Raw genomic sequence first — 144,179 nt, 5'->3', positions numbered from 1 at the left:
TCTGACAAAAATGGACCTTAATGTGTGTTGTAGGTAGTTTGTAGTTTTACAGTTGTTGGGCTTCGGTCTGAGGCTCAGACCTGATCTATTCACCAGTAATGGTCCAAATATAAGAGCTGGTAATCTAAAGAGAGACCAGAAAAGTACAGCGCCAGGTAATCTGAGTCCGAGTGGTTATGTTTACGTCATCCAAACAATGTGTAATTGAAGCTTGGGGGGATATGAGTGTGACACGCATAGTCCAGACACACAGCCCAGTACAACGTAGGTGTCTGGGCCTGTGTATAAATCAACCAATCCACAATGTGTTTTTCTGCAAAGCAAGTCTGTCTGGGTGTCAGTCACTACTTGCTTGGTTTTAGAAGCACCTTCCTCCTAACATGCTAACCTGCTGCAGAGTAGTGAAAATGGGTAGAAATGTTCAACTAAATATAAACACTCATATGGTAAATGTGAGAAAGTTAAATAGGTTTGGCCATGTTGGAGCTGGTCCACACATGAACGAGCCAGTTAGCACATGTACATACAGGAAAACTGGCTTAACCTATAGAATAGAATAGAACTCATATATACTATATTTATATGTAAATTATACTATAGGTATGGTATGGCATTTGGGTAATTATGAAGGGTGTAATGATTCCTACTATAATCTGTGTAATCCCCCCATTAAAATCATTTCCAGGAGTAATGCCCCATCCAATTCTCTTTGAGGATGAACACAATGCTTTCACACCGCCTATTTAACCAGTAAGTCTATGACCAGATGGTGATGTCTTTTTACTAACATGACAAGCTTTGGTTAAGTAACTGCTTTGTCTGTGTGACCACACCATACAGCATTTTAGTTTCTAATGTAGTTCCTTCATATTCTGATGCTTTTTGAACAAAGAAAATTACCTATGTGCACCCTCTTGTGTTAACAAGGGTAACATGTGTGGCACCTGAAAAATATAATTTTTTCCCCAATGCTCAAACCCCTACAATACATTTTGCACACAGAGGCAAGATTGATTTTCCTTGCAAATCGTTATTCCTCTGTTGAATCACTCTGTATGTCTCTATACTGGCTGCCTGTCTTCTACCGAATCCAATGTAAAATACCTTTACTAACCTACAAGGCCATCAACAAAGCTGCACCAACATACATCTCCTCTCTTGTCTCAAAATATCTCCCAACTCGGCAACTCCATTCTGCACTAGATCTGCGTCTCTTATCCACCCTCATTACATCCTCCCATTCCCGGTTACAGGACTTTTTTCGGGCTGCACCCACTCTATGGAATTCTCCCCCCTGCACAATAAGACTCTCCTCTGGTCTACAAACTTTCAAGTGTTCACTGAAAACCCACCTCTTCAGACAAGCTTATAATATTCCTCAACCAACCTCTTAACCTCACTACATTATCCTATTACCATCCGTTACACAATTTCCCACAAGACAACTACCCCCTGACCAACATTATTGTGTGACAGGATCATTTAGCTTTTGAGTCACTTTTACCTTTGCAGTCTAGCTGGACCGAAATACAAAATGTAGACTTAACCTCATGTGTGAAACTCCCATTGTCCCATAGACTGTAAGCTTGTGAGCAGGGCCTTCTCACCTCTTTGTCTGTTTTACCCAGTTTGTTTATTAGTTTACTGTGTTTGTCCCCAATTGTAAAGCGCTACGGAATATGTTGGTGCTATATAAATAAATGATGATGATTATGATGATTGTGATGATGATAATAATGATAAACTCAGCACTTGTTTAGGTTTCACTACGTAATTCTACAGTTGTACACTAGAGGGCAAGATTTGTGTACTATATTCTATAGTTTAGGTTTTGTAAACCTAATTTTAGCTTCTCACTATTAATAAAATCCATACAAAAAGAAGGACATCTGTTAATGTTTTACTAATAAAGTTATCAGTTATTTGAAAATACATTTCACAATGAAATAAGTATATCTTGGAACTCTAAGAGGTACCCCTGGCAGTACACAAGCTACAGGTTAAGAAAAGTTTGTCTGCCTTCTGCACTATGTTATCAATATTGTTACACCCAGTGGTCGAAGTGCAAATTTAGAAGTGGCGATATGAAAATTGTAATGGGTGGTGTAAGTGAATGGAATTTTATAGTTTTGCAATGATGTGAACTATGTTGTGTATATGGAAGCGTCAGGATTGAGCAAGAGATTGAATGTGAGGGGTGAAGGAGAGGGAGGAGTCGTGGCTGACACCCAGGCAGCGGAGTTGGGGCCAGATGAGATAATTGTGTTGTTAACAGTAATAGAGAGGTCAGTTTTGACTACATTCATTCTGATAAAATGTGAGGACATCAAGAAGGAGATGGCGGAGAGGCAACCAGATACCCAAGAGAGGAGGGAAGGGGAAAGATCAGGGGAAGATAGGTAGATTCTTATCTGGGCGCAGCTAACAATACAGTGGTGACAGATTCTGAGGGTTTAACGGAGGTGGCAACTTAAATGTGGGACAGACATCCTACAGCACTATGTCACTGAAAGATTAACCTGCTGCTCTGGATGTGGGAGCACAAGGCACTGGTGAATGGAGCATAGTGCACAGTCATAAGAGGTTCAGCTACAATAGAAACTTTATAACTTAAAAAAAACAACAACAAAACACAAAAAATCTCCCTTGACCATCATAGAACATTTTTTGCTAAGGCGATCTGCGCCTTTCAGTAGTCCCGGGGCTGACACATGCAGCTGTTTTTTCCCTGGGTTTTGCTGGTTCTGTAACATTGTTAACCATCTTTAAGGGGTTGCAGTAGAGGTGCTGACCCAGATGTCTAGCCATCACAATTTGGCCCTTATCAAAGTCCCCCATTTTTCCTGTGTTGGAAACAGGATAAAAGGGCAAGCAAAAGGATCTGAGAGACTTTGGACAAGGGCCAAATTGTGATGGCTAGACGACTGGGATAGAGCATCTCCAAAACGCCAGATCTTGTGGTGTGTTCCCGGTATGTGGTGGTTAGGACCTACCAAAAGTTATCCAAGGAAGGACAACCGGTGAACCAGCAACAGAGTCATAGGCGTCTAAGGCTCACTGATGCGTGTAGGAAGCACAGCCTAGCCTGTCTGGTCCAATCCCATAGAACAACTACTGCAGCACAAATTCCTAAAGAAGTTAAACTTGGCTATGATAGAAAGGTGTCAGAACACACAGTGCATCGCAGCTTGTTGGGTAGCTACATACCGGTCAGAGTCCTTATGCTGACCCCTGTCCATCACTGAAAGCGCCTACAATGGGTACATGAGAACCAGAACTGGACCATGGAGCAATGGAAGAAGGTGGCTTGGTCTGATGAGTAACGTTTGCTTTTACATTATAAAAGAAAATGTGAGTAAATTACCTGAGGAAGAGATGGCACCAGGATGCATTTTAGGCAGAAGGGAAGCCGCTGGAGGCAGTGTGAAGCTCTGGGCAATGTTAGAGATCATTATTTTTCTGGCGAGTTGCGTTTCTTTGGAACTTAGCCTGAGAAACCACTTGTGTTGGACCAGCCCTTGTGCTTTTCCTACATTTCACACGGAAAGACCTTGTTTGACAAGTTCCTGCAAATTGAAACAATTCTGTTGAGACATCTGCGTTGAGAGGAAGGTTTATGGCCGGGAAGACTTTTGCCTGGGGGTCATCATTCACAAATAAGTGTTTCTTTGATTATATCTGGAAATAATAACCCCAGGGGAGCAATATAAACCAAGTCATTTTGTTTTCTGATTAGTTTCTGATTATTTTATATTTGTTTTCCTGTCTCCCAAGAGGAATAAAATTCAATTTGGATAGAATCGTCGCATTGATTTCCCCAAAATAAATGCCAGGATGCTCATCTGTAGCAAAACAGGTTACAGAAATCTATTTATCAAGTACTTGTTTAAAGGTCTGTTCTAAAGTGTTGCAGCTTCCCTGATGGTAAGTAGGTTTCTTGTACTTGTGAGCAGCATACGTAAATAAGATGAAAATGACTGATGTTCAAGGATAGATTTATAGTCATTCACCATAAGAACTGGATAATTAATCTCAATAAGGGTAATTTGCAAAATTGTGGCTCTGCAGTGAAAATTCTGTTGCGTGCCTATTTTTGCACAAGTATGAAGATAGTGAATGTAAAATTCCTAAATGCAAGCTGAGTGAAACCATGTACCTCACATGGAACAACAGCATGGTTTGTGAGATGATATATGTAAATAGAGAGGGAACATTTGGGGGGCATTCCGGGTCTGGATCATTAAGAAAAGCAAAGCATAAAAAGGAGTAACTTTGCGCCTGTGCGAAACCATGGTGCAAATTTAAAATGTGGGGACAGATTTATAGTTGGGGTAGGGCATGTCCTAGATCAACTTTAAATTTCAGTGTAAAAATAAAGCAATCAAGTATTTGTGTGCTACATGATAAACAGCCATTAACTTATGTGCAAAATAGTAAACTAATTTGCACCCCTTGCATTGTAACATGGTTTGTTCCAGAGAACATTTACTCCTGTTTCTGCCTTACTTTCCTTAATGAATCAGACCCTCCATGTTTAGCACAGCCTCTTTCCAATGGCAAGCGTAGAGGGAGAGGATTACAAAAAGAAGAAGAATGAAAATGTCAGGTAAATCTAGAAGTGCACATGATCTTGCATACGGCTCTTAATTGCAGAACAGCGACATTTATAGACCTTTACAGACCTTTACAGACTGCAATATGATTATTTTAATGAAAGTCAGTGTTCATCATCATCATCATGTCCCTTGGAGATTAGGTTATGCTCCCTCTGGGAGCATACACTGAACAGCCACAACATTAAAATTACCTGTCTAATATTGTGTAGGTTCCCCTCATGCCACCATAATGTAACAGTTACGTAACGTGTGTAATAATGCAGTAATGTAGGTAATAAAATATGGAGTACTTGCCTTACTCTAGATCAGCGCTGGCCAGCCGGTGGTGCGGAGTCTAATGAACCCCCTGGCGTTCACCAAGAACCGCCGCAAGGAGGGATGGGCTTCGCTGCGGAGGAACGCAGGTCGTGGTCCACTGGTCTGCCTCTAGAGGTAAGGATGCGGGAGATAGCTCACGATCACACTGGAACTGGAAGATAAATATGAACCACTCCGTGGTCAGGATAGCCGAGGTCTGGTACACTGGATACAGATTAATGCGTGGTACAACAAGCCTGGATCTGGTACACTGGAGCAGAGAGATTAACGTGGTCAGCAAGCCTGGGTCTGGTACACTGGAGCAGAGAGATAACATGGTTAGCAAGCCTGGGTCTGGTACACTGGAGCAGAGAGATTAACGTGGTCAGCAAGCCTGGGTCTGGTACACTGGAGCAGAGAGATTAACGTGGTCAGCAAGCCTGGGTCTGGTACACGTGAGCAGAGAGATAACGTGGTCAGCAAGCCTGGGTCTGGCACACTGGAGCTGAGATATAAACGTGGTCAGCAAGCCTGGTTCTGGCACACTGGAGCTGAGATATAAAAGTGGTCAGCAAGCCTAAGTCTGGTACACTGGGGAGCAGAGTCTGGAAAGTCAGCAAGCCTGGTCTGGTACACTGGAAATCGCACAGAAAATGCCAAGTCAGGAACCGGAAGAAGTTGCTCTGACGCTGTCCAGGCATCAGAGCAGGGTTTTCATACTAGCAGATTTGAATTCCCCGCCCTGCGCGATCATGTGACCAGGTTGCCGGGACCCGGAAGACAGAACGATCGTGGTGCAGGCACGGGGACAGGTGAGTTGTAACAGTACTCCCCTCCAAAAAAGGTGGACTCCGGACACCTACCCCGGCTTGGTAGGAAATTTCTTATGGAAAGCTCGCAGGAGTCGTGGGGCATGTAAATCGGAAGCAGAAACCCATGAACGCTCTTCGGGTCCGTAACCCTTTCCGGGCCATTACAACCTTCAAATGGATGTTACAGGTGGAAAGCCACACCTTATCCCCTGGAGTGAATTGAGGAGCTACCCTCTTCTTCTTGTCATACGCCTTCTTAGCACGGACAGTGGATCTCCTCAGGGTGGTTTTCACTAGATCCCAGATGGTAGAAAACCTGCGAAAGAGAGAATCCACTGCTGGTACCTCTGAGTGAGGAAGAGAAGAGAAGGCTGGTAGTCTGGGATGACAACCATACAAGATAAAGAAGGGGGAATTGGAGGCTGCTTCACGGTAATGGTATTTGTGAGTGAACTCTGACCAGGGAAGGTCAACCCAATTATCTTGATTGGCAGAGATGTAAAACCTTAGAATCTTCTCCAATTCTTGATTAGTCCTTTCAGTCAACCCATTAGTCTGGGGATGATATGCAGATGAAAGATCCAGTTTGGTTCCTAGTTTTTGGCAAAAGGCTCTCCAGAATCTAGATACAAATTGTGACCCACAATCAGATACTATGTGTGTAGGACAGCCATGGAGTCGAAAAATCTCTTTAATAAAAAGATCCGCTAAGAAAGTAGACAAAGGGAGTTTCTTCAAGGGAACAAAATGTGCTACTTTAGAAAACTGGTCAGTGACGACCCAGATGACTGTGCATCCTTTAGAACTTGGAAGGTCCGTGATAAATTCCATTGAAATGTGAGACCATGGATTGTCAGGAATAGATAATGGCATAAGTGGACTAGTCGGCTTTTCTCTGGGAATTTTATGCTGGGTACATTTTGAGCAGGATGAGAGAAAAGACTTGACATCCTTACGTATGGTAGGCCACCAGTACTTTCGGGAGATTAATTCCAAAGTCTTCCGTACCCCAGCATGTCCAGCAAAAAGGGAAGAATGAGCCCAATGCAATAATTTGACATGAAGGGGTAGAGTTACAAAGGTTCTCCCCGGAGGACAACTTCTCTCAGTCAATGGAGACAAAGCCAATATACAGTTGGTATCCAAGATTGGTTTGTTTCTCTCTGAGGCTTCGGTATCAGTGGCATCAAATGAACGAAACAGGGCATCCGCTTTGACATTTTTTGAGCCTGGGCGGAAGGTAATATTGATATTGAAGCGTGAAAAGAAGATGGCCCATCTGGCTTGACGGTGGTTTAGACAATGTACAGACCGTAGATAAATGTAAATTTTTGTGATTGGTGTATACTGTTACCGGAGACTGAGCACCCTCAAGTAAATGTCTCCACTCAGAGAGGGCCAGTTTGATCGCCAAGAGTTCCTTATCGCCATTTTCATAATTCTTTTCTGCGGGGAGAAACCGACAAGAAAAAACCCCACAAGGTTTACCACTTGAATATTTCTGGGATAGTACCGCTCCAACCCCTACGGAGGATGCGTCCACCTCTACAAAAAAGGGCCGCTGACAGTCTGGTTGAAGAAGAATTGGAGCTGAAGAGAATAAAGTCTTGGGATCCTTAAAGGCTTGAACTGCTTCGGGAGTCCAGATTTTAGGATTGGCAGATTTACAAGTGAGGGCTATAATGGGAGCTACTAATGAAGAGTAACCCTTAATAAACTGTCGATAATAATTAGAGAACCCTAGAAATCGCTGAGTAGCCTTAAGGCCTGATGGTTGTAGCCAGTCCAGGATGGCTTTAAGCTTGGATGGATCCATTTGGAGGCCAGTTTCGGATATAATATATCCTAGGAAGGGAAGTCTCTTTTGTTCGTCTTTTGTTCGAACACACATTTTTCGAATTTGTAATATAATTGATATCTTCGAAGCCTATTCAGTACTTCTCGTACATGTCTGCAATGAGATGAAAGATCTGGGGAAAAGATAAGGATGTCATCTAGGTAGATAACTATGAATTGATAAAGTAAGTCTTGGAAGATTTCATTCATAAAGTTCTGGAAAACAGCAGGGGCATTACATAGCCCAAAGGGCATTACAGAGTACTAAAAGTGTCCATCCGCGTATTAAAAGCTGTTTTCCTCTCATCCCCTTCTTTTATTCTAATTAGGTTATATGCACCTCTTAGGTCCAACTTGGAAAAAATGGTGGCCACCTTTATTTGGTCAAAGAGCTCAGAGATCAAAGGTAGGGGATATCTGTGTTTCACCGTGATAGAATTGATGGCACGGTAATCAATACAAGGGCGAAGGCCCCCATCCTTCTTTTTTACAAAGAAGAGACCTGCCCCTGCTGGGGATGATGATTTATGTATGAATCCCCTCTTGAGATTTTCTTGGATATATTCAGATACTGCGTAGTCTCAGGAACAGATAAGGGAAAAATACGTCCTCCAGGGAATGGGTTTACCCGGTTGAAGATTAATAGCACAGTCCCAATTTCTATGAGGTGGAAGTATAGTAGGCTCCTGTTTACAGAAGACATCTGCAAAACTTCGTTATTGAATCAGTAAGAATTGGGGGTTGCCCAGTTGAGCATTAATTTTGGAAAAAATAGGGGTTACTTTAGTCAAACAACTACTGTGGCAAACAGAACTCCACAAAAGAATTTCACCAGAATGCCAGTCGATCCCAGGAGAGTGAAGACGAAGCCATGACAGACCCAAAATTAAGGAATTAATGGCCTTTGGAATCACTAAAAAAGAGATGATCTCAACATGTAATGCTCCAATCCTGAAGGTTAAGGGCATGGTTCTGAAAAGAATGTGTCCTCCAGAAATAGTGCCTCCTTTAATGGCGGTGAAGGAGATGGGCCTCTCCAAGGACTGGGTAGGAATACCTAATTGAGAGATAGTGGCTGAAGAAATGAAATTGCTTGCTGCACCGGAATCTAATAATGCAGAAACAGGGTGGACCATAGGACCTACCACGATTTCACATGGAATAATAGGACAATCTTTGCTGTTGGAAGAAGAGAGGATGTGAAAAGAGAGACCTAACGAAACCTCCCTACTAAACGTTAGGTTCTGTCGTTTCCCGGGCGTTTGGGACAGGCACCCAAAAGATGACCCCCTTCGCCACAGTACAAGCACAATCTGTTCCTGAATCTTCTCTCTCTCCTCAGCAGAAAGGCGGGTTCTCCCGAGCTGCATGGGTTCCTCCAGAGGTTGGACAGGGGTCTGGAAACTAGGAGCAAGACGAAAGGAACCACGCTGGGATTGTTCCTTCTCTAAAGATCGCTCCTTGAAGCGAAGATCAATTTTAATGCACAAGGAAATTAAATCATCCAAAGAAGTAGGGAGTTCTTGGGAGATCAATTCATCCTTAATTCGGTCTGTAAGACCTTGCCAAAAAGCAGCTGTTAAGGCTTCGTTAATCCACCGGAGCTCTGAGGCCATTGTCCTAAACTGTACAGCATATTGACCTACAGAAAGGCTTCCTTGCCGGAGACGAAGGATACTGGTAGATGCGTTGGCGACCCGACTGGGCTCATCAAAAACCTTCTTGAAGGTAGAAAGGAAATTGGGGTAATTATGTAGTAAGGGATCATCTCTCTCCCAGAGCGAGGATGCCCAGGCTAGGGCCTGGCACGACAAGAAGGATATTATATATGCTACATTAGCCTTTTCAGATGGGAAATTTCCAGGAAGGAGCTCAAACTCTATAGCACATTGATTTAAAAATCCCCTACATAACTTAGGGTCCCCATCAAACTTAGGTGGGTTAGGAATACGCAGAGATAAAGCAGCACCTGCAGGTAAGGGGGCGACAGTAGGAGCCTGTATAGGAGCTGATGCTGTCCCTGACGCTGCTAAGTTTGTCTGCAAGGTATCCATTTCGGCTGACAGTCCTTGTAAAAATTTAAGCAATTGATCCTGATTAGCTTCCTGCTTTTCTACTCTTCCTAACAGGTGTTGGAGCAAATCCCTAGAAGGGTCTCCCGAAGTATCAATATTTGTGGTCAGACAAACTGTAACAGTTATGTAACGTGTGTAACAATGCAGTAATGTAGGTAATAAAATATGGAGTACTTGCCTTACTCTAGATCAGCGCTGTCCGGCCGGTGGTGCGGAGTCTAACGAATTCCCTAGTGTTCACCAAGAACCACCGCAAGGCGGGATGGGCTTCGTTGTAGAGGAACACAGGTCACGGTCCACTGGTCTGCCTCTAGAGGTAAGGATGCGGGAGATAGCTCACGATCGCACTGAAACTGGAAAATAAATATGAACCACTCCGTGGTCAGGATAGCCGAGGTCTGGTACACTGGATACAGATTAATGCATGGTACAACAAGCCTGGGTCTGGTACAGTGGAGCGGAGAGATATACGTGGTCAGCGAGCCTGGATCTGGTACACGGGAGCAGAGAGATAACATGGTCAGCAAGCCTGGGTCTGGTACACTGGAGCAGAGAGATATACGTGGTCAGCGAGCCTGGATCTGGTACACTGGAGCAGAGAGATTAACGGGGTCAGCAAGCCTGGGTCTGGTACACTGGAGCAGAGAGATAACATGGTCAGCAAGCCTGGGTCTGGTACACTGGAGCGGAGAGATATACGTGGTCAGCGAGCCTGGATCTGGTACACTGGAGCAGAGAGATTAACGGGGTCAGCAAGCCTGGGTCTGGTACACGGGAGCAGAGATATAAACGTGGTCAGCAAGCCTGGGTCTGGTACACGGGAGCAGAGAGATAACATGGTCACCAAGCCTGGGTCTGGTACACTGGACCAGAAAGATAAACATGGTCACCAAGCCTGGGTCTGGTACACTGGACCAGAAAGATAAACGTGGTCAGCAAGCCTAGGTCTGGTACACTGGAGCAGAACGATCGCTGCGCAGGCACGGGGACAGGTGAGTTGTAACACATAAGAGCTCTGCCCCATCGAGGCATGGACTCAACAAGACCTCAGAAGGTGTCCTGTGGTATTTGGCACCAAGACGTTAACTGCAGATCCTTTAAGTCCTGTAAGTTGTGAGGTGAGGTCTCTATGGCTCGGACTTGCTTTTCCAGCACATCCCACAGATGCTCGATCGGATTGAGATCTGGAGAATTTGGAGGCCATACCTTGAACTCTTTGTCATGTTCCTCAAACCATTCCTGAACAATATTTACAGTGTGGCAGGGCGCATTATCCTGCTGAAAGAGGCCACTGCCATCAGGGAATACCGTTACCATGAAGGGGTATACTTGGTCTGCAACAATGTTTAGGTAGGTTAAACGTGTCGAAGTAACATCCACAGGAATGCCAGGACCCAAAGTTTCCCAGCAGAACATTGCCTGGAGCATCACACTGCCTCTGCCAGCTGCCTTCTTCCCATAGTGCATCCTGGTGCCATCTCCTACTGAAATAAATGACGCACACGCATCTGGCTGTCCACATGATGTAAAAGAAAACATGATTCATCAGACCAGGCTACCGTTTACCATTGCTCCATGGTCCAGTTCTGGTGCTCACTTGCCCATTGTAAGTGCTTTCAACGGTGGACTGGGGTCACCATGGGTACTCTGACCGGTCAGTAGCTGCGCAGCCTCATATGCAGCAAGCTGCGATGCACTGTGTGTTCTGACACTTTCTATAATAGTCGGCATTAACTTTTCAGTAATTTGTACTACAGTAGCTCTTCAGTGGGATTGAGGCAGATTGTCTAGTCTTTGCTCCACATGCGCGTCAATGAGCCTTGGAAGCCCTATGACTCTGTCACCAGTTCACCGGTTGTCCTTCCTTGCACCACTTTTGGTAAGTTCTACCCATTGCATACAGGGACAAAAGTAGGATTTGTAGAGAGGGGTTTCCATGCCACACCACCAGTGGGAGTGACCAGCATGCATGGGGGTGTGGCTATAATTTTAGACAGTGCTTGGCTGCTCTCCAACTCTTCCTATCCCCATCATACACATGGGCAATGCTGCGTGCACTGCTGTTAGGGGCACACAGCTCTCCCTTTTCAAGCAGAGCCATGTGAAGCGAGACATACCACCCAAACTGTCCCTACAGTCAGGACTGAGTGTAACAGAACAGCTGACAGACTGTCCTGCTCTCTCCTACATGTTCTTACTGCTTTCAATACTTGTTGGATAGAGATGGCTGTGAACAGTGCAGACAGAAATCATCTGCACACAAGCTGCAAAGTGGCTGGTCCTGGGGCAGGGTCCAGCCACCTCAAGCATACAGTACCTCAGGCTGGGATGGGGGGTTTCCAGGCACTAGAACCCCCCTCCTCAGTTTGCCGTTTTGGAGATGGCCTGAACCAGTCATCTAGCCTTCACAATTTGGCTCTTACCAAAGTCCCTCAGATCCTTACACTTGCCCATTTTCCCCTCTTCCAACACATCAACTTCAGTAACTGACTGTTCACTTGCTGCCTAATATATCTCACCCCTTGACAGGTGCCATTGTAACAAGATAATTAATGTTATTCACTTCACTTCTCAGTGGTTTTAATAGTGTGGCTGATCAGTGATTACTTGAATAGCATTGATATGTCGTAGCTAAAATGTCTGTAGAGACTGTATGGCTATGGATCCTATGCCATGGAAATGGATATTATTCCTTATATTTCTGCACTCCAAGTCTACTTTTTATATATATTTTCTATCAATTTTCTTGAGCAGAACTGGTCTGAATTTCTAGTATGTCCTCAACTAGACTCCAGCTTGACAGTTCTGTCTGCCGATTCAGTGATACTTGTCTGCAATTCAGCGACTGCTTTTTTAAAATTCAATTTTGACTGAAGTTTGATGTCCTTTAGGAATACTGCTAGCTCTGCTTTAGTAATTGCAGATTCATCTCTGCCAGACTCAGAGAGACCCACATCTACACGAATATGCACCTTTTTGCAATGCTAGCTTCTCGGCATGTTTATTCTAAAAGAAATGTTGTAGTTCTTTAGTTTTATTTTTTTTAATATTTCAGTGGCACCTTAGTGTCGGGTGGAGATAAGTCAAAAATGCACAAGGTCTTGGTGTCTATTTTAAAAAGCATTAGCTTATCCGAATGTAGAGCCCCAGGATCAGCCAGGGATCTTGGGCTGGGAACAATATATCCTCCCGTCTATTGCGTGAATTTAATTGTCAGTGTCCTACTGCATAATGAGGTGCTGCAAGGTCTGTTTGTCTGCAGGTCTGACTCCCTTGTTACTGCACAATGAGGAAGGGTACACTGTAATTGTGCTGGAGGCATGTAGTCTCAAGGCAGAGGTGGCAGGACCACTTGTATCGGCACCGAGCTCGTTAAGCCTGGTATTATTATTTTGTAGATGCCAAGATTCAATCTGTGTCACCTGGGATCACTACTGTTTCATCTCTCTATGGCATCGACTGGGGACGTTTTAGGAGTCTCTTACCAGCTGTGTCAAGTGAAGACCCCAGTTGTAGGAAAATAGTCACTGTCACCACCAGGCTCACTGTAATCTGGAACCACTTGCTTTTTGGATCGTGTTGTGTAGCTGCTGCAGAACCTCTTTGCTGTCTCCTCCTAACCTGGATCAGCAGTGCTGGCTAGCGGGTAGAGTGTTGACTTAGGACAGCTGGTGGATGGATGCAAGTGATTGCTCTTATGTGTTGGAACAGGAATTTAGCAGCATCTTGCAGAAATAGAGCAGGAGCTTTAAGAATATAAGTGTTTATTGCTCATCAAAAGCTGCTTCATGCAACATCCATTTATACATTTAATAGATGCAAATTCACACCAACATGTACTCCTTATATAGAGCCAAAGTAGTTTCCTCTCCTACCACAAATTCAAATAAAGATTTAAAATATTAGACCAATCCTAGGGGATAATGAGAGCATGGTGATCCATCTGGGAGAGGGGGTAGACTGCACCGAGCCAACCAATCAGTGCTAAATTTTACTGAGTCAATGGACACGGGCCTGGACAAGGGCCATCTGATCATGTGCAGTTCACTTCTCCCCTGGCTAATCAAGAGGACAGATCTTTCCTCTTGCAAACAGGAAAGCTTTCACCACAGGGACATAACATACTAGTGGTTGACATCAGGGTGTAGATCTGGCCACAGGGAACAATTGGAAAACTGTGGGGACTGTGCTCTTAATCAATAGAATGCAGTGGTCAAGGTAACACCACCACCCTCCATGGGCTCAAACCAGATACTCAATTAACATATCATATATTGGTTCACATAATCATAAAAACATGCTGTGAACATCATACTGCAGAAATACTTCAGTACCTGGTAGGAAATTCAATGCAAGATAGGGCTATGAGAGAAGTTAAAACAATTGTGAGTTTATTTGCATATGTTAAAAACATCCAGAGTAAACGATGATCATGAGCATACAAAATACAGCTTGCTACTGATAAGTGTCACGGTATCAGATGTTAGAATAGACCTCAAACCCTCCTCAGGTGATGACTAACCTCCAAGAGAGTCTAATGGAAAAAGAGGTATTCACCAGGGATCCCCCAAGGGAATATGGGCTCGGCTGCTCTCTAACCACAACTCGAGGTACTCTAGGAGGCAGGGAGTAGGGTACGGCAACCAAGATACAAAGGAGTCGAGAAGTTGATTTGGAACTACCCCGGAAGGCAAGTACATAGATGGATCTGAGGAACGAGGTAGGATGAGCAGCAGAGCACTGCAGCGCTGAGATGCTTATCGGTACTAGAGCATAGGTTAGGATCAATGAGGATGCGTGGTGTTCTGCGGAAAAGGCCACAATCTGGGTTGAAGAGTAGATGACACGGCTAGACGGTGAGGCGATGAGCTACAGAGTACAGGAGCGCTGAGATCCCGATAGGCAGTGTAGCCTGTAGGCAGGATCGATGATGATGTGCAATATATTAGCCATAGGTCTTGATCGTGGAACAGGTAACACGAGTACAACGGAGAGGTGATAGCTGCCGGGAACTGAAGCGCTGAGGTTCTGATGGGCAGTATAGCCTGGAAGCAGGATCGATGATGTGCAATGTTCTGCAGATAGCCACAGGTCTTGCTCGTGGAACCGGTAACATGGGAACAAGCAAAACAATTAGAAGATGACTGGAGTCAGAGAGAACAACATCCACACAGGAGGAGAGACCTGAAGATCTGACAAAGGTAGATAAAGGAAGTGCCTTAAATAGTGAACTGACCTACGGTCAGCCAAAGTGAATCCAGGAGAAGTTTGAAAAGTGCTGGGGTTGCACATGCGTAGCAACTTCCGACCAAATGGCATCAGCGAAAGTGGAATGCCATGCGGGCCAAAAGGTAGCGGTAGTCAAGGGAAACCATAATATCGGTCAGCCCAGACAGAATAACAGGTGAGATATGTGTAATAAGCACAGAACAAAGTCTCTAACAATGGTAGTCTCTGACAGATGTAATGAATTAAAGATTTCCAGAGACCCTGGCAGTCTGTAGTGCTTCACACAGAACAGTAAAGGTTCAGATAGTAGAAACAGACACAGTACTCACATGATGCAACATTGGCTATGGAGATTATCTAATATTCCTGATCATGTGAAGGCAGAAAACTCCCAAGCGCAACTGAGATGAGCCCAGAGCCCCTCAGTTCGGTATCAGCAGGCAAAGTTATATAGAAAGATATTCTTCCTATCCAGCAGACAATTTTTCTATATATGCAGTCCTATGTTTAATCTGGGGTACTCACAAAGAGAATTGAATGTAAGCTGAATACCAGAATGCTGAGTTAGAGAGGTAATTAAGTTTTTCCAAAGTACAGAGTGTGAAGTCTTTATATACTCTTTGCCAAGGTTGTAAAGTTGTTGTTGAAGCAGAAACCAGTAAACTGAAAAATCTCAAAAAGTAGGCTCTGCAGGAGTCCTGCGTAAACTCTATCACTGACAAAGAAGCATAAAGCAAGAGGGGGTTTTAAACGCCAGTCACATTATAATTTTATTGCATGTATAATAATATACACAAGACACATTGCGAGGTCAATAGAACTACATTTATACAATAAGTTATTTCTTCTACTTTTTTTGTGGGGGGATAGGGACCCAGCCATAGGTACCACAGGCAAGAATCATACATGGCTTTATTAGGGCCTTAAGTGAAGATAAGTCTACTGTTTTGAATGCTTTTCGGAATATTTTTGTCTTGAAAAGATGTCACTGGGCCTAATTCATTAAGGAAAGTAAAGCAAAATAATGAGTACCTCTCAACCTTGGCAAAACCATGTTGCAATGCAAGGGGTGCAAAATTGTGTATTATTTTGCACATAAGATATATACTGTCTGTTTTTTCATGTAGCACACAAATACTTGATAGCTTTATTTTTACACTGACATTTAAAGTTGAACTAGGACATGCTCTACCCCAATTATAAATCTGCCCCCAACATTTTAAATTTAGCTCCCCCTCCCATGCAACATGATTTTGCCAAGGTGCAAAGTTGCTCATTCGGGTCCATTGTGTGCAGACAAGAAAAATAAATCACTTCAAATCCTGGTGGACTTCCAATGTTTATTATCCCTACGGCATTAATGTGAATTTACTTTTTACTAGATACGTAAGCTAATTTTCACTATTTGCTTTATTTAATCCCTTTGCTTACTCTTATTTTTGTTTAGCAGCTTGAGTACATCCCACATGGACAGTAGTAATCTCACACAGCCATAACACTGTAACATACTCTACATGGCTGAAAGTATTTGGACATCCGAACATTACATTCATTTGCGCTTGTTAAACATCCCATCAATTAATCCATGGGCTTTGACTCCCCCTACAACCCGTTTGTTGCTATAACATCCCCCACTCTTCTGAGAAGGCTTTCCTTTAACTTTTGGAACATGGCTTTGCGGATTCGCATCCATTAAACAAGAAAAGCATTTGTGAGGTCAGACACTGATGTTGGGTGATAATACCTGGCTCTCAGCCGGCATTCCATTTCATCCCAAAAGGTGTGTGATGTGGTTGAGGTCAGTGCTCAAGCTCTTCCTGTTAAGATTCTGCTTCTTTTATCTGTTCTGCTGCTGTTTCCCTGTGTGTGAGAGCTGTTTGCTTTCAATTAGTTTAATTAGTCTGAGCTTCAATGCAGGTGTGCTACCTGCAGGTGTTAGGATTCTGTTGTTAGATGTCAGGTTCTGCTGTATTTCCCTGTATATGAGAGCTCTCTGCTTTCAATTTGACTGTGCTTATTGCAGATGTGTTACCTGATTGGTTGGCTGCACTATTTTAGGCCTGTCCTGACACTCCATCTTTGCCAGTGATAGCATTTTGCTTCTAGCAGTAGTATCCTGGTTCCTGTACTGAATCCGGTGCCTGCTTCCTGGTTCTGATCCCTGGCAACATCTAACTACAATTCTAGTACTGATCCCTGGCTATGTCTGACTACGATTCTGGTACTGATCCCTGGCTATGTCTGACTACGATTCTGGTACTGATATCTGTCAATTCTGATTCTGGTTCCTGGCTCTGTCTGACCGTTCGTGTTCCTGTTACCTGCCTGATTGCCAAATACTCAGCGCTTCATTTCTGGCTGAGGTGGTGGTGTCCCGAAAAAGTCATGACAGCAGTACCATTACTATTTATACAACCTGTTCTGTTTGCCAATGTCTGCTTGTACATCTATGTGGTGTTCAGCTATTCCACATACATTCCAGCCTGCATCCTGACCATCAGGTGTGCAGTAGCCCTCTATCCAATTGAAGTGATAAGATTTTGCATTGACTTTTGTACTGCTTCAAGTGCTATTGTGGCCGGCTGTTTTGAGGGACTCTGGGTCTGTCTCAGAATACTTTGGATTTTATTATACACTGTTGATAAGTACACTGTGTCACGGTCGTCTGAATTTCTTGATCCGATTCGGGACCCTTGGGACTAGCTGGAGCAGGAGTGAAACAGAACTTAGCAGCCTGGATGAACTTCTTGCTCATGTTCGTGCTGATTGTAGAATATAGCAGGGGAATTAGCAGTCTGGAAATGTAGACAGGAACACTGCACTTGTAATGCAGTCAGGAACACTGCACTTGTAATGCAGTCAGGCACACTGCACTTGTAATGCAGTCAGGAACACTGCACTTGTAATGTAGTCAGGAGCACTGCACTTAGGAGTGCGGACAGGATTACTGCACTTGTAATGCAGACAGGATTACTGCACTTGTAATGCAGTCAGGAACACTGGAGCCAAGAACTATCCTCTGGAGAGAAGTGTGTTGTTCTGGCAATGAACAGATCACAGCAGCAGGTTTAAATAGGATGTCCCAAACAACTATTGGCTGATCAGTTCATGTGATCACAGCTTCTGAATCTGGTTGGTTTGGAATGATCACCTGACTGCATCCAAGATGGCCGCACCCATGCAGCAGGACAGACAGTATGTGTTTGTTTACAAATGAAGGTGTGGAGAACGGGAATGCTGCAGATGACCAGAAGGGACCCAGGTAGCCGTGATATGACAGCGGCGGATGAGGTAAGTGCGGCTAAGATCCCGATTTGTGACAGTACCCCCTCCCTTACGAGTGGCCACTGGACACTTAGATTGGGGCTTAGATGAAAACTTGCGGTGAAATTTTTTGATGAGAGATGGAGCGTGAACATCAGAAGCTTTGATCCAGGCCCTCTCTTCTGGACCATAGCCTTTCCAGTCAACTAGATATTGTAAGGTTTTATGTCGAAACCGAGAGTCCAAGATCTCTTTAATTTCATATTCGTCACCATGTTCAGTCTGCACTTCAGGAGAAACCAGTTTGGGTGTATAAAACCGATTTAGCACCAGTGGTTTCAAGAGAGAGATATGGAAGGTGTTGGGTAACCTGAGGTAAGATGGTAGATGTAATTTGTAGGACACTGGATTGATGACTCGGGAGATGTTAAACGGTCCAATAAAGCGAGGAGCGAATTTCATAGATGGAACTCTGAGGCGTAGATTGCGAGTAGACAGCCAGACTCTGTCTCCGGGTTTCAAGCTTGGAATGGCTCGTCGCTTTTTGTCGGCCTGAATTTTGTAGCGTTGGGACGCTTTAAGTAGAGATTCCCGTACCTGGCGCCAGTGGCCTGAAAAATTCTTTAGGAAAACTTCAGAGGCAGGTACTGAGGCTGTAGGAAGTGGAGTAAACAAGGGTACCCTGGGGTGTAGGCCATAGACCGTATGAAATGGAGTAGAAGCAGAGGATTCGTGATAATGATTATTATGAGCAAATTCTGCCCAAGGAAGCAGATCTACCCAGTCGTCTTGAGAAGAGGATATGTACAAACGGAGAAATGTTTCTAGGTCTTGATTAACTCTTTCCGTTTGCCCGTTGGATTGGGGATGATAGGCCGAAGAGAAGTTTAGTTTGATCTGTAGTGCTTGGCACAAGGATCTCCAGAATTTCGCCACAAACTGAACTCCTCTATCTGAGACGATTTCTTCAGGACACCCATGCAAACGGAAGATCTCCTTTATAAATTGCTGAGCCAGGATAGGTGCTGATGGGAGTCCACGGAGAGGAACAAAATGCGCCATTTTAGAGAATCGGGCAAATCGGAAACAAAGTCCATAGAAATATGGGTCCAGGGTTTGGTGGGAATAGGCAGAGGCAAAAGTTGACCAGCTGAAGATTGTCTTGAACTTTTATGTTGGGCACAGCTGCCACATGCGGAAACAAATTGCTGAACATCCTGATGAAGCGTAGGCCACCAGTAGCTTCTCGATATGAAAGATTGAGTTTTGCGGATGCCAGCATGACCGGCAAATCTGGAACAATGTGCCCATTGGAGCAATTTTTTACGCAGATTCTCAGGAACAAAAGTTTTCCCCTGGGGAGGTGTATTGTCGGGTCTACTGACTGCGATGCTGAGTGGGCTGATAATAGGCCGTGGATCCACAATGATGGAATCTTCTTCTTTTACCATAGAACGTGACAGAGCATCGGCCTTGCGATTTTTGGAACCGGGACGGAAGGTGACATGGATATCAAATCGAGAAAAGAATAGTGCCCATCGGGCCTGACGTGGATTCATGCACTGTGCAGTTTTAAGGTAGAGCAGATTCTTGTGATCCGTGTATATTGTGACAGGATAACGAGCTCCCTCAAGTAAATGTCTCCACTCTTCAAGCGCCAATTTGATGGCAAGCAGCTCTTTGTCCCCTATGGCATAATTTCGTTCAGCTGGTAAAAATTTTCGGGAGAAGAACCCGCAGGGATGCCATTGCTCATCAGCTGGTTTTTGGGAGAGAACTGCCCCTACTCCGACAGATGAGGCATCAACTTCCAAGTAGAATGGACAGGTTAAATCTGGTTGCCTCAGTATGGGAGCAGAAATAAATGCTTGTTTCAGAAGTTGAAAAGCAGATTGGGCTTCTTCAGACCACTTGGCAGGATTAGCTCCTTTTTTGGTGAGGGCGGTGAGTGGTGCTACTACAGTAGAGTAGCCACGAATAAATTTTCGATAGTAGTTAGCAAATCCCAGAAATCGCTGTACTGCCTTTAGTGTAGATGGTTGAGGCCAGTTAAGAATAGCTTGCACCTTCTCTGGGTCCATACGGAGACCGGTGCCCGAGATGATATACCCCAAGAATGGAATGGATTCAACTTCGAAGGTGCATTTTTCAAGCTTGCAATACAGTTTATTCCTTCTGAGACGGCTGAGGACCTCTTTAACATGTCTGCGATGGGACTGGATATCAGAGGAGAAAACGAGGATATCGTCCAAATATACCACAATAGTATGGTACAGTAAGTCCCGAAAGATTTCGTTTATGAAATTCTGAAAAACCGCTGGGGCATTGCTCAGACCGAATGGCATGACAAGATATTCGTAGTGCCCATCCCTGGTGTTAAAGGCGGTTTTCCATTCATCGCCACGCCTGATACGGATCAAATTGTAGGCCCCGCGGAGATCCAACTTCGTAAATATTTGCGCACCTTTGACTCTGTCAAATAACTCTGTGATGAGGGGCAGAGGATACCGGTTCTTGATGGTAATGTCGTTGAGACCTCGGTAATCGATGCAGGGACGTAATCCACCATCTTTTTTTTTTACAAAAAAGAACCCGGCTCCTGCCGGTGAAGAGGATGGGCGAATAAAGCCCCTTTCCAAGTTCTCTTTTACATATTCAGACATAGATTTTGTCTCAGGGATAGAAAGAGGGTAGACTCTGCCACGCGGTGGGGTTTTACCCGGAACAAGATCAATGGGACAGTCCCAATCCCGATGAGGTGGTAGAGTTTCAGCGGCCTGCTTACTGAAAACGTCTGTGAACTCTTGGTAGGCAGAAGGAACTGGCAAAACTTCCTTATCAGAGGTGGAGCAATGTGGAAGAACACGTTGTAAACAGGACCCGAAACAAGTTGGAGCCCACGCCAGGATTTGTGGAGTCGACCAGTCAATATGGGGGTTATGCATTTGAAGCCATGGAAACCCGAGAACCACAGGGCTAGTGGCTTCTGGGATGACCAAAAAGGTAAGAGACTCGGAATGCAGAACTCCTATTTGGAGCGTCACTGGAGAAGTCTGATGCGTAATGGTACCCCCTGGAATACGGCTACCGTCAACCGCAGAGAGAAAGATGGTCACTGGAATTTTCTCTAGTGGAATGGCTAGTTCAGCAGCTAATCTGGCAGACATGAAATTCCCAGCTGCTCCAGAATCCAGCAGGGCTGAAATGTATTGGGAGCCTTGAGCGTGTTTCAGAGTGACTGAGATAATACAGTCCTTGCCTTGTGGGGAGCGAAGAGCCACTCCTAGGCTCACTTCCTCATCGTCAGCTAGGAGGTTGTGTTTACCCGGCTTACGAGGACAATGATGTAACAGATGTCCGGAACTGGCACAGTATAAGCAAAGTTTCTCTCTAACTCGCCGTTCTCGCCCGGTGGGTAAAAGACGTGCTTTGCCTAATTGCATGGGTCCTTCAGGGAAAGGAGACGGTACATGGACCCGTTGAATAGGGTGGAACTTGGGGTGTTTCAGCTTCCTCTTTTCTAGAGTTCTTTCTCTGAACCGAAGATCAACCCGATTGCAGGTGGTAATCAATTGGTCTAGCGTTGTAGGTAAGTCCCGAGACGCTAATACATCCTTAATGTGGTCAGACAGGCCCTGCCAGAAAACCGCAACAAGAGCATCGTTATTCCAAGATAGTTCAGAGGAAAGTGTTTGAAATTGAACGGCATATTGGCCCACAGACTGATGCCCTTGCCGAAGGCGCAGAATATCTAAAGCGGCTGACGTTGTTCTTCCAGGCTCGTCGAATATTCTGCGGAAGGTAGACAGGAAGCTATCAATGTCAAATAAAATTGGGTCAGATTTTTCCCAGAGCGGTGATGCCCATGCCAGAGCTTGCCCTGATAGTAGCGAAACAATATAAGCAGTTTTGGTACGTGCAGTGGGGAAATTTCCGGGTTGTAATTCAAAGTGTATACTACACTGGTTGAGAAACCCGCGGCAATTCTTCGGATCGCCATTGTATTTAGCTGGCGTGGGAAGATGGAGTCTGGATGAAGTAAGTAGTGAAGCAGGTATTACTGGCTCAGGCGGAGTATGGGATGGTTGACTGCGGAATAACTGCAAGGTATCCATACGTGTAGAAACATCCTGCAGCAATCTCAAAATTTGCCCCTGGTTAGTTTCTTGTCTCTCAATGCGTTCAGCTAATATTTGGACAGAGTCCTCCCTCGGGGTATGTTCCCCTAGCGGATCCATTAGGCCAGAACAAACTGTCACGGTCGTCTGAATTTCTTGATCCGATTTGGGACCCTTGGGACTAGCTGGAGCAGGAGTGAAACAGAACTTAGCAGCCTGGATGAACTTCTTGCTCATGTTCGTGCTGATTGTAGAATATAGCAGGGGAATTAGCAGTCTGGAAATGTAGACAGGAACACTGCACTTGTAATGCAGTCAGGAACACTGCACTTGTAATGCAGTCAGGCACACTGCACTTGTAATGCAGTCAGGAACACTGCACTTAGGAGTGCGGACAGGATTACTGCACTTGTAATGCAGTCAGGAACACTGCACTTGTAATGTAGTCAGGAACACTGCACTTAGGAGTGCAGACAGGATTACTGCACTTGTAATGCAGTCAGGAACACTGGAGTCAAGAACTATCCTCTGGAGAGAAGTGTGTTGTTCTGGCAATGAACAGATCACAGCAGCAGGTTTAAATAGGATGTCCCAAACAACTATTGGCTGATCAGTTCATGTGATCACAGCTTCTGAATCTGGTTGGTTTGGAATGATCACCTGACTGCATCCAAGATGGCCGCACCCATGCAGCAGGACAGACAGTATGTGTTTGTTTACAAATGAAGGTGTGGAGAACGGGAATGCTGCAGATGACCAGAAGGGACCCAGGTAGCCGTGATATGACAGCGGCGGATGAGGTAAGTGCGGCTAAGATCCCGATTTGTGACACACTGTGACATTCCCCTGTACCACGTCTGCTGATTTGGGTTAATCTCATGCTCCGAATTGGGACTTTTTGTATCCTGCATTTTCTGCCTGTTGATAGTAGAGCCATCTGTATATGATTCTGAACCTGATAATCTGCATATGATTCTGAACTTAATTGTCTGCATCTGATATTGAGCATCTGATACTCTGCATATACTGTTTCTTGTGGATCTACTGTATTATAAAATAAAGTCTGTCCTTTAAAGTTACACACTTCATAATTTCTGCTGCTAACACTTCCACACCAAACTCAGGAAACCATTTTTTGAGCGGGAGACATTGACAAGGTGGAACAAGAATGGGCCTTCCTCAAACTGCCAGAAAGTTGGAAGCACACAATTCTCTAGAATGCTATTGTATGATGCAGCATTAAGATTTCCCTTCACTGAAATTAAGGTGCCCATGCCAAACCATGATAAACAGCCCTAGAACTCCTCTACCAAATGTCACAACTGACAGTACACATTCAGGTATAAAGCTCAAACCCAGATTAGTCAGATGTGAAGCGTGATTTGTCACTCCAGAGAATGCATTTTCATTGCTCCAGATTCCACTGGTGGGATGCTCTACACCACTCCAGGCATTGTGCATGGTGATCTAATTCTTGAGTGCATCTGCTTGGTCATGGGAAACCAATCCACAAAGCTCCTTACAAACTGCTTTTGTGCTAACATTGCTTCCAGAGGCAGTTTGGAACTCGGTAGTGAATGTTGCAACTGAGAACAGATGGTTTTCACAAATTAGGAGCGCACTCGTCAGTTCTGATCCGTGAGCTTGTTTGACCCACCGTTTGCAACCGGGCCGTTGCCGCTCCTAGATGTTTCCACTTCACAATGACATCACTTATGGTTAACCAGGGCAGTTGTAACAGGGCATTAATTGACAAACTGACTAGTTCAAAAGGTGGTATCCTACAAAGGTGCCACTTTGAAAGTCAATGAGCACTTCAGTACAAACAGGGGCGGGCTGGGCCGGGGGGCAGGGGGACATCAGGCCCCCGGGCCGCTCATTCTGACAGCTATTTGGGCCGCCCCCCCTGTTGAATACAATATTTAATGAATATTACAAGCGGCCGCCTCAGCGCACAGGCGGCCGCATCACATGATACGCGATGCGACCACGTCATCAACGACCCTTTTCTACTGCTTTTATGACTTTCTGCACCCGGTCGAAATGGCCAAACACACTGATTAGAAGGGGTGCCGCATACTTTTCGCTATGTAGTGTATCTTTTAGAGATCCCAATTAAAACAATAAGTAATAATTCTTATTCCGGAACAGTTTTATAATAATAATGTGTAGATCTCCAACTTATTGAACATAATCAAATAATGTTATTTTTTTAATTGTTTTTCTTTTGAATCCAAACAACAATGTTGTTCTGCACGTGTCCAAGCACTGAAGCTTCATTTTCGGCTTGATAATTCTACGCACTACTGGCTTCCGGACACTGGAGCAGTCCCAAAAGATGGGAACACAAACTATATAACACCCTGGCTTCCTTACCCGATGAGTGCCAAGTGCAGCGCAACATGCTGGAAAGTTGGTCATCCAAACTATTATGATATACACTATATGGACAAAAGTATTCGGACCCTTGACCATTACACCAACAGGGACTGTAATGACATTGTATTCAAATACTTATACTTTAATATGGAGTTGGTCCACCTTTTACAGCGATAACAGCTTCCACTCTTCTTGGAAGACTTTCCACAGGATGTTGGAATGTTTCTGTGGGAATTTGTGCCCATTTATTCTGTAGAGCATTTATGAGGTCAGGCACTGATGTTGGATGAGAAGGTCTGGCTCACAATCTCTGTTCCAGTTCATCCCAAATGTGTTTTGTGCGAGCCAGTCAAGTTCTTCCACATTGAGCTCATCAAACCATGTCTTTGTAGTCCTTGCTTAGTGCACTGGGGCACAGTCATGTTGAAATACAAAAGGGCCTTCCCCAAACTGTTGCCACAAAGTTGGAAGCATAGCATTGTCCAAAATGACTTGAAGCATTAAGATTGTCCTTCACTGGAGAAAATGGGCCCAGCTCAAAACCTGAAAAACAGCCACATACCATTATCGCTCCTCCACCAAACTTCACAGTTGGCATAATGCAGTCAGGCAGCTAACGTTCTCCCGGCATCCGCCAAACCCAGACTCACCCATCTGACTGGCAAACAGAGAAGCGTGATTCATCACCCCACAGAACACGTTTCCACTGCTCCACAGTGTTGGTCTGCTTTACACCAGTACAAACTGTGCTTGGCATTGGTCTTGGTGATGTGAGATTTGCATATAGCTACTCGGCCATGGAAACCCATTCCACTAAGCTCCCGCTGCACAGTTTTTGTGCTTACATTAATGCCAGTGGAAGTTTCGGAACTCTTCAGCTATGGAATCAGCAGAGCATTGGCAACTTTTACACCCCATGCACCTTAGCAGTCGTTGACCCCGCTCTGTGATTTTACGTGGTCTTCAGCTTCGTGGCTGAGTTGCTGTTGTTCCTAAACGCTTCCACTTTGCAATAATATCACTTACAGTTGACCGTGGAATTTCCAGCAGGGATGAAATTGCACAAACCGTCTTATTGCAAAGGTGGCATCCTATCACAGTACCACGTTTGAAGTCACTGAGCTCTTCAGAGCGACCCATTTTGTATTACAAATGTTTGCAAATGGAGAATGCATGGCTAGGTGCTTGATTTTATACACTTCTGGCAACGGGTCTGACTGAAACACCTTAATTCAACAATTAACAGGTGTGGTCAAAGATTTTTGTCCATATAGTATATATGTATATATATATATATGTATATATATATATATATATATATATATATATATACTCAGTCCCGATATATTAAAAATTGGTGCTAAGTGAAAACCCAAAGAAGTGAAAATTGTGAACAAACCAATAAACAAATTATTAACACATATTTCATAATTTTATATTTTATAATGTTTTTTTTTTAACAAGATCATTAAGTGTAGTGAAAAATGCCTGTGTACCAAAGCAAAATATATGGAAGGCTTATCTGGAATAATTGATGAAATGAGTAGTAGTCTTCCTTAGCAGTTTTTCATGCTATGATGATCAATTTAGCAGAAGACTAAAACTCTAAAAGGAGATACAATAATGTGGTATGTTCCTTAAGAGCAGGCATCAATCAATCTAATCTTAAATCCTTTCTCAAATGCATAAAACCTTTCAGGCTGTCAGTAACAAATTTTTAAGAATTATAAAATTTATCTAAAAGCATCCGAATGCTCGTACATTAGACAAATCATAAAAGGCTTATCTGAGTTCCTCAAAACCGCACAGATGTTTCACTGGGATGTAGACTTCAGGCCACAAAGAAGTCCACAGTGCAGGATTGTCAGGGTGATAGACGAAACGCGTCGGGAACCGTCTGATTGGAACTATAACGTATGGAAATCTGCAGATATTACTAGTTACCACTTTCCCATGTATGAATTAATGTGCACCCACTAATACTGTAGAATAACTGTTATCATTTCTTATCTAGTTCTACAGTAAACAAAACAGGAGAGTTAGAATATTCCACAATCTGTTTTTCAGTCTTCAGCGATTAATAAGTTAATTAAGGCCATAAAAACCATTGTACAGGATGAAATGTCAAGTAGCTCGGGTGCCTGGCATTTACCAGCGAAAGTTTAATTTGTGTATGACATTCTCCAACTAGATTTATCTAATAGAATTTAAAGCAATCATTCCTCTAAAAGCTTGTATTTTAATGACTGCTAAATAAAAATAGATTTTAACTGCACTGGTTACTTTTCCATTGTAATATAACTGTAATGTGTACAGCATCTCCGAGAGGGATCCCGCGCCCTGGAGCAGCAACCTCTTGGCCATTGCTTTTCTCTTCTCCCCACATTCTCCCCTGACCACCCCCATCCATTCCCCTATTTTTTTTCCTCTGCCCTTCTCCCCTCTCTCACACCTCAGGCTATCCATTCCCCTCCTCTTCTTCCCACTCCCTTCCCCCCTCTTTCACCCCCCCCCCCCCATTCTGCTCTACCCCTCCACCCCTCTACCATCTTGCTACTATTATGCGGCTCTTTTCCGGCACTTTAGCTGCTCTGAATCTGCAGAATTCAGCGGCTCTGCAGTCGGCACAGGAGAGCTGTTCAACCCTATGAGCCAGCTGACAAGACAGCTATGGTTAGTTCACCGGGAGTTACCAGTCTTCCCTGACCACCCTGTTCATTAACTTAAACATTCCTGTTTTTCCTCCGAAAATAATGTTTGGCTTAATCAAGTCAAGAGACATCAGGGGGGTAAATGTATCAAGCTGAGAGTTTTTCGGCGAGTTTGAAAAGTGGAGATGTTGCCTATAGCAACCAATCAGATTCTAGCTGTCATTTTGTAGAATGTACTAAATAAATGACAGCTAGAATCTGATTGGTTTTTCAAACCCACCGAAAAACTCTCAGCTTGACACATTTACCCCAGGACTGTTCCTTTTATTTACATAGAACAAAGTGTGCTTCTCCACTAACTGGAAAGTGTGAAATGCTTCCTGGTACAAGTGTAAAAAATAACCCAATCACCATCAGCTCAAAGCTGATGGTGATCATTTTCCAGAGTGAAAATGGCAAAACAAGGAACATATGCCAAATATGCACCTTCTCCACCAATTTATCTAGTTGTCAAAATCTTTCTGCACAAAACAAAATCTTGTTTTTTCGGCAGATGGTAACTGCGTATCTGGTCTGATGTGGTAATCAACAGACCACATTTACCGTTTGTTCTGACGTCCATCGGATAAATCCTGATTAGATGTTCCTTGGGATCAGCTGTCTTTTTGGGTCCATAAACTGATTTATGGACAATCAGGTAGCACATAGGGCCTGATTCATCTGCAAATGCAATAATCATCATCATCATCAGCATTTATTTATATAGCACCACTAATTCCGCAGCGCTGTACAGAGAACTCACTCACATCAGTCCCTGCCCCATTGGGGCTTACAGTCTAAATTCCCTAACACACACACACACACACACACAGACACACACACACACACACACACACACACAATAAGGTCAACTTGATAGCACCCAATTAACCTACCAGAATGATTTTGGATTGTGGGAGGAAACCGGAGCACCTGGAGGAAACCCACGCAAACACGGGGAGAACATACAAACTTCACACAGATAAGGCCATGGTCGGGATGCGAACGCAACTTGCATTAAAAAGAAACGTACATAATTTGTACACCCATAATCAAATACAAGCAGACCTCAAGAAACATTTCCATTTGAATCTGGGTATAAGTACACTCTGGTTATACGGTACTTGCTGTATGCAGACAGACAGAACACACTGCAGGATATGCACAAAGCATATGTGCAATATAAAGATGCATCAGAACCCATGCCATGAAAAAACTAATTTCATAAAATTAATTTACAACTCTTAATAATATAATCATTAATAAAAATATATATTTCTACATGAAATACATAAATCAGGATCTTCTTAATACTTACATATATATGTATATAAAATGTATTTTTATAGTTTCTCTTACTTGAAAACACATGTGCTGGCGTACATACGTGTCAGTCGTCATTAACAGTCGGCACTGACACCTGTCCTGTAGTTGGTGAAAGCAAAAAACATGTACCTAAGAGATGCCCCGAACTTGAATCGGCTGCATGTACGTACGCTTGCCCTCGGCACTCCCTTACTGTACCTTGCCCCCGTTAGTCCTCCTTTCCCGACTTCAGTTCCGCCCTTCAAGTTGCAGACAGTCCGAAGTGTCATTCGCGTGCGGACATGAATTGCAGGTAATTGCGTTCTTCCTGGCGCATGCGTTGAGCAGTTCCACATAAGGTACGACAAGCAAATGGACCTGCATTTGAAGATGAATCAGGCCCATTGTGTTTCAGGGAAGAGGAATCTCTGTAGACACAGATGAGGAGAGATAACAAGAGAGGTGGGGTGCAAGAAGTCCTGGGATGAACATGGTGGGTGTTTGGGTGAGAACTCTGAGATTAGGTTGTAGATGTACAGTATTTAGATATATATTTGTATATTTTTAATTCTTTCAGATGTAAGAACTGAAATGCTTCATATGCTTCTGAATGGCATTGTCCCATAGCCTAATAATTTCACTATCAGCAAGTCAGCCGGTACCAAACTGGTGCTAACTTCTATTTATTGGCAGATCCTTTGCAGGTGTCTGTAAAAGGTGTCAGCAGTAGGGCTGTGTATGGATATAAAGCCACACACGCTTTAAACTTAACCATGTATAGAACTTGCAGCTACTGCAGGTACTCACAGCTGAAGGAGCAGTCAGGCAGTATGACAGACTTATGCAGAATATATGCTGACAGTCGTATTCACTTCAGTACATACCGTATGTAAACATATATAGATCGTAAGCCTGTTGGGAATAGGTCTCTTATATAATATTGGTGCCTCCAGTCACTTTTATATATTAGGGACAGATACAGACATACAGCTAGCGATGCTGCCACTTTCTCCTCAGACAGTAAAGGAGCAAAACCCAAACTTCTGGTTTGCGCATGCGCAGGACGGCTGGACTGTGCCCAACTGTCTGTCCTCACTAGACCACCGGGGATAGAATAGGAGACGGAGCTTTGCTCTGCCTGTTAACACCCCCCCCTCCCCCCCCTCGCCTAGTCATGTCTCCGGTCTTAATCATAATACCTTATCAAAACATTTTCTAATAAAGTGTTTCATGCAATCAGAAAACATAGGGTTAGTAAACAAAACAAGTCATCAGTTCTTGGAATTCTTTGTATTCCGCAATTTGTTGACTTCACTTTTAGCTTTAATGAAGTACACATGTGTCATCCTTGTGGCGTCATCAGTGAGTGTCATGAAATATCTTTTGCAACTAACCAATTTCACCTCCATTGGACCACAGACATCTGTATGTACTGGAGGCAATGATTCTGCTGCTCTAGTTACTGACCATGGAAAGGGACAACGGGTTTTTGCTTACCCTTTACACAGCTCTCACATACCGTTCTCTCAGAACTGCTCACAGTGATCCCTGTTACCATCCCATCAACAAGTTTATGGACATTGCTGCATCCCAGATGACCCAGGGCTAGATTTACTAAGCTGCGGGTTTGCAAAAGTGGGGATGTTGCCTATAACAACCAATCAGATTCTAGCTTTCATTTATTTAGTACATTCTACAAAATGACAGCTAGAATCTGATTGGTTGCTATAGGCAACATCCCCACTTTTTCAGACCCGCAGCTTAGTAAATCTAACCCCCAGTCTCTTATGCCGCAGCTCCATGGATTGGTTTGTTTCAGAAGTCACTATTTTACAACATTCCTCTGTCTTAAGGACATATAGTTGGTTGCACCAGGTTGCTGTCACAATTACAGTCCCTCTTTGGTTTTGGATCACACATTTGCCCTCTGCGAATTTGACTTTGTAACCTTTTCTTTCCAGAATGCTTATAGCGATAAGGTTGGTTCCCAAATCTGGTACATACAGGACGTCTTGGATGTCTGTATTGATACTCTCACTTTTATGCTTAGTCGTACTGTGATTGTCCCGACTTTTGTGCCAGTAAGGACTTTGGGCCTGATTCATTAAGGAAAGTTAAGCAAAAAATTGAGTACGTTTTCTTAATCAAGTTTTCTGGACAAAACCATGTTACAATGCAAGGGGTGCAAATGACTTTATTATTTTGCACATAAGGAAAACACTGGCTGTTTTTTCATGTAGCACACATATACTTGATAGTTTATTTGTACACTGAAATATAAAGTTGATCTAGGACATGTCCTATCCCAACTATAAATCTGCCATCACATTTTAAATTTACCTCCCCGTCCAATGCAACATGGTTTTCCCTTACTTACTTTTACTTAACTTTCCTTAATGAATCAGGCCCTTTGTCTCATATGGTTTCAGTATAGCGAACCATTCTTGATTGCAGCTGAAGTGTCTAGTGGCCCCCAGTCCATATACCAGCAGTCCTCTTTGTGACTATAACATTTAATGCTGACTTGTTTGGTTTGCCACGCTTCTTATGCGCAATACCTGAACCTCTCGGCCCACATTCAGATGTCTTGTGTCCCATTTTGTGACATAATAAGCACTTATACTTGGGCTTTTTGGACTTGGCACCTTTAGTGAGTAGTGCAGAACTTTCTGCATTTGTCTTGACGGGAATTCGCTGTTGGAACTGCAGCAGCTTGGTCCTCACGATTTCTGGTGTCTGATTCTGCAGCATTGCCATCGCAGCTTCCTCATCGTCCACCAGTGCTCCCACAGAAGCCAACTAGTGGGCTACTGACAGCATTTTGTCTGTATATTTGTTCATGTTCTCACAGGCACTTAACTTTGTCCCGTACAGTGTACACCTCAAGTTTATTCTTATCATTTGACCTTTGTCCTCATATGCTGTCTGCAGGGCGCTGTCTGCAGTGCTGACACCTTCCTGTTGATGATAGAATATAAATAGTGTTCTACCGCTAAGCCTATGACCTCCATGGCTCTATCCACTTCATCAGCGTAGCTAATGTGTTCAAAATCCAGTGCTCATTGTGGGATCATCAGAACAAGTCTGACCACACGGGGATGTGCAATTCTGTACTCTCACAGATTTGTTAAATAAACTTCAATTTTTGTATCCCGTTGTGGCCTCTCTGTTAGACGGGACCGCTATTCTCTGCCATTAGGATACCAGGGGCAAATGTATCAAGCTGAGAGTTTTCTGGTGGGTTTGAAAAGTGGAGATGTTGCCTATAGCAACCAATCAGATTCTAGCTGTCATTTTGTAGAATGCACTAAATAAATGACAGAATCTGATTGGTTTTTCAAACCCGCCGGAAAACTCTCAGCGTGATACATTTACCACCCAGATATCATTCCAGTAGGATAAGACAGATTTATGAATCTTCATAGGTTAAGGATAATACTTTGAATTTTATCCTTGGAGGTAGAGGGAGCCAGATTAAGGATCAGCAGGCTAGCCGCTGAGGTTGTGTGGTTGGAGCGTTCATAATGGCATGAAGTGGGGACAGGCGGTAGAGGTTGATGTCACTTAACAGACAATTGTTATAGTAAGCAAAGATATGATGAGTCCCTGAGATAAGATATTAGATATTTAGCACGTATTGCGTTACTGAATGCGTCAATGATTGGATGGAACATTGGAAAGACAGTTTAACGTTGAACATTATCCCCAGAATGCATGGGGAGTGGGCGTGATGATTGTCAGAGCCGTAGCTAGATATTTTATTGCCCTGGGTGAGAGAGAACACAGGACCCCCTCACCTTGATGGGAGTGATAGTAGATGCCGTTTCCAAGCCTTTTACATGCGCTAGACGCTCTCCAACTCCCTCCCTTCCTGCACCTTATCCATTCTCCTCCTTGTTGCTTGTTATTGATTTGTGTCGGCATGAAAGGGCTCAGCTATCTCTGAGCCATAACCTCTACTCTTCCATTTCAAACACACCGGAAATGCAGTGCCCACCATGCAGCTTTCTGTTCCCGAGCAGAGCAGCGCGAAGAGGGACAAAGTCCTGAGCGTACAGGACAGTCCAGCAATATTGTGACTTTCCCACCAGAATGGGAACAGTTTGCAGACTGTGCCGCTCTCTCCTACCCGATACTGCAGCTTTCACCACCTGGTGCTGCTTGGCCAGACGCTGGAATGTCGGGGTCCTGTTTGGAAAAGAAACAGGTACTATTCACCTCCTGGAAAGCTGAGCGTTGAGTGAATACTCACACCGACCACTCCCCCAAACAGCCACACGCTAAATGAATAGCACCCACATTTAATAATTAAATTGGGCTGGTCACACAAGAGCAGGGAGACCCGGAACTTGGGGTCCCATAGGCAAACCGAGGGAGGGGGGTTTTCTAGTGACTGGAAAACCCCCCATCCAAGCCTGGGGCACTGTATAATTGAGGTGGCTGAACCCTACCCCCGCTTCACTCGGCTCTGCTTGAAAAGGAAGAGCTGCATGCACCTAACAGTAATCCACGCAGCATTGCCCATGTATATTATGGGGATAGGAAGAGTTGGAGAGCAGCCAAGTACTGTCTAAAATTATAGCCACGCCCCCATACATGATGGTCACGCCCACTGGCGGCGTGGTGTGGAAACCCCCCTCTACAAATCCTGCGTTTGCCCCTGGGTCCCCTGGTATAATGTGTGCCGACACATGGTCAGCACATTTTAAAATTTACTAGTGATACAGGACTGCAAAAAAATGCACCTCCCAGGCCACACCAGTCCCACACAGCACTGGGGGGGGGGGGGGGGGGGGGGTCTTCAAGACAATCATGTGGTGTGGTTAAAAGAGAGAAAAACATTATTTGTGGAATACAAGTACCAGCAAGCCCATGGCTTCCAGAGGCTCAGGCTCTAGTCAATCATTTTGGCTACTCATAATAATAATACTCATAGATAAATCCCTTTCATTCATTGACCTTGAAGCTTACGCCTGTAGGCAGGATCTCGGTACCCCATTCGATTATTTCTGGATTATTACAGGACGGAAAAAAGGGGATTTCCTATGGGATTTAGGAGTTAAATAAAGTGTAAAACAAGGGATTTGGGTGAGTATATCAAAGGATTAGGTAGGTTTGTAGAACTAAATCAAGTCCTAAAAGCATATAACATACATTTTGACCCTCATGTGAATAAGTATTATTTTAGTACTTTATGGCAGTACTCCATAATTTTTTTATTTTTTCTTAGTTCTCAAAGCACCAGCATGTCCGAGCAGTTATTGGCTGCCAGGGATCACCGGGACTTGTAGTTGTACAAGCTTACTTAATGCTATTCTTTAACTGTTACCCTGGCAACCACAGCCTATAACTGCCAGAACGGTCCCTAGTTCTATTCAGCACAGCGCTGGCTTTGCTGCTGTCAACGGGGGAGTGACCATTTTTTATTTTGCAGGTTTGATTCCTGTAATGTTCATATTCCATGCTGACCAGGCTAGGTCTAGCACACATTATGACACGAAGACACCAAACAGCGTTTCTCCCTCTTATAGTGTGACCAGCCCGGCATGATGGGGGCAATGTGTGTTTTTAAAGAATAACAAAAAAAATTGATTTAATTTTTTTTTTTTAACAACACTAAAAATACTTGCTGATGATCGTGATCACCTTTTCTAAATAGCCTGCATCTACATGGGGTGTGCTACTTGCGCATGTCCTTACTGTAAATAACTCGCGCTTGGTTGCTCCCAATCTGCCTCTCCAGCCATAGGGGGGTTAGTTACACAAATCAACTTACAACGTCCTACTTTAACTCGGGCCCAAAAGGTGTATAACTTAAATTCTTCACCAACTTGTGCAGGATTTCTTTTTTTCAGTCGCACAGATCCACATAGAGATAGATGTGTGACATTTGCTCCCCTAAAGGAACACTTCACACATATTTAATTGCTGCTTCTACTTCCATTAGTTTTGGTTCAGTGAACAAGCCTCATATGAACATCCAAGCTGGCTACAGTTTAAACAACAGCTTTAGGGGTAAATGTATCAAGCTGAGAGTTTTCCGTCAAGTTTGAAAAACCAATCAGATTCTAGCTACCATTTATTTAGTACATTCTACACAATGACAGCTAGAATCTGATTGGTTGCTATAGGCAACATCTCCACTTTTCAAACCCACTGGAAAACTCTCAGCTTGATACATTTACCCCTTAGAGAGTTCAGTGGTGGAATGACCAATAGGACCTACTTCAAAGCTACTGACACCTGTATTTCACCGACAGCAAAACAACTACAATAAATCATCACAGTAAGTGAAACACATCCAAATATATCCAATACTATAGTGTGTATCCGGGCAGCAGAACACAACATACATCCTGCTTTTTGGCATAAGTGAATACAAATCTTTGCGCATAGTAGGCATGCAGGCACAACGCACCGACACTGATCCGTACGCAGTCAGCGAGCGCTCACATATGCACCAATGCAGGCTTGCGTGACTCTGACACTTACGCCTGCTTGCGTCTGGAGAGGAGGGTCTGGGAGGGAAGTGGTCGTATTTACGCAAAAGTGGCTCATGTAGACCTGCAGAAACATGCAACTACATCTATAGAAGCGTATCTTTATCATGCGCTATAGGGCGGGTGCAAACACTCGCTCATAACCCAGGCGCATAAACCAGTGGCCTAGTGGTTAGCACTTGTGCTTCACAGCACTGGGGTCATGAGTTCAATTCCCAACCATGGCCTTATCTGTGTGGAGTTTGTATGTTCTCCCTGTGTTTGCGTGGGTTTCCTCCAGGTGCTCCGGTTTCCTCCCACACTCCAAAAACATACTGGTAGGTTAATTGGTTGCTATCAAAAAAAAAAAAAAATTGACCCTAGTCTCTACCTCTCTCTCTGTCTGTATGTATATGTCTATGTGTGTGTCTATATTAGGGAATTTAGACTGTAAGCTCCAACGGGGCAGGGACTGATGTGAATGAGTTCTCTGTACAGCGCTGCGGAATTAGTGGCGCTATATAAATAAATGATGATGATGATAAACCAGGCGCATAAACCAGGCGCAGATGCATCTAAAGATGCGTAAAGCTTTGCACACGGGCAGGTAAATGCTGCCTTTCAGGACTCTCATTTTTTTAAAAACAGTATTTAACATTTTTTTATACAAAAAAACCCATGACCTCAAACAATGGAACAAGGGGATCATATTAAAACTCTGAATAACAGAAACCAAGAGTGACCTCTGGTCAAAACAGTGTCTATTATAGCTTGAAAAAGGGAGAAACTGGAGATAGCAACTTCTTTTTCTTTAAATGCAAATAGTATATTGTGGGTAAACAGAGGAAGATAATGGCAGGGCATCAGTTATTTACTTTGTATCCCTCCAAGTCCCATGCAAAAATCACTTCATGGTCACATAAGGTTTGTGTTACCTAATCTGCCACCATTTCCTCCTGATCCTCTTCCAGAAAGAGATTTTAATTTCTGCAAACAAAGAAAGGACACCGGGGGGGGTTATATAGTAGCATGTAACATGGTCTGCACTCTGCACACACGGTGCATGCTCTCTGCAGGCTCCAGTTACCTGTGGAGAACGTGGAGCCTTGTTGTGTGTGGGAAATGTTATTCTGCTATGACAGATCGTGTTTCCCAGGCATGGCTGCCGCGGTGCAGAGGTAATCATAGCTGGGGATGGCCTGCAGGCTGCTGGGGGATCCTTTGTTTGCTGCCATCGTCCACAGCCAGAGGAGCCGACAGCTCATCCACTATAAAATAACCCACCCGTGCTGGAAACACGCAGGTAGGTGGTTCACACATTCACATTTATGGTCTTAGCAGCTTTCCCTGGTCTTTGGCTGAATAGATTTCCACAGAAAAAAAACACCAATATATATATATATATATAGTTATGCACCATCAGATGGGGATTCCAAAATGTGCTTTCATGAGACTGTTATGCTTGTACATTAATTAAGATCCAGATGCTAAAATAAAATTGAACACACCAATTTCTTATTGACTAGAATTGATACTACTACATATATGTACATATGCAGACAAAACAATTAGCTTTTTTCTACCCATGCATTTATTCCCAGCCCCCATGATGATTGCTTCTAATAAGCATATGAATTAGCTGTGCAATTGTCCTGTACTTATATGGACACATAAAATGGTGTTGCTGTGTGCAGACATACATGTACACCAAAGACAGCAGATGTCTGCTTGGAGGTTTGCTACACACTGTGACAGGATGGATGTATACACATCATGCTTTGCAATGCCTGGTAAAATAAACAGTATTTGGTTTATATCTTGCTGTTATATTGTAAACTTTTAAGGGAGACTCTTTTCTATCGCTCTGATGTTTGGAGGTCACCATAGGCTCCCCAAATGTCTTTACCTTGGGTAAACGCAAAAAATAGGACATGGGGCGTTCTGGAAATCTGAACGCAAATGGAATGATAGGAACACCGCAGCCGGGTAGGGTGACAGCGCAGACAACGGATTCTAGTGTCAGACTCCTTTGCATGTGTTATTCTAGTATTACAAACGCATGTAGTAGGCGCTAATGGGTATAAGCCTTTAAGTTCCTATAATCAATTTAGTTTATTTGTACACGATATAGCTTATTATTGGAGTCCCAAATTTCTGTTTAAAAAATGAAGATCCCTATTGTATAGAGGCCTGGAGGAAGGTCATTTAAATGTAAAGTATATCTCACACCAGATGCTAAATATATATATTTAGAAAGAGCTACTGTTACAAAATCCCTGTGTTAATCTCTACTCAAATTCAACTAGTACCCACATGCTTCCAGTGCATGCATTGGAAAAAGCGACCTTCCAATATACTAATCCTGGCATTTTAAAGACATTTTGGGTGGAGTCCACGAAGATATGATAACATCCAAAGTTTTGCATACAATCAGTGCGGCTTCCCCCAATCTTCCATTCCCCCCCCCCTGAGGGGGTCAACGGTCCATCAATGCTCTCCTTTGTTCCCTTATTGTTTGCTTGTTTTAAGCTTGCAGCAGTGTTGTCAAAGGACCTGCTCCCACAAATGTCCCTTTCATAGGTTTATAAAGATCAAGGGGGCGGGGCATTGACAACTGCAGTGCGTGTATGAAACAAGCCTGCTTTTGTCATCTAGAGGAGAGCAGCGCTGGGTCATTAGGGTGCAGGGGACTCGTCATATCGGTTGAAGGATGCACTGAATGTTAGTAGAACTTTAATTTTAAGTTTTGCGCAGAATTCTCCTTTAAAATACATTTACTCATATAGCCTACCAGCTGCAATGGGGATATGCTCATGCAAAAATTAAGATATACTAAGCAAGGACTTAATAAAAGAATAATGTTATCACAATGTGCAAAAGTCAAAGTCTGCTTTTCGTGAGGAAGTTGCAGTGACCATTTAGTCCACAGATGTCAGGAGCAAACGCAGGATTTGTAGAGGGGAGTTTCCACACCACGCCGCCGGTGAGCGTGACCAGCATGCATGGGGGGCGTGGCTATAATTTTAGACAGTGCTTGGCTGCTCTCCAACTCTTCCTATCCCCATAATATTATTATTATTATTTATTTATTTTTTATTTATAGGGCGCCACTAGGTGTCCGTAGCGCCGTACAGGGACAAACGAAATTACAATACGAGGTGAGACAGCACAGTACAGTAAACAATAAGCACAGTAACTCAGTGAGCTCAAAGCACAGCTAGAGGGGCGGAGGAGGGGAGAGGGGAAGGTCCACCAACGACGGAGTCCAAGAGGGAAGGCACGGATGACAGGGAGACCCCCAAGGGGAGAGGAGAGAGCGAGAGGGGATGGGGGAAGAGGGTCCTCAAGGAGGAGGGCTAAGTAGCTGAAGAGCAGAGTTAACAGTGGTGAAGGCAGGAGGAGAGGTGACCCTGCTCAAAGGAGCGTACAATCTAAGGGGTGGGGTAGACAGACGGAGAGATGGAGGAACGGAGGATAAGAATAAGGAAAGGGGAAAGAGGCAGAATAAAAGGTAGGAAGTTAAGTGGGAGACTGGAAGGCTTTAAGGAAAATGTGGGTTTTTAAAGCCCGTTTGAAACTGGACACATTAGGGGAAGTTCTGATGGAGGGAGGGAGCGTGTTCCAGTGGAGGGGGACAGCGCGGGCGAAGTGTTGGATACGCGCGTGGGAGGAGGTGATCAGGGGGGAAGAGAGGCGACGGTCATTGGCAGAACGGAGAGGGCAGGATGGAGCATGAATAGAGAGGAGGGTGGAGATGTAGGGTGCAGTGGAGTTGGCGAGGGCCTTGTATGTAAGAGTGAGGAGCTTGAACAGGATTCTGTAGGGGAAGGGGAGCCAGTGAAGGGATAGGTAGAGGGGGAGACAGAAGAGGAGCGGCGAGGAAGCAAGATGAGCCTAGCGGCTGCGTTAAGTACAGATCGAAGGGGAGTGAGATGAGAGTGGGGGAGGACAGTAAGGAGGAGGTTGCAGTAGTCTAAGCGGGAGATGATCAGAGAGTTAATAAGACATTTGGTGGCATCTTGGGAGAGGAAGGGCTGGATGCGAGCGATGTTCCGCAGCTGGAAGCGGCAGGATTTAGCCAGAGAGAGAATGTGGGGGCCAAAGGAGAGAGAGGAGTCGAGGATGACACCGAGGCAGCGAAGTTGGGGGACAGGGGAGATAGAGGTGTTGTTGGAAGTGATAGAGAGGTCAGAAGGGGGCGAGGTGTGAGAGAGAGGAAAGACTATGAGTTCAGTTTTGGCGAGGTTAAGTTTGAGGAATCCAGAGGACATCCAGGAGGAGATGGCAGAGAGGCAGGTGGACACCCTAGAGAGGAGAGAGGGGAGAGATCAGAAGAGGAGAGGTAAAGTTGAGTGTCGTTAGCGTAGAGGTGGTAATTGAGGCCGTAGGAGCTGATGAGTTCACCCAGGGAAGAGGTGTATAAAGAGAAGAGTAAGGGTCCTAAAACAGAGCCCTGAGAGACCCCGACTGGAAGGGTAGACGGGGGGGAGAGAGACCCAGAGGTGGTGACGGAGAAGGAACGGTCAGCAAGGTAAGAGGTGAACCAGGACAGGACAGGGCCGGAGAGGCCAAAGGACTGGAGGGTGTGGAGGAGGAGGGGGTGGTCAACGGTGTCGAAGGCTGCTGAGAGATCAAGGAGGATGAGAAGGGAGAAGTGGCCCCTGGCTTTAGCAGAGAGGAGATCATCGGTAACTTTAGCCAGGGCAGTTTCAGTGGAGTGAAGGGGGCGGAAACCAGACTGAAAAGGGTCAAGGAGGGAGTGTTCAGAAAGGTAGGAGGAGAGACGGCTGCAGACGAGCCTCTCGAGAATTTTGGAGGCAAAGGGGAGAAGAGACATGGGCAATGCTGCGTGCACTACTGGTAGGTGCACGCAACTCTCCCTTTTCAAGCAGAGCTGTGTGAAGCAGGAGCAGGGTCCAACCATCTCAATTTAACAGCGCCCCAGGCTTGGAGGGGGGTTTTCAGGCACTAGGAAAGCCCCCCTCGGTTTGCCTGTGGATGTTAAGAATCCAATGGCTCAGAAATTAAGCTGAGGGTCGTGCCAAATGACCAGGGGGCATCATCAATTCTCATCAACAGATGACTGCACTAATATGTCAGGCAATCTTCTGTTGGCGCAAACATGGATCAACCCAATCATATCACAACAAGATTTAATTGGTCAGATCCAATAGTTTTTGCTTTCAGTTTGGTCTAAACAGATAACTGGGCCTAAAAAAATCACCAATTTACCAACATATTGGGCTAGATTTACAAAACTGCAAGTTTGAAAAAGTGGAGATGTTTCCTATAGCAACCAATCAGATTCTAGTTATCATACATTTAGTACATTCTACAAAATGACATCTCAAATCTGATTGGTTGCTATAGGCAACATCTCCACTTTTACAAACCCGCAGTTTAGTAAATGTACCCCATGGTCTTTTATGTTCACAGTCTCTATGTATGCATACTCCAGAAAAATAGAATAAAAAACAGCATGCAAAGTGGAGCCAATGAGAAGAGTTCCCCAAAACTAAATAGCATGCGACAACCTTTGTTCACATTTTCAAACCTCCTCCATTGTGCACTTGCTGATGATTCCCTATGCAGTGTTTAAACATGGATTTATTTATTATTTATTGATAGAAATGCACGCACAAAAATCAGCTTTTTACAAAAATGCTATTCAGTATAAAAAATGAAGAGGATTCTTGATACTGGCTTTAGACACACTCTAGAAACATATCAGCATTGTGTGAAAGGTGCATGCAATCTTATTATACCCTCCATTCAGACATTGTAGATATCGCGTCTTTGTATCATAGCTCCAAACTAAAAATATTTTTATGATGAAATTTTCACAATTTTCCTTTCACTTTCTTACAAATTGTGAAGTTTTAGATTATATATAATCGAAAAAATGTTAAAACATAGCTGTAGATTTATTAAGCAGTCTAAAAAGAATAAGAAAAGATGTTGCCCATAGCAACCAATCAGATTCCAGCTCTCATGTTCTAGAATGCACTAGATAAATGATAGCTAGAACCTGAATGGTTTCTATAGGCAACACCTCCCCTTTTCCTTTTTAAAGGGTTTGCTAAATCTACCCCTATACTCTTTTCAGCTGATTAATTCCGCCTATGTTCAGATGTAGAATGACGTGCATATTACAGATATAAGAGTAATACAATGTACGTACATATTTAGACTGATAGGTGGATTGGAATAAACAGCAGTCTGTATAATATATTAAGTGTAGTGTTAGTCTCACGCTCTCTTCAATACCTTGATAATAGTTGGCTTTGCACCTCTCAAATACGTCTCTAATAAGGTTTGTTTATTCTAGTTAAATGTAGTGTACTCTGTGTTATGTTTGATTATTGCAGAATATTTATTGCAGAATATTTTACCTTCTCTTCCGCAATCATTGTAAACAAAAGCTACTGTTATTTTAATGGCCCTGTTTTCGTTTCCTTTTGTATTTAATTTCAGGGATGATGGTAATAAGACTGTTATATGTTGCAGCAAAAGATGGTGACAGGAGGCCATTCTGCATCCTGTGTCCCTGCAATCTTTGCTAATATAAGCGCAATGGTTAAATGGTTAAAACTCCTGATCTTGAGAAGAGGAGGGGGGAATAAATGGTAAATATCGTTAGAATTAGATAACGAGGGGCCTATGATTTTGGGACTAACGTCTTGCATCCTAGCCCCTTTATGTTGGGTGTCTAGATCCGGCTAGAACTGGTTTGAAGCAGAGCAGCTTGTGAACAATGAAAGGACTGAGCTGCGGTGAGCTAGATCCTACATGGCAGGGAGAGGAGATTGCAAGAACGTCCATTCCCCACTCAGTATGAACATAACTATAAGACACACAGCACTGGTATGTGAAATCTGCAAAAAAACACGCGTGCATAATGTGTGTGCATACATGGGGAGGGGAGGGAGACATGCTGCCATAAACAAAGCTGAGATCTAGATTACTTTTTTTTCTGGATGCAATCGCATTGCCAGGGGTGGAAAAAAAGGGGGATCTAAGCCTCAGATTGGGCAGGTAGACAGTATACAGGCAGATAAAACAGGGTTCATGTGCTGGGTGTAAATGTGTACTTGCATGTTTTGTAAATCCTGTGCATGCCTCTGTCTATGACTGTTCTGCAGAAATGCTGCAAATGACACGTATGACTTCCTCTAGCTGTGCAGTGCACTTACATCCACACGCTCTGTTAACAAGTAACATATCTTAAAAGCTTTTAACCCCTTAGGCCCTACTGAACCATACTGAAAGGTCAAAGTTCATAGGGCGTGGTGGATGGCTTCCGTGCATTTGCAAGAGGACAATCATTATTTTGTGTTAAAACATTGTATTCATTTACTGTATGCAGATACTGTAACATTACTTTGTTCTTGCCATGTAAACACACATTTTTATGGACACTTTAGTGTCTTATTTGCCAAATTTCGGACACAAACCATTGAAAAACAATAAAAAAATCTTATTAAACAGTCATTAGGCATACAAAAGAACATATACAATGTAACAACCAGTTTTTTTTTGTTAACAAACCCTAAAAGGGCTTCCTTTTTTCCATTAACCTGTTATCTTTATTCCATCTTTCCGTTTCCACATGCAGATGTGATAAAATGCTTTACTGTACAAATCTAAAACGATGAAGAATTTATTCTAGTATATAGTCGTAAATACACTGTAAACACAATTTGACCCACTATATAATAGCAATTTTTGAAGAGGAAAATTGCATTGCTTTTTAGTTATTCTTGGTTAATGTTTTTTTTTCTTTCCTTATAAATATATAAATGATAGGAATATGTGTCAATTAGTGCAGGAATTGTGTGAAATTTCAGTTCGGTATATGAAAGGAAAAACCTGTCTTGTAAAAAGTGCATGCATTCATGTGAGCTAGCTTGTGCATTTTGTCTGTAAGCTGGAGGCCTGGAGAGAGGAGAGAGCGTGGCAGCAGAGGGACACACAGGAGACAGATGTAATAGATGAGATGAAGACAGAAACAGTGGCTTCCACAGCTCCAAGAATGGACCTCTAACACGCCTTTGGAGAGATCTCTGGTTACTTCCTATAACAGGAAATGCTGCAGCCCTCTTTGACGCTAAGTACTGTGGCCGGCCCCAGCCTTCAAGCTGGCTTTGCAGTAGCTTCAATCAAGAAAGATGGAGGACAATAGTGAATATGTGCCCTGTTATTCAGTGTGAAACTGGGCTCCTCAGAATAAGGTGTCCCATAGAGCCTTGGGGATTTTTTTTTTGCACTGGGTAAGTGGTTAATGACACAAGATGTTTGCAATCTGGCTTTGCTTAGAGGCATCAGGGTTACAGATTTCTCTGCAGTACACAGGATGCTTTTGTTGACCATGTTGGTCGTGGGCTGGGATTTTCAATGTCCTGCATTCTCTTTTGCAATTCTCCATAGCTTGGAAGTGAAAATTCCACGCATTCCTCTGTCTTTTTTCAGAGGGGATTACACTCTGCCTGATCTTTTTGTTCACCTCTGACAAAGGACAGTTAAACTGGCACACTCATTAAGTCTACCATACAGAGGCACATCTATAACCCGGGAATCCTAATGTTTTTCCTTTTAATGATAGAATTATTCTGCAATGTAAGTGATCTGACATGGTGCATTTCATGTTGTGTTGTTGCATATTGTCAGCATCTAAAAGGTTTATCACTCCCTCCTGTGTTGCTTGTGTCTGTATTCACCACAGTGGGGGGATTGAGCTGTGAAGCGCAGGCCTCCTTCTTTTGTCAGATTTAAAGACGTTTGCATTGCTGAAGTGCAGGCTTAGCCCTCTGCCTTTACTCTCCTGTGCTGTGATGGCTTTTCATGAACTACGCTGCTGCGGATGAATCACTCTGCCATTTATAAAAAAAAAACTTTTGACATATTGCATCTGCCAAAGGGTGCACGGGGGGGGAACCCGTGTGTACCTTTAATTGGAGACATGTGCATGGCTTCTCTAAGGGACAGTGGATTTTTGTAAGCTCAATAGTTTAAGGGCCTCTTGTTTATTGCTGGTCTTGCAGAGGCAAGCCCCTGCTCGGTTTGGATTCCCCCTTTTTTTGAATGTGATCACCTACAGCTGTTCCTGAGCAGGAACCAACATCAGCCTACGTGACAAACTGTTAGTTTTGGCTTGAAGAGGTTACCAGAAGACAAGAATATATAATTTAAAAAAAAACGTAAGTCACAGTATAGAAAAATCAAATCTTTCATCTTATTTTTTTTTCTGTCCTTCAAGGGTTAACTGTCATAGTGAAAGAATCGATCATCCTTGCATTTAGCACAGCCTCTTGCGTAGGCCCGATTGAAAGCCTGCATTGGAAAATTCAGGCCTGCTTTTACTAAGGATGTCTTTGTTCTTTGCAGAAGGGCCTTGCTTTGTTTAACAGTGAGATTTTATAGAACAATATCAACGTATTAGTCAATTGACTCTGATCACCGACACCTTTAGAGGCTGCCGTTCTTTGTGTTCAAATGATATTGCTGTGTACAAGCAGATGTGCATGGGTTAAGGGAGAGAAATATATAGAGGAATTTAGCACTCGCTCACCCATTCATATTCTACTGCTGTGACAATGATGGCGTGATCTCTGTGTATGTGAGATGTAGGTGTTGTGATGGGTTCCTCATGTGCAAATACTCACACGTTAATTCATTGTAATGCATGACAATGACCGGTTATTCTGCAGAAAACAATTGACTTTCTTTAAGAATTTAAATAGGGTCAAGAGCTATTGTGTTCCTATAACAGATTTCAGTGTCAGTTTGGTATCTCTTTTTGCAGTCGGCAGCAACGTTAAACTGGGCAGACGTGAGAGATATTATATAGTGTTTAGTTCATATGCGTATACCATAAAGCTCATACCCTCAAACATAACTCATTTCATCCTATACACTTGTGTCTGTATCTTGGGCTAAAATAATCAATGGTTGTAGCGTGCCAAGGTTACTGCATTTGGAAACTAAGTAGGACAACAGTAGCAGAGAGGGTGGGATGGAACATGTTCAAAAGGCAGCCACAATGGCTGTTTTGTATTCTATTGTGATATTTCGTATATGGCTTCACTTCTGATACATTGCACTGGCTGAAGCATATTCAGCACAGGAAAAGACAGGATTATTTTCATTATACATTAAATACTGCGTAATGTGTTTTTTTTTATGACAGTCCGCTTTATGTTCAGTCTGTTGACCGCTTTTAGGCATATCATTATATCATCAAGTCGTTGCTTTCTGGTGGAAATACAACATATTTCTTTGGCAGCTGGAGAACGCAGAGGCCCTCTACAAAGTGAGTTAGAAGAGATGCTGGAGTGGGCTTTCACTCTCCTTCCCTCCTCTCAGTTTCTAGACGAACCTAGGCAGGCGTTCAGCAAAGCTTTGATGCTTTTCTAAAAACCAGTTTGATACATTTTACAAACCGATCATTCTTAGGGGTAGATTCAATTGACCGCTTTACCCTTGAAAGTTATGCGGCCTGCGCACTATTACCGTTGCGTTGAAATTACCGTATTAACGTTAATAGTGCGCGGGCCAGGTTACTTTCCAGCGTAACGCGGTCAATTGAATCTGCACCTGAGTGCTATAGAAGATCTCCTAGGTGAAAGACTTGTTTACTTGTGTGTTTTTGTGCATCTCCGGAGGATATTCAATTCAGAACAGTCCACGGAGACACATTGCAACGATATTGAGGCTGAAATCTCCACTCCTATTTCCTAGCACCCCCATAAAGGTAAGCGGAAAAATGGGTGGAGAATCCTTACAGTGATAGCCAGCAATGTGCGCAGCTGGGTATTGCGGTGATGTCCGCCAGCACATCGTGCCAAAATGAGTCTCTCCCCTTAGATTGGAGGAAAGAGGAAACATTGTTTGCTATGACACTCGCTTCTCCCGTACAGATATTGGCTCACGTTAAATTTTGAAAGTCGAACAGGCTCTATTTTGAGTGTGTTGAATTTAAGCCGCCCTAAGATGTAAATGTTGAGTAGACCCTGTTCCCATGTGTGGTTTTCTAAAGCAAACATGTAAGAGCCCCTAAATCATCATCGTCATCATCACCATTTATTTATATAATGTCACTGATTCCGCAGCGCTGTACAGAGAACTCATTCACATCAGTCCCTGCCCCATTGGAGTTTACAGTCTAAATTCCCCTAATATACACACACACACACACACACACACACACACACACACACACACAAAGACCGAGAGAGACTAGGGTCAATTTGCTAGCAGCCAATTAACCTACCAGTATGTTTATGGAGTGTGGGAGGAAACCGAAGCACCTGGAGGAAACCCACGAAAACACAGGGAGAACATACAAACTCCACACAGATAAGGCCATGGTCAGGAATTGAACTCATGACCCCAGCTCTGTGAGGCAGAAGTGCTAACGTCTGAGCCACTGTGTCCTAAATGTTGTCTTTCCATAGTGAGGCCACAAATACAAACAATGAGTTGTGCGTAATCTTACAATCAATTAGGGATATTCATTAAATAAAATATATCTGGATGGCACAGCCCTTTAAAATCTCTATTATGATGTTTAAATAACTCTTTCTAAAGTTATATTAGAAAGTTGGTAACCGCTACTTCCAATTAACAGGCTTTGGATATGAATTAGCCAGTTTGGCACAAGGTGTCTCCGGAACGTCTCCTGGAGACACATTGCGCCAATGTTATGGTAGGAATCTCGCTCACTGGTTCTCGCACCCCGTAGAAGTGCAATTTAATATCTCCCTATAACTTTAACTTATTGGTGAAGTACCAACACATTTAGCAGTGCTGTAAAGTTAGAAATAATGCAATTCTATGAGGTCACACAGGGGAATATAAAATTAGGAAATTTGAGAGAGTTGGGAGTAAGAATATCTTGAAACACTATAGAATATATAAAGAGAGTTTTGACAAATAGTGGCCGGCTAAATTGTAACAGTCCATCATTCCCTATAATACAACAATTAATACAAACTAATTAGGTTTTAACTTTTGTTTGGTTTGAAGGAATTTTTCCCCATGAAAAAAATTATCCAAAACTTAGGAGCCACTAATTTTGTAATTAAGAATGTGCAAGCCACTGAGTAATTTTTAGGGGTAGAGTTATACACATCTTCATCACCATTTATTTTTATAGCGCCACTGATTCCACAGCGCTGTACAGAGAACTCATTCACATCAGTCCCTGCCGCATTGGAGCTTACAGTCTAAATTCCCTAATATACACACACAGACAGAGAGGGAGAAACTAGGGTCAATTTTGATAGCAGTCAATTAACCTACTAGTATGTTTTTGGAGTGTGGGAGGAAACCGGAGCACCTGGAGCATACACACTGACTGGTATTGGCACCATATCTTACAATGACCAGCAAACAATTGCTTGTAAACCATACGGTAAATGGCCCAAATGACCGGCATATTATACACAGAATGCAAACATTATGCCAGCCTGTGCCCAACCCATAACCAGTCTCTGAGCCACAGATGAATAAACCAGACTGTGAACTGATTCTAGCTCGTACGTAAGTGTAGAAAAGCCTTGCACTTTGTATGTGCTGAGTGTTAGCGTCCTTAATAATGTACTATGTATTTAATGGGTGTTTCATACAAGTCCATTGTATTATACCGTGTGTGGACGCACTGTGTGAATATTGCCGGCAGTGTAGTAATCGACGGAAAGCAGACGCTTGTCACAAAGTGTGTGTATACAGGGCCATTGTCTTGCATTATTATTTGGACCAGGAGCCTCAAAGTGCATGTTAGTAGGCCCTGAGAAACTCTTAATATTAACGCCCTTTGTGTGCGGCCTTAAAATGAGCTCCTGATATTTAACGGTTGAAGACCTAATGGCCAGAGACACAGGAATAATAGAGGTGCTGAACGTTATGTCTGCAAGGACTAAATGTTCCTGACAGGCGCCCTGGTGGCCAGCGAGCGGGTGGAGGGGCTGAGCACACAGTGTAGGGAGACTGGATCCAGTTGCCGGTGCATATTTGTCAGTCGCCATGGTAACCTGTGCACTGGGAATCGTTCAGCCTTGGCCTACATAGCATTGCCTTTGTATAAAGGTATAACATGTCAGTCTGTTCACGTGTACCTTCAGAACAAAACAATTAAGGCCTTTTGGAGACCTGTCGTTTGGTTCCAAACTCCAGCTTTAACACAGTAGAAATCTATGATTGGTTTCTGGCAAATTGTCAGTGACGGAGAAGTCTGAGGTGTCTTCAGTTTCTGTAGAATGTACTGAATAAATGACAGCTAGAATCTGATTGGTTGCTATAGGCAACATCTTCAATTTTTTAATCCTGCAATTTAGTAAATATACCCATTAGTCCTTCAAATGTGAAATCAGAGGCAAGTGCAGAGCGGGGAGTTTACAAGTGCACAACACCCCCCCTTCTCCAAAGCAACTGTCCAGAGCAGGCTGAAGCCCCAACATGGCCCTGTCAGCTATTAGTTGGCTATCTACTTGCAAAGCATGCTGGGGCATGTAGTTTCACAACGCCTCGAGAGCCACAGGTTTGCCCGGCTTGATCTAGACTACAGATACTGCTTAAAATATCACAAAATGCTGCAGGATGTCCATTTCTAGCATTACACAAGCAGTTTGCAAAGAATGGCATATATTTTGTTTGGAAAATACTTTTATTTTGCTATGCAAACCTATGAAAATCTAGATGCACCTACGGAAATGGAGGTGCACGGTGAGACCGATTCTGCCCTGTGCAGTGAATCATCATCATATATTTATATAGCGCCACTGATTCCACAGCGCTGTACAGAGAACTCACTCACATCAGTCTCTGCCCCATAGGAGCTTACAGTCGAAATTCCCTAACACATATACACACACACAGACAGAGAGACAGACTAGGGTCAATTTTGATAGCAGCCAATTAACCTACTAGTATGTTTTTGGAGTGTGGGAGGAAACTGGAGCACCCAGAGGAAACCCACGCAAACACGGGGAGAACATACAAATTCCAAACAGATAAGGCCATGGTCGGGAATTGAACTTATAACCCCAGTACTGTGAGGCAGAAGTGCTAACCACTGAATCACCGAATGTTATGGATTTCATAAACGGCCTCCACTGTATGGTGTCTTTTTTTCTGGGGGCTTGATCACATGGAAATCACTTTCTATGTCTAGCCTTCTCTTGGTAAAACTGAGACGGCTGGAAGACACCAACTGACTGGCAGAGATGATTTTCAGAGACGTGCAGAGATGACTGCATGTCATTATTTTAGAGATGTAAAAAATACCATTAAAGTGAAGAGACCTGTTACGTTTCATGCCAGAATATCAGCCCTTCAGCCCCTAAACTCTGTCTCCAAAATATCCAATTGCTGTGCCTCACAACAGTGGGCTTTTGTAACATGCTAAATGTTAATAACGTATTTCCCACCTAGTACAGGGGATGTTGCTTGCATTTGAAGGCCAGTAATGTTGAGCTGCCCATTTTATTCAGGATACAGATTTTATTAGTACAATTATTTTTTAAGCTAGTATTTAGTGTGTTTTTCTTGGCAGATTGATGTTTTCTCTTCTTTTATGTTGGCAAATATGGTTCTGTTTTCGTTTTATTTGGCTATTTTGTGAAAAGAACACCAAACGAATTGATGAGGACATGTTAACTATTAACTGATATCGATGTATTTAGGACTGCGTTATCTCTTCTCTGTACCCATTAGTAAATGATCTGTCACGACTTTGGCAAATAAAGCCCAACAGAAGTAAAATCAAGAACTGCTAAAGCTGAAATGCAAGTTTCTTTATACAGAGAAGCAGCTAATAACCTTCACAAGTACTGTATATAAGGGGAAGTGTCAGGAGCTTATCCGTATGATCGATGTCTGAGATGAGACGATTTTGGGTGATAGTTTCCTACACTGAGCAGACTGACAGGAATCCACTTGAGATTCAGTACAGAGACAGACACTGTTAGCAGAAGTCGCCTGATAAAAGAGCCAGCGGAGGGCCAGCCAAATCTTTTTGTATCCCCCACCTTCCCTGTCAACCTTCTTTAGTCATATTTAATTTAGCGCAAGGTGAAGCTGTGCCCATTGGCAGCCATTACGGGGTGCGAGAGAAAATGAGCAGATATTCCTGTAACGTCTCCGATGTCATGTGTCTCCCTGGACGTTCCCGGAGACCTCTCGAGCCAAATTGAATCTCCCCCTATGGGATGGATTTATCAAATCCTTTAAAAAGGAAAAGTGGAGGTGTTGCCCATAGTAACCAATCAGATTCTAGCTATCATTTAGCACATTCTAGAGAATGATATAATATGAGTACTATGGGCAGTACCTCCACTTTTCCTTAATTTTACCATTATTATTATTATTATTATTATTATTATTATTATTATTATTATTATTAATAATAATAATAATAATATTTATTTATAAGGCGCCACAGATTCCGTAGCGCCGGACATAAGCAAGTAACAAATAGATGAGGTAATACATATAAGTAGCACACATGAGTGTGAGTAATGCTATGGGGACTCACGCAGAGTGCAGCAAAAGATGGGACAGGACATACGAGGGAGTCAGACAGTTGACAAACATGGGACAATAGTTAGAGAGCTTACATTCTTTTGAGGTAATGAGAGACAATATTATCAGCTGGGAAAAGATGGAGATGTCAGATGAGGAAGAGGAGGTGATGGATATAATGGTTAGGAGGTGCTAGGATAGGGAAGCTTGAAAAGGTGAATTTTGAGTGAGCGTTTGAAGGACTGAAGATGGTGGAGAGTCAAATGAGACGAGGTAAGGAGTTCCAAAGATTAGGGGCAGCACGGCAGAAATCTTGAAGGTGGGCATGGGAGGAGGTAATGAGGGGTGAATTGAGGCGGAGGTCAGAGGCAGAGCGGAGTGGCCAGGCAGGTATTTACCTCGAGACAAGGTCAGAGATGTAAGGGGGAGAAGTACTGGTAAGGGTTTTGTAAGTGAGGGTAAGGTGCTTGAACTCAATTCTGAAATGGATAGTGAGTCAGGAAGGCCAGTGAGAAGGAGGTTGTAAAAGTCGAGATGAGAAATAATGAGTTAATGGACCAGGATTTTGGTTGCTTCCTGAGAGAGGAAGGGATGTATTTTCACGATGTTACAGAGGAGGAAATGGCAGGATTTGGTGAGGGACTGGATATGTAAAATTGAGAGCGGAATCAAGGGTGACCCCAAGGTAGTGGGCTTGGTTGACAGGAGAAAGAGAGATGTTGTCAACCAAGATGGAGATATTGGGATGGATAGCAAAATTGGCAGGAGGAAAGATGATGAGCTCAGATTTGGAGATGTTGAGTTTCAGGAAGGGCTGTGACATCCAGGTATTTACAGCAGAGAGACTGCTAGATACTTGTCCCACAAGGACAGAGCCTTGTGGGACTTCAATAATAAGGGGAAGAGGGAGGGAGGAAGAATCAGAAGCAGACACGCTAAAACAGTGGGCAGCGAAGGACTGAAGGTGAGGGAGAGTCGAATGAGATGGGCTAAGGAGTTCCAAAGATTAGGGGCAGCACGGCATAAGTCCTGGAGGCGAGCATGGGAGGAGGTAATGAGAGGTGAGTTGCGGCGGAGGTAGGAGGAAAACCAGGAGAGAGCTGTTTCACGAAGACCTAGTGAGTGAACGGTGGTGAGGAGAAGAGAATGATCGACGGTGTCAAAAGCAGCAGAGAGGTCAAGGAATACAATAAGGGAAAAGTGACCTTTGGTCTTATATGAGAGTAAGTCATTTTTTACTTTAGTGAGGTCAGTTTCAGTTGAGTGAAGGGGACAGAAGCCAGAATTGAGAGGGTCAAAAAGAGAATGGGAAGAGAGAAAGTGGGTCACACAAGTCATTTGAGAATTTTAGAAGCAAAGGGAAGACGTGATACGCGTGGTAGTTGGAGAGACAGGATGGGTCAAGGGAAGGTTTCTTGTAAATAGGGGAGATGAGAGTATGCGTAAAGGCCGAAAGGAAGATACCAGTGGAGAGAGAGAGGTTAAAGAGGTGAGCAAGGTGACAACAGGCATTGGGAGGGAGGGAACGGAGGAACTTGGAGGGGACAGGATCGAGAGGACAGGTTGTAGAAGAGGAGGAGAGAAGAGAGAGGATCTCAGCCACAGTTACAGGAGGGTAGGAACCAAAGATGGCAGAATGAGTCTTAGGACAGGTGGGGGGAGGCAAGTCTGACAAGAACAGATGTCATTGTGGATAGAGTCAATTTTGTTTTTGAAGTAGGTGGCAAAGTCAAGAGTGGTGATGGATGAGGGGGATGGAGGTGGGGAGGACACAGTAGAGAATTAATGGTAGAAGAGAGGTGTCAGGTTTTATTGGATAGGGAGGAGATATGTGACATCACTGTAATATACATCAATCAGCCACAACAGCCACTGTCAATTAAAGTGAATAACATTGATTATCTAGTTACAATGGCACCGGTCAAGGGATGGGATATATTAGGCAGCAAGTGAACAGTCAGTTCTTATAGTTGAAGCAAGAAAAATGGGCAAGCGTAAGAATCTGAGCGACTTTGACAAGTGCCAAATTGTGATGGCTAGAAAACTGGGTCAGAGCATTTCCAAAACAGCAGGTCTTGTGGGGTGTTCCCGATATGCAGTAGTTAGTACCTAACAAAAGTGGTCCAAGGAAGGACAACCGGTGACAGGGTCATGAGCGCCCAAGGCGCGTGGGGAACGAAGGTTAGCCCGTTTGATCCAATCCCATAGAAGAGCTTCTGTAGCACATATTGCTGAAAAAGTTAATGTTGGTTACGATTGAAAGATGTCGGAATACACAGTGCATCACAGCTTGCTGCTTATGGGGCTGCGTAGCCACAGACTGGTCAGCGTACCCATGCTGACCCCTGTTCACCGTCGAAAGTATCTACAATGGGCACGTGAGCACCAGAACTGAACCATGGAACAATGGAAGAAGGTGGCCTGGTCTGATGAATCACGTTTTCTTTTACGTCATGAGGACAACTGGGTGAGTGTGCATCGTTTACCTGGGGAAGGCAGTGTGACGCTCCGGGCAATGTTCTGCTGGGAAACCTTGGGCCCTGGCATGCGGATGTTACTTTGACACGTACCAACTACCTAAACATTGTTGCAGACCAAGTACACCCTTCATGGCAACGGTATTCCCTGATGGCATTGGCCTCTTTCGGCAGGATAATGCGCCCTGCCACACTGCAAACATTGTTCAGGAATTATTTGAGGAACATGGCAAAGAGTTCAAGGTGTTGACTTGCCTCCAAATTCCCCAGATCTTAATCTGATTAGGGATGTGCTGGTAAAACAAGTCCGAGCCATGGAGGCCCCACTTCACAACTTACATGACTTAAAGGATCTGCTGCTAACGTCTTGGTGCCAGATACCACAGGACACCTTCAGAGGTCTTGTGGAGTTCATGTCTTGATGGGTCGATGGTGTTTTGATGGCATAAGAGGACTACACAATATTAGGCAGGCAGTTTTAATGTTGTGACTGATCTGTGTATGTGTATCTCTCTTCATATTAATACTAGGACAGTTCTGACTTAATAGCTTACATTCCACTGCAAAGCACGTGTGAATACAAGATCAGTCGTCAATACGTCGGACATTATATTTGTGAATTTTATGGGCAGCTATAGTATATACAGCAGCTTGTATTGTACGTTAGTGGTCATTTCAAGGTTTATACACATCTGGGATGCAGAGTTATAATATCTGGTGTATGTCCCAGTTCTGCAATGTAGTTGGATTCCTGACAGCTTAGCACCATTTGCAATCTCCTTCCATCCAAATTGTTGCAACAGTTTAATTACAGAATGTTCCTTTGTATAAATGATTCTGCTTCAGTTTCTTTGTTGATCTCAAATCTGCAGCTCATTGAGCTTTCCATCCTCTGTATTGTTTGACGTCATGACTGAAGGGAGGCAGGGCGAAGGCTCACTGCAAATCGGGAGATTAAATTTATGTAGCAATAACTGGAACATTCATTGCTTGACGTATCCTATTGGTCTCATTGGCTTAACCAGACAGATAAGTTCCCCAGCGAAGAATGGGTCAGAACAGTGAGGGAAGGCTAATATTGAAATGTAAATGAAATGTAAAATAAAATGAAGTAAAGCGAATAATCTACATGAAATAGGGATCTTCTAAATTAAATGATGTATTTGTGGAAAAACAAGGTGCACTAATCAATATTGAAATTATTTTATTTTAACATTTTATCTCCATCATGAGATTTGGAGCTGATAATATATTTATCAGAACCAATTAAACTGAGAAATGGAATTTACCAGCATAAATAAAATATGTTGCAGAATAGACTTAAATCTGTTCTGCTGATAATGGGAGCAAATAAAACGTGCAAAATTGAATAAAAAAAATACTTAAATGAACCATTCATCATTAACAGTTTTGTTTAATCACCTTGGTTGTAGATTATTGAGTCATTGTATTCATCTGGACTTACCTCTGCTGGAAGGTGGCTCCTGTTTTATGATGCTCAGTCTTAGGCTGGGTACACACCTCAGAGTTTCAGCAGATTATTGGGGCAATCACACGATAAATGACCACTCGGCCCATTCTCACATTAGTGTGTACGCTCTAACGATGAACTATTATTGTTCCAAAGCTCAACATATCATCATCATCATTTATTTATATAGCACCACTAATTCCGCAGCGCTGTACAGAGAACTCATTCACATCAGTCCCTGCCCCATTGGAGCTTACAGTCTAAATTCCCTAATATAGACACACAGACACAGACAGACAGAGACTAGGGTCAATTTTTGATAGCAGCCAATTAACCTAGCAGTATGTTTTTGGAGTGTGGGAGGAAACCAGAGCACCTGAAGGAAACCCACGCAAACACAGGGAGAACATACAAACTCCACACAGATAAGGCCATGGTTGGGAATCGAACTCATGACCCCAGTGCTGTGAGGCAGAAGTGCTAACCACTAGGCCACTGTGCTGCCCATATCGTTTCATTTGATTTTTAAACCGAACTAAAAATCTTGCTGAACGATGGAACGATGTTGTTCCAATCCTGCATTGTGTGTATGCACTCAGGACCGGCAGTGTCCATAGATCTCTATGGAGTGTGCAGAGTCACCATCTTTTCAGCTGACGGTTATGACGCTGTTAACGTTTCTCTTAAGGGGGTAATGTAACTATGCGGCCATGTACAATGTACTTTACAAAGGGTTGTACATTGTACATGGCCATATCCTCACCGGGAAGCAGCCGTCCTTACTCAAGATGTCGTGGTAAGTCTTGTCGGTGCAATCAGCACCTCTATTCCGTACCCCACCCACCCAGTCTTGGCTGTGTCCATCCATGTTTCTTGCCACCGGTTGCTAAGTTGTCTTTTTTCAGTGCTGCACTGAACATGAATAGATATATTAAGTAAATGATACAGCCAGGTCCAGCATGGTGACACAGTGGTTAGCAGTTTTAACTTAATTCCAACCATGGCCTTATCTGTGTGGAGTTTGTACGTTCTCCCCATCTTTACCTGGGTTTCCTCCGGGTGCTCCGGTTTCCTACCACAGTCCAATAACGTACTGGTAGGTTAATTGGCTGCTGACAAAGTAGAACCTGGTGCGTGTGGATATAGTAGTGAATTTAGAATGTAAGCTCCAATGGTGCAAGAGACTGATATGAACGATTACATATTCCCTGAGACCGCCTCTCTCTCGCTTGCGCGCACTCCCCCCACCCCGTCTCCCTCTCTTTCGCGTCCCCACCCCGTCTCCCTCTCACGCGCGCGCTCCCCCCACTCCATCTCTCTCTCTTTCACGTGCATCCCCACCCCGTCTCTCTCTTTTGCGCGTGCCCCAACCCCGCCTCTCTCTCGCATGCGCGCACGCACCCCACCCCGTCTCACTTTCTTTTGCATCCCCGCCCCGTCTCCCTCGCACGCACGCGCTCCCCCCACTCCATCTCTCTCTCTCTCATGCGCGCCCCCATCCCGTCTCTCTCGCACGTGTGCAGGCCTTGCTCTCTTTCCCTCTTTGTGACTCATATATTAAAAGGTTTGCTGGGTTAGTTAAACTGGAGAACACCTGTATTTAGCAGTAGTTGTTTATAGCAAGATGCTAATAATTGCGATGAGTAAATCATTTCTTTGTCTTTGCAGTCCAAAATGAGGGGCATGACATGCACCTGGGCCTCACTCATCATCCAGGCTGGAGTAACCCAGTGATAGCAATTACTGCTGTCCATCTGTCAAGATGCATTAACCAGACCAATGTGTACATAGAGGACAGCGATAAACAAACTACGGTAAATACAACAAGCTCATCCCACGTGCAGTATCGCCCTCTAACGAGGTGTTCCTGTGTGTCCTAGCAGCCATGCTCTCTTATCAGCTTCATTACACAATATACTGGGAGTCTCTCTGTTTGCACATGTAAAGGATCTGTACATCAGAGAACAGGACATTGCCATGAAATTTATTGTTTGGTTTTTTTGTGCTTTTCATTTACAACTACCTCTTTTCAGCCGCTAACTAAACAGCATTAAAAAACTGATGCATTGATTCTTATGGGCTCATTCTCACCATTGCAATTTAAAATTTGAACGCTGAGTTTAAAGCTTTAGAACTTCAGCGCATGCTACCAGTCATTAGGGTGTATTGGTAAAAGCACAATGCATCACAAGTGCATGTACAACATGTTCAAAATCATTCGAATGTATCTAAAGAACGCGTTAGTTTTACTCATCTTCTCGGTGCATATGAGTGAACGAGCCCGAAAGGACCACTATATACTACCCTTTACAAACGTATATGTTGTAGTTTCAGAACTGAAGAGGTTTCAAGTAAAGTTCTGGTCATAGCGGAAGATACTTTCCTATACACACAAACACCAACATTGGCGGATGTAGACTCTGATGGCAGCAATACAGAAATGGAAGTTGCTCAATCAATTCATAGGTTCTAGTTCTGATAGCAGCAATGACTGCTTGACGCTGCTGAAACTCATATTTACTCATACAAGGTCTGCACTGCCTGAAAACTACAGGTCGTTGACTGAAATGGCAGCGGCCTGCTGGTGATTGTGGGACTCGTTCAGTCCACTTCCAGCTTTCATCCCTACTTTAACGCCCCACCGTACTGGCCCAAATGTAAGCAGAAACAACTGCAAAAATAGCAGCCTGCTGTGTTCTGCAGTTCCAAATACATTGTAAATATACACTCTGATGTAGCCAGAGTAAATATTTGGCAGTCATCATTATCATCAACAATCCATACGGAATATTCTGTTTTATGGCCTGAAGTAATATAATAGGGAAAACAATATATAAAAAAAAGTAACAAAAAACATGATAGAACGAGTCGCAGCGTGCAAGTTACATGGAACCCCAGATTCTGTTTTGTTTTACTGTGCATATCTGTGATGCTTTTTTGTTTGTTTGTCTGTTTGTGTTTTTTCACCATTGAGTACATTTGTGAAACTACATGTTCCTGACTGCCAGTGCATGCTGGCACATGTAGTTCCTCAATCGCCATCATGCACTGGCAAGCGCTTCTAAAACAGTATATGGCATGTGTTGTTGTTTTTTGACTGATCCAGTTGTACTCCGTTATCTAAGGGAGAGCCCCCAGTTGCTGCTCACAGAGTCCAGAGTAGGAGGACATGAAACAGGCATAGGCACTGCCTGGCGGAAGGATCACTCCGCTGCTAACTATAGGTGCAGGCAGCATTGTGACATTATAGATGATACTTGGCAATATTGAAATGTGAGACGACACTGTGAGATTCCGGTAGATTTCTGATAAGATTCTACCGAGAGACAAAAGTTATACGAGAGAGAAACTATCACACAAAAGGAAGAAAATATTTTCTCCACTTAATCAAGACAAGAGCTTTATTTTGATGGGTCTGTACAAGACTGGTCTTGTGCTGCCCGGAAGGTACACAACTGTGTAATCTCTTTGGTATTCCTCCCCTCTCTTCAGGAAGAACAGCGAGTCCTGCAGACCCAGCCAGTCTGGCTTCTTTTCCTGTTTGGGAGGATGGGGGGGGGAGGGGGTCTTGTCCTGAATCTGCTCCCAGATTTTTCTACAAAAAAAGATTTGTGCACAGTGAGTGGGCGTCTGTTTTACCTCTAGTGAGTACAGAATGTCAATATTGAGGATAAGAACATAGGGCCTGATTCATTAAGGATCTTAAGAAACTTCTTATTTCAGTCTCCTGGACAAAACCATGTTACAATGCAAGGGGTGCAAATTAGTATTCTGTTTTGCACATAGGTTAAATACTGACTGTTTTTTCATGTAGCACACAAATATCAACTTTAAATGTCAGTGTACAAATAAGCTATCAAGTATTTGTGTGCTACATGAAAAAATCAGTAAGTATTTAACTTATGTGCAAAACAGAAAACTAGTTTGCACCCCTTCCATTGTAACATGGTTTTGTCCAGGAGACTGAAATAAGAAGTTTCTCAAGTTAAGATCTTTAATGAATCAGGCCCATTTCAATTTCAGTGAGTTTGTTGTGAATGTTGTCCAGAAGGAATTGGCTGAACGAACATTTTACCAATGAACAATTCAGTGTCATATGACTATAAAAGTCCATCAAACATAACGAGCCTGAGTCATTAAGGAAAGGAAAGCAAAAAACAGGTGTAACTTTTCACCTTGGCAAAACCATGTTGCACTGGAGGGGGAGCTAAATTTAAAATGTGGGGACAGATTTATAGCTGGGGTAGGGCATGTCCTAGATCAACTGAATTTCAGTGTAAAAATAAAACTGTCAAGTATTTGTGTGTTACATGAAAAAAACAGCCAGTTTTTTCCTTACATACAAAATAATAAACTAATTTGCACCCCTTGCATTGCAGATGGTTTGTCCAATAGCAAACTTACTCCTTTTTCTTGATTCACTTTCCTTAATGAATCAGGCCCAACTCACTTCTCCATGCTTCATCTGCAGCTGTAAAGAAATGTGTGCCAGTACTGGTAGGGCCGGCCGTGTAAAATATTCATCTTGCTTCAGGTTTGTTTTGCTTTTTTTTTGTAAAAGTGGAGGAAGCAACGGATAAAATGCTACTGGGTTTATCCTCATTTATTGCTTACTTTAATCGGAAGAGACGTCGAATTACATGAGTCACTTTTTTGTTAATGAAGCTTTTTATGACTTTGCTCAAAGCCTGTCCGGGAATATACTTCTCTGGTGAAGTGCAATATGACAGCGCACAATGCACCCCCTTAAAAGTACAGGATGAGACCCCAACAATACCAACTCTTAGCCTGGTGCAAAGGGCAAATCTTTGCCACTTCGAAAATCTGGCTCTGCAAAATGAAACAATGTTTCTGCACTTTTCCACAAAACTAGGCGCACCCTGGTGGTTACATTATACTTTGCAACTAACCACATCACTACGTTCAACTTTTTCTCTCGGCCTATGCAAACCCCTGCTTCTCTGCAAACGCAGCCATCGGCGTTCTGTAAACTTGGGCGCTTTGGTTGAAATTTAGGCACACTTGGACCAAACGAGGCACACGTGGGACCAAAGCAGACTTTGCCTTGTCAGCTATTCTGCTCTTTGCAATTTAACTCCACTGCCATGAAGACATTGTAAGCACAACTAGTATAGTGAGTGATATAAACTTTCACAAATACAGTGATATCACTTTCTTTCTTACACACATTATTATATACATACAAATAACTAAACACACAATAAGAAGTAATCTGCGAATTGCAAAATATGCAAATGCACCAATTGATCACTCGTGGTCTGACTGAGTAAAATTTATAAAAACATCACCTAAAATGCCACTACCTTCTTTCATTTCAATATCCCCCCTTTTTCTCTTAAAATACTCCTCTGACAAAATGGGAAAATCATTAGATACTAAAAACACTCCTGTTAAGTATTTGTAGTATGATATTCTACAACACAAAGAGATATTACACATTCAGAACATTTCATATCTGGCTGTAGTGATTTTGAGTTTGCTTCTAGTTTAAAGAATATTAATGCCTAATTTGTTTACTCTTTTTTACCAAGTTCCACAGGGTTTTATTCATTGAGATGATTTTACATTGTTTGCTAATTTTACGAAGTTCTAATGGGTTTTCCACATTGAGATGACTTTATTTGATTTTTGGCTTGTACATGTTCTCTTAGGACTTTTAAATTGCATTATCTTTTTTTTGGCTTCTTTGTGCCCTTTAAAGGCATTGTAAGAGCAGACAGAGCTATTCATTTTATTAACCTGGGATACGGCCACAAACCAACACCCTATCATTCAGTTCTCAATAGTGGCTTTATGTTAACTTTGAAACATGAAAACGCAGAATATTAATGATTTATCCACGTAGCCATCAAAACATTCTAAGAAAAGAGTGAATTGAGAGTCAACTTTCTGCCACTGAAGGTTTGGTGAGGACTTAAACTATAAAAAAACAAGGTTATTGTCTCCATTCCAACAGTGGCTAATATAAAGAGCAAATTAATTTATGCTATGAGTCTATTCATTAGTTTAATGTAGTATTGAAAAGGAAGAGACCATCAAATTATGGGTTTTACTCTTGTTTTTGCTTGGTTCTCCATGTTAAATCGTTGTCTCTTCACTTTCCGTTATAGGATTGAATGACTACAAACGTGTGATCATGGGAGATATGAAGACCCCGGACTTTGATGACCTTCTTGCGGCCTTTGACATTCCTGACATGGTGGATCCAAAAGCAGCTCTTGACTCTGGACACGATGATCATGATGGTCCTATCAAGCAGAACGTCCATGGAGATGACGATGCTCATGTTCCATCCTCTTCCGACGTTGGCGTAAGCGTTATAGTTAAAAATGTAAGAACCATTGACTCTTCTGAGGCACCCGAGAAGGATAGTCATCACTCCACTGGTAATGGCTTACACAATGGCTTCCTTACCATCTCCAACCTTGAACGTTTCAACAAAGAAGGATTGAAAGTCCTCAAAGATAAAGCTCTTGTGTCTGGCCCCATCCTTAAAGAATCTGTTTTCAACCAGTTCAGTCCTATTTCTAGTGCTGAAGAATTTGACGAAGATGAAAAAATTGAAGTGGACGATCCTCCTGATCGAGGCGACCTGAGCAGTTTTGGCTCTAACATTTTAACTGCATCGATTTCTCAGCACCGCTATGAACGGGACAAGGTCCGGGTTGTGGAACATGTGATTAAATCTGGAATTGCCGTTTCTAACAGTGTTGACAAAAGCAAAGAGTGCCAAAAAGACTTTGAGACCAGTTCAGCCGGTTTGGCTGCCTACGACACCTTTAAAGGGAAAAAACTTGAGGAAAAACTGAAAGACAGTGCTCAGAGGCTGCTAGAGAGCAAAGTTATGGATGCGAAACTAGAGCCAGACAAAAGTGAAGTCAACGGAGTTAGCGTATCACAGTTAAAGTTAAAGTCCTCGGCAAAACTTTCTTCTTGCATTGCTGCAATTGCTGCTCTTAGTGCTAAGAAAGTGGCATATGGTCCAAAGGACATACAGACCAATTCGGAGGAGTCATCTCAGGTGCCAAAAGACATTAGTGATAGTCCATTGATAAGCGTAAAGTCTCCTGATGCCCAGTTGACCATGCAAAGTCTCATTGATGGTACGAAGAAGACCCCTTTGAAGCCATCTGATAGCCCAACGAGTGTGTCCAGTGAGAATAGCAGCAAAGGTTCACCTTCATCTGGTGGTTCAACTCCTGCAATTCCAAAAGTGAGAATAAAAACTATCAAGACCTCGTCTGGAGAAATCAAGAGAACAGTCACCAGGGTTTTACCTGACTTTGAAGCTGATGGGACAAAACCACCTTCTGATCAAACGTCTACTTTGGTGGTGTCATCACTTTTGTCATCTCCTACATCTGCTGCAGCTATGCTCTCCTCGCCTACAAGAGCCTCCTTACAGACAAGTGTTACCAATAATGCCGTTGCTGCAACAGATGTTACTCCGAAGCAGGTCACTATCAAACCTGTGGCCACAGCATTTCTACCTGTATCTGCCGTAAAAACAGCAGGTTCACAAGTAATAAATTTGAAGTTTGGTAACAATACTACGGTTAAAGCCACAGTAATATCTGCTGCCTCTGTCCAAAGTGCCAGCAATGCTATCATTAAGGCCGCCAATGCCATTCAGCAGCAGACCGTGGTTGTCCCAGCTTCGAGTCTTGCCAATGCTAAACTTGTGCCAAAGACGGTGCATTTTGCCAACCTCAATCTCTTGCCTCAAGGCTCTCAAGCTACTACTGAGCTTCGCCAAGTGTTATCGAAATCCCAGCCGCAAATCAAGCAGACTCTTGTGACGACTGCTGCAGTGATGCAACCCAAAAAGGTGTCGAGAGTCCAAGTGGTGGCTTCCTCGCAGAGCTCTGTGGTGGAGGCCTTCAATAAAGTACTGAGTAGTATTAATCCAGTTCCAGTATATGTCCCCAACCTTTCGCCACCAACTAATGCAGGGATAAGCTTGCCGGTCCGTGGATACAAGTGTTTAGAATGTGGGGATGCTTTTGCCCTCGAAAAGAGCCTTTTACTGCATTATGACCGTCGGAGTGTACGCATAGAAGTCACTTGCAACCATTGCAAAAAGAATTTAGTTTTTTATAATAAATGCAGTCTTCTGTCCCATGCCCGTGGGCATAAAGAAAAAGGCGTGGTAATGCAGTGTTCGCACCTTATCCTAAAGCCAGTCCCAGTAGACCAGATGATTGCATTGCCCCAGAATAGTGTTTCCGCTCCAACAGCCCCAGCTCCTCGGCAAAACCCCGCTTCTGTGGTGGCGCACACAATATCGAAGGTGACGTCTGGAACGTCCTCGCCAGTGATTTGTGCCCCGGCCAGTGCCCCCATCACGCCAGCTATGCCTTTAGACGAAGATTCCTCCAAGTTGTGCAGGCATAGTCTGAAGTGCTTGGAATGCAGCGAAGTTTTCCTGGATGAAACCTCCCTAGCGACACACTATCAGCAAGCTGTGGATATAAGTGCACAAGTACGGTACCATATATAATTCTGAAGGTTACCAGATCTAATGCCATTTCATAATAATGTCAGTCTGTTTGCCCTGCTTCCTGTCTAAAGTACAGCCATGTTGTGAACCAAAATTCATGAGAATTGTGCTAGAAGCTAGTGATATCATTGTGGCATGAAGGCAGCCTGTTGTGAGCTTTTGAGGTCTTCCTGAGAATGTAGCCTGTCTGGTGAGGAGAGGAGAGGACAGGGCATGCATTTTTCTGCCAAACTAAATATTAATTATTAATCAGCCTGACACGGTGACTGCGTGAATTTACACTGACGGCCAGGGCTGCCATCAGAAATTATGGAGCCCAGTAGAAATGAAACAGGCAGCCCCCCCCCCCCCCCCCCCCCCCTGTGAACACCCTCCCTGGTGTGAACTCCCCCCCCCCGTGAACACCCTCCCTGGTGTGAACTCCCCCCCCCCCTGTGAACACCCTTCCTGGTGAACAAAAAAAAAAAACATCTTAAATTATGACATGAAGGGAGAAAATAACTATTATCCCTCAAGAAGTACTTCTTAGCCCATTATCATACTTGTAAGCCTAATCTCCTACAAGTTCAGGGTACAAAAAAAGGTGATAATAAAATATCTTTAAAATATAGTTACCCAAATGTTGCACCTGCTGCTCCTTATTCTTACAGCGGCGGCGGGAACATCAGTGTGACGTCAGGTCATCACTCACCGACAGGGAGAATCACATGATCGCAGGGGAGGAGCAATGATTCCCCTGCGATCATGATTGGCAGCTGCCTGGCTGTCACAGGGAGATCACATGATAGCAGGGGAATAATTTCTCCGCCCCTGCGATCGCATTCTGCTGCCTGGCTGTCATGGTAACAGCCAGGCTGAAGACAGCGGCGTAGACGTCGGGGACTGGAGGACAGCGGGCCCCCTGGTAAGTGTGTGCTGCCGGGCCCCCTGGTGAGCCCGGGCCCGGTACAAGAGTGCCCCCTGTACCCCCCCCTGATGGCGGCCCTGCTGACGGCTAGGGAAAATGTTTCCTAGGTGGTAATGCAGCAATAAATTTGCCAATGGCTTCTACTAAGAGATAACATACAACTATGTCTAGCGTACGCTGTCCTCCTATTGCCTTTTTTTAAATTATTTATTTATTAATTTATTTTTGATTTGAGCATAGACATTGAAGCACGTTGTTTTATTGTTTTTCACATTTAAACTATAATAATGTTGCATTGCTCCTGGCCGATTTATAAAAATGGCGCTCCTCACTCGTCTTTTGTCACCTGTTTAAAGAAAAAGCGTTGAGTGCAAATATATGTCCCACTCGCTTAATACTAAGATGAGAAACGGGTCGCAGCTAACCAGGCCAGCAAACGGTTATGTCATTTGGAATAAAGGCTTCTATCGTCATTTATTTTATGTTTTAGTTATATGTCAGCGCAGTATAGCAATTTGTGTTTAGCATTTAATGGTCCGTTTAATCACCCATATCCATGGTCTTTCACATTAAGAGTAACTATAAGGCTCCTATTTTGTACATTTTGTATTAAATGATCATAGACATCATGTATAAAAGTTATTGGAACTAGTTAGAAGTATTTAAGACATCACAGGGGAAGTATTTTTCCATACACACCAGAGTTTGTGTTTATTATTATTATTATTATTATCATTAATTTGTTAGGCGCCACAAGGTTTCCGCAGCACCGCACATAGTACAAACAGTAGACTATACAGGGTGTAACAGTACAGAACAATAAACAAAAAGTACCAATAGTTCAGAAACTCCAGGCAGGCAGATGCAATAGACACGGAGCAGAAGAACGGGTAAGGAGACAGGAGGGAAGAGGGCCCTGTTCATACGAGCTTACATCCTAAGGGAGGGTTGACAGACCAGGCACAAGAGGAGCCAGTTGAGGGAATGGGAGAGAGGGGAGAATGAGTGGAGGAGATGGGGGTTAAGTAGATGGTTGGTAGGCTTTGAGAAAGAGGTGAGTTTTGCGTGCACGTTTGAAGGAGCACAGAGTGGGAGAGAGGCGGATGGAGCGAGGGAGGTCATTCCAGTGAAGGGGGGCTGCACGGGAAAAGTCCTGGATTCTGGAATGGGAAGAGGTGATCAGAGTGTTTATAAGAAGACACCTCAGACATGTACTCTGATAAGACAAAAATGCAATTGTAATACTTTTTATTGTGTGAAATATGTTGAGTAAGGTAACTAGTAACAGTCACAAATTTATAAGCAAACATTTCCATGAATTAAGATGCCTGCACCTTCTTAGCGACCTCCTTTCAAGTTATTTGTTATCTGCTATTAAAGGCTCAGAAAGGGTTCTCTTTATTAGAGTTACTGAAAAGAAGTCTAGTGGGCATAGGGAAAAATGCTTCCCCCCCATGTTCACACCTTATGTAGCTCAAATGTAATTAGTTCTAATAAACTCTTGTACATTCCATAAATATCTAATTTATTATTTATAATTCTTTTATACTCTGTATTAATTTACATTTAGTGGTCTTTTAAATAGCGGGCCTTAGAACTAACCCTTATTAGTCTCGCCGTCATTGGGTAATCGTAAAATCTAACAGTAAGTTCTTGGGTCTTGTTTTCTAGAGGACGTGTAGTATCTGCATGATGCTGCTACCGAACCAGTGTAGTTTTTCCTGTCACCTGCGCATCCATCAGCACAGATCCCCCTACACCTGCCCCGAGTGTGGCGCCATCTGCAGGTCTGCACATTTCCAGACTCACGTCACCAAGAACTGCCTGCACTACACCCGCAGGATCGGCTTCCGGTAAGATTGGGTTTCACCTGTGCAGGAAATAAAGGCTTCTATAATGTATTTTGCGGATGCAGCATAGATATAGGTATCGAGTACATTTTTAGCGTAACATTTACAGCATTATATCACTAGGCCGAAGCATAGATAAATCGATGACTTGCTGGTCACACCTGTTAGTGGATAAATGGACGATCCAGATTTATCTTTAATCCCAGTTCAGTTCCTTGGATTATTATATAAAGTAGATAATTATTAGCAGTAATGTACGTTGTTTAGGGATCTGTGCACAGGTATTGTTTAACTGTAGACCAGAACGTTCTGAAAACTTAACACATAATGTAATAATTGCTGCTCTTCGGTGATGATCATTAACACAGATATCATCACAATCACTGTGAGGAGCATTGTTACACAAGGTAATAAGACAGCGAGTTCTCCTACACACAGACATGATGACTGAGCACCTCCTCCTTCTACAGTCACTTTGAGGAGCGCTGTTACACAAGGTAATAAGACAGCGAGATCTCCTACACACAGACATGATGACTGAGCACCTCCTGCTTCAGTCACTGTGAGAAGCGCTGCTACACAAGGTAATAAGAAAAGGGGGATGCTCCCAATCAGCACTTACTGTGAGGAGAACTGCTAGGGTATTCAGGGAATGTCATATACACAGACATGATCACTGAGAGCCTCCTCCTATAGTCACGGTGAAGAGCGTTGCTGCGCAATGTAATGACAAATCCATGAGCAGTGGTGAGAAATACACAGGTGATTTTTAAGTGTCATTTAGTGGGTTTTCAACCTGGCTCCAAATTACAGAACTCTGGAGCATTCAGGATAAACACGTCATACCCAGGGAAAATGGAATGTTCATTATATTTACTTATACATGTTCCTCTGGTTGTTTCCAGGTGTATGCATTGCAGCGTGGTATATTCGGAGATGGCTGCATTAAAGTGCCACATTCATGGATCCCACTGTGAAGTCTTCTACAAATGTCCTATCTGCCCAATGGCGTTTAAATCCGCCCCCAGCACCCATTCTCACGCGTACACTCAGCACCCAGGGGTGAAGATAGGAGAGCCCAAGTATGTATCTTTGTTTTTTTACTGCGTAATGTGGAAATGTGTAAAAATAAACTAATTATGTATATTTTCCATTCAGGATTATTAATGGTGTAATGTAATTTGCACCATTCTGCATAGACAGCTTTTTCAGTACACACAGATGGACCTAGTTTGTTATAGCCAAATGTACATGGGCAGCACAGTGGTTAGCATTGCTGCAACTCTGTTCTCGGGTCGTGAGTTTGATTCCAACCAGGACTCTGTATGGAGTTTGTATGTTTTCCTTGTGTGCGTTCTCTGTTTCTCAACTGCATCCTATTATTTGTCTCAAACTTGCTGTATCTGTCTATATGGCAAATTAAAGGGGGCTTCCACCTACAGATCACTTTAATTTAGATTGTACATACCCTCCAGCAAATTTGAATATATATATATATATTGACGTATTGTTTTTGCTCCCTCTGTGAGTTTCAGCCACGTTTATATATCATAGGACAGAGGGTTTTTTATTGTAAACACAGAGCTGCTCTCTGGATACAATTGTACACAATACAGAGAGCGAGTAAACTATAGGTCAGTGTTTTCCAAACTCAGTCCTCAGGGACCCCTAACAGTGCAGGTTTTCCATATCTCCTTGCAGGAGCACAGGTGTATTCATTACTGACTGATACATTGTAACAGATCCACAGGTGGTGCTAATTGTTTCACTTGTCACCCAGGAAACCTGCACTGTTAGGGGTCTGTGAGGACTGGGTTTGGGAAACATTGCTATAGGTATTTAGCACATAAGGAATAACTGACCCGTTACATTTTAGGGTAAATTTCTGGGGTTACACTTATTACATGAAAGTAGCTATAGGAAGAATCATGATATAATGTATTTTATATCCCTATATACAATCCATAAAATAAAACATGTATTTATTCCAATCTACTGTCAATGTAAGATCTGTCTTAAAACATCTGGTGAAACGGATTCATTGCAAAACCATAACAATAGCTTTTGCTTATATAAAACAGTCTACGTCACTGTCACAGTGTCAGAGGACCAGCTAGAGTTTAGTTATCACAGTTTTCTATTGCTAAAAACTCACAGATATGTCCGGTATTTAGTTTCAGTATGTACATTTATTATTTTGGTACCATCCCTTATCAGTTAAGTTCATTAGGTCAGGTTGGCACTAAATTAAATCTAGGGCAGCATGTGACATTTAGTCCAGACACTTAATCATTTCTGGATATAGACTGTTAGGAAAGTTATCAGGAAGAATTGTTATCATTTTGCTGAATCAGTTTGTTCTCTCAGCCAGAGACTCTGCCGGAGGAATGAAGGATTGGGGAAGGTTCGTTCATCATTGATTGTTTCTTTCCTTATAAGAAATGTACAACTTTTTTTAAAAAAAAATGCTCAGGGTTGGAGATAACAGAAACAGATTTAATTGGAAAAAAAAGAAACATATTGCTCACTTTGTGAAAGATGTGTTCCTGAGAATTCCAATGCATCATCCTTTTGCCATAATAATAGTTTTTCTACCTTGATTGCTTGGTTAGCAAGTGCAAAGTGCTACTTGATAATCAAGCAATTCTAGAAGAGCTTCCACTGAATTGGAGTATCTGGGGCAATTCTAAAGATATTTAATTCACCCTACTGGACAGTTGACTTATCTCACTACCTGTTATTGGCTGTACCATTCATTTCATGAGTAATCAGAGGATTATTTAGTAATATCAAGGGCTGGAAACCTCTATTGCATATTACTTTTATAAGTAATATTCATAATGCATGTTACAAAGTTACAACAATTGCTGTTTAAATTACATAAAACAAAACAATGGGATTCAGCTTTATTAAGTAACCACCTACTTTATGTTTTTTTTTATTGTTCTTTTGCAAATGACTCCTTGCAACAGATATTTTTTAATTCTGAATAGCCAGATCTGTTTACAATTTGGCTACAATGACGAATTGGCAAATTGAACTTATCTGAAGGATTACAAGGGCACAAAGTTTCCTATTGCTCAGTAGTTGCACACGTCATTGGGTGATTCAGTAACGGCCACGTCAGGGTATAATCGCGTCCACTCAGTCTTTGTTCGGAGTCTGCAATTGTTTCAGACCTACACATGTCAATTTCAGTCCACCTGGGGCTAAAATGACCACATTTCCCCTTCTAAAGTGTGCAGCGTGTGTGAGCAACTTTAGTGGAAGCAGGTTACTGCTCACACCAGTAACAGCAGACTGCTGTAATTGATATTAACATAATATGATATTGTATTTTAAATACTTGCCTTCAGTAGAAAGTGAACTAGAACAGATGCAGAGATTTGCACCCACTGAATAGAAGTTACACTGTGCAGTATTAAGGGCTGTGATTGTCCCAGAAAATGTAGCACAGTTGGCAACTCTCAACCATCCGTATAACCCCTTCACCTCCACTCGCTCTCTCCTTTGCCTCATCTGGCTCCCCTTGTGTCTTTCTGTTTTCCCTCCCTTAGGATGTAAGCTCAAATGAGCAGGGCCCCCTCCCCTCCTGCCTCCCTACCTGTTCTTCTGCTCCATGTTTATTGCTTTAACTTGCCTGGAGTTTCTGAAGTACTGGTATTTTTGTTTATTGTTTTGTTTCACCCTGTATAGTGTACTGTTTGTATGGTGTACGGCGCCGTGGAAATCTTGTGGCGCCTAACAAATAAAGGATAATAATAATAACTGCGTTCCTCATTTTCACACAATGAAGTCAGTGTATAATTAATAGTGTCACGCTGAAAGCCAGTTGCCGTATTTGCCTTCATAGTGTCATTCTGAAAGCCAGTTGCCGTATTTGCCTTCATAGTCTCATGCTGAAAGCCAGTTGCCGTATTTGCCTTCATAGTCTCATGCTGAAAGCCAGTTGCCGTATTTGCCTTCATAGCGTCATTCTGAAAGCCAGTTGCAGTATTTGCCTTCATAGTGTCATTCTGAAAGCCAGTTGCCGTATTTGCCTTCATAGTCTCATGCTGAAAGCCAGTTGTCGAATTTGCCTTCATAGTGTCATTCTGAAAGCCAGTTGCAGTATTTGCCTTCATAGTCTCATGCTGAAAGCCAGTTGCCGTATTTGCCTTCATAGTCTCATGCTGAAAGCCAGTTGCCGTATTTGCCTTCATAGTCTCATGCTGAAAGCCAGTTGCAGTATTTGCCTTCATAGTCTCATGCTGAAAGCCAGTTGCCGTATTTGCCTTCATAGTCTCATGCTGAAAGCCAGTTGCCGTATTTGCCTTCATAGCGTCATTCTGAAAGCCAGTTGTCGAATTTGCCTTCATAGTGTCATTCTGAAAGCCAGTTGCAGTATTTGCCTTCATAGTGTCCTTCTGAAAGCCAGTTGCAGTATTTGCCTTCATAGTCTCATGCTGAAAACCAGTTGCTGTATTTGTCTTCATAGTGTCATTCTGAAAGCCAGTTGCCGTATTTGCCTTCATAGTCTCATGCTGAAAACCAGTTGCAGTATTTGCCTTCATAGTGTCATTCTGAAAACCAGTTGCTGTATTTGCCTTCATAGTGTCATTCTGAAAACCAGTTGCTGTATTTGCCTTCATAGTGTCATTCTGAAAGCCAGTTGCAGTATTTGCCTTCATAGTGTCATTCTGAAAGCCAGTTGCAGTATTTGCCTTCAGATGGCCAACCTATCTCCTCTCTCTTTTCAGAATTATCTATAAATGCTCTATGTGTGACACAGTATTTACCATGCAGCCCCTGCTTTATCGTCACTTCGACCATCATCTCGAACATCAGAAAGTGTCCGTATTTAAGTGTCCGGACTGCTCGCTTTTGTATGCGCAGAAGCAGCTAATGATGGATCACATCAAGGTGAGAGGAGGAACTCTATATATAAAACATAGTGATAATACTTTTTAACTTATATTTGATACATAGAACTTTATTTTTAATATATACATAAGTGGGTTTATCAGATTGCAGGCACTGCTTATGTAATTTAACCTTTAAAGGAAGAAGATAGAATGTTTGCTTGGCATTGATAATTCATGTTTAAGGATCTTCTTCTTCTTCTATCTTCTATCTTCTTTCTTCTTTCTTCTCCATCCCTGTTTTGGTTTGCTTTACAGTCTATGCACGGGACACTGAAGACTGTTGAAGGTCCTCCCAAACTTGGTACTGCTTTACCGCTGAGCACTAAACCCACTACCCAGAATTCCACCAGCCCCAGCAAGGAGGAAGTAAAGCACGTTAACGGAACCAAGAAACCAGACGTGGATGTTCCTGAGAAGAGGACCGGCCCGTCGGTCAAGAAGAACTCACATCCAGGCTGGACCTGTTGGGACTGTGATCAGCTCTTCAACCAGAGAGAAGTGTATATATTACACATGAGAAAGGAGCATGGGAAAGTAAGTGTGACTTTTATTCAAGGTGAAATATCCTAAAAAAAACATTTCCTGTACTTATTACATATAATTGAAGATTCTAATTGATTATAATAGAGGGACTTAGCCAACCCTTTAACTATTAACCATTAGCTTTCAACCGGTATTGATTGATTTCTCAGCAAACATACTTTTGGTCACATTTTAGACGGTCAGCGGTATTTAAACATTAAGGGACTGATTTAGGGCTGGAATAAAACAGCTTGCTTGCGAGTACCGCCTGCAAGCTTGTCTTTGCATGTCTATTTTAAGTAAGATGCCGCTTATGATGTGTACAACCTTAATTATAGCGTGTAGGTGTGTGCTTGCACCTGCCTTGTGTAGATGCATAATTTACGCTTTCTTAGTAATGTTTTCAATGATTACCTGAAAATCAAATTATGATACAACTGAAAAGGCGTGACTGATATGCTTGTCCACGTGCACATTATCAACATTTATTTATATAGCGCCAGCAAATTCTATAGCGCTTTACAATTGGGGACAAACACAATAATATACAATACTGGGTAATACAGACAGAGAGGTAAGAGGGCCCTGCTCACATGCTTACAATCTATGGGACAATGGGAGTCAGACACATGAGGTTAAATCTACATATTGCATATTGGTCCAGTCAGATTGCAAAGGTAAAGTGATTTGTATGCTATGTGATCCAGTCACACGGCAATGTTGGTCTGGGGTCAGAGGGTTGTAGTCTTGTGTTAGCTGTGTAAAGGGTGGTGATAGTGTAACCTAGGGAGATTAAGATGGTGGTTGAGGAATATTATAAGCTTGTCTGAAGAAGTTGGTTTTCAGAGAATGCTTGAAAGTTTGTAGACTAGAGGAAAGTCTTATTGTGCGAGGGAGGGAATTCCACAAAGTGGGTGCAGCTCGAAAAATGTATTGGAGCATGTAATGAGAGTGGAAGAGAGACGCAGATCTTGTACAGAGGTGTCGAGTTGGGAGATATTTTGAGACAAGTGAGGTGATGTATGTCGGTGCAGTTTTGTTGATGGCCTTGTAGGTTAGTATAAGAATTTTATATTGGATCAGTAAAAAACAGCAACCAATGTAGAGACTGACAGAGTGGCTCAGCAGAGGAAGAACGGTTTGCAAGGAAAATCAATCTAGCCGCTGCGTGCATCATAGATTGTAGGGGTTTGAGTCTGATTTTGGGAAGACCAGTAAGGAGGGAATTGTAATAGTCAATGTGGGTGATGATGAGTGCATGAATTAAAGTTTTTGCAGTGTCTTGTGTGAGATATGTGCGTATCCTGGAAATCTTTTTTTAAATGTATGCAACATGATTTAAATATAGTCGATGTGAGGAACAAAGGACAGTTGTGAGTCAAGGCTTACACCTAGGCAGCGAGCTTTCAGGGTGGGATGGGTCATGTTGTCAACAAAAATAAAAATGTCAGGTAGATAACGGCTCTCAGTGGGTGGGAATATAATTAACTCTGTTTTCGAAAGATTGAGTTTGAGTTGGCGAGAGGATATCCAAGACGAAATGACAGAAAGACAGTCAGTAACGTCAATGAATATTAAATTCATTTTGCCACTTAATCAATAAATAATGATTGCCGAAATAATTTAAATGTCAAAGGTGCTTTCTCTTATGTTCTGAATGACAAAATAGATCAAACAGCAGCAGTTAGTGCAGTCTCACCTCCCACAACCACCTCTGTTATTGTGTCCGTTTCGATGGCTGTTTTGCAGCGAGTTTGAAAACCCCAGCTTAGTAAATCTGCTGGTTTGTATGTTCATCATTGTTAAAATCGGGATGGTGGTTTTGAAAAATGTAAATGCTGGCCGTTTTAACGGCGGTTTGCGCTTCAGTAAATCCGCCGGTTTTAAAACCGCCAAAAACCACATTTTTAGTAAAAGAAAAAAAGAGCTGCTTCGATCTAGCTCTACTGAATGTAAACAGCCTGTCAGGCACAAGCTGAAAAAAGCTATTAGAGCATAAAAGGCACATTTTCATCACCGATTGTAAGAAACATCTAAAAGCTTTGAACATGTTTCTGAGCATTTGTTAGCTGCGGAAATGTTCTGCTTCTAAAATGCACGTGTGACACCAACCTGAGCTGAACAGACAACAAGGACATTGGTGGTGCTTCAGAGGGGCTCTTCAGCTGCTGTTTCTAATGGAATATAAGGAAAGTCTTTGTGCGCACACTTCCATATATTTCTTTATATCTCTGACATTAGATAAGTTATAAGAGAAAGCTCTATAAATGAGGTTAAGAGGGCTTTAGGTTTATGACGCTTGTCTAGTCCGTTTGTAGTGACTTGCTAGGTACTGGGTACGTTTTTATATTTTGGCTTCGAGGAATAGATAAGAAAAACAGAAAACAAAAGTCGTTTCTCATTGTGACAGTTAATTCCAAGACGAAACTGTGCTCCTGCTGTATGTTCTCAAGCTCGTCTCCACTGGGACTATATTCAAGAGGAAAAAATGAAAAGCTGCCTTGTTTTCACTTCTGCCGTGTCCTTAATAGTACACAGGGCTCCTGTTATGGTCTGTTTGCTCAACATTCAGCTGCACATAGAGTACAGAAAAATATAGTGTTATAGGCAAACCAAGGAGGGGGGGGGGGGGGGGGGGGGGGTTTCCTAGTGCATGGAAACCCCCCTCCCAGCCTGAGGTACTGTATCTTTGAGGTGGCTGGACCCTGCCCCGGACCAGCCACTTTGCAGCTTGTGTGCAGATCGTTTCTGTCTGCACTGTTCACAGCCATCTCTCCCCAACAAGTATTGAAAGCAGCAAGAACAGGTAGGAGAGAGCAGGACAGTCTGTCAACTGTTCTGACACATTCAGTCAGGACTTTGTCCTGATTGTAGGGACAGTTGGGAGATATGTCCTGCTTCACACAGCTCTGCTCGAAAAAGGAGAGCTGTGTGCCCCTAACAGTAGTGCACGCAGCATTGCGTGGGTATATGATGGGGATAGGAAGAGTTGGAGCACTGTCTAAAATTATAGCCACGCTCGAAGCATGCTGGTCACGCCCATTGACAGTGTGGCATGGAAACCCCACTCTACAAATCCTGCGTTTGCCCCTGAGTGTTATTGATAACGGCTCAAGATCGTTTTTATAGAAGGTTATCACGTCACTGAATATTACAATTAATTGAAATAAAATATTTATTATGCCGTATTAAAGGAAAAGTCTACTTTCCTGCTTTATTCAGGGGTTAAGTGAGCAAAATATATACAAAGAGTCTATTCTGAAATATAATCCCCATCCTATCTGTACCCATGTGCTGTATAGATTCTCTAGAAGACTTTATATAGCTCTGTGATCTCTTGCAGGGTCTGCTAGCTCAGTCCTCTGTGTACGGCCGCCCCCCTCCGCAGAGTCATTAACCCAACTGACTACATTTCTAGGCTATGCTGTCCAAAGCCGATTAGGCAACGGGGGCTAACCAATAGACAGGGCAGAGGTACCAGGGACTGCACTGCTAGAAAGAGTATATAGTAAACAGTCACAGATCGTTTAGGATGTGGGTTATATTAGCTGAAAAGCTTTGTCTATTTTGCACATTTATCTGCTAAATTTTTTCCATAGAAGTGATCTTAGTATTTGGTCCTCAATATGTTCTTTTCGCATACTGTTCAGAGTTTTCCATTATCTTTTCATCAACAGCAGTTGCAACAGCGACACCTACAGGTCATAAGTATAGAGTGAGGGACATTTATTAAAACCTGTTCCCTGCACACTATGTATTGAAATGTTCAACATCTCCTATAGGGCTGATCCTTTTTTCACATTTTCGTTAAATATGTAGCAAGTTCAGCACTGAGATTTGAGAAACAGTCATAAAAGGGGGAAGGAAGCATTATCGTCAGTTATAAATACATCATATGGACAAAAGTATTCCGACACTTGACCATTACACCAACAGGGACTGTAATGACATTGTGTTCAAATACATATACTTGAATATGGAGTTGGACCCCCTTTTGCAGTGATAACAGCTTCCACTCTTCTTGGAAGGCTTTCCGCAAGATGTTGGAGTGTTTCTGTGGGAATTTGTGCCCATTCATTCTGTAGAGCATTTATGAGGTCAGGCACTGATGTTGGACGAGAAGGCCTGGTGCGCAATCTCCGTTCCAGTTTATCTCAAAGGTGTTCGATGGGTTGAGGTCAGGGCTCTGTGTGGGCCAGTCAAGTTCTTCCACACCGAACTCATCAAACTATGTCTTTGTAGTCCTTGCTTTGTGCACTGGGGCACAGTCATATTGGAATAGAAAAGGGCCTTCCCCAAAGTGTTTCCACAAGGTTGGAAGCATAGCATTGTCCGATATGACTTGGTATGCTGAATAATTAAGAATGTCATTTACTGGAGATAAGGGGCCTAGCCCGAACCCTGAAAAACAGCCCCATACCATTATCTCTCCTTCACCAAACTTCACAGTTGGCATAATGCAGTCAGGCAGATAATGTTCTCCCAGCATCCGCCAAACCCAGACTCACCCATCTGATTGCCAAACAGAGAAGTGTGATTTGTCACTCCACAGAACATGTTTCCACTGCTCCACAGTCCAGTGTCGGTGTCCTTTACACCACTCCATCCAATGCTTGGCATTGGTCTTGGTGATGTGAGGCTTGCATGCAGCTGCTCAGCCATGGTAACCCATCCCATTAAGCTCCCGTCGCACAGTTTTTGTTCTTACATTAATGCCAGCGGAAGTTCGTAACTCTTCAGCTATGGATTCAGCAGAGCGTTGGCGACTTTTACGCACCATGAGCCATAGCAGTCATTGACCCCTCTCTGTGATTTTATGTTATCCTCTGCTTCATGGCTGAGTTGCTGTTTGAGCCTAAGCTCTTTCACTTTCTAATAACATCACATACAGTTGACCATGAAATATCCAGCAGGGATGAAATTTCACAAACTGTCTTATTGCAAAGGTGGCATCCTATCACAGTACCACTCTTGGAGCTCTTCAGAACGACCCATTTTGTATCACAAATGTTTGCAAATGTAGACTGCATGGCTAGGTGCTCGATTTTATACACCTCTGGCAACGGGTCTGATTGAAACACCTCAATTCAATAATTAACAGGTGTGGCCAAATACTACCACAGCATGGTTTAGTTAGTAACTTGATACAACTCTGTAAAAAGGATTCATATAAAAAGGAAGAATAGAATTCCCCTCAACTCCCTGTCTAAGTGTCATTCATGGCTCAGAACCGTCCTTTGTCCTCCATACCCAATGTGCCTCCAAATCACGAGCTGACTGGCAAATTTTAGCCCGGTGGGGCGAGACTGGGTTCAGCAGTGAATTAGGAATGTAGCACAATCACCCAGCCCATGATTGCCCACTACGAGGACCAACCCGGGGGAACATATGTCCCCCTGACCCACAGCCCAGCCAGCCCCTACTCCAATTCCTGTAACAGGTACCTAATAATACATCTCCAGAATATGCACGTATGTTACAAAAGCAGCGATAAGCTAATGTAACTACTATAACTCAAGGACACATGCCCTGCGAAATACATACTGTGCCAGGTGAAAGCTACAAAATAAATCTAGAAATCCCTGCAGTAAAGCATCTACAGGATGGTAGAAATCCCATTTGGTAGCTGAGGTGTTAAAGAACCGACCAGCAGAAATAAACTACAGGAAAAGAAATAAAAGGCATTGCATGTTGCCCCGCGAGTGTAGAGCCATCACACGGGATGGAACCACTGCATTGCTAAAGTGCTTGTTTAATCTTTTATGAAATATGTTTTCACCGTCTAAAAGCAGAGCAAAACCCGATGCAGATGTAAGCGGCGCTGGGGAAGGGAGGGGAGGTGGGAGATCGCTGCTAGCAACAAAGCAAAGTCTTCACTTGTAGCTTTCAAGTCTGTGTCCTATCCACGTAGACTTGAATAGGAGCCAGGCAGTTTGCATTAAAAGTCAGGCGAAGCTTCTTTATCGGCTAGAAGACCTGTGGAAGCAGGCTGATTCTCAGGGTGGTGGGGGGCTTTAAAGAATATTAAGAAGCTGCTCGGAAGACGATAAAAATAATGAGGTGCATCAGGGTACAAGCTAAAGATACAGTAGCCAAATCTCTGTTGGAGATGGACCCCCTGCTAAGTCTTAGAAATGGAAGGAGCTTATGTAAAAGAAGAAAAAATAGTTCAGCTGAGGTTAGAAGGGGGTCGCACCGAACAATACATAAGTATAACAAGTGCTGTTACTTTCATCTGTTCCATTGTAACTAACAAGAACCTGTAACTGCCCTTGTGTGCACCCTGCAAGCTTTGGATGAGAGATCAGTTCTCATCATCAACTTTATCAAGTTTATAGGGAGCTGCAGATTCCATAGCGCCAAACAATCATCGTACAGAGGTTACATACGTGAATCCAGTAGCTATGATAACCGATACATGCCTGATAACACATACATGGATAATCATTGGCTAACAATTACAGCTAACATGGATACAGGTAGGAATTGCATGTGTGTGAGTAAACATTTAGCATTCGACATAACACGGGGACGTACGAGGTAGACAGAAAATGAAACAAATGGTAGAGAGGAGCCTGCAAAGGAGAGCTTACATTCTAGAGAGAGGGGGTAACGAAAGATTAAATGGGACACAAGTGGATGTGGTGGGTGGAGGAAGTAGAGGAGTGGACATGAGGATCTGAGAGGGTAGACAAGCGGGGAGTGTTTGAAAGATTGTAGGTTGGGGGAGAGTCTGGTAGAGCAAGGCAAGGATCACCGTAGGTGGGGAGCAGCACAGGAGAAAGCTTTGAGTCGGGTTTTGGGAGCAGTTAGTGAGGGGGGGAGAGTCAGAGCAGGAGCATTCGTAAGGTCATTGTAAGCGTTATAGTTCTACATTTGTTGCAAATGTATGCAGCTATATCACCTGTGCATTATTATTGATAATAATAATAATAATTATATCATTGGTTTGTAAGGCTCCGTAGTGCCGGACAGTGGGAAAGACATAGCCTACATAAATAGGGATATACAAAATAGACAAAGACAGATGTGAAAATAAAAGGTTGGGAGGGCCCTGACCGTGAGAGTTGATGATCTAGTTGGAAAATAAAATAAGAGCGAGTGTGGCTCGGATTGGAGATTAGGACGGCAGTGAGGATGTACTAGTGTGACTAGTATATGTGACTAAGGTATGCTCTAGGGAAGAGGTGGGTTTTCAGGGAAATTAGAAGGCTATTGGAGAATCTGTTGGGTAGCAGCACAGGAGATTGTATAAATACATGGCTGAAAAGCATAGGCTGAAGCGAGAAAGAACAACCGATGTGTTTATTTAAAGTCGGAGGAGGACATGTACAAGCCAATGCATTAAAGTTACCTGAGGGTGCTAAGCGCCTTAACATGTAGAAATGTTTTCACCATTCTGCTATTTGTGATGACATTCGCTGATCCACTTCACTACCGGTTTTGGTAAACTTTTTACATAACCACTTGTTTATCAGTAAATGACCAGCCTTCGTGTTGCACTCCTTGTAATCCCAGTGACGTCTGCCCCTCTTTGCAGCACATGAAGAAGTACCCGTGTCGCCAGTGTGACAAATCTTTCACCTCATCGCACAGTCTGTGCCGGCACAACCGCATCAAACACAAAGGCATCCGCAAGGTCTACACCTGCACGTGAGTGTCCGCCTGTGTCTTCCGAGTGACTCATAGGTTAATCCTCCTGTTTCCACCACACGGGGGATGTTTAGTCTCTTTCAGGATATTGCATGTACAAATGAGATCTCCGTGGCAAAATTTCACCTTATGTGAATCACTATGAGATATCCACCACTTAATACTGCAGTCTTGTTGCCTGTTTTATTGGTGCGTTTTCAATGAATCCGATGCAATCGTCCATGGCCAGAAAATCTGTCTAATTACTTATCCACACTATCTGGTCCTCAGATTAACCACTTGTGATATTTTCCCATTAAATATGAATAAAGTAACAAAGCGTTAGGAGAGAGTAAGGGTTCCAGTAAGCAGAGACTATGGAATGCTGCCATCTTTGGCTGCTAACCAATGCAGGCCACAATAATATTTGATCTTGATCGTGATAGTGGCAGATTAGACAACAAATGAGATCTTTGCACATAAAAAATCTGATCAGTTCATTTTTTGACATGCCTCCGAGTCCAGTCTGCCGGTCTGTATGTGTGTTTATCTGCCAGAGGCACTAACAGATCTGGCCACTTGTGTGTGGGCACCCTAAAAATGATTGTCAGGCTTTGGCTTGAGGGACACAGTCGGCCCACGTGGTGGCTACTTTATTTATCTGCAGTCATCCCAACTGTGTAATCTGATTCCTCAAACGGGTATCCCATCTATGTGTCTGTCCCAACTTCTCCATAAATAAATATTTCTGAGTTCAGGTCAACCTAAGTAAGCGGGGTTCTACCAGACACAGGTGGGGATGCCAGATCTGGATATAGATGGTTTGTATCCTTTCTACCCTTCTCAGAGAATGTTCCAGGCCCAGTTTTGCTAAATACCGATTGAAATCCACCACAGCCATATGTCAACACGACCTGTCTAATCAGAGAGACACTTGTGTCTTCTGGTTTTACCCTCTTAAACTACACACAGGCCGATCCTACCACTCGGCACCAGCGCCAAGCAACAGGTTGAGTGCCCAATTTGCCCACAAATATCTGGATCACTTCCGGCATCACTAAAACCTGTTAATACGGTGAGAAGATGACCATATTCACATATAGCTTGATGATTTCAATATAAATTATTATTTTTTTAACTAATTGATCTACTAATAAGTCCAGGATAATCCAGGCAAAAAATAATGGGGAAATCCATATAAATTGATTCCTGTTTGTTTTCCTGCACTTAGAACCCGACAACCAAGATTTTCCTGTTGCGCATCTACAGCATAGCATTCAAAATTAAATTAAAAGATAAAAACACACATTATGTGCAGACAAGTAAAAATGACAATTTTATGCTTTAATGAAGTACTTTATCATTTGCTGTGGAATTAAAGTGCACGTTTCATTGCCTAGGCATTGTCCTGACTCCAAGCGGGCTTTCACTAAACGTTTAATGTTGGAAAAACATATTCAGCTCATGCACGGTATCAAGGAACCTGAAGTGAAAGATGGAGGAGATACAAAACCCATGGAGACTTCTGAGGAGAAAGAAGCCACGAAGGTAGGTTTTTGAATACACACTACTACTATATTTTGTATTTTTATGTTTGTCTGATGTACATGTTAAACAATGAATGCATAAATTATATCTTTGTTGAACAACTGTATCTAGTTTCTACAAAGAGCCAACTAACGTTAGGCAAGCTAAGCTCTACAAGCAGAGAGCCATTGTTTTTGTCTTTGTCTTGTGATGTGACAGCGGGTATCAGAGCATCTTTTGAGATTAACGGATAACCCAGCAAATATTACTTCCTGACACAACAATGGACACTGGCCATCAATGTGTATGATATTCTTAATACTTTGTATCTTTATACCAGGAACCAATGCCGAAGCGAAAGCTGGAAGAGCCGCTTGTTGAGTTCCGATCACCGAAGGGAGCAATTACTCAACCGCTGAAGAAACTGAAGATCAACGTCTTCAAAGTCCACAAGTGCGCGGTCTGCGGCTTCACCACCGAAAACCTCCTCCAGTTTCACGAACACATACCCCAGCACAAGTCCGACGGCTCCTCCTACCAGTGCCAAGAATGCGGCCTATGTTACACCTCCCACGTCTCCCTCTCCAGACACCTCTTCATCGTTCATAAGCTCAAGGAGCCTCAGGCTTCGGCCAAGCAGAACGGTTCCGGAGAGGACAACCAACAAGAAAACAAACCGAGAGCTGGGAACAAGGCGGCGGATAATGTAACGTCGGACACCACCTGTAAAGTCTGCGCCAAGACATTTGAAACGGAAGCGGTCTTAAATACCCACATGAGGACTCACGGGATGGCTTTTATCAAATCCAAAAGAATGACCTCTGCGGAGAAGTGACGCAATCCCGCCTCTATACCGAGGAATTATGATGAATTATAGAATAATCCACAGTGTTTTACTTATGGAAAAAAAACTTGAGAGGACCGAAAGAATGAAATGACCTCATGGCAATATTTAATTTCCTCGACTCTTACCTGCCTTTTTAAGATACATTCACGTTATTAAAGCAGTATTCCAAGTGTGCAACAGATGTAAATATATAATAATTTTTGATACTCTTGACTGTATCGTTGACGAAAAATCTTTTTATATGTAATATCTCCTAGGTGAGAAGGATATTTAACCCCTGCCAGTCTGCTTTCCGTGATAGATGTACTTTGGCAGTATAAAGGTGGTACAGATATGTGCTGCTTAGGCTATTTCTGAATGCTTCAGAAGGAAATAAGAATGGGCATAGTTATATATACCAGGGCTAGAGATATTGGAGGGGGGAAGTTCTAACAACTGGTGCAAAGGAGAACCGCTCTGTAACCCTAACTAACATCGTTTAGAACATGAAAGGAAACATCAGTGTGCACTTTTATTTCGTGCACAAGTTTTTAGAAATGTCCCTGTTCACATGTCATCCAGTTATAAAGTGGTTAATTTGGTGCTCAAAATAATTGCTGGTTTACTATGGGCACAAAAAGCATTACACTCCCTATGTATTATTCCTTTAATGTGGGCACAATTATGTGGATGAAAGACTGATTTAAACGCCAAGCTGTAAGAGGACTAGGCAAAGAGGGGCACCCATTGAGATTTGTGGAAAGGTTCCTAAAAAAGGAAACGGTTGTGGGGATCTGACCAGCCCTACTTTTGCATAAAACGTTTTTTTCCTCCATAATAAGAGTAGCCCACATGGAGGCTGTAAGTTCTAGCGTCCAATCATTTTCTCTCATTTTTCTAGTGCAGTTTAGAAAACAAAAGTAATGTCTGGTTGCTGTTGGTTACATCACATTTGTGCGCATAGTTGGTACCTAAGCTCCTCCGTTTCTGGTTTTCTGGGTACAGCCTGAGGAGGTGTGACGCTGCAGGCCAATAAAAAGACACAAGCATGGAGTTTGTAGTTTCTTATTGGTCCTCCCACTCACACCCACTTCCGTGACCAATGAGGATCTTTTTCCGGTGCTGTCTTGCTGAAACGGAGGAGCTGCGTTTCATGATGATGGGCTTCATTAAGGGGAAGGAATAGGTCAGGGGAAATTGTACAAGTAACCGCGGGATTACTGTATTAGTATGTTTTACCTGAGACAATGCACCACAAAATCACAGGAACAAAAAGTTTGTATTGATGTCCTCTAAATTAATGTGATTATGTTACCGAGGATGCATAGGCTGTAACTGAAAATATTTATTTTTAATGCAAAATCATTGACGTTAATAATTATAATAACCTCTTTAAGTTGATCTTTTAATTGGGTGCACTTTTCAATGTATTATGTCTTCTACTGTTTATGTGCCAGTACTGACCATGAATTACTGTACCATCTTGTCACTTGGAAGCAGGTAAAGAGTCTTAACTCTTCATTCCCCGGTCCTTCCTATTCCTCAACTCTAGCTAGGGGTCCACTCATTTCAATGAAGCGCTTTATCTTTGACTGCTGCTCTGGTAAATAGTACCACCTCTCCACTCCTAATGAGATCTATTAAAGTGCAGGAAAAAATCTGAGACTGCAGTAGTTTGAGCTGCTGTGACATCATTAGCATGAACCTACCAATCCATACTCTGCTGAGCAACTTGTCAGTCACTATCTGTCTGCTCCATTACAGAAGCTCCTCCCTAATGACATGACACATACGGATAGCAAATTATAAGCATCAGTTTGAAGCCACTTTTTGATATTAACATAAATGAAAACTAAACCCTGTCTGGTCTGCCCCTTGGAGAAATCAGCCTTGACTTACGAGATTTTTGCTACTCCAACTTTCAGTTAGATCTTGTGCCAGAACTTCAAAGGGTATGGCCTGGAGGTGAAGGGGGCCTGACAATGCAGGGTCACTCCCCGAGATCCCCACCGTACACTCAAATAGAATGACGGGGGCCTCTTCTGAGCATCCCTCGGATTTCTATTAAGAGCAGAACAGGGGGCCTGGAAGGCTACAGAGGCATCGGTAGGGCCCCTGTCTTGTGCTATAAGCCAGCAAAATCCAAGGTCACAGAAATATTTTCTACAAGAGGCATATTGGTAGATTTCTACACGGAAGTAGGGTCAGTGATGTTGCAATAAGACAAACTGACATGCCGTGCTTTGCTGTATACCTTGTTTTTCTCTTGTATCAGATCCTATTACAACATTGTGTTAAAGATGTGGCGTGTGACTTCACCTGGAAGGGGAGAGCAATTCCTCAATCCCACTTTACTGTTTACCAGAGCTGCAGTGAATTGGCTGGATGACACTTTACAACGCATTTTACCTTCACGCTTCATATATGAACATTTCAGTCTTTGACTTTCATCCACATCAACATTTATTTATATAGCGCCAGCAGATTCCGCAGCGCTTTACAATTGGGAACATCAGGTGTTTAGTTCCTCTTCAAAGTTCACTAGGAAAATAGGGATTTTAAAAACAACAAAAATATTGTTTTTTTGTTTTTTTAAGGTGCTGACAATGGTGAAGATTGCCATATATTTGTTATCTAAAGAGGCAACATAGGTAAATGTACCATTCCTTGAGATTCGTAGAGTAGGTTCGCTAATGTGTAACCAAGACACAAGCTAAAAAAAAAGTCTCCGTCTTATTTAAAAAGGGAATTAGCTAGAATTGTCCCGTGACGTTCAGATTTTATATGCATTTTTAATGGTCCATGGAGACCGGGCAATGTTGAATGTGTGAGCAGCCAAATACCTCATAAAAATGTAATGTTTGCCCATTTGTCTTTAAAATAATTCCGTCTACTTTAATTGTAGTTTATGCACTCCAGAAGGCAGGGAAAAGGCAAGCATTCAGAATTATGATATAGGAGAACTCTAGGAGAATCCAATCTATGTACGTAGGAAGCATTTGTATAATTGTTTTTATAAGTGACAAATGTTCTTATTGGCTGCAACTGGTTAATGTCAAACAGTGTTTATCAAACATTCTAAAAAGGAACACTGGAGGTGTTGCCCATAGCAACCAATCAGATTCTAGCTATCATTTATCTACCACATGCTAGATAAATGATATCTTGGTTCTGATTGGTTGCTATGGGCAACACCTCCAGTGTTCCTTTTTAGAAGGATTGATAAATCTACCCCTCAATCGCAATGAGAAAATTCACCAACCAGCACTGCAAATTTTCCGTCTTCAATATCTATAATAATGGTGTCTGCCTATAACGAGGTCCCTTCAGTCATTTGCACAGTAACTTGTTGCTCTAACTTATTATAATGTGTAAAATTAGGACACAAAAATAGGTACAGTATTGTCCCTTTTTTTCATATAAATCTTTTTCTCTGTGAGAGTTCTAGGATCGATTTTATTTTATTGTTGTTCTCTTTTGTTTGTTTTTATTGTCTTGTTTCATTTTATACCTATTATGTATCCATATGTTTATTTTGTATTAATTTTATATATATAAATAGATATGTACATATATATATATATATATATTTTGTGTAAATATTTAAAGTGCATGAATAATTTCTGTGATTGTCCACGTAAGGGTCTTGCTGCTGTTGGGTTGTTACTAAATGCATATATACATGGTGTCTTTGTAACTGTATTAAACTCATTTCACATGTACGTAAATAAACGTGGAATATTTGACTGAATAAGATGATTTTGCAGCCTTTGCTTAACGTGTTGGATTAAGGTGAACGACCCTCTGATGTAGGTATTGTGGGACATAGTTGTTGTAATGTCTGTATTTGCGTCACTCGAGCTGCCCAGCGGTCTCAGACTCCATAGGGAACGGGAAACCTGAGATGCGTCTCATTCAGAGGTAAATCTAGGGTGATAATTGATTTTATTTATTTTTTTACGTGTAATGATTATTGCTTAAGCTGTACAGCTGCTTTTGAAAAAATCGAAGTTGTTCTTCTGATTTGTCAATTGCTTACCCCATTGTCTATAAAAGCCTAAGCCCAGAAATCATTCACAGATTTACTCTGCACTCTACGCGATGGTCGCAGACGGAGTGTTTGTGTTTGTCTTGTGTCTCCCTCTTATTGCTGCCTCTCCCGCAAATATATCCTTCAAATGTTTAAAGGACACCATGGATTACCTGTCGGACCTGAATTCCAATGAACCCAAACCCTATGCTTTCCTGAGTAAGTTTTTTTTTGTTTGTTTGTTTCTCTGTGAAAACTTTGTTCATCTACTCTTGTTTGATTGTAGTCTATATAATGAGGTTTATTTAATGTGCCGTAACCCATGGCAACCAATCAGATGGCGTCGAAACATGACTGCTATAATCCGATTGGTTGCTTTGGTTTACGGAACATTTCAGCAATTTAAAGCAGCCATGGGCAAACATGGACAGGGGAGTAACGGAAAAATACACTTTTTCTAAATGAATAGGTATGTGTTGTAGGTTAGCAACATTATTCTGGTCAAAATATATTGCTTGGCAATATTATGGAAAGACACAAAAATTCTGTATGTAGCAGATTTTTACTGGGAATTTTTATAACCAAGGAGAAATAAATATCTACTTGTAATCCGGGGCTATTTTGCCTAAAAAATGTATTTTATACTGAATTACTTATTATTAAAACAAGTTATTTTGGCGCTTGTATTGTACTCCCATATCTGAGAAATTCTGACTGCATAGTACGGTAATCTAGTACCTTACCGTTGATATATGGTGGTATGGCCACTGGGGGGCACTGTTTTAATGGAGTCTATGGTTATTATTTCATTTTCCACTCTAAAGGAAGTCCTAATGAGGGCAGAGCAACAGGATCAGCAACTAAATAAGAACAAGATATTAAATAAAAATCAATTTTATTAGTACATAACATTAAGAAAACATATATTGAGCTAAGGATAGGGTGTTGGTTGCCATGACTCTCAAGTGTATAATAACACATCATTACAAGATTGGTTCATAGTCCTTCAAATGATGAATAAATTATAAAGTTAAATCCATGTTTGTGAATTTTGTGGTGTTATAAGTTTGTTTTGAAGATACAACTCCTATGCAGTACCTAACCTTTTGCTAGATATTATATTATGTTGAAAATACCCTAGTATATATGCAATAATATACTGTTGCTTGAAAATTATCATTGACTATCTGTCCAAGCTCAAATTTCATCTTATCGTGGGGTACACCTTGGATTATCAGAGACATGTCTAGCAAAACCTAAAATAAAAATGTCAGGTTATAGCTATTACAAGGCGTCCAGCTGCGGGCGGGGAGGGGGGTTATGCCGGTCTCCATGAATGCCTGCTCCCCACCACCTAATCAGTATGGACGGACGAGCGCAAATCATTTAAAATTATTAATCCTTTAAAAAATTAAGTAGTTAATGAGGAAAAAGGCAATTGTATGTTGAATGTTGTCAACTTGTATTATATGCCGACTACTGATGTTCAGTGTATAGAAGAACTTAAGACAATATATTTTACTGAACATTTATTAAAAATAAAACCTACTTCATTATCACTTATTTATATAGCGCCACCAATTCCGCAGCGCTGTGCAGAAAATATTTGTCCGTCGCTGCCTCAATTGAGCTTACAGTCTAAATTTCCTAACACACACAGGCTAGGGTTAATGTTGTCAGCAGCCAATTAACCTACCAGTATGTTTTTGGAGTGTGGGAGGAAACCGGAGCACCTGGAGGAAACCCACGCAAACACGGGGAGAACATACAAACTCCATACAGATAAGGCCATGGTTGGGAATTGAACTCATGACCCCAGTGCTGTGAGACAGAAGTGCTAACCATTGAGCTGGATTTGGTGTATCCCTTTTTTTTTTTATATGAGACTGCCCAATAGTGATCAGAATCTGAAGTCTGTTTCCTACATTGGAGCATTTGACACCACAATTCTACCCAACCAGGTTGGCTCCTTCCACTATCTAACAATCGGGTATATTTACTAAACTGCGGGTTTGAAAAAGTGGAGGCTAAACCAAGCCGTATTATAGGCACACTTGCTGACTTTTCTTCTGCAGCCCTCCAGGAGATCCGGGAGGGGATTGTGTCACGTAGGCCCCCATCCCTCCACCTCATTAGAAAGTTGACAGGATGGGAGACAGTGACCTGCTCTCGTGGGAGTCTGGGAGACTTACCCTGAATACAGGAGTCTCCCGGATATTTCGGGGAGCGTGGAGATTATAGGTGAACGATAGAGAAGTTTTATTTTATTGGAAAGTGTCTTACAAAAGTGCACAGTGCACAATTTCACCGTTTTACATCTATGCAAACCTAGGTGTGGTGGTCGAGACGGATGGGATTTCCTTCCCTTACCTTGTCCTCCAGACACGAGTCAGGTTCTTTTCTGTTCGGATATCCGGTGGTCAGGAGATAAATACTTCAATGAAAGGGACAAGGATTGGTCAAACAACTTGGGTTTATTAAGAATGCGGTAAGGATAATTTTGGTAAGCCACCGCGCCACTGACCCCTTCAGCTCAATGGTAATGACAAAATAATCGTTTGATCAGCATAGAGCACAATAGCATTTAACATATAATACACACCTGGTCAGTATAAGGCATAATAGCGATAACATCTTCAATATCAATAAATCAATTTTTAGGTAAATCACTTAATATTAACATTCATCTAAAACATTTGGTGCACCAATATTATCCCTGGTAACATTGTCATATTTTACACTCAGTCCTGGGTTAAACTGTGCACAGGACTTTTGTAGTGTTTAAATATCCTGCAGAGGTTTCCAGAAAGGTTAATAATCCCGATTAAGTCTCTGTACTTTCTCTCTAAAAGGTAGATGTTAAACTGTAGGCAGTGTTAAAGATTATAACAAAACACAGGACTGTTGCTCAATTCAGTCACAAGATGGCGCTGTTCTCTCATCACTCTTCCCTCTGACGCTGGGGTGTGTGCAGTACACTGCAGGCTAGGATTTTACCTTGAAAAGGTTCTGCAGTTCATGTAGACTGTGTTGGACGCCCCACTGTGTGTCGCCAGCCGTTCGCCAGTCGTGTGTGCTGGCAATGTCACCAGTTCCAGCAGCAGATCAGTCTCTTATGTCAGCTTCCCCTTTCTTGTTGCTATATAACACACTCCTCCTTCCTGCACATCCTCCTGGGTACGTCCTTTCAGTTCAACTGTCAACTGTCAACTTTCATTCCCACTGTGTCTTCCTTAGCCTCTAGTAACCCCTTGTAGCCCTGCATTTTAAAAGCGTTTATGCACTTCCTCTGTGCTGTTTAATAGGGCTTTGGGGCACCACATTGGCTCGCTTACAAATTGCAGAGGCGTCTCTGTATAACAGAGAGTAGGCGTGCACCTTGCGTTGGGTGGACCATCTAGGTTCACCGGTGTAATACAGTGGCATTTGTGATGCGCGTTTTGTAAATATAATTTTTGTAATGTAACGGATGGAATATTTAATTTTGTAATTTTATTTTATTTTTAGTATCGTAACACTGAACAGCATACACACACTTCACTTCAAGCATCTTATCTTCCCATTTAGTAGTGTCATGTCTTTTTTTTCTTGTGTGTTTGTTGGATGTTCATAATGATTTTCCCATCATTACTTGCAAAGTTTCCTTACCAATGCTATGCTAATTCAAGCTCTTTCTACTGGGGGGGTCTTGCAAGGGCTGCAAAGAAAATGGTCTCACCTCTCCTGCTTTTAGCAAACCATCATGGATTCTCTGCTTCTCCAGTGCTTACTCCGCCTCCCCCTATAGCTCAGGGGGATTGGAACATCCCTGGTACTACTGCAGACTGATATTTGACGATGTTAAAGAATAAATCCAAAGAAAAGCTAAATAAAATAATTGTAGGGGGAGTTATCTATAGAGATGGTCACTGACCCCCGTGTTTTGGTTTTGGATTCGGTTTTGGATCTGGATTAACGTCGTGTTTTGGTTTTGGTTTTGGTTTTGCAAAACTGCCATTGCGTGTTTTGGTTTTGGTTTTGGTTTTGTTTGGTTTTGTTTTGCTATTTTTTTGGAAAATCCATGTTTTTGGGCCTAAATTAACCCAATTTAGTGCTCCAACTGTTTTAGAGACAAGTAATCTAATTGTTGAGGTAATAAATCATCCAAAAAAACAGTTTAATTCTTCGTTGGTAGGCCTATTCTACACACAAAACAGATTGTCTTCCTCTCCATCTATGCATATTGGCAATGCAGCCATCGTCTTTGAATGTATATTACACCCTACACTTATAGTTAAATATGTAAAGAAATGGAAAAAGCCAGTTTGGTTTCTGTCTCTCAAGGCCCCCCTCCACTTGTATAAAATACCAAAAAATTCAGCCATTATAGACTGCACAATATTAATTGACATGGAGAAAGCCAGTTTGGTTTCTGTCTCTCTAGGCCCCCCTCCACTTGTATAAAATACTAAAAAATTCAGCCATTATAGACTGTACAATATTAATTGACATGGAGAAAGACAGTTTGGTTTCTGTCTCTCTAGGCCCCCCTCCACTTGTATAAAATACCAAAAAATCCAGCCGTTATAGACTGTACAATATTAATTGACATGGAGAAAGCCAGTTTGGTTTCCACCTCTCTAGGCCCCCCTCCACTTGTATAAAATACTAACAAATTCAGCCGTTATATACTGTACAATATAAATTGAAATGGACAAAGGCAGTTTGGTATCTGTCTGCATCAGATCCTCTCTCCACTAGGAGTAAAATAGAAAACTATTCAGCCGTTATATAATCTAGAATATAAATAGAAATTGAGAAAGGCAATTTGGTATCTGTCTGCATCATAATCATCAACATCATCATTAGCGCCCTCGTCGCCTACACAAATCTCCCCCTCATCCTCTTCTAATTCCAAAGTGGCATCCTCAATTTCTGTATCACCGGCTACACTCGGGCTATTAAGGCACACATCAGCAGAATGCTCACGATTAGACATCCCACTGTTGGATGGACTCTCCACAGGGATTGTTGTCATTTGTGAATCAGAGCAAATATTCTCCTGTAATGCCTCACTGTTATCTTGCAGCTCGGCTTTGACGCGTAACAGTAGTTGTGCACCAATTGTAGGCTGGGTAACTTTTTGGGATCTGCCACTAATAGCCAAAGGTGAAGGCCTCATTCTCTCTTTGCCACTGCGTGTGTAGAATGGCATGCTTGCAATTTTTTTTTTATCGTCACTTAACTTTTGCTCAGTTACACTTCTTTTTCGCTTCAATACAGTAAATTGTTTTTTGGTTTTTGTTTTTTGCACTAATTTGAAAACACTCTGTTGTTTGACATCGCCTTGGCCAGATGACGTACTGGGAACACTAACATCAGGACTGGTGACAGAACCTGGTTGCTCATTTAGATCATATGTGGACTGCTTTGAATCCATTGCGTAGATACTGCTGACAGATATGACTTTTGACAGCCAGAAATATTAATGCACAATTAGGGAGGACACCCCAAAAACACAGAGGAGTGCTAAAATTTATTGAGTAGATACTGCTGACAGATATGACTTTTGACAGCCAGAAATATTAATGCACAATTAGAGAGGACACCCCAAAAACACTGAGGAGTGCTAACATTTATTGAGTAGATACTGCTGACAGATATGACTTTTGACAGCCAGAAATATTAATGCACAATTAGGGAGGACACCCCAAAAACACAGAGGAGTGCTAAAATTTATTGAGTAGATACTGCTGACAGATATGACTTTTGACAGCCAGAAATATTAATGCACAATTAGAGAGGACACCCCAAAAACACTGAGGAGTGCTAACATTTATTGAGTAGATACTGCTGACAGATATGACTTTTGACAGCCAGAAATATTAATGCACAATTAGAGAGGACACCCCAAAAACACTGAGGAGTGCTTAAAATTATTGAGTAGATACTGCTGACAGATATGACTTTTGACAGCCAGAAATATTAATGCACAATTAGAGAGGACACCCCAAAAACACTGAGGAGTGCTAACATTTATTGAGTAGATACTGCTGACAGATATGACTTTTGACAGCCAGAAATATTAATGCACAATTATGGGGGACAACCCAAAAGCGCTGGGGAGTGCCAAATATGAAGAAAAAATAATAAACCTCTATCCTCCTCTCTGCACTAGCGATTTTGGTTAGAGCAATTGCAAGAACAATATTGTATTCTTTCTCTGTCCCTGCTCTAATTAGCCTATGACTACACCCTGCTCTCTCCCTCTGTCAAATGGCGATGGATTGCTGTGGAGGCGTGTATTTATAAAGTTGAAGTATCGCGAGAACCGAGTCCCGAGATCCGACGACGTCACAATGACGTTCGGCCTCGATTTGGATTCGGAATTGGCGGGAGAGTACCGAGCTGCTCAGCTCGGTACTCGGATACCCAAAGTTCGGGTGGGTTCGGTTCTCGGAGAACCGGACCCGCCCATCTCTAGTTATCTATGACTTTTTAGTCTTGGGTGGAGTTATCAATTAAAACCATACTTGCCTGCTTTTAGAGGCAGCTGTCCGGGAGGGGGTCCGTCAAGGGGGTGTGGCCACGTGTGGTGTGCCGTTAGGCCCCGCCCCTGTCAATCTTAGGCCATTTTAGCCAATCGCGGCATGGGGGCAGAGCCACAATGCCGCATTTAGCCCCGCCCCCACCATCTTTAACAGCGGCGACTTCTGGATCCGGGATTTTTGCCTGCTCTCTTGGGAGTCCGGGAGAACTCACAAAAATTCGGGAGTCTCCCGGACATTCCGGGAGAGTAGGTAACTATGATTAAAACTAACTCACACTACATATAACATGCACTATTAATGGCCAATAATAGGTCAGGCGATAGTGCTATGATCCCACATATAGGAAGCACAGTAAAATCTTTTATATTATTTAAGCCCAAAAATATAGATGGTCTGGCCTGTCTTTGTTTTATTAGAAAAGACTTAAAAGATGTAATTATGACAAGACTTTTCAGCGTTTAGTTTTGTACTGACTTTTGTATTTCATCCCATCCACAAGAATCGTAGCCCTTCGTAAAGGAAAACAGAACAACCCCACCTAACTTAACAAAAGTTTTAAACGGTTCCTTTCCTTCTGTGCTTTTTAGCCCTGATTTTACAGCACCAGGCTGACATGTTAGTTATTGTTGTCTTGTAATACAGATGGGGCAGTGTTTAATGCAGGCAAAGGTGCACCATGGAGCAGAAGATTATTTGCAAGAAACTTGAATATTACCAGTGAGGCAGAGTTAAATTGGATTGCTCAGATTTGTCACAAGATCTCAGGTCCTTAGGCTGGGTACACGCTACAGGGTTTTCAGCTGATTATCGGGCCCGTCACATGATAAACGACCGTTCGCCCCGATATCGCATTAGTGCAGTGGTCGGGGAACAGGTGTAAATTCCCCAAATGGGGTAAAAATGAAATTCCTGGGGGTAATGCTGCCAATTCACATGCTGTCAGTTGGATTGTAGACCCCTTTAAATGTGAAATTGCTGTTGTACCAGAAGAGCCTCAAGGGTTGGCAGAGACACTTCTTGAGCTTCGATGCAATAATGAAGCACGTATTGCATTTGAAAACAAAGCAGATCTGTCATATTTTTGGATGTCAACAGCTGCAAAGGCATTCACAATTGCACATGAGGAGGCAGTCAAAAAGTTGCTGCCTTTTGCAACAACCTACCTTTGCGAACAAGGATTTTCCACTCTAACGAACATAAAAACAAAGCGGAGAAAATCGATTGGACGCTGAAGACTGTATCCAAATTGCTGTGAAATCAAAATGCCCCAATATTGATGCTCTTGTATCAAAAATGAAGCAACATCATTTCTACAAAACCTGAAGTTTTGAAGTTGAAGCTTTCAAAGAAATTTTTAATAGATTCAATAAAATTTTGAATTCCAATAATTAATAATATATGATTTTCTTCCTTTCAAATCAACGTTGGCGTATCTAAATATATTTGGGGGTAAAAGGTAAAAAAGTTCAGTGACCCCTGCATTAGTGTGTACGCTCCAATGATGAACAATTATCGTTCCAAAGCACATCGTATCGTTTCATTTGATTTTTAAACAACTAAAAATCTCGTTGAACGATGGAACATTGTCGTTTCAACTCTGCGGCGGTGTGTATGCACTCCGGACCGGCAGTGTCCATAGATCTCTATGGAGTGTGCAGAGTCACAATATTTTCAGCCAATGGTGATGACAGATAAAGAGCACAGATCTGAAGGTAAATCGTGTTAAACTTGAATCAGCATGATGATCGGGACTTTTTTTTTTCTTTTCAGTTGTTGTTAAAATCGTTAAGGATATTGCATTGGGAGAATTCCTTTTATAGTGTGTACCCAGCGTAAGACCTGGGGCACCGTACTCTACAATAAACTCTGACGATTCTGTATGACACAAAGTTGTTCTTGTAAGACAATTATAACAAACATAAACAAATTTAATCAATGTCTCAAAATCTGCCGACCCCTCTAAAAGGAAAAAGATTTAAATGTTTTAATGCAGTACAAATGCATCATCCATGGCATATCCCCAAAAATATCAGTATTACAGGCTTTGTAACCAAGCATTAAAATAACCGTCTTTTAGTTAATGCCAGATTATAACATAGACATCGTCTCGGGACCCTTAGATCCCCAAATCCACGTGTCAACTTTTCTGTGTACAGTTAAACTAAGTGACTATTCTGCTAACGGCTTCTATGGAAGAGTTTTCATCTCTAAGGGTTATTAAAACTTTAACAGTTCCTTTACACCATTTGTTTTTAAATATATAAATTATTTTTAGCAAGCCACTGTTCTGAATTATTAAATAAAACGAAGTTCTCGTCATCGCCTCTGTAAGAGTTGCATAAAGGGAGATGTTTTAAGAATGTTCTACGGAAAAATAAGTAGTGAATTACGGACAGGTATTTCCAGAGATGTGTGTGTGTGTGTCTCTAAAGGTTCTGTTCCCTGAGAGATATCACAATGTAGTTATAAATTATCTACGTCTAAAGTGCACTTTAAAAGATCTGTCTTTGCTGGGAAAGTAAACTAATTTGTGCAGAAACGGTGAATTAACCAAACTTTTTATCTCATGCATCAGACTTGGATGTAAGTGTTTCTCTTGCAGGCAAAATGAGGTTCCAAGTATTTCTGTACACTGTCTAGGCAATCTTTAGGATGTCCTGGCATGCTATAAATAATGTAAAAGTTGTCTTGGCATGCTGGAAATCAATAAGTTGGCTTGGCGCTATGTAAATGTCGAATATGCTTTAACATGCTAGAACTGTCTAAGATAAATTTGCATACAAGAAATGCGTTATATAAATGTGACATGCTACAAATGTGTACGATGCCTTGGAATGATATAATTGTGTAATATGCCTAAACATGTTATAAATCTGTGGGGCATATTCAATTAACTAGGTGGTCCGCGATTATGGGGCCGCTGTGCTTTACTCAAAGTAAGACGGTACCGCAATACCGCGGATTCCTTTTCACAACTATATGGGGTGCAATGGAAAATCCGCCTTAAAGAGGTACCGTGTTTTACTGCCGCTGGCCGTTCCGGCGTGTAATCGCGGACCGCTAAGTTAATTGAATATGCCCCTGTAAATTGCCTGGGCTGTTTTAGGAAAATTATGAGACATAGGTCCTGATTCATTAAGGCAAGAAATTTCTTACTTAAGTCTCCTGAACAAAACCATGTTACAATGCAAGGGGTGAAACTAGTTTTATCTTTTGCACATAAGTTAAATAATGTCTGTTTTTTTTATGTAGGACACAGATATCAACTTTAAATTTCAGTGTACAAATAAGCTATCAAATATTTGTGTGAAACATGAAAAAACAACCAGCATTTAACTTGTGTGCAAAATAGAAAACTAATTTTCACTCCTTGCTTTGTAACATGGTTTTGTCCAGGAGACTTAAGTAAGAAATTTCTTGCCTAAGTTCATTAATGAATCAGGCCTATATTCTATGAAAAGATTTTACGTGAAAATGGTATTCTCCTGTATCGCCCACCTGCTGAAGGGCAAACGCAGGATTTCTAGAGGGTTTTTTTCCACGCTACACGCTGCTATCATGCATGTAAGGGGAGTAGCTATAATTTGAGACCGTGCTGGGCAGTGCAACTCTTCCCATCCCCTTCAAATACACAAGCAATGATAGCCAAATGTCCAGGTTCTGGTGGGGAAGTCCCAATTTTGTGTGACTGTTTTGCTTATTAAGGGAGAGCTGCGTGCTTCTTGCACTTATCGAACAGTACAGTGAGGATAAAGTCCTGACTGAGCGGGACAGTCACACAAAATCGGGGCCGCCCCACCAGGACGATTGGCGGACTGTGCTGTGCTCTCCTACCTGTTCTTGAAGCTTCCACTATCCACGGCTGCTGAGTTGTTGCTTGTCTAGGTACCAGAATATTGGGATCCTGTTTGGCAAAAAAAAGGGATATTTACATATGTAAAGTCTGGCAATGAGTGATCACTCTAGGCCTCCTTCACTCCCAACCAAACCTTAAATCAATAGCACCCACTTGTAACAATTAGGCCTCCCTACCTGATATCAGACCCTACGTTAAATTAACAGCATTCACATTTTATAAATGGATCTATTTCCTCACTACATGCCCTGACTTTAAATTACTAGCATTCAGAATTAATAAATAAACATATTTCCCCCCAACATATCCTGACATTAAACGAATAGCACTTATATTTAATAATTAAACCTATCTCCCCAACTGCCCAAACGTGAATTCATTTTCACATTTAATACGTACCCCTCCTTCTCACTAAATCTCAGCCCAACATTCAATTAATAACCCCCAAATCACCCCAGCATTAATTAAATAAAGCCATTGCCCCACCTTAAACTGATAGTCACTACCATAATCAAACTATCAAATGAAATAGTCACCACCATCAAATAAATTGTCTCCACCAATAATTAATATTTCCACCCACAGCCCAGTATATTATCCAATGTAACGGCCTCTCCTCCGATCCGACCATCTCTCAGTGGTTCAAGAACATCCATCTTTATATGGATAGGGGAGCGCTAACATCCTCTGCCACTGATAGTTATTCTGAATTCATAGGCACATGGTGCAGTTGTATAGACCAGTGGTTCACAATGTTTTTTGACTTGTGTACCCCTTTTGAACCAATTTCTATAAATTGTACCCCTTGTTTTTAAAATAGCTGTTTTTAAATACTGAAACTTTTGTTCACTGCTTATCTTAATGTATAATAGTGTAAATGAGAAAATAAATTGGAAAAGGAAAATTACTTCACTAACCATAGATTAAATTTTACAATATTCATAACACAAGTATTTCACAAACTTTAAATTTATTATGATGAATAATATTTATTTGTCTTACCTGAAAAGTCTGTAATAACTGTTCTACAGATTACTAGCTGATTGGAACATTGTTAGTGAGATCAGCCATCCTTCATGCCTCATACCTCATGTCTCAGCAATTTCTCATCACAAATGTCTCAGCCATCCCTCATCCCTCCTGTCTCAGCCATCCCTCCTGTCTCAGCCATCCCTCATCCCTCCTGTCTCAGCCATCCCTCATCCCTCCTGCCTCAGCCATCCCTCATCCCTCCTGTCTCTGCCATCCCTCATCCCTCCTGTCTCAGCCATCCCTCATCCCTACTGCCTCAACCATCCCTCCTGCCTCAGCCATCCCTCATCCCTCCTGTCTCAGCCATCCCTCATCCCTCCTGTGTCAGCCATTCCTCATCCCTACTGCCTCAGCCATCCCTCATCCCTCCTGCCTCAGCCATCCCTCCTGTCTCAGCGATCCCTGATCCCTCCTGTCTCTGCCATCCCTCATCCCTCCTGTCTCAGCCATCCCTCATCCCTACTGCCTCAACCATCCCTCTTACCTCAACCATACTTCATCCCTCCTGTCTCTGCCATCCCTCATCCCTCCTGTATCAGCCATCCCTCATCCCTCCTGCCTCAACCATCCCTCGTCCCTCCTGCCTCAGCCATCCCTCATCCCTCCTGTCTCAGCCATCCCTCATCCCTCCTACATCAACCATCCCTCCTGCCTCAGCCATCCCTCATCCCTCCTGTCTCAGCCATCCCTCATTCCTCCTGTCTCTGCCATCCCTCATCCCTCCTGTCTCAGCCATCCCTCATCCCTCCTGTCTCAGCCATCCCTCATCCCTCCTGCCTCAGCCATCCCTCATCCCTCCTGTCTCAGCCATCCCTCATCCCTACTGCCTCAGCCATCCCTCAGTCCTCCTGTCTCAGCCATCCCTCATCCCTACTGCCTCAGCCATCCCTCATCCCTCCTGTCTCAGCCATCCCTAATGCCTTCTGTCTCAGCCGTCCCTCATGCAGGTCACCAGATGTTCACAAACCTAATAACGGAGCGGGCGGGGCCAGTCCGACGACATTACTTATTATTTATGCGTACAACGAGTTGGGAACCACTGGTATAGACTATTAAGAATCTGGTGGCTATAGACTACAGACCCCTATGGTTGGTTCTGTCAACTCTACTCAACTCTCATAAACTTTTTGGAGGTGGTGTTATTTCCTGGATCCTTTCTGTTCTTTAAAACTTCCTTTGAATCCCACATTGTCCTTCCAACACGTCCCACCCAAATGGTCCTTAGGAAACACTTTATGAACCACAAGATATGTTGCTATAATTCTGAATTTCACATGTACCCATTCCCCTCTTGTTTCACCTCATTGGCAATAACACGAAAAGTGGAAACTTTCCCCTAAAAAATAATGGTAACATCCCCACATTATACATTATAAGGCCTCAGATATTTCACACAGTATATGTTCCCCGTACAATATTTAAATAGAAACAAAATATTTTCTCTATTTTTCTCCTAAACCTCCTAGCCGTCTTTTTATTATCTCCTTTACAACATTGTGTGAGTGGAGAAAACTCAGTGAGAGGAATTCTATGGGGCTTCTGGGAACAGTACAAAATATAGCCCCAGGCAGACAATATGTACCAAGATACCCTGGTGTAAGAATGCTTGTTTCACTCACTTTGATTCAATACATGATAATGTGGGAAATGTACTTCATTTGTCTCTGGAAAAACTTAGGATACATAAGATACTGTACTGTGATGTGTGTATGACCTTTATGCGTGTTAGTATATAAGCATGGTATGTTTACGGTAGATAAAGGTTAATTTATACAACTAGACCACTGACAACAACAATTGGCCTTCTGAACTTTCAGCTGCTTCCTGCTTTATTGCCAGATATGTTTGCTGTGTAGCTTGTAACACCTGTTTATCTTACATTATAATTCCTGCTGATATTCTAGGTGGCTCTATCTTTGGTTAAATGTATTGTTTTAACTCAGTGCATCCCAAACGTTCTCAGTTTGAGGCACCCTTAGGGTCTCCATAATTTTTTCAAAATAATCACCAAGTAGTCCCTGCCTTGCTTACCACCGGCTTGACACCCCTGTGAGATCCCCGCCGCGGCACCCAGTTTGGGAACCACTGCTTTAACTTATTACTGAGATTAAGGGTAGTATGTGTACCTTTGGAAGGTTGGAGGGTCGTCCAATGCAGATGGACCAGCATTGACAGTTCGGCTGAAATTCTGCTACAGTGTACGGCCATCAAATATTATGCTCTGGTAGTGGTACTTCCTTATAACTCTCCCCGCACTCCTCCCCTTAAAATGCCACCAAAACCTACCACCAAGAATTTTCAACACATAAAAGGGCAGTAAAATGTCACACTCGCCATGACCCCTATGTTGAAGCTAGTGTTATAAAGAGGGGGCATTGTGGCTTGTTACAAGCTTTTATTACTCTTTCACTGAAATTATGTTTTTGGGACACCATGGAACATTAATATAGAAAGAGAGTCTCTCATGCAGGATTAATTATTCACAAACAGCTTAAAGGTAACAATAGGACATATTTCCACCACAAGTACGGTACAGATATGCTGCGTAATTTCCACATTTACATGTGTGTTGCTGATTGGCCTTTGGTAGGTGAACGAGTGTGGCAGGTTATGTTAGGCACTCACATGAGAAAACATTATTATTACCATTTATTTACATAGCGCCACTTATTCACATCAGTCCTTGTCCCATTGGGGCTTAAAGTCTAAATTCCCTAACATACACACACACAGACAGAGACAAACAGACACACAGACAGACACACAGACACAGACTAGGGTCAATTTTGTTAGCAGCCAATTAACCTACCAGTATGTTTTTGGAGTGTGTGAGGAGACCAGAGCACCCGGAGGAAACCCAGGCAAACACAGGGAGAACATACAAACTCCTCACAGATAAGACCCTGGTCGGGAATTGAGCTCATGACCCCAGTGCTGCAAGGCAGAAGTGCTAACCATTTAGCCACCGTGCCATGATCTTGTATTGCGGCGTGGGATTATGTAAATGAGAGTCGAGGGGTGCAGAGGGTGTACCCGGCTTTTCTCCTTGCAAAAGGAGTTAATTTGCATCCTCAATGGTGGCGAATATGGAGCCTGATCTTGTTCTTTTAATGGAGCTCCCGTTGCTTGCTCCAGGTAAGTTTTAAACGAGGATCGGTATTTATAAACCCGCTTCAACCAACCAATAAAAACATTCACATGTACAACAGAGACACATACAATAAAGACATGTCCACTCACGTATTTTATTAGACATAAAAGTTGAAATTCATTAGGGTGTGCCTTTAAAGTGGTAGTAGATGTAAGGTGGTATTTGTTATTCACTCCACCATGTGCGATTTCGAGTGGATCCTACAAATTAGGTGTATCCCCTTTAATGTGAACCATGATGAGAGCGAACAATAGGTCAATTGTGTCTAGATATTTACGCTTCACAATTTACATTTCACAATAAGGTTTCTTACAAGGCTGGAGGTTTAAGTCATACCAACTCTTGTTTAGGAGTATAGTGGGTTCCTGTTGTTACCGAAATACAGTCTACTGAAGATTGCCTGCAAGAGTTACAAAGGCACTATGTCAGCGAACCTTGGTGGATGGTCACATGACATGGTATTGTTCGCAGTGGAGGAGTGGTGCACTGTGCCAACTTTGCCTTGGGTGCCAAAACAGCTTATTTCACCACTGGCATTTATCCACATCCAATACCACATTATTATGGCGCTTCTACCTGCTAATGTCCATGTGCCAACAGTTAACCACATAGAGACATTTACATTTCATCCCCGTAATGACCTAGTGAGTGATGCAGTTGGATGGCAAATTTTAGCTGGGGGGCAACACTCAGTTCAGCAACCTATTAGGAACATTTTAAAGGAAAGAAATGCAGGTTGCCCAGTGAGCCAACACAAGGTAACCCACTATTTGACCGGACCTGGGGGCAAATGCCCAGTCATCCCCTCGGGGGTGGGCATGTCATTCTCCTAGGCAGCCTACAGAATCTTTCTACTCCCTCTTCTTTGCATCGAAGTAAAAGTAAATTACCGCAAGCTTTATACAGGTTATTGTCTTACAATCATTTATATTTCTCTATTTTCGTATGACACAGCAATTTTAAGGAAATGTACCGGATGGATACTTCAATGTCGCCATTAACTTTAATGTTAGTATTTTGTTCTGTTTTAAAATCTTGACATTAATTAAAATTCGACTTTGATTTTTCCTTAAGTGACGAGTACTCTGGAAAATGGTCTTTTTTAGTGTATGATGCCTTAGGAAAACCAGGAAGTGGAATTGTGAATGGTAATGTGGACCGGCTTGGATCGTACAGCGAATGTCTTTCGGTACAGGCTCCTCTGCAGAGTTTTCATGGAGAATATTGCAAACTGCATGTGGAACAGGTCGGTCATGTTTAATCATTGTTTCATATTGGACCAATATTCTTGATAATGCAGCCTATCTATTGGCTAATAAATGGTGACATCACTGAGGCATTATGGGAAACCAGGCAGAAGCTACTATACAGCTGTCATACTGATGGACTGTTAAATTCTCAGATATTTCAATATTTTACTCTTTCTGTTCTAGACATCCTAACTGTTCTTTTCTTTTTTTTCCCCCTGTAACTATTTTAAAGGCAGGAATACAATTTGTGATTGGGATATGTGTTCCAGATTCTTGTAGCAACCGAGACATTACATCACTAGCTTCAATGGGTAAGAAATATTGTGTTTTTATCGGTCTCCGTTTATAACTTTATGCTGAGTCGCAGCAGTTGGTTTATGTCTGAAACTGCAGTATATGTGTGATATAAATCAAATACGCTGTCTGTACAACTGGCTCAATATCAATACTACATTATGTCGTAGGTGACTAGACTGCAGGAGGAAGCAATGGTCCATCAGAGTGAGATGATACGATATGTCCTAGTAGTCTCCATATTATCAATAACATTAGATCCATTTTTGCAGCAGATGATCTAGTTATGCAAAAGGAATTTAATGACATGACGTATTCTTTCATTTGCTCTAAGATGCCGTCCAGTAGAACATGGAAAACATTTTATAACCGAGAATTTCAGCCTGCTTGCTGGTAATGTAGCAATAAGGGTAACGGGTGGCAAACTCAACCTGGTCTAGAGGACTTGTAGAACATGTGGTGACCTCAATATGCAGCATGGGCTCAGAACTCTTAGTTTCTTTCCCCCTTCCTCCAAACGTGGCAATGGAGGAGGTTTTATGAATGTGAAGCACTGTGTACACAATGCTTCCAAACGAATTTAGGACTAGGATGCGTTACCAACTAAGGTGGCTACTCAGATACTTCCATGGTGATAGAGAAGGAGGGAAGTGAAACTGGAACCAACCATGGATATAGATATGGAAAGTCTAGATCAGTGTTTCACAAGCCCAGTCCTCAGGGACGCCTAACAGTGCAGGTTTTCCAGATCTCCTTGCTGGGGCACAGGTGTAATCATTACTCACTGACACATCGTAACAGATCCACAGGTGGTACTAATTATTTCACTTATGACCTGAAAACCTGCACTGTAAAGAGGTCCCCGATGATTGGGTTTAGGAAACACTGGTCTAGATGGTTTGCACACAGGAGACAAACGTTTGTCTCTTAACAAGGAACAAGAACCAGATGGGGCAGATGGGTAACATGAGAGGAGCAGACATGAGGGTGGGCAGACAACAGACAAGGGGGTAGATTTCAGAGAATCCCTGGAAAGGCATTTGTCGGTGAGGTAGATGTGATGTGTGTGGTGTTTGTATTTGTTGGAACCAGGAGAGAACCTCTGGGTCAAGCCTTGATGTGACCAAGGTGCCCACTCCCTTGCCCATTGTCTCGGCCAAAGGAGCTGGAACAACAGTAGAGTGCGTTGTATGTCGATTAAGCACAATGACAAACATTTTTAAAATTAGGGAACAAATGGGGTCATAGAGAAGGCGATGAAACCTAATCTGTTTTTTTGTTTTCAGTGAGGGATTAATAATCACCCCCCAGAAAAACTCCAATGACTTTCAGTGTTGACATGAAGAAAACTGTACTGTTCCTAAAATCTTGGGTTTGGTATTAAAACCTGGATATGTCAAATCCCTTAAAAAAAGTTAGACCAGTTTGAATTAAGTTCAGCAGCTCTCTGCAATGTGATTGGCTAGGAGACAGCTCTCACTTAGCAAATTATGATGCACACTGGGTCCAAACACAATTCAAACTGCCCTGATGCCTGTCTACACTGATACCCGGAAAACATCGCGTTCCATTACTAGGTGTCACTATACAACATTTTGCACATATGCAGAGAGATACAGAATGGGGGTAATGTTAAGGCCTTACTATAGGCAACGGTCCACCTCAAAACAACTTTGCCCATTACCTGTTTATATGACATTATTTCCTAATTGAACAGAACTGAGAAATGATGGGGCTTTATATAAATGTTAACAATAGTAACACTATTTATTTCAATAGATCTATTTCAAAATAGGGGCACATCATTCCTGGCTTCTCTACCTAATTTTGTAACCCAGAATGAAACCGGTCTCATAGTAGCGGAGACCGTCTGTTCCCGAGGCCTCTTTCTGGCTGACACATTTGCCATTGTTTGCCTGTAAGTATAAACTGCATGCCAATCACTGGTCACAGCAATGCTTTATAAACTCGAGTTACTGTACAGGACAATAACTCTGTACCAATGTCCTTTGTGCCCGGCAGGTGCCTGAGCGGCCTGTTACTCATCATGCCAATAATTGGGTCCATTTACACTGCGGTTCTAGAGTACAAAGCCTCAGCACCATTTGCCCAGTGCAAGCCCATCATTTCACATAGGAAACAAAGAACTGAGGAGCAAGATCAGCCTGCAGTAAAATCCAACCTTCCACTGGACGAGGACTACAGGACTGAGAAGACACAAAGTAATATATAGAGATCCCTGTATGTGCTTAACATGTCACACACAAGTGTCCTGTTTATGTTTGTGGTATTTAAAGCTGCACTGTGTAAATTATATAATATATTATCAGTAGTACAGTAAGAAGCTTCTCGAGAAAGAGGCACTTAGACTCCCTGACAGCTATAGATATGTAAATTAAGTTGTCTTTGCATCTGTTTTATCTCTGGTAAGACGACAGGTGAAGAGATAATGCATGGATGCTGCGTGTGCCCTACTTTTATTACCCTTGCTTGGTAAGAAAAATGGGGCACGGTGGGGAGAGCATCAAAACTACTACTACTTAAAGATCACCCTGTTTTTGCATTATATTATTATTATAATTGTTTCCATCTTTCTCCTAAAATACTGCATTTCATAAGAGCAGGGATAAATGTTGATCCTGAGCCCACCTCTCCTTGAGAAATCAATTTATTTACTTCCAAAACTTCAAGTGAAACATTAATGGTATGTACTCTGTGGTATGTACTCTATGATATGTACTCTATGGTATGTACTATATGGTATGTACTCTATGGCTGTCCTCCAGACTCTTTCACTGTAGATCAGTGGTCAGGGAACAGAGGTAAATTACCCCAAATGGGGTAAAAATGAAATTCCTGGGGTTAATGCTGCCGATTCTCATGCTGTCAGTTGGATTGTAGACCCCTTTAAATGTGAAATTGCTGTTGTACCAGAAGAGCCTCAAGGGTTGGCAGAGGCACTTCTTGAGCTTCGATGCAATAATGAAGCACGTATTGCATTTCAAAACAAAGCAGACCTGTCATATTTTTGGATGTCAACAGCTGCAAAGGCATCAAAATTGTACATGAGGAGGCAGTCAAAAAGTTGCTGCCTTTAGCAACAACCTACCTTTACGAACACGGATTTTCCACTCTAACGAACGTAACAACAAAGCAGAGAAATCGATTGGATGCTGAAGACTGTATCCAAATTGCTCCGACATCAAAATGCCCCAATATTGATGCTCTCGTATAAAAAATTAAGCAACATTATTTCTCCAAAACCTGAAGTTTTGAAGTTGAAGCTTTCAAAGAAATTTTGAATAGATTCAATAAAATTTTGAATTCCAATAATTAATAATATATGATTTCCTTCCTTACAAATCAAGGGGGTAACGTTGGCGTATCTAAATATATTTGGGGGTAAAAGGTAAAAAAGTTCCCTGACCCCTGCAGTAGATGATTTGTGCCCCTGGGTAGTTTCCCTCTCAGACATTTTAAAATGATTGTGGGCAGAGAGAGAACTTTTATAGTAAACCACTACACCTGTGTTACTGTGTTGGTATCTAACAGGTGGGTGGAAGCTTTATACTTGGTAATCCCAATTACTGCAGGTCAGAAGATCAGCTTTAATCTGTAGATAGTGCTGTAACTTTTACTGTACTGGAAAAGCACATTTATAGGAACTATATTAATTATCAGAACTGTATATCAGTGCGGGTGGTGCAGTGATCTTCTCACTGGAGATATTACACTGCATAACTGGCAGCTGCAAGGCCCATACATCACCACATGGCTGGCAGCCGCATAGCCCACACAGTACCATGACAATGTGGTCTGACGCATGGGGATTCAGGAAATTGTAACATTGTAATTGAACGCCAGCAGCGTGTTTGAATTCCTCCGGGCCCCAAAAGAATATAGTAGTAGCCGCAAGGTCCTGTCATGAGCCCCCCTGACACGTTTCCCCCATGTCCACCCCTATGGGCAGCCCTGCATGAGAGTGAGGGGATATCGGCATGGTGTGGCTATAAATGTGCTTTTCCACAGAAGTTGGAACTGTATGATGTAAAATGTGACCCGTTAAATCTATAGGATGAGACCTAAGGTAGTGGAAAAATAAAATCCTTTTGCAGGGGGTGGAAGGCTGCACGTTCTCATGCGGAGCAGGCAATTCCCCTGTTATCGAACACCCTCCACCTTATCTCATTTATTTAATCACTTACCACAAAACAAAATTCCATTTTTCAACATCAAATGTCCTCTGCTCAACCCCTTCCACTGGACGGATGAAACTTTTGCACCTTAGCAGCTTCACATGCTTTCCTGTTGCACACACTGTTGGTGTTTGAGCAAAAGTAGGTGAATAACAGCACAATACAGCATTTGTCTGATGCTGATTAGGAAGTTTCCATGATTGCGTAGTGTAAACTATGAACATTTTTCACTACAAATGGCCACAAAGAGAGCACAAGTTACTTTTATTTCCAAGCCCTGGTACTTTGCACTCACCACAGGGTTCCTGCATGGTCTTGTACCCCTAGCTTCAAGCTTCCACCAACCCACCTTGGGTCCAGTTGATAGTGGTGTCTGGGATGATCTCCATACCAGCAACTTGCTCTCAATGACTGTATTACAGATAAGCACAGTCTCAAACAAAGTTCCTCCGTCAATCCCCTCTCTCATTGGGTGGGTCTTTAGCTGTGTAAGCTTCCCAGAAATTCTATTGGTGGGCTTCCCAGAGCACTTGGGTTACCTCCACTTACTTCTCCCAGCATGTAGGTGTTTTTTTTTACTCTTCTCCCCCCCTATATTATTTACAGTTTGCCAAGCTATTCCAAATGGTGGGAAAGTTCACCATATTGGCCTGATATAGGGTCTCTTTCAGTGTACTGCTCCCCTTACTTCTCATCAGTCATAAATAGTATTTATTCCTGGAGTTCCTCTTCCCCATCTTTCCAATGTAACAGCATCTCTGAAGGAAGTGGGTTGTACACCATAAGTCCTCCAACCTTTTCCATGCCCTTACTCCTGGGGTTACCAGACTGGTGAGTGCATATAATTTGGGCTGCTTTTCTCTGCCTGACAGGGTCCTGAGGAAGGTCCGTTTGCAGGCCATCACACACTGCAAATGTCTCTATGTTGCTCCCCCTTGAATTCTGAGTGGGATACAAAGTACAGCCTACAAATACTTTAACTTTGCTCCCCCCAGATACACTAGGGTCACACTGGCACACATATCCCCCGTCACACATGGAGTTGTAGGCCACAAATCCTCTTTGTAAAAGTGTTTTCCCTTGTACCAATCCATTTGACCATACATGCTGATTTTGTAATCCCCAATTATGAAGCCTTAAGCATAATAAAGAAAGTAGGTAGTTCATCCCCCCTTAGGGAACCTCTGTGGGTCTGGGACAGTCAGGGATGGTCAAAATCCCAAAATTGTTGCCCCAGCTGTCCTGTGTCTTGAGCCATAGCCTTGTGGAGAATCCCATGTTGGGCACCAATTTGTAGACCCTTTTACACTGGTATGGCATGGGGAACATAATTGCTGCCTTGAAACAGGTCACTTTTCTTGAAATAGAGATGTTTGCTTACCTTATTAAAATAAAACAAAATAATATTATTATTAATAATAGTAATTATAATATAATAAATGTAAAGGAAATCCATACTTGTACGATATAACTTTTGACAACATGTGTTGTTTTAAGCCTGTATAGATCATGTTTTAAAGAGCTTTGCGATACAAGAGAATTTCCCAGCTGTGACAACGTTCACTGCCCATCAGGAATATCCTACTCTGGATGGAATCCGTGTTCTCAGCTTATTGTGGATCATTTCAGGACACACCAGTCAGTTGGCAAGCGTGTTTAATATTGGTACGTATGTTATTTTTACACTATTGATGAAAAATGTAAGATATGTCATGTTGTTTTAGAGACTCTGCAATCTGTGCTAGACAATGCACGAGTTTATAATTCCACAACAGCTGGAGACTCACGGGCAGTCTATCTCAGTTTTAGATGGTGAACTGTAATTTCATACCTGTCCTAACATGTGAGAAGAATGTTGTTTATTGAGGAAACCATTATGGTGCCTGCTGTACGCTGCCATATCTCTACAGAACCCCACCTGACAGACCAAATTACAGACTTAGAAGCATAAGTAAATTACAGTGTTAGAAGCAATGTTATATTGTGTTATTATCAATACTAGCACTTGAACATGGTATTCATCTTGAGCCTAGCATGACTGGACAGGAGAGATTAAGACGGCTGGTTTATTGTTTTTCTCAGCTCAAATATTCCAGTAACTCCTCTGCCATAAATTGACACTTTTCTTTTATGGGAAGAAATGTGATAATTACTGATAATTACAATATATCACCAAACCATAAGTTGTTGTTGGTACTTGAGGACCATGTCCTAAAGCGATCACCGTTTATGTAAAACCAAAGGTCTATATTAAGGATGTTATTAAATACTGGCATAACTGAAGTCCCCTTGGCATTGGTGGTTTATTAAAATGGCAAATGTGTGAGCTCTTGCGGTCCAGTACAGTAGGGGAACCATGGATCCGCCCCAAATCCCTGTGCAGAGCTAGATTAAATAAATGGGGGGGAGAGTGGTTGACCATGGGTAGAGCTTGAGATGAGACTCCCTCTCGGCAGCCCTGAACCTAGCCAACTTCAACCAAGTTTGTAGAGAGTGGTATTATTTGTGGTTGTTGAATGCAATCTATGTGTCTCAAACTGTGTGTAAAGACAACTGCACAGTACCACTTCTCTTATTCTATACATTAGGCGTAATTTTTAATTTATATTTATGGTAGGTTAATGTCTGACACAGGAAGTGGTGAGTGCCCATGTTTTATTTACAGCCCAGGGCACATAGTAAACTTAATCCGCCACTGCCCCTACGCTCCAGTGAAAAACTTGTGCACATGCCCCCCAGACATGTGGAAGCATCAACGTAACCTATTTAGCAGATATTGGAAGCTTGCCAGTTCGGAACTCTCGCAGAAGCGCTGGACAGTGACATAATCGCACAGAACACCTGATCTACGATCCAATTCTATCACTGCCAATCAGGCTGGTACTTCTACAGCTGATAAAACGAAGGAAAGAAAAACCCACATAGCATATTGGGGTCACAGTGGGGTGTCCAGAGACCCTGGGCCTCCGTGGGGTTGATACATTACTTTAATAAAGGACCTGACAGATTTTTGTTAACATTATAGCACAAGTGTTCATTACAATATAATGTGTTCTACAGCTTTTGTATTCTTATAAGCTCTTTTCTTAAAGCATGTAGTAGTTTTGTTGCTACTGGGTCATTAACAACTACTTATTTTTGCAAGTAAAAACAATGGAAGAAGGAGTGATGAGTATGAGTGTGGGTGCAATTAGTATTAGGAGTGTGGGGTACTAATTTAGGATTCAATAACAGGGACGTATTTAGAGTAGACTGCAATGTTGCAGCCTGGACATAAATGTAAAATTGAACCCAAAATTGCGGGGTGAGACATGTATTTGGAGTTGCATGGATATTAACATATGTGGATCTTTAAATTTTTGCTTTTTATTTATTTAATAATTCTATTATTAAAGCAGAGGTCATCAAGTTGATAATCATCATCATCAGTTATTCATATAGCGCCACTAATTCCACAGAGCTGTACAAGAGAATCATTCACATCAGTCCCTGCCCCATTGGGGCTTACAGGAGAAGGAGAGGGAGAGGGAGAGAGAGAGAGAGAGAGACTGATAGTAGCCAATTAACTTACTAGTATGTTTTTGGAGTGTGGGAGGAAACCGGAGCATCCGGAGAAAACCCACGCAAACACGGGGAGAATATACATACTCCACACAGGTAAGGCCATGGTCGGGAATTGACCTTATTGTAACAGATTCTGGATACTATATTACTAATCTTGATTAGCACTGGCTTACCTAAGGTGCGGAGTCTAACGATCTCCCCGGTGTTCACCAAGAACCGCCGCAAGGCGGGGTGGGCTTCGCTGCCAGGAGTCGCAGGTCGCGGTCCCCAGGTTCGCCTCAAGATGTAGTACAGCGGAGTGAAGCGGTGGTAGCGGAGTTAACAAGCCGGTTCGGTACACAGGAATGGAGTCAGGCAGAATCAGAAGGCAACTCGGAGTCAACAAGCCAGGTTCGGTACACGGGTCACAAGAATAGGAGAATGGTCAGCAAGCCGGGTCGGTACACAGGGATAGGAGAGCCAGGGAAGTCAAACAGGCAGAGATCAGCACACAGGAGACACTGGAAACAGGAAGACACTGCAATCCACGAAGAGCAGGAGCCAGGAACAGGTAAGTGTTGCTCTGACACTCAGCCAGTGTCAGAGTTAGGTTTTTATACTGAAGGGGATTCAAAATCCCCGCCTCTAGGGTTGTGGTCATGTGACCGCCTCCGGGTGCGGTCACATGGTCCTGAATGCGGAAGTGCGGCTGGACGGAGCGGCGGGGATCAGGTAAGTCCGTGACAGTACCCCCTGCCATAAAGGTGGACTCCGAACACCTAATAGGGTTTCAAAGGAAATTTTTTATGGAAGGATTTAAGTAGACGGGGAGCATGTAGGTCAATGGCTCTTACCCATGAGCGCTCCTCAGGGCCGTAACCCTTCCAATCCACCAAGAACTGTATGGCGCCTTGAACTTTACGAGAATCTAGGATAGTTTTAATCTCGTATTCAACTTGATCCTGATCCACAGCAGGAGGAGGAGTTCTGGATGAGGTGGAGAATCTGTTGGTTACCATCGATTTTAACAAGGAGACATGGAAGACATTGGGTATGCGTAAGGAAGGAGGCAGACTCAATCTAAAGGCTACGGGATTAATAATCTCAGATATAGCAAATGGGCCAATAAACTTGGGAGCAAATTTTTTACTGGGAACCTTTAAACGAATGTTCTGGGTGGATAGCCATACCCTGTCACCAACTGCAAAACTTGGAGTCATTCTTCTCCTTTTATCATAGAATTTTTTGGAACGAGTAGTTGCTTGTTTTAAGTTTGTCTTGGTTTGTTCCCAAATATCAGAGAAGTTACGAACCAGAGAGTCCACTGCTGGAACTTCAGAAGATGAGACTTGAGAGAAGGTGGGTAGTCTAGGATGGCAGCCATACAGAACAAAAAAGGGGGAGTTAGAGATGGCCTCATGAAAATGGTTGTTATGGGCGAACTCGGCCCAAGGGAGAAGGTCCACCCAGTTGTCTTGGTTACTAGAGATAAATATTCTTAGAAACTTCTCTAATTCTTGGTTGGTTCTCTCAGTAGCCCCATTGGACTGGGGATGATATGCGGAAGAAAAGTCAAGCTTAATCCCGGATTTATTGCAAAAAGACCGTCAAAATTTTGATATGAATTGTGATCCCCTATCGGAGACAATATGTTGAGGACAGCCATGGAGGCAAAATATTTCTTTAATAAAAATATCGGCTAAGGAGGAGGAAGAAGAAAGGCCTTTGAGAGCAATAAAGTGGGCTGTTTTAGAGAAGCGATCCGTGACCACAAGCACTACAGTACAGGATTTGGAAGGGGGAAGGTCCGTGATAAAATCCATGGAGATCTGTGACCAAGGGTAATCAGGAATGGGTAATGGGAGCAAGCATCCATAAGGCTTTTTCCTAGAGGTCTTGTGTTGAGCATATTTGGAACAAGCAGCAACAAATCTCTTCACATCCTCCAGCAAGGAAGGCCACCAGTAGCTTCGGGACAATAAGTCCCAGGTCTTGCGAATGCCGGCATGCCCAGAGAAGAATGAGTGATGAGCCCAGTGAAGGAGCCGGGTGCGTAGATGTGGCAAGATGAATGTTTTGCCTGGAGGACAACCCTTTTTCAGGTGTGTAGCTGCCAATACTTGACATGGATTTACAATGAATTTCTTATCTTCCGAGGATTCCATGTCAGCTGGATCAAAAGAGCGAGATAAGGCGTCTGCCTTCGTATTCTTAGATCCTGAGTGAAAAGTGATGTTGAAATCAAAGCGTGAGAAGAATAAGGACCACCTTGCTTGTCGAGGGTTTAGACATCGAGCAGTGCGTAAGTAAAGCAAATTCTTATGGTCGGTATATATGGTGATAGGGAATTGCGCTCCTTCTAGTAAATGTCTCCATTCGGAGAGAGCCAATTTGATGGCCAGGAGCTCTTTGTCGCCAATCCCATAATTCCTCTCAGCAGGTAAAAAGCGACGGGAAAAGAATCCGCAGGGATGAAGTTTTCCAGAAGGACCTCGCTGTGATAGTACGGCTCCTGTGCCAACAGAAGAGGCATCTACCTCCAGGACAAAGGGACGAGAACAATCTGGCTGTTGAAGAATGGGTGCAGATGAAAAGAGAGACTTTAATAATATAAAGGCTTGGATAGCCTCAGAGGACCAAATACCAGCATCAGCAGATTTGCGGGTTAATGCTGTGATGGGAGCCACGAGAGAGGAGTACCCCTTGATAAATTGACGATAATAGTTGGAGAATCCTAGAAAGCGTTGAGTGGCCTTAAGGCCCGAAGGTTGGGGCCAGTCAAGTATGGCTTTCAATTTTGTGGGATCCATCTGTAGACCGGTGCCCGAAATAATATATCCCAGGAAGGGAATTTGTCTCTGCTCGAAGGTGCATTTCTCCAATTTGCAAAATAACTGATTTTTTCGGATACGAGAGAGGACCTCCAATACATGAGTACGATGAGATGCTAGATCTTGAGAAAAGATGAGAATGTCGTCCAAGTAGATGACTACAGATTGGTACAAGAGGTCTTGAAACAGCTCATTCATAAAGCTCTGAAATATAGCTGGGGCATTGCATAGCCCGAAAGGCATGACCAGATATTCAAAGTGGCCGTCTCGGGTGTTAAACGCCGTCTTCCATTCATCCCCCTCCTTAATGCGTATAAGGTTATACGCTCCTCTGAGGTCAAGTTTAGAAAAGATGGTGGCACCCTTAATCCAGTCAAATAATTCAGAAATCAGTGGCAGTGGATACCGATTTTTAACGGTAATGGCATTCAGGCCTCTGTAATCAATGCAAGGGCGGAGGCCCCCATCTTTCTTTTTTACGAAGAAGAAGCCAGCCCCAGCTGGGGAGGCAGACTTGCGGATGAAGCCCCTGTTTAGATTTTCTTGGATGTACTCCTCCATAGCCTTAGACTCCGGGAGGGAAAGGGGGTGAACACGGCCCCTGGGAATGGGTTTACCAGGTATCAGATCAATGCCACAGTCCCAGATTCTGTGAGGGGGAAGTCTAGTGGCCTCTTGTTGACAAAAAACATCAGAGAAGGTTTGGTATGGCTCAGGCAGGAGAGTCACAGGAAATTCTTGGGTACGTCTGGGACTATTCGGGGGAACCACTCTCTGTAGGCAGCGAGAGAAGCAGGACTGTCCCCAGGACAATATGTGACCAGATTTCCAGTCCAAGATGGGAGAGTGGACACGAAGCCAAGGAAGTCCTAGGATGACTGGGTTGGTAGATCTCTGTATTACTAGAAAAGAAATCTTCTCTCGATGAAGTGCTCCTATCTGAAGTAGAAGAGGAATAGTGCGTACCAGGATGGACCCCTCAGGGATTCTTCCCCCATCAATGGCCATCAGAGAGATGGGTTGTTCCAAGGCTTGTGTGGGAATAGCAAATTTTTTAACTACTGTGGCAGAAATGAAATTTCCTGTGGCTCCGGAATCTAGAAGAGCCGACTGTGGGAAGGTCTTTTGTCCTAACTGAAGGGAAATGGGAATAGACAGGCAATCATTACTATTGGGAACTGACTGACACTGAGAAAAGAGGCCCAATGATACAGCTCCAGAACTCGTTAGGCCCTGTCGTTTCCCGAGCGTTTGGGACAAGAACTCAGAAGATGGCCACTCTCTCCACAATATAAACACAACTTGTTCCGAAATCTCCTCTCCCTCTCTTCGGCTGATAGGCGGGTCCTCCCAAGTTGCATGGGCTCTTCAGGGGGAAGAACAGGGGTTTGGAAGTTGGGGGCCAAGCGAATCATACTACGCCGCGACTGTTCCTTCTCGGAATTACGTTCCTTGAAACGCAAATCAATTTTGACACAGAGGGAGATAATATCGTCCAAAGACGTAGGGAGTTCCTGGGATACCAACTCGTCTTTGATTCGGTCTGAAAGGCCCTGCCAGAATGTAGCTACTAGGGCCTCATCGTTCCAGCGAAGTTCAGAGGCCATGGTTCTGAAGTGGACCGCATACTGCCCCACAGACTGGTTTCCCTGGCGGAGACGTAGTAAGACGGAAGCGGCATTGGACACCCTTCCTGGCTCATCAAATATTTTCTTGAAGGTGGACAAGAAGAGGTTGAAGTTATGTAGAATGGGGTCGTCCCTCTCCCATAAGGAGGGAAGCCCATGCTAAAGCTTGACCGGACAATAACGAAATCACATAGGCCACTTTCGTTTTCCCGGAGGGGAAGTTCCCAGGTAGAAGCTCGAATTGTATGGAGCATTGATTTAAAAATCCTCTGCAATTTTTAGGGTCTCCATCGAACTTGGGTGGGTTAGGTAACCGTAGCTGCGAGGAAGAAGCTGCTGCTGCGGCCTGAGGTACAGGGGCCACTGCCGGCCCAGGTGATCCACCAGCCACTAGTGTGTTCTGGACAACATCCAACCGAGTGGATAGACTATTGAGGAATTTTAAAAGTTGCTCTTGGTTAGCTTCTTGCTTATCCATCCTTCCTACTAAATGCTCCAACAGATCTTTAGCTGTGGTATCCATGGTCAGAGCAAATGTAACAGATTCTGGATACTATATTACTAATCTTGATTAGCACTGGCTTACCTGAGGTGCGGAGTCTAACGATCTCCCCGGTGTTCACCAAGAACCGCAGCAAGGCGGGGTGGGCTTCGCTGCCAGGAGTCGCAGGTCGCGGTCCCCAGGTTCGCCTCAAGATGTAGTACAGCGGAGTGAAGCGGTGGTAGCGGAGTCAACAAGCCGGTTCGGTACACAGGAATGGAGTCAGGCAGAATCAGAAGGCAACTCGGAGTCAACAAGCCAGGTTCGGTACACGGGTCACAAGAATAGGAGAATGGTCAGCAAGCCGGGTCGGTACACAGGGATAGGAGAGCCAGGAAAGTCAAACAGGCAGAGATCAGCACACAGGAGACACTGGAAACAGGAAGACACTGCAATCCACGAAGAGCAGGAGCCAGGAACAGGTAAGTGTTGCTCTGACACTCAGCCAGTGTCAGAGTGAGGTTTTTATACTGAAGGGGATTCAAAATCCCCGCCTCTAGGGTTGTGGTCATGTGACCGCCTCCGGGTGCGGTCACATGGTCCTGAATGCGGAAGTGCGGCTGGACGGAGCGGCGGGGATCAGGTAAGTCCGTGACACTTATGACCCAAGTGCTGTGAGGCAGAAGTGCTAACCACTAGGCCACTGTGATGATAATGATGACTGGCGTATCTTTACCCTGGTCTCAGCAAGGTATGGTTGTCCCTCCATAGAATCTTTAAGGGCCCCTTCAAAATGTAAGCATGGGGCCCCCCAATTTGTAGTTACACCTCTGTCACTGTCCTCAGATAAAGTCTCATTGGTTGATTTTCTTCATTTCCTCAGTTTATGTTTCTGATGCAAATAAAACAAATTTGACATAGGTATTGTGCAAGGAAATTGCTACCTCCCCGTCCTCTGCAACCTGTAGGCAGAAGCCTAAATCTAGCACTGCCTATATTATTAGCCGCCGTGCTCAGAAAGCCATATGGTTGGTTTTAAGGTTTTTGTGATAATGGTGATTCGAAGTCTCATTTACTTATGTTTTTCCAATACAGATAATTCTTTTGAATGGAAATCAAGAGTACTAGAAAATCCGGTATATTTCTACACATTGAGTGGTCCCGTGTATCTGGGTGTGGATTCCTTTTTCTTCCTAAGGTAACAACAATTTTGACTTCTTTTACTCACTATAATATTGTTGTATTAGCATAGAAGGTTCTGAAATTTGAATTGGACACCATGAGACCCCTATGTAATACTTCTCTCTAGCATAAAATAAGGTGCGGATGTTGCCAGCATTGGAGATCAAATAGGGATTAACTTATCAAACATTCTAAAGAGGAAAAGTGGAAGAGTTGCCCATAGCAACCAATCAGATTCTAGCTATCATTTGCTAGAATATAGATTGTACTAGAAAAATCCTAGATAGAATCTGATTGGTTGCGATGAGTAACATCTATCCCCGTAATGTCTTTATGGTGTGAAATGTTGGAGTTACCACTGTAGATGTTTTGCAAAGTTCATCATCATCATCATTTATTTATATATTATTTATATATTATTTATTATTTATTTATATATTTATCATCATCATCATTTATTTATATATTATTTATATATTATTTATTTATATATTTATCATCATCATCATTTATTTATATAGCGCCAGCAAATTCCGTAGCGCTTTACAATTGGGAACAAGCATTTATAAGACAATACTGGATAATACATATAGACAGAGAGGTAAGAGGGCCCTGCTCGCAAGCTTACAATCTATAGGATCTTATAATACATTTAGATTTGAATATATAGTTCAGGTTCCTAAATGTGAAAAATTCAACTGAGTATAGAGATTCACAAATCTTACTAATGACCTAATATTTTTGTGGTTGTGTCCTTGTGACCCTGGACTTTGCTTACTGTCTAGTTTGGGAATCTACCCGACATCCCGGGAGAGTTGGCAACTATGGATTATACCACCGGAGGCCAGGAATTTGTTATCTAAAGCTCAGAAATACCATGTTATATTGGCTATTACTGATGTCTTGACCTTATTTCTTATTTCATACCATATAGAATAATATATTGTACATATTTAACAAGGTATTTTACACAGATAAGTCAATGTTGATATATTAAAATGCAACATACAAAGTGCAAATTATATATCTTTATAAACGACATGTAGATGCTATAATTTGCGAAGATAGAATTGATATGAGAAATGTTTATTGGTTTTAGCAACCGCAGAAAATCACACCAAAATCCTACCTACAAGGTCGTCTAAATAGATTAAAATGCAAACACAAATAGCACCGGAGGGCGCTCACAGTGCAGTAAGTTTTCAACACAAATAAAATGTGTATAGTTCTTATATAAACTGCATACAAGTAATACAATTAAAAATGCTTATCTGAAGTCGTCCCACATCAGGATATAAGTCCAAGGAACAAACAGTGAATTCTTATGAAGAGCAGAGAAAAAGCCACAACATGTGACCACACATTTGCGGAATAGTTTAATAAGATTTTATCATCATAACGGTTATAAACACTTACGATAATAAATACAAATAGAGCTTATCTGTATTGTCACACAATGCGGTCACAGGTCTGAACCAACCAGTGAAACGGGATAATGAAACTAGCAGCAAGACCATCTTAAATCATACTTGTCAACTCTCCCAGAATGTCCGGGATCGGGGTGGGTCTCCCGGACTCCCGGGAGTGTATGGCAGTCTCCCGCATCTGCCCACTTCCTAGTGAAGTGGGCAGAATTAGGTCCAAAATGCCACATTTGGCCCCGCTGTAAAATGACGATTGCGTCATTATGCCAAGGGGGCGGGTCCAAAATGATGCGATTTTCGGGTCCCCACACCCCCGCAAGCCCACCTCCTCCCGGCAGCTCATGGACGCCAACTAGAAGAAGTTAGCAAGTATGCCCTAAATGTTTCATCAGGGGTGAGATGAAGTGCTGGGAATATTATAAGTGCTCATGAGTTCTTTGGATATTCTCATACAATCTCCTAATAGTAGATTTCTCTGTCATGCAGCCGGTCATATTGAGATATATAATTGAGGTAAGTACTTGGTTTAGTCTGCTAGCTAAATGTTTGGCCAGGACCTTTATGTCATCTGTCAACACTGTTATAGGTCTATATGGGGCGCAGTATGTAGGATCTTTACCAAGTTTTGGGAGTACAGTGATTAAGGCTTCCACCATTGAGGGGAAAACAGAAGGTTCCTCAAACAGATCAAACATATGTGAACTCAGATAACTTGTATATTCCTTATAAAACTGAATTAGAAGGTCGTCAATCAGGGGGCTTTTTATTTGAAAAGGGTTGCAATAGCTGAATTTGGGCATCAGGCTTATGACGTTTGACATATGACATTGATCCTGTGGGGACCTAATAAGAACTGCAGCTGACAAGGAAGAAGATGGCAGGAAAATTAAAATCCACATGAGAGAGAGATGTTCTACTGGCAGAGCGACAGAGAAAGAAAGCCTAAATTTTGGATGTAAAAGATGTAGACATTACAGAATCCCAAACATGATATGAGGTCATTATAAGGAGTGGTGCAGTAGTGAGATATCCACTTTAACATTTTGGCTGTCTGGCTGGTTTGACGTGAAACAGCCGCCATTATATGGGTAAAGTTGCCTGAGGGTAATTGCTGACACATGGGGCTAGATTTACAAAACTGCGGGTTTGGAAAAGTGGGGATGTTGCCTATAGCAACCAATCAGATTCTAGCTTTCATTTATTTAGTGCATTCTACAAAATGACAGCTAGAATTTGATTGGTTGCTATAGGCAACATCTCCACTTTTGCAAACCCGCAGTTTAGTAAATATACCCCATGGTCTGAGTCTATATCAGATCCGCCATCTTGGTCCACTGACCGAAACTTCTCCAGTGTGTCTGTTTGCCTTTTAGAGGGAGTTATTGCATGTGCACTGGATAACGTCATATGGGAGCTCACACACAACACGTATGTCTACATGATGAGTCAGGACATACCCCCCCAGACTTAATATATTTAATGAAAGCAACTTATTTGAAGGTGGATATGTCCTTTAAAAATAGAACTGATGAAGATCGGTATAAATAACTTTATATATAACACTGAAACTATAAAATAATCAAGTAGATGCCTCTTGTATAGTTTGACATGATCTGTACTAGTTGTGAAGATAACACTTTATTCTCTATAATTACGGGGATTTATTGAAGCTGTAGAGACATTTAGTAGCAGAGAAATATAATGAGCAGAACAATTTGAATATGATTTATCTGTGGTAAATTAATACCAGGACATGGATGGTCTTTGACATTTGTTCAGGTGCTTTGTGACTTGGGGGGTTTTGATGTTCTTCAGATCATTTATCGTCACACACACAGCAAATATCAGTATTTACCCACTGAAACATTTTCAAGTATAATGTTATTAAAAACAGTACAGTCTGGATTCTGCTGCATCATCCAGCCGTCATTCCCTGATATCAGTTTCTATAATGCAGTTTGTATGCCCCTACCCTAACAGTATTACTATTGGCTGTCCTAATTTACAGAACACACTAGATATGTGCTGTAAAAGCAGGGAAGAAAATATTACATTGTGTTGTCTTGGCAGCTGTCTATAAGGCCTATTTATGGCCCACAAGCCAGCCCTTGCCAAATATAAATCCCTGTACCTGGGAGGTGAGCGAACTTAACTGCCCTTTAATATTGTTTGAAGCATATAGGTCAGTGTACAACCTGCATACAATGAGGTGTCCGTGATGCTGGGATGCAGGCTTAAATGTTTTGATCAAAATATGAACCAATACCTCATGCTTTAATTTTGCTAGATACACACAGATATGCAGTGTTAAGGATAAGTGCTAACAACAACAACTGACTTTTTGTTTTGTATACACTGCAAAAGGCCTTGGTTTTGCAACAGGTTGCATAGATGAATTGCCCTGTGCACATCAAGGGGAACATCTAGGGGTAACTGTATCAAGTTGCGGATTTGAAAAAGTAGAGATGTTGCCTACAGCAACCAATCAGATTCTAGTTATCATTTATTTAGTACATTCTACAAAATGACAGCTAGAATCTGATTGGTAGCTATAGGCAACATCTCCACTCTTTCAAACCCGCAGCTTGATAAATTTACCCCCTACTCTCTGTTCTCTGGAGACACCATATCTGAGTCCACCCTCCAACTACTTTAGCACCACCCTTTTCAATAGATAAAACTTTTCCGTTTTTCTACTAAAATAATTATCGGTTTAACCTCATTTATGGCTTAAAATAATTTTGAGAGGGGACATCAGAACTTATCACTTTTTTGTGTGTGAAGCTTAAGTGCAACATAAATTCGGTGGTAATCATTTTCATGATTATCAGAAACCCGACAAGCAGGAGCCCTCCCCAAAAAATTTGATTTGAAAAAAAAACGACTGCAATATAAACAGACTTACCTAAAACCTGAAGCTGCAGATTTCCGATGCCACCAGCATGCTGCCAGGAACTCATTCCGAATAGACAGCTATCCGGCAGTTGAGTTTGACGTCAGTGCGACCTAAATAAATGTTAATTTAAAGCGGCAATGTCTGGACCCCGCAGGTTAAGGGGTATATTTACTAAACGGCGGGTTTGAATAAGTGGAGATGTTGCCTATAGCAACCAATCAGATTCTAGCTGTCATTTATTCAGTACATTCTTCAAAATGAAAGCTAGAATCTGATTGGTTGCTATAGGCAACATCTCCACTTCTTCAAACCCGCAGTTTAGTAAATCTAGCCCTAAGTGTTTAAACACTTAACCTGAGGCATTTATTGACGGATCAGCTGGAGGTCGTCAATCATTTAAATCAATTCAGTTGCATCTATTATCTATAATTATTATGAATGCATTTGGTTGTCTTTAATGCAGCCTGGACCACATTATTTGGTCTTATCATTTGTATAAGATGCCATCTGCATATTCTTTACATTAATTAAGATAATATTTATTACCTTAAGTTCAATTTCTTCTCTGAAATATTCACTAGTTCCCTGGCAAAAAACTTACAGCACCTTTTAGTCTCTTAGTTGTTGAATGCTCCAAGTGACTCCTCAGCGTCCAGCTTTTAAAGACTGTTTAATTACTAAGATTTAGTTGTGCCACCGACTTCAATCCTTCCTAGATAAGGAGATGTGTCCTGCTGTTATAGGGGGAAATGATTACGTACAATATGATAATGTCTAACCTGAAATGTCAGCAAATTATCAGTCTAATAGGGTCACAGCGCCTGTGAGACAACGCGGTTATGAAGGGCGATATATAATTGCTGCCCTCTCCACTTGTGGAATTGAAGATGGCATTTTGATAAACCTAGCACAGCGGCTACGGAAGATAATGTCCTTCCGAGATACACTAATTAAAATGCCCCCATAAAATTCACAGTGCGACATATATTTGACTTTCGTTCATCTGCCTCACGCTACACAAACATAGATAATTCATTCATTTTAATACTATTAAGCTGTTTACACGTAAAATGGTCCATGAACCAAATTAGGGAAAAGTATATATTTTTATTAAAAGGCAAATTCGTTCGACCCACCAACCATATTGGACAGATATGATCTTATCAATCTTGATAAGATCATATTTCAATCAATTATGGTGATTGGTTTGAGGGCTACAGGTGACCATTTGTGTTTCTAGTTTTATTTTTAACAGGTGGCGAGAACACGTTTTCAGATGTGTGTTACAGCACGGGACATATTGATACTTTCATGCTGAATTACAGTTTAAATTAAAGTGTACCTATCACCTAAATACGGTGGATGCAACATTCTGTGGGCTGGCAAGTAGGTTGTCTATCAAGTGATGTCGCTATTTTATAGAAAGTATATATGAAATATAAGATATAAGTATATAAGAAATATATATCTTCATGAAAACCGATGTAACAAAAAAATATAACTGTGTCTAACAGCTGTATCTTTTCTTTTAGCGGATTTCTGGGTGCCAAGTCATTTCTAAACATGGCTGACAATTCCGGACATGAAGTAACTCTGGCCATGGTGATGCGGTATATCTACAAAAGATTACGGAGGTAGGTATGTCTCTTGTACCAATCAGACGTTCATCAACAAATTGGCTACATAACATTATGTCTTGTGAACTGCAGTTCTCTGAGTGTAATTTCCAGGCTACCTCTACAGGGGCAAACGCAGGATTTGTAGAGAGGTGTTTCCACACCACGCCACCAGTGGGTGTGACCAGCATGCATGGAGGCGTGGCTATAATTTTACACAGTGCTTAGCTGCTCTCCAACTCTTCCTATCCCCATAATATACATGGGCAATGCTGCATGCACTGCTGTTAGGTGCACGCAGCTCTCCCTTTTCAAGCAGAGCGGTGTGAAGCGGGGGCAGGGTCCAGCCACCTCAATTATACAGTGTCCCAGGCTCGGAGGGTGGTTTCCAGGCACTAGGAAACCCCTCTCAGTTTGTCTATGCTCTATCGTTCTTTTCCAGGAGCCAGTTTTATAGCTCTTTACATTATTAGTATAAAGATATTTACAGCCCATGCGATTTTGAGGGGCAAATGGGCCGTTTTAGAGCTAAATGAATGTAAATTTTAATGTGTATGAGCACAGAAAGACTGCTGATCTAGATTAACATCCGGTGTAAATGTATCGAGCTGAGAGTTACCGGCGGGTTTGAAAAGTGGAGGTGTTGCCTATAGCAACCAATCAGATTCTAGCTGTTATTTTGTAGAATGTACAAAAATGCTTCTAGAATCTGATTGGTTGCTATGGGCAACACCTCCACTATCTTTATACTGTCCAATTGTATTCAGCATAGTGAAAGGTGACAAATAATTGAATCTGGGGTAGAAATTCTACATTGTAGAGACATTTATTTCAACAGCAAAACAGTAAAAACAAATCTGTAAAACTGTAACTATGGAAAATAAATAACAATTACAGTCTTCTTAATCTATGTTCACATGTACAGTATACAGAATTTTGATAACAGTGGACTTTAATTACATCTTTGTGTAAATCAGACCTAGAGTCGTCGTATAAATGTTGTATTTGTTGAGTAATTTATGGTTTCCTTTTCTATATTGTAGATTACAACCTCTTCACCTAGCATCCATTCCGCTATCTATTGGACTGATCTCATTGGTAAAGTGGGGGGCATTTTGGGAACTGCCCAAACATCAATGGGATAGCTGCCGGCGCGTATGGTGGGCGAATATTTTGCTCATAACCAACTTTGTGTCTGTTTCAGATTCTGTGAGTTGTTATTATAATTATTATTATTCAGTTTAAATCAAATTGTTTCTTGTCGGATGCAAGTTCTAAAAATTGTGCACAAAAAAGCTGCAGATTTTCATAATTGACCCATTAAACGCGATATACTGAAGTTTAAAATGTTTTGACTTGATACTAGTTTTATCAAAACTATCAAGTACAACTTACGTTGCTTTTTATGGTTCCACGTAGAAGCAATCAGTATAGTTACGACTAATAATAGCTAAAGATGCGACTTAATAGTGTTAGTAGTAAATGCTACTAATGTAACAAGGTGTCCTATATACAAGGGAGAATATTGTCTTGATATTTATTAATAAATACGAAAGTTGCATTTTACATATGTAAATGTTAATATCTATGTGACTGGACAGCTGCAACTTGATATAATGTAGCCGTGAGGATATTAATGTAAGCTGGAGCTGGAGGGGTCAATGCGCAATCATCCAATCAGAAGTGGCTGCTGATAGTCATCACCATCATCGTGTATGGTGGCAGCAAGTACCCACAAAAGATACTAAAATGTGTGTGTACGTGTCCACATCTACTTATGTCACACTTATGTAAACACACCCTTACTGTACTCAACTTACCCGCTCCATTCCGCCTCCCTCTGTGTAGGGGGACGCCAGTCAATGAGATGCAAAAGTCTAGGTTTGGATACATGATGGGTGCACAGGTTTGGTGCACACAGAGATGCAAAATAAGAAATATAAATATAGATATAGATATAGATAGATATATAGATATAGATATAGAGATAGATAGATAGATAGATATAGTGATATAGAGATAGATAGATAGATAGATAGATAGATAGATAGATAGATAGATAGATATGGATATAGATATATATATATTGATAGATAGATATGGATATAGATATATATATATTGATAGATAGATAGATAGATAGATAGATAGATAGATAGATAGATAGATAGATAGATAGATAGATATATAGATAGATAGATAGATAGATAGATAAATATTGATAGATAAATAGATAGATAGATAGATAGATAGATAGATAGATAGATAGATAGATATGGATATAGAGATAGATAGATAGATAGATAGATATAGATATAGATATTTATATATATATATATATATATATATATATATATATAGATAGATAGATAGATAGATAGATAGATGCCAACTAAATTGTACAGAAGAACTTTTATTCCAGAGTTGATACACACAATAAAACAGGAAATGATAAGCGTCCTGAGTCATTGTCATTTATTGCAGTGCGTCGGATGGGCCTGGTATCTCTCCAATGATTTCCAATTCCATCTGACAACACCTCTTCTAATCTTCCTGTATGTCAAGTAAGTGTGTCTTCAGGCACATGTACTTATTTGGGCTGCGATGTGTGTTTGGGTTCAGTGGTCCCCAGTGCTGGTCTATATTAGTGCCATACATCACTGTGAGCTAGCGCCCCACATCCGTGTCAGCTCTGCTTTGGCCCAGTATCTGTGAACAATGTCTGTGATTCAGATGGTAGAGAATTTATAATGACTAATTTGGGAGATGGCGCAGAGACGCTTAATAACAGCAATTACTACTTAATTATATAAATGTTAGAAGTATTACACTGACCATCCATATATTTCATGGATCAATTGCAGCTTATCAGTGTTTCAATGCAGTGGATTCCGTAACCCTTTATATACTCTTTATCGTTGATGTGTAAAAGAGAATGACGCACAATGACAACTCCTGTCCCTAATTGATAATACCGTGATATGTAAATTAAAGGTACTAACTTTTCTCTTCCCTTCTGGTAAAATAATAAACATATATTACATTTGCTCTAACCTCTCGTTTTGTGAGTTGGATATTCCAGCTGACACGTTCCAGTGGAGCCTGAAAGGATAGTGGTCTGAACTCTCATATATCCCTTCTTTATTCACTACAACAGAACTGGCCGACAGCAAAATCTTTTATTAGTTTTTTCTTCTTTTTTTGTCAAATATTTATTAAAGGGAAAAAGATATATTACCAGCAAAAATGTTTTTTTTTCACTAGCCATAGAGCTTTCCTTGCTTCGGCATCTTCGTGAAAGGGTTAACGCCAGTGTTACACTGCTATCACCACCTGCAATCGCCAGCGGTAGTAACATTCGGCATGCCAATCGCTTGTTATGCTTTTTTTGTTCTGTACATCTAAGGTTGCCAATAACAGATGAAAATCATTGTAAAGATGCTTTTTTCTTTTTGTGTGTGTGTGTGCATATATATATATATATACACAATTTGAAAGGTGTTTCAACCATGAGGCCGTATTTGTGTCAAAACCACATATGAAAACGCAAATAAGCGCTATGTGTTTGCTCAAGCATTTGATACACGGTTCAAATGCCTCAGGGCCTTTTCAATCAGTGGAGACTGTGTTTTTTTGTTTGTTTGCTTTCTAAAAAACAGCTGAAGTGGTTAAATCCCTTCTGTGTCACCCTCTTCATTTTACTCATAGAACATATTTGCCAACTCTCCCGGAATAAAATTAGAGCCGGAATATGCGGACGGAGGGGGCATAGCTTTGCGTTTCCGCTCATTTTCCCTCGACCCCCATAGAGGTGCGAGGAAAAATTAGCGTAAATTCCTTCCATAATGTCCGCGCGCTACATCGCTGCCAATTGAATCTCCGCCTCAGAGACATAATTGTAGGTCTTTCCCCCCCAACAGGTTTGTATTGGGAGTTTATGTTCATCAATGGAAGATAGTAATTTGTTATACCAGGAAGTGATACTACCATTATGGCATTTAGCTAAAAGCTTTGGAAGAAGGTACAAATTGTGCGTTGTTGGGGTTTTTTTATACTTTATTTTTAGTTTACTTTGCTTTTACCTAATGGAATTGAAAATTGAAATCAGGGATAAACAAAGATAAAAATAAATCATACTTATTGTGATCATTTTAAATATCACTTCCTGTGTTGCTGCCTTGAACTCAGTCCTTTAATGTAGTTAGATCGTTGCGTCTCCTCTGTCCTATAAAGTGTACATGTTAAGCTCAATCCGCAACACCTGTCTGCAGCTCACAAAGAGGTTAGAAGCAATATGAATAATATATGTTCATTTTTCCACCAGAAGGCAACAAACTATACTAATATTCTTATTCTCAATTGGTAGATATCAATAAGTAAGAACATGTGTTAGGAGTTTCCTTTCAAGGGCATAAACTGTATAACAATGACACAGAGACCTTTGTGACCCACTCTGGACAAGTCTCCCGGCGTTGCAGGCTGAAAATTAGATCAGAAGCTCAACTGGGCAAAGAAAACCGTATGCACTATACAAAAAATAATTCAATAAATATAATTCTGTGATTGCTTGCTTGTGATTTATCTGGCACTTATCACAATGCTCAGAGAAACAACAATAGTAACTAAATGTTCAGTAGCATCTGTCACCAGTGAACTCTGCTCCATTATTTGCTTATCCCCGTGTATACCGGTCAGTAATCTGAATGGTCTCCTGTAGCTCGTTAGAACAGAGCCAAGAGTCAGATTACGTCTACATTCCAGATAAGGATTTAAGGCCGATTACCGAGAAAACGGCTGAGTACCTACTGGCGCTGCGTTAAACGCCAATGACACATGTGAAGCGCACTAAGATATTACATACGGTGGTTAAAGAACGCTTACCCTGTGATTTGGAGAAGCAGTGAAGGAAACTCCACTGACACTAATGCGTTCATTGCTCTGTTAAATGGAGCATGCCGAATCGGGAAAAATGTGCCACAATGCAAACATTCAGATTCTAGTGTTTGGGGTCTTTGAAACCAATGGGTTCCATTCCAATACCATTGGCATGGTTTTACTAACATTAAAAAACAGTGGTAAAAGCATATATTTTGATGCCAATGGATTTTGGATCTAAAAGTTTACCCGAGCTGCGGACACTGTAAGTAGTTTTGGGGGTTCCGCGGCTGATTTAGGTGGGGAAATGATTATGGGGAGGGGTTCTCTGGAACTCATGCAGGAATGATATTAAATTACATATATTTATATATTTGTGTTGGCATTTACCCACTGAAGAAATGCTACACTAAGGGGCAGATTCAATTAGTGAAAAAAATCACTGGAAACGGTCGTGAGACACTACGCAGTGGCTTTTTTTTTCAGTGAAAGTAGCACTCACTGTTGCTAGCGCCCCATAGAGGTTAGCGTTACATAAAACGTTACTTTGTACCGATTAAGTAGTGATAAAGCGTGGCCGCTATGATCTCAGAAACATTGCGACCAATTGAATCTGCCCATATATATATATATATATATATATATATATATATATATATATATATATATACAGTCAGGTCCATAAATATTAGGACATTTGACACAATTCTCATATTTTGGGCTCTATACACCACCACAATGGATCTGAAATGAAACTAACAAGATGTGCTTTAACTGCAGACTTTCAGTTTTAATTTGAGGGTATTTACATCCAAATCAGGTGAACGGTGTAGAAATTACAATGGTTTCTATATGTGCCTCCCACTTTTTAAGGGACCAAAAGTAATGGGACAAACTAAACAATCCTACATCAAACTTTCACTTTTTAATACTTTGTAGCAAATCCTTTGCAGTCAATTACAGCCTGAAGTCTGGAACACATAGACATCACCAGACGCTGGGTTTCATCCCTGGTGATGCTCTGCCAGGCCTCTACTGTAAATGTCTTCAGTTCCTGCTTGTTCTTGGGGCATTTTCCCTTCAGGTTTATCTTCATCAAGTGAAATGCATGCTAAATCGGATTCAGGTCAAGTGATTAACTTGGCCATTGCATAACATTCCACTTGTTAGCCTTAAAAAACTCTTTGGTTGCTTTTGCAGTATGCTTCGGGTCATTGTCCATCTGCACTGTGAAGCGGCGTCCAAGGAGTTCTGAAGCATTTGAATGAATATGAGCAGATAATATTGCCAGAAAAACTTCATAATTCATCCTGCTGCTTTTGTCAGCAGTCACATCATCAATAAATACAAGGGAACCAGTTCCATTGGCAGCCATACATGCCCACGCCATGACACTACCACCACCATGCTTCACTCATGAGATGGTATGTTTTGGATCATGAGCAGTTCCTTTCCTTCTCCATACTCTTCTCTTCCCATCACTCTGGTACAAGTTGATCTTTGTCTCATCTGTCCATAGGATGTTGTTCCAGAACTGTAATGGCTTTTTTAGATGTTGTTTGCCAAACTCTAATCTGGTCTTCCTGTTTTTGTGGCTCACAAATGGTTTACATCTTGTGGTGAACCCTCTATATTCACTCTTGTGAAGTCTTCTCTTGATTGTTGACTTTGACACATATATAGCTACCTCCTGGAGAGTCTTCTCGATTTGGCCAACTGTTGTGAAGGGGTTTTTGTTCACCAGGGAAAAAATTCTCCTGTAATCCACCACAGTTGTTTTCCGTAGTCTTCCGGGTCTTTTGGTGTTGCTGAGCTCTCCGGTGCGTTCTTTCTTTTTAAGAATGTTCCAAACAGTTGATTTGGCCACACCTAATGTTTTTGCTATCTCTCTGATGGATTTGTTTTGATTTTTCAGCCTAATGATGGCTCGCTTCACTGATAGTGACAGCTCTTTGGATCTCATATTGAGAGTCGACAGCAACAGATTCCAAATAGGAATGTCACACCTAGAATCAACTCCAGACCTTTTACCTGCTTAATTGATGATGAAATAATGAGGGAATAGCCCACACATGTCCATGAAATAGCTTTTGAGTCGATTGTCCCATTACTTTTGGTCCCTTAAAAGTGGAAGGCACATATAGGAACCGTTGTAATTCCTACACCGTTCACCTGATTTGGATGTAAATACCCTCAAATTAAAGCTGAAAGTCTGCAGTTAAAGCACATCTTGTTAGTTTCATTTCAAATCCATTGTGGTGTTGTATAGAGCCCAAAATATGAGAATTGTGTCGATGTCCCAATATTTATGGACCTGACTGTATATATATATATCAGGGGCAAACGCAGGATTTGCAGAGGGGGGTCTCCACACCACTCTGCCAGTGGCCATGACCAGCATGCATGGGGGTGTGGCTATTATTTTAGAGAGTGCTTGGCTGCTCTCCAACTCTCCCTATCGACATTATATACATTGGCAATGCTGCGTGCACTACTGTTAGGTGCACGCAGCTCTCTATTTTCAAGCAGAGCCGTGTGAAGCGGGGGCAGGGTCCAGCCACCTAAATTATACTGTGCTCCAGGCTTGGAGGGGGGATTCCAGGCACTAGGAAACCCCTCCTCGGTTTGCCTATGATATCTATATATATATATATATATATATATATATATATATTTATATATATGTGTATATGTATGTATGTATGTATGTATGTATGTGTGTGTGTTTTCTTATTACAATGCACATGTGGTGCTTGTGAAATCTTGGAAGGATATCACTCTTCCACAAGAAAAAGACAAGTCACAAAAAAGATAAAGACTGATACGGATTCTCACCACTATTTATCATTTTTTTAGACTAGAAACACTTTTGTTATATATAGGGGGAGAATCAATTCCAACGCACAACGTGCACATCATTACCGTAAGTAACACAGATTTCTGATCAGCGTTGCAATTACCGTAGTAACGGTAATGATGCATACCCCACGTTGGAATTGACTCTCCCTCTATATATAAGAAAAGTGTCTAGCCCAAAAAACTATATGGAATGGAATCTCCCCCATAGATTTTTTGCATTTTTGTATTTCAGTATTTTTTGTATAACTTTTATATTGATGTATATTCCATAGAAGTTGTAGCACTCATCGGTGTGTGTAACTTCTGCATATATCTTGTCTATCGATAGGAGATAGTGAAAACCCCTTTACACTTTGTGGCTGCCACGTCTCTAATAGAGCGGCCCAGAATTGTCTTTCACCAATATTTTTACTTATCTTGTCTGTTTCTTCAGCTAGATGATAGTATAATACAGTCACTGCTCAGATGATTGCTTACGTGTAGTTCATACAATGTATGAGAATAAAGCACATACATGTAAATGTATTGTCTTTTGTCTTGTAGGGCGAAACAAGTTATGTATGCGGTGGTGGCGCTGCTGTTTATTGGCTGTACTGTTACCACCACTCTGATTTCCTTCTTTTTAAAACTTTCCATCCGTTACCCAAGAGGCGAAAGGTACTTTTATTAATGATTATTATAAGTATTATTGTTAACTTTTTATTTAGCTTCATATAAGCCTTAAAACTTTCATAATGGAAAGGAAGCAGGAAGAGGAGACAGAACCTCCGCACAGATTACCTAGTATCTACTATATAAATGCCTAGTGGCGTGTGGGAAAAAAAAAAAACAAGCTGCAGCGCCACCTGCTGGGCAGAGTTATACACTGACCTATATAGTTCTTGAAGGAGAAGTGACAGTTGGGAGTGGTTGGTGGTTGCCGGGGGTGACAGTGGGGAGTTTTTAACACCTTAAGTAGCTTGATGAAGGATGTGGCGATGAAGATGAAGGATGAGGGGATGGAGAAAAATGATGAGGTGGTGACATGTGGACAAAACCACGTTAAAAAAGGGCGCTTGCGTCGGGAAGTAACGCTCTTCCCCTGAGGAGGCCTGGGCTAGGCCCAAATGCATGACAAGAACCTTTTTAACACCTTAAGTAGCTTGATTTGACTAGAATGCATGAGTATCATGCACAGGTTAACTTGTTTATTATATAATTATTTATCTGCTCAGAGTGAACTATCCAGTAATATTCTGCTCCGATAATTTACCGTATTTCCCCATGTATAAGACGCACCTTTTTCCCAAAAATTTTGGGTCCAAAACCTGGGTGCGTCTTATACAGGGGTAGCGATACAGGGGCAGCGGAGGGGGGGGTGATCCAGTAGGAGGGGGACAGGCAGCGTGTCAGCGCGATCCAGCAGGCGGGGGACAGGCAGCGGGGATGCAGAAGGAGCCAGAGTGTCAGCGCGATCCAGCAGGCGGGGGACAGGCAGCGGGGATGCAGAAGGAGGCAGAGTGTCAGCGCGATCCAGCAGGCAGGGGACAGGCAGCGGGGATGCAGAAGGAGGCAGAGTGTCAGCGCGATCCAGCAGGCGGGGGACAGGCAGCGGGGATGCAGAAGGAGGCAGAGTGTCAGCTCGATCCAGCAGGCGGGGGACAGGCAGCGGGGATGCAGAAGGAGGCAGAGTGTCAGCGCGATCCAGCAGGCGGGGGACAGGCAGCGGGGATGCAGAAGGCAGAGTGTCAGCGGGGATCAGCATGCGGGGGACAGGCAGCGGGGATGCAGAAGGCAGAGTGTCAGCGGGGATCCAGCATGCGGGGGACAGGCAGCGGGGATGCAGAAGGCAGAGTGTCAGCGGGGATCCAGCAGGCAAGGACAGCTACCATAATATTTTTTTTCCAAATTTCGGGGCCAAAAGTAAGGTGCGTCTTATACATGGGAGCGCCTTATACATGGGGAAATACGGTATGTAAATAAAAACCATGTATTTACCAAAAGGAGGAAAGAAAAAAGATTTTCTTATAATGGGGGCGCTCCTCTACTCTTAATTTTAATAAGCTGATAAAAAGTCAATCTTTATTAATTGTTAGTTAAAATAATTACACACATATTTTATTCGGCAAAAATATGTAATGGAACCAGATAGAAGTTTGTGTAAGTAGAAAGAATTTGTGAATTAAAATATTGTATTCTTACTACAGTGGGACATCCTTAGCTTATATGGTGGTTATAACTGATATATATTTAATTACCCATGTGCTGATATCTTTCAGCTATCTCCTTTAGCTGTAGGAAAATTGTAATGTGAACCACTTCAAGATTATCTACTAGACAGATTAGTATTTTGGGACTATTGTTGTTTCTAAATTAGATACAGTTCCATTGTATATGGTTCTCTAATATTAAATGTGACAAAATAATGGCTAACTGATACTTGTAAACTATCGTTATATTTATATTGATATCCGTTATATGCTTTTTGTTCATTATTTGTTAATTTCAGTGTAAAGAAACGTACTTGTGCTGTCAGTTATATTCTCAAATGTTCCTTAGGCTTATGAATTAACAGCATTGAATAATAATACTTATTAGTTCAGCTTAACACATTCTAACAAGTAGTGAACAGAATGCATAGACGTTTCTTTATTCAGGGTTTGTAGAGGGGGGGTTTGCACACCACGCCGCCGGTGGGCGTGTCCAGCATACATGGGGGTGTGGCTATAATTTTAGACAGCGCTTGGCTGCTCTCCAGCTCTTCCTATCCCCATAATATACATGGGGAATGCTGCGTGCACTACTGTTAGGTACACGCAGCTCTCCCTTTTCAAGTAGAGCTGTATAAAGCGGGAACAGGGTCCAGACAGCTCAAATATACAGTGCCCCAGGCTTGGATGGGGGGTTTCCAGGCACTAGGAAACCCCCCTCATTTTGCCTATGTTATTAACGACAACTTTCACCGCCAAAACTAACCAGTGTTCTACTATGTTATAGCTAAACTATCTTTATTTTGTTTTCAACAGCCAATCATGTATGAATTATTGGGTGGAATATTACACGAAACCTTACTGTCGGTATGGACCTTTTTTGGTCGGTTTAATCTTTGCAATTATGATTTTCAAAAAGGAGTGTACTTACATTAAAAGCAGGGTAAGTAATTGCAAATATGATTGTATAGAAAGATTGATATTATTCTAGGATTGGCATACAGTAATAAAAACTACAAAGCCAGAACTTAAAGGAAGAATTAACGACTGAGTCCCAGATTCATCATTAAACGCAATGTGAACGCAACTTGCATTTAAAATACCTGCACGTAACTTGTACGCACCTACACCCATATTCAAATACAAGCGGATCTGAAGATACCTTACTCTCATTGCTATAATCATTAATACAAATGTTTATTTCTAAAAAAAAAAACAACTAAGATTTTTATTTTTATTTTTACATTAAATTCATAAATAATGATGTTCTTTATGTGTACTGTACATAAAATGCATATTAGTTATCTTACTTGCAAACACACGTTCTGGCATGCACATATGTAGCCATCACTATCAGTCGGCACTTACATCTGTCCTGTAGCTGTTGCAAATTATACAGCTAAAAAACACGTGTGTAGAAGATGCCCTGAAGATGCCCTGAATTTGAACCAGCCGCATCTGCGCAGGATCGCCCTGGGCACGCCCTTACTGTACATTGCCTACGTTAGTCTGCCCGTTCCCATCCCCCTCCAGCCCTTCAAGTTGTAGGCAGTCATGTCCTTTGCGTTCAAACATGAATTTGCATGCCATTCCGTTTGGGCGCATGCGCAGAGCTATCTCATGCAAGATACGCCACGCAAATTTACTTATGTCCAAAGATGAATCAGACCCTGAATGTCCTTAGGCATAGTTGCCTACTCTACCGAAATTCCTGGTTAGGCTCCTAAATTTCGGGGAGTCCTCCCGGACTCCTAGAAGAGTAGACAAACCTCCCGGATTTGCCAATATTCTCAGCATTGAATGGAAGGGGTGGGGCAGGGCTTAATCGCATCATTAGGCCCTGCCTGCTATTCATTGCAGTGAATCTCAGCATTTTACAGTGGGGGCGGGGCAATGGTGACGCTACAACGTCACCACGCCCCCTCCTACCCCCTGTCACATCATTTCTCCCCTGGGAAGAAGTTTTGAAGCTTTGTGACACAATGTGCCAGCACACAGAAGGTTAACAAAGTTTCCCAGAGTTTGAAGACAATTTGAGATGTGTTACATTTGTGCCTTTAGTCATAATGGCTAATGGTGACTATACTGTGGGACACATTCATTGTCCTGTTGCCCATCCCTGGGAAGGAGACCCATGTTTTGGAATGTGAACGTATGACAGACTATCTACTAATACAGTACTTCTTTTACACTATAAATAAAGATAAATTCTTTAGCTACATTCAGTTTGTTGGGACATAATTGTTGGCTCATCAGTTTCCTGCACTCTCTCAGTCTATAGGTCTGTTTCCCATAGGCACAGGCGGTGACGGGATGGCTATCTGCTTTGCTCATCATGGTCCTGGTAATAACACTGGCATTCGTCTTGGATGATACTCCGATTTCTTACTCCATCATGGCGGCACTTTATCAAGGAGTTCACCGGTCTTTATGGGCAGCTGCTCTTGCCTTGATCCTTGTTCTGTGTCAAGAAGGATACGGAGGTACAAGATTTTTTTTTTGCATGGGAAACATTGGGTATTAGTAGTGTATTATTAGAAACAATGGGATCTAACGCCTGGGACCACCATTGTTTGGGAGTTAGTGTCCCATACCGGACCCTAGGCACAACTGAAGCCCATTGTATGATCAGTGTTATGATTTGGAGGGAAAAGTAATAAGAGGGGATGGAGACACTGAAATTGGAGGCATAGTTGTTGCCCTTGATCGTTTACAAACCTACTGTTTCTTGACCTGACGTCTTTGTGATTTCCCAAGGAGAGGGGCAGTACTTGCAGATTACGCTAACCATAAATCGCAATAGAATGTTGAAGAAACACTCATAATATATTTTGAGTGACCATGAACATTGTGACTCCTTCACATAATTAAATGATATAACTAAATTTTAAATGTTTCCCTCTTTGGCCACATGATAGACTCACAGCAGTTCTGAAAGTGGGTTCTCATCACCTGCAGATATCTTTAACTTACAAATGTCTACATGTTTTCCTGCAAATTTCACTATAGATCTTGTCTTTTTTCTCTCTGTCTGTGCTTTTCATCCAGTTGTTTATTTTCAGTGTTTGGAGATGATCCAATTCTGCTTTTGCTCTTTCCATTGGATAGAATTCTATACAGAGTTCAGCTGTCATATCCAAGGGCAACTAAGGTGGAACATTCAACAGAAATTAACTTTAAAATTAGGGTTCTTTGAAATGATTCGTCTATATCGTATTGTGATTAAATATTCACTTAAGTAGCTGGACTATAAAATATTGTTTTTCATGCTTAGTCTCATAGAGGCATGTTGTTGTCTTATACGGTGGCATGTCATACTGCCACTTCTCCTACTGCCTTCATTGTAACACTATCATATTCCATTCATTTTTATTCTTACTATATATATATATATATATATATATATATATTATATATTACTATCATATACCATTCGTTTATATTCCCATTACATTCTTCATACCACCACTTCTAAATTTCGACCACTGCTTTATAGTATATAAATACCCATATTTACTGTGTCTATGCATAGTAGATAGTAGATATTTTGTGCTTCATTAGCTGAGCTGTTACATAGTATGACCTAAAACTAGTGAGTATGATAGCAAGTGTTCAGCATTGGGAGCTATTCATTTCTACATTGTTTAGTTTCCTTTTATAAGATATAGGGGTCTATTTAACATTGGTGGCCAGTGGACGGCAGTAAGATTCATGTCATGTTGCCCATTAATTTATATGCAGCACGGTGGCTTAGTGATTAGCACTTCTGCCTCACAGCACTGGGGTCATGAGTTCAATTCCTGCCCATGGCCTTATCTGTGAGGAGTTTGTATGTTCTCCCCGTGTTTGCGTGGGTTTCCTCCGGGTGCTCCGGTTTCCTCCCACACTCCAAAAACATACTGGTAGGTTAATTGGCTGCTAACAAACTGACCCTAATCTGTCTGTCTCTGTTCTGTCTGTGTGTGTGTTAGGGAATTTAGACTGATGTGAGTGAGTTCTCTGTACAGCGCTTCGGAATTAGTGGCGCTATATAAATAAATGGTAATAATAATAATAATAATGTCCTGCTGCTTCAATTTATGAAACCGGGGGGGCTCATTGGCGAGCCCTGGCGAACCCCCCCCCATACCAAACTAAGCAAAACGTCATTCACCAGCAGCCTAACGCTGCCAGCGAATGGAGGCTCTGACCCCACTGTGGCTACTGCTTGAGATGGCGTCAGTTTTTAAAGGATTGTGTGGATTTCAAGAATGGTTTAATAACCCTATACACTTATACAAAAAATTATTTCCAGGACAATTCTGTTTATCTCCAAAGTGCGAGTTTGCTACTGATTCACCGAATTCCTAGTGTTCTTACCATGATTGGGTGTCAGCGACCCAATTCAGATTCAGATTGTTTCAGATTTTTGTGCATAGGGCTTAGAACTGTCACTTCCATGATCTACAACTACAAAGTAAATGTAGTTGTTTAAACCCCTCTTGCTTAATTTTAATATGCAAATTAGAGCTGACGCAAAGATGTAGATTCACACTAGTAAACACACACTCGCGTATCTCCCAACATTCTAAAGGGGAATCTGTTAGTGGGACATGCATCAAAACTGGACAGAAACCCTGACCCGCGGGACAGTGGGACAGTCCCGCCTAAATTTGGACAGTTGGTAGGTATGCACTCAATTACTGACATGTTACGTTTCCTAAACAGGGTGGTGGGTCTTTTTTCTCCTTGACCAGCAAAGTCAATTTGAAATACTGAGCTTCTATAGAACTTTAAGGCTCACTGCCATCTTTGATCCAGGCATACTAGAAATCATCCACCAGTTTAGTAAATTGGGTGTGATATAGTCTGGAATGTAGAGTGATACAACTGCATTACAGCGCTGGCTGCTTATTAGCTTCCTAGACCTAATGGATGGTTTTAGAGAAAGTCTATAAAGACAGGCATGATGTTTGATAAAAAAGAAAAAGTGCTCTGAAAATCATGTCCTAATTTTATCAGTTACATATGTGGTAGTCAAGACGGATGGGATTTCCTTCCCTTACCTTGTCTTCCAGACAAGAGTCAGGTTCTTTTCTGTTCGGATATCCGGTGGTCAGGAGATAAATACTTCAATGAAAGGGACAAGGATTGGTCAAACAACTTGGGTTTATTAAGAATACGGTAAGGATAATTTTGGTAAGCCACAGCGCCACTGACCCCTTCAGCTCAATGGTAATGACAAAATAATCGTTTGATCAGCATAGAGCACAATAGCATTTAACATATAATATACACCTGGTGAGAATAAGGCAGAATAGCGATAACATCTTCAATATCAATAAATCAATTTTTAGATAAATCACTTAACATTAACATTCATCTAAAACATTTGGTGCACCAATATTATCCCTGGTAACGTTACCATATTTTACACTCAGTCCTGGGTTGAACTGTGCACAGGAATTTTGTAGTGTTTAAATATACTGCAGAGGTTTCCAGAAGAGTTAATAATCCCGATTAAGTCTCTGTACTCTCTCTCTAAAAGGTAGATGTTAAACTGTAGGCAGTGTTAAAGATTATAACAAAACACAGGACTGTTGCTCAATTCAGTCACAAGATGGCGCTGTTCTTTCATCACTCTTTCCTCTGACGCTGGGGTGTGTGCAGTACACTGCAGGCTAGGATTTTACCTTGAAAAGGTTCTGCAGTTTGTGGAGACTGTGTTGGACGCCCCACTGTGTGTCCCCAGCCGTTCTCCAGCCGTGTGTGTTGGCAATGTCACCAGTTCCAGCAGCAGATCAGTCTCTCATGTCAGCTTCCCCTTTCTTGTTGCTTTATCACACACTCCTCCTTCCTGCACATCCTCCTGGGTACGTCCTTTCAGTTCAACTGTCAACTGTCATTCCCACTGTGTCTTTCTCAGCCTCTAGTAACCCCTTGTAGCCCTGCATTTTAAAAGCGTTTATGCACTTCCTCTGTGCTGTGTAATAAGGCTTTGGGGCACCACACATATATACAAAATGTCACAATATGTAATATATTTAAATAGGTTTGGTGTGAAGCTGCTTGTCTAAAAAGATTTTCTGATTATACCCGTTAATGCTGCCCCTTCGTTTTCATAGGTCACCTAAATAAAATGCTGTCATGTGGCATGTGGAACATGTTGTCTAAGATCAGTTATGCTTGTTACATGATACATCCTATCATTATAATCTTGTACTGTGGACTGCAAGACACCCTGTTTCACTACCAGGATATTAACATGGTAAGTGTGTATGAAGTGTGTAATTGCAATGCTGTTCCAGAACCCAAATAAACTTTATTTACAAGTCGCAGACTGCTTAAGTCGGAACATGTTCAGCACCACAGCCAGCCTATCACACATGGAAGAAAGAGCAGACGCGATAGAATTTAATCTATCTCAACTCAATTTTAAGAGCAATTTTGCACGGGGCAATAACTTGGTCACTTTTTCATTCATCTATTGCAATCACTGCTGGTGTACAAACATTATTTCACACAATATACACTTATCCATCCTTGTGTCTTATACACACAGTGTATGAGGACCCGGTCATTTAATACACCCTGAAAGGAATCTCATTTTATTTCCAGGAAACTAACAATGTTTTTCTCTCATCAGTTCTACCTGTTTATCGGACACTCCGTACTGACGCTCAGCGCTGGACTGGTCATTACAGTGTTGGTGGAAAGACCGTTCCAACGATTGCTCCGTAATTAGTATTATATAGTGTACATATTGTAACATATTTAAATTAAACCACAGTATGAATCTGTAATTGACAGGGTTTTGTTGGACTACAGTAAGGATTGTAATGAACTTTATAGTTCTGTACAGTAAATACAAAACGTCAAGCAAAACTTATTATTACTGCTACAGCGACTGGGCGTTGTGAGCCCTCCATCGCTCTCTATCTCTGGTCACAGGAAGTTACTGCAGAGCCTCATTAAGACCTCAGGGGACCATGGGTTACATTCTGGGTGGGCCGCTTTCAACTCTCCATTTGCCAAACAAACACAAATAAATACAGGATAGAGCCACAATCATTTACAAGTCACAGAAATGTGGAGCTACGATACTTCTTCATTTTGTACAGGAGCATTTCAAGGTGAATGCCCACTTCTCAGTTATTACAACTACCCCATGAAAATAAATCTGTGCCCAGCTTTGCAGGTTTGTGAATACACCTAGAAATGTGGGTGGTGATAAGGGGGAAAGGTCCCTTCAAAGTCCAAGTTACTAACACTTTGGACCACCCACTTTTTTTCAATTAAAGTTATTCATTTTTCTTCTAAAATGCTTCTCGCTTTATTCTCACTTATGTCCTGAGAGTGAGGGGGGATTGGGACTGTCTTTATTATATGTGTCACTTTTATGCGTTTAAATACATCTACTACATGTTATTACATTGCTTTAAGTGTGCTAAAGTGCAACTGAAAGGTAAAAAAATGATCTCTAGCCCATGGTGGGAAAAATCAAGTCCCTTTGCTGGGAAAAAAAAAAGACAGGGGGGGTAAGTGTACCAAACCGTCTATAAAGGAGAAGTTGAGGTGTTGTCCATAGAAACTAATCAGAGTCTAGTTAGGATTTTGTAGAATGTTCTAGATGAATGATAACTAGATTGGTTGCTATGGGCAACACCTCCACTTTTCTTTTTGATACAATTACTCCAGTGTGTCCTCCCACAAAGCAGGGAGGTTCCCCCAAAAATTCACAATTGACCCTATTATCTCATTCTAATAATCTTGTCCAGCAAAATAAATTTACCTTTTTGTACGCTATTGCCAAAGTTGGCCCTTACATGCGCCTGACGCCATCTAGGACCAGAAATCAGCGCTCTTCCCTGGGAAACTGAGCGTATTTGTGCAGGAGTGCTCCTCTCTGTTCCTGGGTGTGCAAGTGATTTTTATCATGATGAATACCTGACTGTACGTACGATGTTATAGCCTCTGGCGGTTTTCTATGCAAATTTACACATCCGGTTTAAAGCGCTATAAAATTTGCTGGTGCTATATAAATAAATGTTGATGATGATGATGATGATCTGGTGGGGTCACCAGCATAGTCCCATACTATTGAAAATCACTAAAGTATCTTGAAATATTTTATCAACAACTCATGCAAGGTCAAGGTGCGAGCCAATGAACCTTATTAAGTCCTTTCACTTCAATTGACATTTTTAAATATAATCTAAACACTAAACTATTAGATACACTTAGTGTGATATATTTTGCATAGAAACAGGTGGATGTATGGAAAGCCTCAACCCAGCCTCATAATGGGTGAAATGGTAGCACCATTTAACCATCTTTTTCATACAAGCTCCTGGTTCTAACTGATGATGCCACAGTGGTTAGCATTACTGCCATCCAGTGCAGGATCCTCGGGTTTGAACCCGACATAGACTGCTACCTGCATGGAGTCTCTATTTTCTCCATGTTTGCGTAGTCGACTTCTGAAGGCTTCGGTTACCTTAGGTAGTTTAATTAGGGACAGATGTGTCTGAATAAGGTTCTGTTTAGTTCAAGATTTATGTTGGTGATCATCACCAGATCGTAGACACTAGGCCAGGCCTGGCCAACCTGTGGCTCTCCAGGTGTTGTGAAGCTACAAGTCCCAGCTATCAGCTAGTTATTTACTGGCAAAGCATGCTGGGGCTTGTAGTTTCACAACACCTAAAGAGGCACAGGTTGGAGATGCCTGACCTAGAGAATAATGTAACTTTCTCTTTAGTCCTATAAGATGTGCTGCTATTAAGTGCTGCCACAGGCTGCACATTGAAGTAGACCTATTAAACTAAATAAAACATCTCTGTTATCTGTTTAAAAAAACAAATTGTGTAGTTTGAACTCCTCTGCTAAAAGGCTTGTTCACATGGGCACCATATTGTGGAATTAGTGGCACTATACAAATAAACTGATGATAAATAAATTGATGATATACACCCATGTAACGTATGATAAGCATACATACAACTTATCTAACACTTGCTGCCCTGGATCATACTTGCCATAAGTTGGCAAGTATGGGCTATACAAATTTTTCAAGGGTTTGGAATCCTGATTACATTCCTCATAACATTGTACCTAAAGGGGTAGATTTACTAAGAATTCTAAAAAGTGGAGATGTTACCAATAACAACAAAATCAGATTCTAGCTTTTATTTCATGAATATACTATAAAAATGATAGCTAGAATCTGATTGGTTGCTATGGGAAACACCGGCACTTTTTCTTTTCAGAAGGTTTAGTAAATATACTCCAAAGTGTACTTCATATAAACACAAAAAACACACTTAGGGCTAGATTTACTAAGCTGCGGGTTTGAAAAAGTGGGGATGTTGCCTATGGCAACCAATCAAATTCTAGCTTTCATTTATTTAGTACCTTCTACAAAATGACAGCTAGAATCTGATTGGTTGCTATAGGCAACATCCCCACTATTTCAAACCCGCAGCTTAGTAAATCTAGCCCTTAAAGTCCACAAATACATAACCCACAGAACATGATAATTAAAGTACAGTTTTAAAGCTCACACTTTTCTTGGTTTACACTGCTCAGTGTGCCTAATTTTGCACGAGCAAGATCATTTAATGACCTCTATAAAAAAAAAAAAAAAAAAAAAAAAAATCCCCTTAAAATATGTATCACAGACTAGCATGGGAATGAGATTCTGATTGTCTGGCTGATGACGGTGACTCTGAAATTTGTTACCAGCGGTCAGTGTTACTGTGAAGGGGTCATTCTGTTCTTTTGGGGTATTTTTTTCTTTTTCTTTATTTTGACGATATCAGAGGATTTTTATTTATTTTAGAAAGTGAAGAACGAAGGTTTGAGTCTTCTTTTCACATCAGTCCCTGCCCCATTGGAGCTTACAGTCTAAATTCCCAAACATACATACACACACACACACACACACACACAGACAGAGAGACACTAGGGTAAATTTTGATAGCAGCCAATTAACCTATTAAGTATGTTTTTGGAGTGTGGGAGGAAACCGGAGCACCTGGAGGAAACCCACGCAAACACGGGGAGAACATACAAACTCCTCACAGATAAGGCCATGGTTTGGAAATGAACTCATGACCCCAGCGCTGTGAGGCAGAAGTGCTAACCACTAAGCCACCGTGCTGCCCACGCTCTATATTAATCACTATGCTGCCCCCGCAGCCCTTGTTGGTCAAGAAGAGCCCCTAGGACTGGTATGGGGGGGTGAGGAGGTGCAGGCTCCCATGTCATCCCAATAAGGGACTAACCTTGCGCTCAGTGACCTGGGTCTATGAAGCAATGTTCCACTGATGAACTATCACTGGTTACCGCTGCTTTTTAAACAGGGATGAGGATTCCATATTTTCCTGTGTGTATTCTTTGCCGAATTTTGGGTGAATTGCGATCCATATGTGAATTAATTCACCACCAGCAAATCTCTGAAATCTGATGGATTTTGAAGTTTAGTTTGCCTGACTCTAAATAAGATTTATATCTAGTGGGTAGAACAAGAAAATTGCCACTAGCCATATATCTATACATGCAGAACAAGGAGATTGTGCAGTTCTGCAATATTAAAACTGAAAATTTGTATCAGCCAGAGTGAAACCTTTAAAACAAAATTAGGGATTTAGTTGTACGATAATGACTTTCACAGGTATTAAAAGGTTAATTGGTATACAAAGCGCAAAGTCCGTTTGACAGTATATTCTTTGATTAGAATGTACAGAGCTCTTTGCATTTAATGCTAGTTCAACTGCAAACTGTATAAAAGCTCACATAGGACTCTCTATCTTCATTGAAAAATTCTGATTGTTATAATAATCTATTTACCAAAGTAAGAAGCTCACCCTGGGTTAAATATGAGCAAATCTGCTGTTCTTTGTTAAGATAATTAAACCAAACGTTTTATGTCATTTAATATGGCCATTATGCATTAGTGAACACAATCTATTACTATGGGTTTTCAACAGTCATGGGCAGCACGGTGGGTCAGTGGTTAGCACTTCTGCCTCACAGCACTGGGGTCATGAGTTCAATCGCCGACCATGACCTTATCTGTGTGGAGTTTGTATGTTCTCCCCGTGTTTGCGTGGGTTTCCTCCGGGTGCTCCGGTTTCCTCCCACACTCCAAAAACATACTAGTAGGTTAATTGGCTGCTATTAAATTGCCTTTAGTCTCTCTCTGTGTGTGTATGTTTGGGAATTCAGACTGTAAGCTCCAATGGGGCAGGAACTGATGTGAACGCTGCGGAATTAGTGGTGCTATATAAATAAATGATGATGATGATGACCAGTCCCAACGTTCAAGTGAGCAACACCTTTTTATTTTAAGGGGACATCCCTTTTAAGAACATATATGAAACAAAGGTGCGCTCTTTTCAGTGAATGGAATGTGTACAAGTGAATAAAATAATTTAAGAAACTGCAGCCAGGACAATTAAGACCACTGTGTATGTGTGAATAAAAGACAGTCTAGTGCTCTAAAATAAATACTGTATAAATCACTATGTGTCAGCATTATGTGCACAATATAGCTGCATTAGGATAAGCTCACCTGACCCCTCATAGGTTGCTGCATACAGAAAGGTTTTAATTGTGACACTCTGAGTATGTACTTGTTACACACGTTAGGGTCTCGCCTACAGGAGATGCCTTGACTTTGGCAGGTGAACTTAATCCCAATATAGCTATATTGTGCACACAATTATCCTACTTATGTCTATGCTGACACATAGGGGCATATTTAATAAAGCACGATAGTGCTTTTAACGGGTCATTAAGGTGTCCTCCTGTCCTCCGCAAATTTATTAAGGGTGCATCGCAGCAGATATCATGGATATCTGCTGCTTTGCATTCCTCTTCGTTTTTGGGAGCAGTCACCATTCAACAGAATGGTGACTGCTCCTGGCCGCAATCTAACAAGTCCCGAAAAAACATTTTTTTCGGGAACTTGTCATGTTAATGTACGCGGCTGGAGTACATCATCGGAATTGAAGAAATCTAATGCTGTCAGCTCTGCTCCGGAGAGCAGAGCTGTACAGCGCATGTGTGGAGGGATCACATGATCCCTCCCTGTCACTCAGCGCGCTCTCTCTGCAACTATCGTTGCAGAGACAGAGAGGGGATCTGTGTGCGCATGTCCAGTTCTTGGAACTGGACATGCGCAATTGAAGAGTGAAGAGAAGACCCGGAGACAGCGCTTCCGAAGAGCGGGGTAAGTATGATTTTTTTTATCACTGAAACAGCAGTTTTTCGGAACTGCTGTTTCTCTGCAGGGCTGTACATAAATGTGAGAAATAGTTCAATCCTTATCATTGCGATAAGGATTGAAAACTACTTTTCACTTTATGTGAATATTGATAAATGTGCCCCATTGTGATTTATACTGTATATATCGTTTGTTTTCAGAGCGCCGGACTATATTTTGCGTAAAGGGACGACTCTCAAGAGTCAGATCTTAAAGGAACGTGTCAGTCAAAATTGTAGGATTTGCTGAGGGAAATGATTGACTTGTGTCTCTACATTCCTACAGAACTTACTCGTGAATACCCACGATTCACCTCTCCAAGAACAAAGGGCAACAAGTATAAGTTACGCTAAAATCAAAATATAGTACATGAGTTGTACACATACACAGTTCAATAATTTTATGCAAGTTGCATTTTTATGTGTCTCACATATACTTATGTCCAACTGTAAATCGGGGTCATACAATTGGTGGCAGAAACTGATTAGTCCGACTGGTCTGCCTATTTGGTGCTTAGTTTTTTGGGGGTCTCTTTCGGGAATGGGGGGGAGTTTACTTTTTAGCTTCAAGTCTTCCAAATATTGTCATATTTGTCCCATAAATTACTGAAATCTTTAACGGTAGGTGTCCCACCACATCTGTTATATTATCAGCAACCACTTTAAATTGAACATCTTGCTGGTATTTTAGTTGTACTCGGGTGTTTTAATCATACTTGCCAACTTTTGAATAGTGAATTCCAGGACATCCCGGGCAGGGGGGCGTGTTTGGGGGGGCGGTCAATGGCGTCATTTTGACCCCACCCCCACGACAAAC

General features: G+C 42.1%; 3 protein-coding genes across 4 annotated transcripts; all 3 read left to right on the top strand.

The window, feature by feature from the left end:
- The first annotated feature begins 36,217 nt into the window (after positions 1-36,217).
- On the top strand, positions 36,218-85,010 carry ZNF532 (zinc finger protein 532). Of its 2 annotated transcripts, none has more exons than XM_075184827.1 (10): positions 36,218-36,403; positions 56,236-56,381; positions 60,699-63,070; positions 65,667-65,848; positions 66,751-66,927; positions 70,585-70,747; positions 71,005-71,283; positions 78,812-78,924; positions 80,304-80,451; positions 80,771-85,010. In XM_075184827.1, exons 3-10 carry the CDS (start codon positions 60,725-60,727, stop codon positions 81,263-81,265), a joined length of 3,903 nt encoding a protein of 1,300 aa, XP_075040928.1. In that variant the 5' UTR covers positions 36,218-36,403; positions 56,236-56,381; positions 60,699-60,724; the 3' UTR covers positions 81,266-85,010. The 2 variants fall into 2 exon arrangements, with proteins under 2 accessions (XP_075040928.1, XP_075040919.1); XM_075184818.1 differs by lacking the exon at positions 36,218-36,403 and adding an exon at positions 44,076-44,297.
- A 347-nt stretch (positions 85,011-85,357) lies between these two features.
- Positions 85,358-126,016, top strand: LOC142159823 (O-acyltransferase like protein-like). Its single transcript, XM_075214640.1, has 7 exons — positions 85,358-85,505; positions 107,093-107,260; positions 115,174-115,276; positions 121,113-121,214; positions 122,240-122,405; positions 123,681-123,760; positions 125,914-126,016. Exons 1-7 carry the CDS (start codon positions 85,358-85,360, stop codon positions 126,014-126,016), a joined length of 870 nt encoding a protein of 289 aa, XP_075070741.1.
- A 279-nt stretch (positions 126,017-126,295) lies between these two features.
- Positions 126,296-138,261, top strand: LOC142159770 (O-acyltransferase like protein-like). The gene is made up of 6 exons (XM_075214507.1): positions 126,296-126,336; positions 129,474-129,587; positions 131,936-132,062; positions 133,416-133,602; positions 137,224-137,366; positions 137,745-138,261. Exons 1-6 carry the CDS (start codon positions 126,296-126,298, stop codon positions 137,841-137,843), a joined length of 711 nt encoding a protein of 236 aa, XP_075070608.1. The 3' UTR covers positions 137,844-138,261.
- The last annotated feature ends 5,918 nt before the right edge of the window (positions 138,262-144,179 follow it).

This window comes from Mixophyes fleayi, chromosome 1 (assembly GCF_038048845.1).
Source record: "Mixophyes fleayi isolate aMixFle1 chromosome 1, aMixFle1.hap1, whole genome shotgun sequence".
Classification (NCBI taxonomy): domain Eukaryota; kingdom Metazoa; phylum Chordata; class Amphibia; order Anura; family Limnodynastidae; genus Mixophyes; species Mixophyes fleayi.
The sequence above is the reverse complement of the archived record's forward strand: the minus strand, read 5'-3'. Positions and strand labels throughout refer to the sequence as shown.

Excerpts from the sequence above, each read along its gene's own strand:
- ZNF532 (XM_075184827.1), top strand. The coding sequence starts at position 60,725 with ATGGGAGATATGAAGACCCCGGACTTTGATGACCTTCTTGCGGCCTTT. Across the intron at positions 63,071-65,666 it reads CTGTGGATATAAGTGCACAA|AGGACGTGTAGTATCTGCAT; the intron begins GTACGGTACCAT and ends CTTGTTTTCTAG. Across the intron at positions 78,925-80,303 it reads CGCAAGGTCTACACCTGCAC|GCATTGTCCTGACTCCAAGC; the intron begins GTGAGTGTCCGC and ends TTCATTGCCTAG.
- LOC142159823 (XM_075214640.1), top strand. The coding sequence starts at position 85,358 with ATGGTCGCAGACGGAGTGTTTGTGTTTGTCTTGTGTCTCCCTCTTATT. Across the intron at positions 85,506-107,092 it reads CAAACCCTATGCTTTCCTGA|CCTGTATAGATCATGTTTTA; the intron begins GTAAGTTTTTTT and ends TGTTGTTTTAAG. Across the intron at positions 121,215-122,239 it reads ATCTACAAAAGATTACGGAG|ATTACAACCTCTTCACCTAG; the intron begins GTAGGTATGTCT and ends TCTATATTGTAG.
- LOC142159770 (XM_075214507.1), top strand. The coding sequence starts at position 126,296 with ATGGATTTTGGATCTAAAAGTTTACCCGAGCTGCGGACACT. Across the intron at positions 126,337-129,473 it reads TTACCCGAGCTGCGGACACT|GGCGAAACAAGTTATGTATG; the intron begins GTAAGTAGTTTT and ends TTTGTCTTGTAG. Across the intron at positions 132,063-133,415 it reads GTACTTACATTAAAAGCAGG|GCACAGGCGGTGACGGGATG; the intron begins GTAAGTAATTGC and ends TGTTTCCCATAG.